A 143802-nucleotide genomic window follows, 5' to 3' on the forward strand; every position below is an offset into this window, starting at 1 on the left:
GGGATTCATCCAGGCGCTGGGTTGGTGGTTATTCTCTTGAAGGACTTACAGGTGACAGAGAGGTAATGTGTAGGGCTAAACTGGACCATGAAAAGGATTTGATTGGTAAGGTGTCCATGACAACTATATTTGGCCAGAAAAAGGTGAAGGTAGATGGATCTGAGGGTAAAATGACTACCATTGCTCCTGTTGATGTGCTGCAGAGAGATGAACGAATACCTTGGATATGTTACTCTGTCTTAGATGCTAGAAGCACTCTAAAGCTTTATGAGAGCCTAAAAAGTCATCTTACAAACATGCCTTGGAATCTTGATGGAGTACCTGTTTTACACAAAAACATGTATGATTTCTACCAGGAATATTTGCAGCCATTTGGTGAGCTTCTAGTCAAAATGGAATCAGAGGGAATGTTAGTTGATCGGTTATATCTTAAAGGCATAGAAGATGTGGCCAAAGTCGAGCAAGAGGCAGCTGTTAATAGATTCCGAAAATGGGCATCGAGATATTGTCCTGATGCCAAGTATATGAATGTTGGAAGTGATGCACAATTACGTGTACTGCTCTTTGGTGGCACCATTAACAGGTGCTCATCATTTAAATCTTGTGTGGAGCATGTTTCTACCTTAACACATTGATAATTTTGAAGTTGAAATTGATACCTCACAATCTTTTCTTTGGTGAATGATATCATGCAATCTGAACTATACTGAAACATGCTTTGTAAAAGTACTAGACATATTCATTATGTTGATATCGTTATAGTTTATCATTTTCTCGTGCTACATTATTCATTACAGAAAAAACCCTGATGAGGCAATTCCAACTGAGCGGATTTTCAAAATTCCCAATGTTGATAAAGTGATTGCAGAAGGCAAGAAAGCTCCCACAAAATTTTGTGATATTAAGTTGAATAGCATTGGATACAACCTGAATGTAGAGATGTACACACCAAGTGGTTGGCCGTCAGTTAGTGGTGATGCTTTAAAAGTCCTGGCTGGCAAAGTTTCTGCTGAATATGACTTCAATGAGGCTTGTGATGTGGATCTTGATGTTGAAGATGGAAATCCTTCTCAAAGTGAAGTTTTACCCAAAGAAATAGACAAATCTGCTTACGGAACAGCTTTTTCCTGTTTTCCTACAGAGGAAGAGGGTAGAGAGGCTTGCCATGCCATTGCTGCTTTATGTGAAGTCTGTTCAATCGATTCTTTGATCTCTAACTTCATCCTTCCCCTGCAGGTAATATTCCTTTTTAAATTTTTTATTTTGAATATCCCTTGTCTGGTGTGGTTATTGATTTTGATGTTACCCTATAAACTTTGCTTACCCAGGCATCAATGTATTGATACTGCAATATAAATAGTGCGCTAGTTTTTGTTTATGTATGCTAGAGCAAGAGAGAGGATGAGATTTGCGATTACTTGATTAATCCAATGCTTGCATTAACTTAAAGGGGGTTGTTGGTATATTATAGATTGTGTATGTATTCAAGTTTGTTGGTTATGTATGTATACTCTATGTTATATTAATCTGTTCTCAATGGCAGGGGCACAACATATCAGGAAAGGATGATCGAATTCATTGTTCCATAAATATCAACACGGAGACTGGACGCCTGTCAGCAAGAAGGCCAAATCTGCAGGTTCTGATAACTTTTGAGACTTAGCTGTTTGTTTACTTGAAATTTTTAAATGCCATTTTTTTTCAATACTTCATCTATGTATTTATTTATTTATTGATGATGGTAGTTCTATCTTTTTATGTTTATAAGTTATGAAGTCATTTATGTGGCTTCACTTAATAATACGTGCATTTAGGAGAAATGGTCCTTGATATGATATAAAAGCCTCTATGACGAAGTAGTTAGGAGGAGTTTGATTAATTCTTCAAACAATGTTATTTTTAAGCAAGGTACATGGTTGACCTCTGCATTGTCCATGCTTCAGGCTCAATGGACGTAGTATGACAAGCCAAGTTCAATATATATCCTCACCTAATAGTTTAAGCTTTTAGAACAGTTGGTTCTTGACAATGCTAAATTCTTAGTGTAGCAATAGAACAGCTCATTATTGGCAAAAGACTAAACAGCTATCTATCACGATTGATATGAAATAAATGTTAATCTAAGCCTATTATTTTAGATAAAAATATGTGCCAAAGTTTTCCTGTTTGCTGTAAGTTTAGTTCATGAACTCTCTCATTTTAGTAAAAGTTCTTTTATCCTTCCTACGGACTGTATATTATCTTGTTTTTTCTGTATTTTGTTATGAATAAATTATTCCAAAGCTTAACCTATTTGGTGAAAATACATAAATGTTCTTATTATACATGTGCTCTCTCGGACAAGTCCCATTTGGGCTTGAAGTATGAAAAATGCACAAGCCTACCTGTGCTGAAATTCAACATTTTTGTTAGAAGAATGGGAGTGCCAGGGATCCAACTCTAGACCACTTGGTCATTGAGGCCCTAATACCATGTCATGATTCATCTCAAAAGTTTAAACTGTCAGGTTAAGATATGAGTTGTTTTATACACTAACAATATTTTTGAAAAAGAAAAGGCAACTAAGTAAACTCATTTTTCATGTACATTAACCACTTACAATGAATTATGAATCTAATTGATTTTTAATTTGAACTTTGAAATTATAGTATGGGTATTGCATACTGTAGATAAATCTTTGGATTTTAAATTTTTTTTATTTAATCTAACATATATAATTCATAAACTAGAACCAACCTGCTTTGGAAAAGGACCGTTACAAAATCCGTCAAGCATTCATAGCCGCTCCAGGGAATTCTCTTATAGTTGCTGATTATGGACAGGTTAGGTATTTACTTATCTAATTGAACTAGTTACAAGAAATTTCCTTCTGTTGACGGAGTTGCATATGGTTGCAGTTGGAGCTTAGGATTCTTGCACATCTTGCTAACTGTAAGAGCATGTTGGAAGCCTTTGAAGCTGGTGGAGATTTTCATTCGAGAACTGCAATGAATATGTACCCATATATTCGTGAAGCAGTTGAGAGAAAGGAAGTGCTTCTTGAGTGGCATCCTCAGCCTGGTGAAGACAAACCCCCAGTTCCTCTCCTGAAGGTAAATTGTCTTTGGATCTATTTAAAGTGGACCATAAGCACTAATAGCCTTGCTGTTAGATACCCAAAAATATTTTGTTAGTTTGGTATATCTCATTATGTTGTAGCTCATTGTATGTCAGTAATGAACACATGATACAATTAAGACATGTTAAATTTAAAGGCTATTTTCTTTCTTCATTTATGATAGGACTCCTAGACATCAACAAGATGTTTATGGGCCTAATATATGGCAAGTCTTCACTAGGAGAAAGGGAGTGCAGTCCAGTAGTGAAGAGAATGAGAAAGAGAGTGGGGCCCAGTAGTGGGGGGAATGAGAAAGAGAATGGGGCCCAGTAGTGGAAGGAATTACAAAACCAGTTTGTACAGTACGGACTGTCCAAGCCTTTTAAATGCTCTACTTAAGCCACATCTCTTGTAGATGTAGGGCTAAATCACCACCTGTGAGGCTGAATTAAGGTAGCCCCTGAAGAGGCCCATCAAAGGCACCCCTAAATCAATTTAAAAATAATTGCATGGTGTTTCATTAAGCATGGTTAAATATCGTAATGGATGGATCAGGTACAAAAGTGAATCCCTCCCTCCCAAAAGGGAAAGAAAACAGTTTCCATGTATTGGCTGCCACCTTGTGTAGCAGTTATCAAGAAAATTTATGGATGAGATTAGGGAAATAAATTCTCTCATATCACAATATTATTAATAATGTTTTGCTTTATGTTAACCCAAGTAGACAAATTATTGGAGATCTACATGGACTAAAAATATGACTAAATTATAGTATATAAGCAGATGCAAAATTCATCTTATAAGTTGATTTTGTGGGGTTGAGTTAAGTTTAAAGTCCACTTTCTAAGAGGGACATTTTAAATATTAGAGCAAAACCCAGAATTCAGGAATTTATGCAAAGAGAGAGCAGCTACTGCTTGTACTGTTGTGAGGGAAATCATCCGACATTGGGCACATGTGTTTGTGGTCTATATATTGTGGGGTTCCAAACAGTTACACCGAAAAATTCATCAGAGTTTGGGGATGTCTGAGATGTATTTAATAATTAAGATTTGAGGTTTAGTTAAGCTTCTTGTAGCCAGCTCCAGTTCTATAAACTTATAGAACACAGGCATGATACATAGTAAATTTGGAATCAAGATTTAAACAAAAATATAATCATCTTCTCATTGGTTGATCTTAAAATAGCGTACCATTTATCTATTTTTGACATTTCTTTTTCATTTCAGGATGCCTTTGCTTCTGAAAGAAGAAAAGCCAAAATGCTTAACTTCTCAATTGCGTATGGAAAGACTCCAGTTGGGCTATCAAAGGATTGGAAGGTACCTTGAATTTTGTAGCTTATTATGAAGGGCTTAAATAGTTTACAAGTCCTCTTCATTATTGATTTAGTTGTCCGAAGAAGGTTACATATATTTTTTTCTCAGGTTTCTGTGAAAGAGGCTAGGAGAACAGTTGACCTTTGGTACAATGACAGAAAAGAAGTGCTGAAATGGCAAGAAGAACGTAAAAAAGAAGCTTGTGAATTCCAACGGGTTCACACATTGTTAGGGCGAGCCCGGAGGTTTCCGAAGATAGACCCAGATCACAGCTACCATAAAGGTCATATTGAGCGAGCTGCTATTAATACACCAGTCCAGGTCCTTGATCTTTCAAATACTTTTATACAATAGCCTGCCATACTCCCTTTCTGTCTCAATTTTGATGGTTACTTATAGTAGATGTATAATGTACCAATTCGCTTATAGCAGTTCTACCATCTAAAAAAGGTGACTTGTTCTTGCTATAGTGGGTTCACCATATAATCGGTTACATTCAGATCTCTTGGAAACTTTTTCCCTCTAAGAACAACAGTGAGCGGTGAGAAAATGGGTCACATTAGGCTTGTGAAAACATCACAAATCAAAGTTTATATTAAAATGATAATTCATATAAAGCTGTGAATAAAATTATATTGGAGGCTAATTGCATTGTTCTTAATTTCCTATCGATTTAGAGAAGTACACAGATTGCATTAGTCTTGTCAGCTGTTACTCTAGTATATTAAAGCAAAAATTTCCATGTATAAAATAAAATAATAAACAATATTCTCACCAGACATGCCATTGGTGTGAGTGTGTGTGTGGAGTTCCACAGAGTGGCTTCTCCTCTAAATGTAAGCCTCCATGTTAATAAACAGTTTCGGAGAGTAATTGATGGTGTTTTTCTATTGGCAACAGATTTATATTATTCTTCCTTCAATCCATAAAGTTTTTTATCCATATCCACCTTCATGCCTTTTTTTCTGGCTCTTCTGATTTGTCAAATATTACAGGGTAGTGCAGCAGATGTTGCTATGTGTGCCATGTTACAAATATCCAAAAATAAGAAGTTGAAGGAGCTTGGATGGAAGTTACTTCTACAGGTTAATATTTATGTCTAGAATTTTCTGCTTTTTTTTGTGTTCACTTTTTGTCAAGTTTCATTCAAGTATATTCACACAGGTTTGATTTCAATAATATATTTATTCACTTTTTGAGAGAATAGGGCATGGACAAGTATCAGAGAAATTAAAGAATCATTAACTGTGGAATATAATTTCTATTGATCCGTGAAAAAAGTGATTGTTTGTGTTACTGTTGGATGAGGAAACTGATATATTTATTGAAAGATAACTACGGCTTTTATAAAGCCTTTACAAAACAGAAATCACAAAATTAACTCCTACAAAACAGCCACTTTAAACAAACAGAAAACTATTGTCTATTAACTAGCCACAACGTTACAGACCAAGTCATACTGCCTATTAATCAGCTATAACGTTACAAACCAAGTCAGAAACTCCAACAAATTCCTCCCCGTAAACTGAAGTATGCTGAAACAACATCAGTTTACTCAAGTCGTCGAACTCCAAGCATGCTTCTGAATTTCACAAATTGATCTAGCTTAATTTGTTTAGTCATTATGTCTGCTACTTGATCTTCAGTTCCACAAAACACTAACCTCATAGTCCCATTAGTTGACAAATTACGCAAGTAATGGTACCTGACATCAATATGTTTTGTCCTTCGATGCATAACTGGATTCTTGGACAATTTTATTGCTGAACTATTGTCACACATGATATCGATACACTTGCTGCTTAGAACACCCAACTCCTTCAGAATTCCTGTAAGCCAAACTCCATGACATGCACTTGCAGTGGCAGCCACATTTTCAGCTTCTGTAGATGATAGTGTTACAATTCCCTGCTTCCTTGAACTCCAACATATTGCTGCTCCATTTAAAAAGAAAACATAGCCTGAAGTGCTCTTCCTGTCGTCGCGCATAATCACTGTTTGTGTATCCCAACAGATTTACATCCTTACTCCATTTGTAATAAACTCCAACATCTAATGTACCTTTTAAATATCTCAGTACCCTTTTAGCAATCAGCATATGTTCTTCTTTGGGATCAACCATATAACGAGAAATCAAACAAACCACAAACATTCAATCGGAACGAGTTACCGTGAGGTACATTAAGCATCCTACTAGTTGTTTGTACAATGTTGCATCGACACTTTTATCGCCTGACTTTGACAAGAAGGTGCCAGGGACTATCAAATTCTTTACTGCATTACAATTCGACATATTGAACCTTTAGCATACTTCTTTTGGCACAAATGAATTCCTCCTTCGTTTTGATAAACCTCAATATGTCGAATTGTAATGCAGTAAAGAATCTGATAGTCCCTAACACCTTCTTGTCAAAGTCAGGCGGTAAAAGTGTCGATGCAACATTGTACAAACAACTAGTAGGATGCTTAATGTACCTCACGGTAACTCGTCTCGATTTAATGTTTGTGGTTTGTTTGATTTCTCATTATATGGCTGATCCCAAAGAAGAACATATGCTGATTGCTAAAAGGGTACTGAGATATTTAAAAGGTACATTAGATGTTGGAGTTTATTACAAACGGAGTAAGGATGTAAATCTGTTGGGATACACGGACAATGATTATGCGCGAGATATTGATGACAGGAAGAGCACTTCAAGCTATGTTTTCTTTTTAAATGGAGCAGCAATATGTTGGAGTTCAAGGAAGCAGGGAATTGTAACACTATCATCTACAAAAGCTGAAAATGTGGCTGCCAGTGCATGTCATGGAGTTTGGCTTACGGGAATTCCGAAGGAGCTGGGTGTTCTAAGCAAGCGAGTGTGAAAGTAGTTCAACAATAAAATTGTCCAAGAATCCAGTTATGCATCGAAGGACAAAACATATTGATGTCAGGTATCATTACTTGCGTAATTTGTCAACTAATGGGATTGTGAGGTTAGTGTTTTGTGGAACTGAAGATCAAGTAGCAGACATAATGACTAAACCAATTAAGCTAGATCAATTAGTGAAATTCAGAAGCATGCTTGGAGTTCGACGACTTGAGTAAACAGATGCTTGGTCTGTAACGTTATAGCTGATTAATAGGCAGTATGACTTGGTCTGTAACGTTGTGGCTAGTTAATAGGCAGTAGTTTTCTGTTTGTTTAAAGTGGCTGTTTTGTAGGAGTTAATTTTGTGATTTCTGTTTTGTAAAGGCTTTATAAAAGCTGTATTACCAAAGCAAGCTCTTTGATACTTAACTACTCAATTGCATTAAAATTCATTATTCCAATCTTTGAATGGTGAAGCAAAATGCTCCAAGTAGTCTGCTTAAGCAACCGGCTGTTGAATGAAAAGCTATACAAATTATTCTTTTGAAATAAAGATAATTCGTGGCATCTTGATTGATGTATTTTCCGTTTAGCCTAATATTCCAGTTTATACATTGGTTGCTTTGACATTTTTCCATTTTAACACGCTCTTCAATTCCTCATTTTCTGATCTTTAATATGTGAATGTCATGAGCATTGAGCTTCCTAACCATGGATGGTGTAGATTGCTTAAATAATACATCTCTTAATCCTCCCTTTTTTTCATTAACTTCTCATGATGTCATCTTCTTTGTTTGTATTACTTTCATATCTCTATTACCCTTTGTCAATCCATTCCAGTGTGATGTTTCACTTCTCAATGTTAACTAAGATTTTTGGCTATGGCAAATCAGGTTCATGATGAGGTCATATTGGAAGGACCAACAGAGTCAGCTGAGGTTGCAAAGGCCATAGTTGTTGAGTGCATGGAAAAACCCTTCAACGGTGAGAACTTTCTCAAGGTCGGCCTCTCTGTCGATGCCAAGTGTGCTAAAAACTGGTATGCTGCAAAATAGATGGCTAGTCATACAATATTAAAGGTGATGAATTGGTGTGGTGGGGTAATTTTGCACCCTTGATTTCATACAAAGGCCATCCATGATTGGATTGAGGTGTTTTCTTGGCAGCATGATTCCTTTGGTAACTGTAAAACAGAAGAGGCTGCTACTTCTGTGCTTCTTTTTCCATGGCAAAGGAATTGCCCTTGAGGTTATCTTCCTTCATTTCTATAGAGGCCCTTGATGTTCTGGGAAGAGTAATTCCATACTGATGTTTTGTTGTGCATAGCATGTGTCTTTGAAGGAAGAAACTAAGGGGCAAAGCCCTGGTGTTAGCCATTTGACTGCTTCTGTTATCTGTTTATTATGATTCTTGGTGTATCATTTGTATGCATCATGTAACATTATGGCATCATGGCTTTGTGTGCAACTGTATCATGTGTATATTGTATATAAAATACAAAATTTCTATTTCATTTACATCATGCAGCAACAAGTGTTTAGGTAAAAAAATTGATGTAGGATTTTTAGTGTGGCTTTTTTTTGGTCCCTAAATCCTTAATTTAACTTTTAACTTGTTTTTTTTTTGTATAGGAAAATCTTTTTTAATAAGAAAATTGATAGAATTTGTTCATAACTTTTCTGTCACTAGAAGGCTTTTATGCTTTGTTTGGATTGGGGATTTGTTTGGATCAAAGAGTGGAAAGTTGAGGGTGTTTAGATTAGGATATAATAAATAAAGTGAATGTGTGAGGAAAGTTTATTGAAGTATGTGAGTGATGTGATGGTTGTAAGAATATTTTGAATTATTTATAATTGTGTAAAATATAAGATTACAATTTTATCCTTGTATATAAAAAAAGATAAAATAAGTAACAATTAATTTTGTGCACATTATAGTTAATTAAAATAATGTAAAATTTCCATTATAAATATTAAAGGGAAAGAAATAATAGGGTAAATCTCTTGTGTATATTGAACACACAAGGTTAAGTTTATATAGAAAAAGAAACATATGGGCTAAGCCTATTACATAAATAGAATTATCTAACAATATCTATAATATCTCATAATATCTAACACTCCCCCTCAAGTTGGTGCACATAGATCATATGTACCCAATTTGTTACAAATGTAATCAATTTTAGGCTCTCGTAAGAGTTTAGTAAAAATATCTGCTAATTGATTATTTGAATTAACAAACTTGGTCTTGATGTCTCTCAATATAATCTTTTTTCGAATAAAATGACAATCAATCTTAATATGTTTGGTTCTTTCATGAAAAACAAGATTTGAGCTAATATGAAGAACGAATTGATTATCACATATAAGTGTCACTTGAGTGACCTCATGAAATTGCAATTCTTTTAAGTAACTATTTAAGCCAAATAAGCTCATAAGGAAGAAGCCATAGCCATAGCTCTATATTTTGCTTTTGCACTAGATCAAACACAACACTTTTTTCTTGCTCTTCTAAGAGATCAAGTTATCTCCAATGGAGACACAATAACCGGTAGTTGATCTTTTATCAGATGGAGATCTTTCCCAATTAGTATCTGAATAACAAACAATTTTAGTATGATTATTATGATCATATAACAAACCTTTTCCAGGAGAGTCTTTAATGTACTTCAGTATACGAATGACTGTATTCCAATAATCTTCACATGGAGAATTAAGAAATTGACTCACCATACTGATTGCAAAGGAAATATTAGGACGAGTAACAGTGAGATAGTTCAATTTTTCAACTAATCTTTTGTATTTCTCAAGATCTGAAAGAGGCTCCCCCTGATTGGGTACAAGTTTGACATTGGGATCCGTGGAAGTATCAACAAATTTTGAATTCATCAACCCAATTTCCTCCAAAATATCTAATGCATATTTTCTTTGATAGGTAACAATATCAGTATTGGATTGTGCTACCTCAATCCCCAAGAAATATATGAGTTTGTCAAGATCTTTGGTCTGAAAGTGTTGATAAAGGTGTTGTTTTACTTGTGAGATGTCATAGTGATCACTGCCTGTTAGAACAATGTTATCAACATATACTACAAGATAGATACACCCAACACTCGAATGACGATAAAAAACAGAATGATCTGCTTCACTACGAGTCATACCAACCTGTCTAAATTTTCCAAACAAAGCCCTTGGAGACTGGTTAAGGCCATATAAGGATTTGAGAAGACGACGTACCAATCTAGAAGACTTCCTTTGAGCAACAAAATCAAAAGGTTGCTCCATATAAGTTTTTTCCTGCAAATCCACATTAAGAAAGACATTTTTGACATCTAGTTGATAAAGAGACCATTGTTGAAGAGCAGTCATGGCTATGAATAAGCAAACAAAAGCCATCTTTGCCATTGGAGAAAAAATATCACGATAGTCTAAACCAAAATTTTGGGTATAATCCTTAGCCACAAGACGAGCTTTAAGACGATTAATAGTACCATCAAGACCAACTTTGATAGCAAAAATCCACCTGCAACCAACAACAAATTTCCTAGATTGTAAAGGAACAAGTTTCCAATTTCCATTATTTTAAGGCGCATTCATTTCATCAAGCATGACCTAACACCAAATAGAATGAGCTAAGGCATCACCTACATATTTTGGAATGGATACAGAAGAAATAGAAAAGACAACTATAAAATGGTTGAGATAGTCTATAGTAACTCAAAGCAGTATAATGTGGAGAGGGATTACGGGTAGAACGTATACCTTTATGGATAACAATAGGAAGATCATGTTCAACTGTCGAAGGTTAAATTATCAGATCCGGAGGGGGATGAGGTGTTGTCACTAGAAGAGAGTCATCTGATGGACGATGAGACGTTTGACGACGACTATACCCTGAAGAGTTGGTGGCGGTGGTGAATCTTTAGGTGCACTAGGCACAACAAGAGGAATATTAACTTGATTAGTTGAAGACATAGAAGGAGAAGGATAAGACTTAAAGTAAAAAGAAGATTCACTGAAGATGTTGAAATAAAATAACGATTTAGAAAAGGTGAAAAACATTTATATCCTTTTTATGATCTAGTGAACCCTAAAAAGACACATTTGTGTGACTTAGGAGATAATTTATCAAGACTAGGACTAAAATTATGAACAAAGCATTTGGACCCAAAAACTTTGGGAGGTAAAGACTGAAGAGGGTCATGTGGAAATAAAATAGAATGAGGAATTTTGTCATCTAAAACTAAAGATGACATGTGATTAATGAGATAACATGTACTAAGAACAACATCATCGAGGATTAAAATAGTACGAGTTGTTTCAACAAAATGTCTATTCTTGCGCTCAACTACCCCATTTTGTTGAAGTGTATAAGCACATGAAGTTTGATGGAGAATACCATGAGAAGCCATAAAATTTTTAAAAGAATGAGAAAGATACTCACGTCCATTTTAAGAAGTGGACTTTAAGCCTAACTCAACCTCATAAAACCGGCTTGTGAGGGCGAGTGCGATCATTATGATGAGAGACTAAAGTACAAAAGTCATCAACATGAGACGTATCTGTGGTGTGTTTACCTGGAATTTGATAAAGGGTAGAACAAGTGGAAGTCAATTTGGGCATGATAGGAGATCCTAAAATTTGATCACGGACATGAGAATAATCATCAGGAAGACCATATAAATCGAATAACATGAAGAACTTGGATCTATGTTCTAGTTCTTGAGAAGGAGTGGGGGCAGGAGGTAATAACTCATTAAAATCGTGAAGAAGAACATCAGTTTACCCAGATATTCCGCCATTGTACCATCAAGATGTTTGGGAGCAACAATTGTGAGGAGATTTTGACACACACCATAAAGACGTTAAGTATCATTGGTGTATAATAATTTTGCTTCTTCCCAAACTTTTGAATGCCTCACAAGTACGAAAAAATTGTTTTAAAGATGAGTGAACGATAGATTTGATAACAATGCATAATTGAGCATCAATTTTAAACCAACAGGAAACCTCATTTTCAACAACATTGGGACGGGTAAGATGATCAACATAACCTTGATTTAATATCTGAGGCCCAAGTGTCATAATTGGTTCCATCCAATTTGTCAATGGAGAAATGAACATTGACATAATTAGTATAAATAGATAGATTCGGCATAATGACAATGGAAGAAGCCATAGTGGCAGTAAAAGCGGAAGAGGGAATGAAGGAGCCATAGATGATAAGGACTAATCCAGTCACTGGTCAATTGGCGGCAACAACAATGATGAAGGCTCTGGCAGCGTCTCCGACGACAATTACGAGAACGATTTCGGTGGCGGCTTTGACGAGTTTCCAGCGGCGGCTCTGGTGAGGTGGTGATAGTGGTGGATCTAGCGAGGCGATGGGACGATGGCTGGAAAATTCTAATGAAGAGTGAGTTCACCAATAAAAATTGAACCCTAACCATATGCTCTAGATACCATATTAAAGAAAAAAAAATAATAGGATAAATTTCTTCTGTATATTGAACACATAAGGTTATGTTTATATAGAAAAAAAAACATATGGACTAAGTCTATTACATAAATTGAAATATCTAACAATATCTATAATATCTCATAATATTTAACAATAAATAAAATAATAAAATAATATAAAATTTAAAAAATAAATAAAATTAAAATTTTAAATATAATTATATTATTTTTTATTTTATTAATTTAAATTAATTTGGTTAGGTAAATTAATGTATTTAGATCATTTTAATATTATTTATGATTCTTTAATTTATATTATATTATATGTACATATATTATATATATACATATATTATATATATACATATATTATATATATACATATATTTCATATATATATATATATATATTATATACATAGGATGAACATTAAGTAGTCATTCATTGAAAGTAAAAATATATAAAGTTATTACATTTAATCTAGAGAGGTATAAATACATGTTAATTTCTTTGTGATTTTGAAATTATGACAAAATTATAAACATAATAATGTTAATTAGAAAAAAAAAATACATCCTCACTAATAACATTTGAATCCTTCTTGTGAAGACCTTCAAAAAAAATTCTAGAAGACATATCTTATTGCTTTGTCTAACGATAATTGCATGTCTTTCATCGTCAACGTCTTCAATGTACCATTTGAAAAAAATTATAGCCTAAAACCATGTTACTCTTAATATATTTTGAAGAAAATAATAAAATTGAACAATGAATAACTTTAAAATAGCATTTTTAAGTTTACATCAAACCTAGTTAAATAAATTATACCTAGTACTTAGGACAATCCCAAAATTGTTTTCCGAAATTTTTTTCAGTTGTTCTCAAAACATCAAAATCTACACAATCACAAATAGGTGCAACGAAGTCACTTGCTCTCCCACCAGCATGGTTAAGAGTACAATGTTTTTGCACACCACAACCGGTACAACTAGACAATGATGATGTGTGATACGCAGAAATTGAAGGTAATGGAGCCTAAATTTGATTTATGCATAATATAAATAAAATATTATAAAATTTGCATTCAAAGCAATAACATTCTCTTCTAACATTATTGTTGCATCGTTAGACAAGTCCAAGCCATACACCTGCATGATCTGTGTTATCAAAATGTCATATGACAAAGGCATGTTGTTATCCCAACATTTCATCATGTATTGCATGATGTAATGTGGTCAGTTAATCAATATATTATTTTTTATGCACCACAACATGAAAATATCTTCATTCAATAATGGTGCAAAGTTGTTGTCACGATGGCACAACATGTGCACTCATGTGTAATGTAATAGTTTATCATTCATATTCAGACTACCTACATTTTTTACATTTTAAACTTGTATATCTTCATGAATCATGGATAATAATGTCAGTGCTTGATCAAAATTTACTTCCATAGGGCTCGTTCCAAGAGTTAACTTAACGCCATCATCCAATCCATTTGTTAACTTAACTTAACGCAATATTCATCCAATCCATTTGTCTTATTTCAATTCGGTTTCAACAAATCTCAATAGAAAGGTCACCAATAGGAGTGAACTTTATATTTGTATAAAATACTTTCGATAAGTCCTCATAATAAGGAAGTTTCATTCCAAGAAAATGTTGTAATCCTTGGAAATTTATATGGTTCTGGTATTCAAACCCCGGTGCCATGAAAAATGGAAAATGTATAGCTTTTGGTGATAAGAGTGGTCTTTTGTGAAACATTTTTTCATAGACCACTGTCTAAAGTTTTGTACTAAAGTGTCTTGAATAATCAAGAACGTCTTGAATCCTCGTTCTTTGGGTAGGAGGAACTGCATCATGTTGTGTTGGTGGGTTCTTTGACGTTTCATGGATGATGATGTCATGGATAATACAATTATAACCTTGTATAAAAAGAATGAAATGTTCATGACATCAAATATGAAACACATATTTAAGTAAACGAAAGTCATGAAAATATCTTAAACAAAATAATAGAAGTTATCAAATACAATACTAGAACTTCATAAACAAAATATTACATTACCAATGAAAATACAATACCATAAGTCCTCAAATAGAATAGTAGAAGTTTTAATAATAATTGTCCAATAACACATACACAGACAAATTAGACAACAACTGAAAGAAAATAGAAGCACAACATATAAGTGAAAGACATGAAATTAACGCGAAGTCAGAGACATCAAATCAATGCCTAGTCATAAATGCAAACAACTTTGTCATGGGACACTTTGGCATCTCAAATAGTTGCTTAACTCTGACAGGATTTCACATAAAAAGTCGTAGCATTGATCCATGACCTGTTCATCCTAGATGTTAAGCTCGACCAGCATAACCCAAATATCAGACTTAGAGAATTGGTACAATGTATGGCGACGATGATGGTGCATATAAGTCGTTTCTTTGTTTAATTTTCGCAGCTACATCTTGTGTTGAGGTTGCTTGTGCACAAGCAATGTCAACCAACTCCGAGGTCGTCTGATTTCCATGCTTAACGGACGAAACACATTGTTGAATATTTGTATTCAACAAAGCAAAATGTTCATCAATTTCGTCCATGGTGGGCCCTTTTCCCTTTCCTTTTTGATCCTCGAGACGAGGATGTGCTAGCAAAGCCCGCAAAAGGCATAAAATGATTGTTTGAGGGAGTGTCAGAAGGAGTGTCACTTGATTGAATATGAGGGGTATGTAATTGTGGGACGTAGTCATCTGCATCTTCAAAGTTCTATTACTCGGGGATATAATCCATATTATTGTCGTCTAGGTTCATACTGAAATTACTCATGTGTAGAGGTGAATTGATGTCGCGGGCTGTCCTCAACCCGAATTTCGGTGTCTCTATCATTAGACCACAAGTCCTCTATTAGGTATAATGACGAATGGTTTAGGGTTTACGGTTTAGGGGGATTGACACGCCATTTCGCGGCAGATGGCTTCGCCTATATAGATGTCACATATTAGTTCAATACAAGGTCCATTCAAATGTATTTATTATAAAAAATACTTATGGCGGTACCTTTATCAAGTCATTCCAAACTTCGTCCTCCACTTCAAAATGTTTGGTGGTATGGTTCCATGTGAAACCACTCAATCCACCAAACAAATCATGTACTTCCCTCTGCCTGTCCTTAAAGATTTTTTGGCGGTTTTTAACATGATTTTTCTTAATAGTCGATAATCCAGCCTTGTGTGTGTAGAGTCATAACAACGTTAGTATATCCCTGAGTGGTCCAGCTATCGTCAATTCTAGAACCTCGACGTGCCTCTTCAACCATTGCATTTAGAATAATTAAGTCCATCTCTGTTGTCCACTTAGTGAACTCTCGATAACCACCTGATGAATTTGGCCATCTAAATAAGTTAAATAAAGTAAGGGAACCAAACATCACAACAAAAGAGAAAACATATTATATTTTATCAAATTAATTGTCTGCATAATCTAGCCACATTTTGTTTGTTATAGTGTCCCTAATATGTGAACCTAGCCTATAATCACCCTCACGAGCGTGAGAAGGGGTTGGTCGTACATCTTCTTGTAGCGATTCATGATCTACTTCTTCAATCAAAGACTCATAATTATCGATCCCAAGAAGAAAGTTATGTAAAATACAACAAGTTAAAACAATTTTTGTCATAGTATCGACATTGTAATGTGGCTCTTTCCCACTGGCTATAATTGGAAAACATTTTTTCATTACCCTAAAAGTCTTGTCAATTACATTTCTAAGTGATGAATGTCGATGATTAATGATAGCTGTCGTTTTGCTGTCAAATTAATATGATTCTAGCGTAGACTTGTCTAACACTAGAGAGATGATAGTATAATTGCGGACAAATGTCCCCAAGTCGTCTCCCAACGAATCCAATAGTAAAATCAATTGACCAGGGTTCAAAATCTATCTGCAAGCAATAAAAGTTAGCAATAACAATAAAGAGAAAAAGGGGGTTTGAGATAGTTGTGCATAAAATATAAAAGAAATTAAAATAGCAAATAAAAAGCGGTTGATCCCAAGTTCTTCCACCACTGAATTCTTCACAGGTTCTCTAAAGATTAATCTTTTCTCAATCCTCCAACAGAGCTAAACCAGATTGAACATGTGCCGATCTGATTCAACTGAAACTCACTAGTAAAGCATGCGTCTACTAGTTTAATCAATACCCACTTTGTTCCATGCGTATACTCCATGGGAATGCTTACCTCCTCTCCCTTGAATCATGCGCCCAAGAAATTAATTAGAAAAATGCGAACTAACTAAGAAACCAATGTTTAAGATAAGGAAGACTCTCAATCATGCGTTCAAGTACAACCTCTCACAAAAACCAGTTTTCCAGGAGATTAGACAATAAAAACAACTGCTATAGAGAATTAAAAATCGAAACTTTTATTGAACAAAACCTCAGAACTCAATGGGGAATTACAAAAGAATCAACCAAAAAGGTTTAGCCTTCCATGCGGAGGCAAAACAAAAGAATTACTAAGAAGAAAATAAACTAAGAAAATCCTATGAAGCTCTCCCTTTTTCTCCTTGATGCTTGTGTCCTTTTATAGGCTTTTCTGCTCCAAGGATCTTGAGAGAATATTGTAGTTTATATTTTGTTAACCGTTTCCAAGTTTCTATCTTTCCATAATTCTTTTTATTTTGCAAAAGATTTGCTTCCAATTCTGTTTCTAGAATCGTGTAGCTTTTATTTTCTCTTTCTTCTCCTCATAATATTTTTTCTGTTTTGGTTCAAGAAGCAACTTGGACTTTTGCATATTTGGCCCATTCACAAAGGTAGATGCTTCCTCCGGATAATTTACTCTAAAAACACAAAATTAACAATAATAATAGTTAAGGCCCAAATAAACCCAATTATAAGAATATTAATTAAAACAATGGATTTATTTATTATTATAGTCCAATAATCTATGATTAAGGCTATTGTGTGTGAATAAATATATGCTCATCAATTAAACAACTCTTTAGCATTTTATAACCCTTTTCGTGAATATTCTTTCAAATGGTATCTAACCCCACGATAAGGTGTTATTATTTTTTATTTTAATATAAAATCTGAATCACTAAGATAGTATTTTCCTACAAACATTGTGGAAACCTGCGTTAGTATAGACTATTATAACCTATTTATTGTTCTGCACATTCAAACACTAAAACTAACCTTTTGGAATAACCAAAGGATTGTCTCGTATCAAAGCATCTTTCAATATCCTTGAATTGGAGGCACTTCCTTCCCAACTTGCCAGGATGTATGTGAACTTTATGTCAAAGTCACAACCTGCAAATATATTTTGGATTGGTCAATCTTTTCTCCCTTGAAAACGAGGTGCATCAGCACGTGAGACCTTAACACGTACATGAGTTCTATCTATGGCCTTTAAACAATCCTAATGTAAATCAAATTTTATAATTTTAATTAAACACAAAATAAATAAATTGTATATAATTTAAAATAATTTTGTTATAAACAAATCTTAATATAAGGGTAAAATCAGATCTTGTTAAGGATGTGCGGTTCTACAGCAGTTCCATTTGGTTGAATTAAAAATTCTCCCTCCAACCTTAAAATTACACTCAAAACATTATGAAAGTGAGGGAAAATTGTTTCTCCAGACTGATGGAAGAAGAATGAACACTTTGATTCTTCACATTATGCCCAAAATGTGGAAAAATTTGGCAACTTGTTCTTCCACAGTTGGTCGATATGCATCTTTAACCAGTCCAGTTTCCCGTATTCGTTGACATAATTCAAAGAAGGTTTATGATCCCATGCGAATAATATCACGACATCGTTCGATGTGAACCAATTACTCCATCAATTCTTGTCTGTGACGCTCTTTTCGTGGTTGGAACCCGCTCATAGAGTTGGTTGTATTACACATTGCACATAACAAATTCAATCCAAAACCAATCATATAAAGGATCATCACTATGCACCTTGAATATATTTTTTTTTAATTTGTTGTTGTGTTTGTGAAATTAATTTCATGTCCGCCGCACCAAAATCGTTATAAATTACAATTGTTTCCTCAAAATCTACCATCTCTACCTTTTCAAAATGCCCCACTAAATTCATAATGTTGTAATATTTAACTTTTCATCCAGAACCATGATTACGGGTAAGTGTCAATACAACATTACGAATATGGTTATTATTTCGCTCTAAAACTACACAAATATGGTTATCCTAAAAACTAATTATAATAACTCATACAAATTTAAACAAATATTTTATTATAAATGACTATATGATTTCAATCATGTAATATAAAAGATAATATATATATATATATATTAAAATTTCTAATGTAATAGTGTAATATAACAAAAATTCATAAAAATATATGCAGAAATTCGAACTTTCAATATTTATCTAATTAGATGACATCATTAAAAAGGTATTAAAACTACTAAAGAATAGCATAGAATAGAATCATACAAGCATAAGGAACATGCCGTTTATATTTCCATTGTATACAAAAAAAATTAATTTTAAATAAATTAATATATTTTTCATAAACAATTAAATGTAACAAAAATTACTTATGTAACAAAAAACTTTAAAAAGTAAAGAATCATTTAAAAACAAAAGTTAAATAGAAAACAAAATCGAATGTGTTCTTACTAATATTAAAATAAATTCTTACTAATCAATAAAATACAATAATTACATTAATTTTATTGTATATTCAAAATAGATTCTGAATAATAATATATTTAATTTATGAATTCAATTATAAATAACATAAATTCCATTTATAATTTTAAATAATATATAATGAATTTTGATTAATAAAACAAAATTAATTTATATTAATAATAATAATCCAAACGTTAGGATTCAATTTTAACTTTTAATTAGTATATTAAAAACTGTATACATATATAAATTAATATCTTAAACTCTATATAATATTCTAAATTAATAAAACATATCTAAATTAATATATATAATAATTATTTTAATACACATAAGTATCAATTTATCTTTAAAAAACAAAAAAAAAAGCCGTTTATATTTTCATTCTATACAAAATATTAATTTTAAATAAAATAAATCTTTTTTTCATAAAAAAAATAAATATTAAAAACAATACCTATGTAAATAAAAGAATCTAAAAAGTAAAGGAATAAACTAAAAATAAAAGTTAAACAGAAAACAAAATTGAAGTTCTGACTAATATTAAAATGAATTCTTACTAATCAATAAAACACAATATTTACATTAATTTTATTGTATATTTAAAATGGATTTTAATTAACACTCTCAAAACTCATTCAAATGGATTCTTAATAATAAATACATTTAATTTATAAATTCAATTATAAATAATATAACATAAATTCTATTATTATATTAATATTTCTAAATTTAAATAATATATTTAATTAATTTTGATAATTAAAGAAAAATTAATCTATATTAATAATAATATTTTCAAAAAATATATTCAGATCTGTAATTTAAATTAATGTCAAAGAAAATAAAAAACTTATATTTCATCATTTTTTTTCTTCAAAAATACAATAATAAATTAAATAAACAACTTAACAGAACATGGAATAATTAATTTACTAATATAATTATTGAATTTCAAATAAAATATTCACATCTAAAATTGAAATACATATGAACTAATAATTTTAAAAATATGTCAATTAAAAATACATTTAACTTAAACTACAAATATATATTTAAGTCAATTATAAACTTATTCACATAAATTAAATTTATAATACAAATATTCAAACAAAATATAAATTTAAATCAAAAATTTAAAATAGAAATAAAATATACATTAAATAAAACATATACTAAACAAGAGCATAACAACACAACTAGTTGGGAGAAGAAGTTGTGCCGAAAACAATACAGATTTTATTAAAAAAAGAAAGTTGAAAAAAAACAAAAGAAACATATTGCTCTTTCCAGGAGATCGGAAAAGAAAGAAATAGTGAACATAATTGACTACCCTTTACCTTAAAAACACAACCTATCGATTATTCAAAAGGTTTCAAAAGCATAAAAACAATCATAATTGATTATGCTAGAGCATAATCGATTATACTCATATTTACACACCTTAGATAATCGATTATGCTTCCAAAAAATAACACATAATATATAATCGATTATCAACTATTTTGAATAACATAATCGATTAAGTTTTGTGTTCTTTTTCGGTGGTAATCAATTAGGTGTTAAAAAACAGAAAAGACTTTTTTTAAGAGTGGATATAATGTGAGAAAGTGTTCACTTTTATTGAATAATAGATGGCTATTATATAACCTTTACAGAATAACCTACACAATATCATAACTACCCACTAGTAACAGTAACAAAACTGTCAATGACTAATCAAATCCTAAAACTGAATTAAATATCACAATAATAGGTATTTATTGTTGACTGAATGGTAAAAACTTAATGTATATAATCTTAACAATTCCTCCCTTAAAATGAATGCTAGTATTCAATTTATATCTTTCTCATAACAAACTCCTAATAATCCTCTTAGCTTCAAGAAAACATCCAACTTCAACTGTTCCTTTGTGCCACAATGTACCAATTCCACAAAACCTACCTTTGTGAACTCTTGAAGGAAATGAAACTGCACATCTATGTGCTTACTGCGACCATGCATAACTGGGTTCTTTGAGAGTTTGATTGCATAACTGTTATCACAGTAAATAATAGTTGGATTGGCTTGATTCTGACCCGGCTTTTCCAACACTCCCTTTAACCATAGTGCCTAACATGCACATGAAGCTGCAACAATAAATTCTGCCTCGGTGAAAGATAAACTTACTATTGGTTGTTTTTTTTTTTATGACCATGAAATTGCTCCTAAACTCAATAAGAACACATAACCTGGAGTATTTTTCCTCTCATCTAAATCTCCAGCATAATCATTGTCAATGTAAGCAACAAATTTATCATTTCCTCCCTTCCTATAAAAAATACCCAACCTAGTTGTTCCCTTCAAATATCTCAGGACCCTTTTTGCTACTTGTAAATGAAGTTCAGTAGGATTCTCCATGTACCTACTAATAAGACTTACCAAAAACGTCATGTCTGGTCGCGTTGTTGTGAGGTACATGAGACTACCCACAACCTGTTTATAGTAAGTCTCGTATGCTCATAGTCACACTTCTCAAAACCTTCCTTCATGAAATAGGCTTTTATACGACTATACCAAGCACATGGGGCTTGCTTAAGTCCGTAGAGTGCCTTTTTTAATTTGTAAACCTTATCTTCATGTCCCTTTTTCACATAACCGCAGGGTTGCTCCACAAAGACCTCTTCATTTAATTCTCCATGTAAAAACGCAGATTTTACGTCTAGCTGGTAGATGGACCGTCCTCTTTGAGCTGCAAGTACTACTACGAATTGTCTCCATACGCGCCACAAGTGCAAATAGTTCAGTATAGTCTACCTCATGTTGTTGAGTATACCCTTTTGCTACAAGCCTAGCCTTGTATTTGTCGACATCTCCATTTTCATTGAATTTAGTCCTATAGATCCATTTTACTCCAACCTTTTTTCCTCCCTCGGGTAATTCCGTCAATTCCCATGTGCCATTTTTGTTTATTGCTTCTATTCCATATCCATGGCGTGCCTCCATTTCTCACTTTTCAAGGCATCTTCATAGTGAATAGGATCAGTAGTTGCATGTACAGCTAAATGAGCTTCATTATCTTCTTCTTCCCCTGTTGTGTAGTCTCTCATCTAGACCGATGGTCTTCTATTCCTTTCTTCAGTTGAGCTAGGAGAGTTCATGTCTGCCAAAGATTCAGAGGAAAAATTCTCCCCTTCTATATCAGCTTTGAGATCATATTCATCAGATTCATTCCCCTCTTCATTTTCGTCAAATGCAACTATATCCTTCTCATTATCACTCCATTCCAATTCGCACATAATGGATCCTTCATAGATCTTATCCCAATCCCAATTCATTTCTTCTTCGAATACAACATCCTGACTTATTATGATCCTTTGAGAAGTTGGATCATAAAGTCGATAAGCCTTTGATTCTTCACTAACTCCCAATAAAACACAACTTAAACTCTAATCATCCAGCTTGGTTCTATTGTTGTCAGGCACATAAACATGAGCAATACAACCAAAAACTCTAAAATGTTCAACTGAAGGCTTGACTCCACTCCAAGCTTGTGACAATGATAGCACTCTATTGTGGCCTTGTCAAAGATTTGTTTACCTCGTCCTCGTCCTCTTCCTTTGCCATGACCTAGACCCCTTCCTCCAGATTGTGTTGCATAAGTAATCTTTAAAGCGTGTTTTTCTTCTATATGATAACTCATGTATTGTTCATGCACGAGCAGGCTGCTTTGCAACTCATAAATGGTCAAGGTCTTAGTATCCTTAAACTCCAAGATAAAACGATCTAATGCTTGAAATAGATAGTTCTTTGCTTTCAAATCTTTCAACTTCTGATCGTCAATGTGTTTTCTCTGGACATCTGTGAGGCCAACACCTTTTGTTGCTGCAGGAACCTCATTTTCAACCATGCCCCAGTACTCTTTAGAGAGTAGAAAATTTTCCATGAGCATTGTCCAATAATCATAGTGGATCAAATTTCGAAACTGTTGGCTGCACAAATGAACTTTCTGACATGATTTTCTCTCGTAGAAGACTGTTGCTTCTAGGTTTAATCAGGTCCCGTAATGGAGCTTTGATACCAAATGTTAAAAAAACAGAGAAGCCCTTTTTAAATAGTGGATATAATGAGAGAAAGTGCTCACTTTTATTGAATAATAGATGGCTATTATATAGCCTTTACAAAATAACCTAAACAATATCATAATTACCCACTAGTAATAGTAACAAAACTGCCCACGACTAATCAAATCCTAAAACTGAATTAAATCTCATAATAATAGGTATTTATTGTTAATTGAATGGGAAAAACCTAACGTCTGTAATTTTAACATTAGGCACCCTACAAAACTCACACAATGGCTAACCTGAGATCAAATATGCAATAACAACTCACTCCCGTAGCACTCTGCTAACTCACAAAGCTCTCCAAGCCCACTCAAGCAATGCACAAGTCTGTTTGAATGAAGAGTTTGTTTCAATGCAATGTGTGTTTCCTATAACCATGCTTTTATATAGGTCGTGAATGAACAACATTATTTATGACTTATCTGTTGAAGATGGATGAAGCCTCTTCTCTACCTTGTGTTGTGTGTGTTTGATGTAGAAAATAGCTAGTTTGCCTTGATGTTTGTAATAGGTTTAGATGATCTTGTTTGTAGGCTTGTAATTGTGTAAGGTTGCCTTTTTTTGTATGACCCATCCTAGATGCCTAACCAAGTCTAGATCAAGCACATGATGTGGTTAAAGGGTTTTTTGAAAAGCTTTTAAAAAATGCTCTTAAAAGTTTTAAATCAGTACAAAAATAAATTTGTTTTATGGAGAAAGAATCGGTTTATTTCTTCTCTGTTAAAAGGCTTTTCTAAAATTCTGTTTGGGCACCACAGGTAAAGCTTAGTTAGTTATTTCAGTTAAAGCTGATCTGGCCTGTTTGCTATATCTTAATCTGTTTCACTGTGAAAGAATCGGTTTGCTCTTTGGTCAGTTGAAAGGTTTTTCACAAGTTTGTTAGGGCACCAAAGGTACAACTCAGACAGTTATTTCAGTTAGCTGAGTTGGCGGTTTTCACAAAATAAACATGTTAAGTTCAAAAATGAATCTGTTGTTTTCATAACTGCTTTTCAACTGTTTTTTTGAAAAGAAGTTAGAAACTGTTTTCTATATAAAGAAAAGTCTCTCTCACATGAAAAAGTGCTGAGCAATTACGTTTTTGACAGAGATCAAACATTTTCCATGTGAGAAGAAGGATCAAAAGATTTTTGAAAGGTTTTCCAAAGAGATTTTCAAGTGTGCTTGTTCTAGAAAACCTTTGATCTTGGTGAAGGTGCTGGTGCAGTTCTGCAGCAAATTGAACTACTGGTTTTGAGTTCTTGCATCTTCTTTTCAGGTGTAATCTTTCATTTATTCTGGTTTGTAAAGGTGTAAGTGTTAGTCACTCCTTGATAGGGTTTCTTGGAGTGCAAGGTGTGCTGAAATAGGGTTTTCAGCATTGATCGTGTTGTTCTTGTAGTGTTCAAGAACTGCTGTGTTTGTAAGTAATTGGTACTGTTTTTAGTGGATTCCACCTTGGGGTAAGGTGAGACTGGACGTAGCTCTGTATGAGTGAACCAGTATAAAAACTTGTGTGCCTTTTCTTCTCATCCCTGCACTCATTTCTGGTTTTTCTTAATTCTGTCAAGAACTAAATCTGTTCTTTTGAAATTGAATCTGTTAATTCTGGGTTTAAGTAAGAACTGTTCTTCCTTATTTGTTAAAGCTTTCTAATCATAAACAAGGCAGTTGTATATGATGGTTTAAGTGATCTGTGAACAAACAGTCTATTCATTAAAATCTGAGAAAGAATCATTCTCCTTAGAACCTTGTGTTGAGTAAATTTGGTTGATCTCTAAGCATAGTTGTATCCTTCATCCTCATAATATTCAGCTGATCTGACTCTGTTATAATCCTCTGTTGATCACAATTTTATATTGAACAAATTCAAATTGTGCTAGACTGCTCTGAAGAATCAATCTGTTTCATGTAAAAACAATCTGTTCTTTTTGCCTCTGGTATACTGAAAATTGTGTGTTCTTGCGAAAATTTTATAAGCTCAATTCACCCCTCCCCTTTTGAACTTAGACACTAATAGACCCAACATTATCTACTCTAAGGCATTGCATTCATGGCATTCATCACGCTCATGGCGGTCAAATAGATTCCATGTGCCAAAGTCAAGAATCTCTGAAATGGAATGTCTTGTCGTGCACGGCAGTATACAGTGATGGTGGTGTTGTTGTGCATGACACTGGATGGAAGTGGTGTAGTGTAACATAAATTCACTTTCAAAAAGGTGAGCAAAAGCAAGGGTAGCATGATATTTATTCCTCGACGTGGGTTTTTCCTTACAAATCTCTTTTTTCTCTTCAAGTTTCACAGGACCAACGAGTCACTCAACTTTCTCTCCCCCCACTCCATCACCCTCAAATCTGTCTTGAACCAAACGGAAGTGACACCCTCTCATGCGTCTTCAACTACAATGCCACCTCCAAATCCAAACACAATCTAAAGAAATTTAGTTCCTTTTACAAAAAAAATATGAAATAAGTTGAAAAAACTCGCATAAATTTTGTTTCTTGCATCCTCATTACCACATGCAATCCCCTTTTTTTCCAAAATGTTAATTTTGTTCTTTCTCTTTTATAACCCATTAAACCTTTTAAAAACATCATTGGTGCCTATATTTGTGAGCTCTTGGTTTGGATTGTCGCATGAATTGGGTAAAATTATTTCGTAACGCCACATTGTCACATGAAAATATTTAACGATGGTCACGTACGTCATTTATAACAAAAGAATAAAACAATAGATTTGAACATTCCATAGGACGTAAACAAGGGCTCTGCGTTTTGCACAATGGACGCATAAATTTAAACTGCATCCCATCAGTATATGTGAAAGCACCAAAATACCTCCCTAAAATCTCCTTTTTCTTCTCCCTCATCTCTTCTTTTTGGATCTCCACTGCACCCCTTTGAATTTTTCTTCTTCCATTTGTGAGTGGGAAAGCCATGCCCAAATTGCATTGGTCACCACCATCGAAGATAATGTTGCACATAAAATATACTAATAATATGAACAATTTAGATTATTTTTAATTAAATATTATAAATAATATTCATTTTATAATAAGTCATGTAGATATCAATCTCATATGTCAAAAGTTATGTCATCTGACATCATATATGTACAATTAGTGTTGTGAGTGTCTAGATCAATGGTCTTTTCGATATTTGGGTGCTCTAGAGTCTTTATGATGATCATTCTAGTCAGTCTTTTGAGTCAATAGTCATGTTCTCGAGATATATTCAGTTCGGGACGTGCTCATAGTGCAATTTTGCAAAATGTGTTATGCACCATTTTGAATACGAGTAGACGATTCATCGACCTTCCCCACCTTTCCAAATGATGGGAAAAATGCACGCGAAAGCAACACACATAATCACGAATCAACTGTAGAAAATAAGCAACACAGGATTTAACGTGGTTCGATCGCCAACTGCAACCTACATCCACAAGGGCAACTATTAGGTTTTCATTATGTCCTGTTGCACACCAATTACAAGTACAATGATCTCATTAAATAGATTATAAAAGGGACACAATGATTAATCCCACTCACTAAACATGGTGTCTAGTCAGCCCAACCCAATTGGTCCTGGCTTCATACCTAACAATCTCCCACTTGAAGCCATGGAACAATGTTCACCTACGTACAATAATTAAGCTCACTCACTAATCATGGTGTTTAGTCAGCCCAATCCAATTGGTCTTTACTTCATACCCAACATCTCCCACTTGAAGTCACGGAACAATGTTCACTTGCACTTCAACTGTGTACATGTACTTCTGTAATATGTCGACGGAACTCAATGTTCCAACTCTAGTTACCACCATCCTTCTTAATCATTTTGAAGACTTCGTTAAAACTCCCTTGAGTTTCAACACGTCAGTCAGTGACCCGTTCTTTGTTCCTACCGGCTCCCACTTACAGGAACTGTCGGATCCTGGAATAGCCTGAGAACAAACATACTCCATACTCAACAAGAAATTTTCTGGAGATGTTTCAACAACTGGAATACTGGTTCTCCTAACCCACTGTTGTTTAGGAACCTCAACTGAAGCACGACCCGTGCTCCCACTGCCATAAGTACCTCTGACTGGTCTACCTGAACCTTTCCATACTCATTCATCCTGAATCTAACATGTGGCTCTGGGTTTCTCTCTTGTAAAGACACCCTCTTCTGCCCACAAGATTCTGTGAACCGGACTTTTTTTGTCTTCTGAACTGGGATGGTCACTCCCTCATACGGTAATCCGACCATATACAGTGAACCTCTCTTTCTTCCGCGGGCCATGACAAGATTTTTCTTCACGACCTTTCATTGTTGACTTTCGAACTTCACTTCATGTCCATGTTCGTCAAACTAGAAATCAAACTTTTCGTCAAGCTTGGAACAACTCTGACGTGCTTCAAAGTTCAGAAACCAACTAGTGTCTTCAACACTATGTCACTCATGCATGTAACATCAAGAGTTTTGTTGTTCGCTAGTCTTACCTTTCCAAAGTCTCCAATAACTAAATTCTACAATGCTTCATAATCCTTGACCCAGAAATCCACACTGATATTCGCGCAACAGACTAAAAGGTCCTCGTCCGCGAAGTCTTCTGCAATGTTAACTTATTTACCATTTGGGCATTAATTCCTGAAAGGTCTCACCTCCTTGCAGTTTCAACATGTTACACTTGAGCAATCCCGAGTCTTTGACTGACTCTTTCTTTTGTTCTTGCTCCCATTATCTCGGATATTTTTCTAACCTCTAATGACATATAGCGATTTACTAGATAATTCTCCAAAACTCCTTCTTCGAACATCCTCGCCAAGAATGAGATCACGAATCTTCTCAAATGTGAATCCATCGGATCCTGTTGAACTGGTAATTGTTGTAACCGTTCCGGACCAACTATCAGACAAAGACAATAGCAGTAGTAAAGTTTGAACTTCATCATCGAACTTAATGTCCACTGACATAAGTCTGGTTAAGATCAAATTCATTTTATTAATTTGCTCAATAATTGAATTGTCTTAACTTCGTGATGCAGCGAAAAGTAGCTACATCCCGCGCCTAGCACCGCATCGTCACTGTTGCACCGTAGAAAAATGCACGTGTCACTCTGCGTCTTCCGTCACTTCCATCGCACTGCACCTTCGTTCTATCTCGCTCACTGTAAGCACTTGCACCTGTTCGTCGTGAAACACGATTCGCCGCACTGCCTGGACACAGACCTACTCCGAGCAAGCCACCTGCACAACGTTGCGAGCCGCCACCACTTCTGTCGCGACCCACCCCACTGCAGGTTGAACCACCTACTGCGCGTGCCTATCGCGAGTCGTAGGTCTAGACTGTCGCGAATCCTGAGTCGCCGTGAAACCCTAACTTTGGGACGTCACTGCAACCCCTACGAAACCCTAGCTTTGAGACGTTGTTGTCACTCTGTGAAACCCTAACTTTGGGATGCCAATGCAACCCCTGCGAAACCCTAACTTTGGGACGTTGTTGCTGCCTCTGCGAAACCCTAACTTTGGGACGTTGTTGTTGCCTCTGCGAAACCCTAGCTTTGGGACACTACTGCAGCCTCTGCGAAACCCTAACTTTGGGACGCTACTGCAACCCCAGCGAAACTCTAGCTTTGAGACGTTGTTACCGCCTCTGCGAAACCCTAGCTTTGGGATGCTACTGCAGCCCCTGCGAAACCCTAACTTTGGGACGTTGTTGATGTTTCTACGAAACCCTAGCTTTGGGATGATGATGTCGCCTCTGCGAAACCCTAGCTTTGGGATGCTGATGCCGCCTTTGCGAAACCCTAGATTTGGGACGCTACTACAGCAACAATTTTTACGTCTCGTCGATTAATTTCTGCTGATCGAATCTCTAATATGTAAATGAACCAAGCTTTGATACCACTTGATGGGAAAAATGCACACGGAAGCAACACACATAATCACGAATCAACTGTCGAAAATAAACAACACAGGATTTAACGTGGTTCGGTCGCCAACTGCAACCTACATCCATACGGACAACTATTAGGTTTTCATTATGTTTTGTTGCACACCAATGATAAGTACAATGATCTCTTTAAATAGAGATTATAAAAGGGACATAATGATTAAGCCCATTCACTAAACATGGTGTCTAGTCAGCCTAACCCAATTGGTTTTGGCTTCATACCCAACACCAAAGACGTATAGTTACAGTCGTTTATGACCGATAGTTGCACTTTGTCAATCATCTTGTTACCAATGTGACACTGACTTCACATTTCTCAACATGCACTGATTCAAATTAGTGTCACACTCCTACATACTTTCTTGAGTGGACGAAGATCAAGTATATGTATTGTCATATTGTCGTCCACATAGTTCACATGATGGTCAGACCTCGTCACATTAGGAGTATTTTTTCCATCATTATTTTATCATGATTTTTTATTTTAATTTTTTAAGTGTCTAATATAATTTCAATTAATACAAGGTATATTCATAAGGATCGTCGATATTCTACAGCGTATGATCGACTGTAGACATGTGGTAAAAGGTATCCAACATCGGACGAAACTCATAATGCATTGTAGTTAATTTGTGGCATCACAAATGAGGAGGTCGTTTATACCAGTCCAGGGAACAGGATATAGTTTTAATTTTTAGACAATTTTTCAATGTTCTAAGATTTTGTATTTTTAAATTTAATAAAGATATTGTAAAAAAAATTAATCATTAATATATCAAATATTATATCATTTATTGTATTTACTTTACCTTAATATTATTACTATTAAAAAAATCTTTGTATTAAATAAATTATTTGTGTTTTAAAAATAAAAATAACTTTTTAAAATAAATTAATTGTGTTTAAAATTAATTCAAATAAAATATTAAAATATCTAACAAATCCAAAAATGATGTATTCTGAGTTACATCTTGTATATTTAGGATTGTGTATTTTGAATTTATCTTTTTGTATTTAGATTATATTTCCTAGGATAAATTTTATAAAGGTAGAAATATATTTTTAAATTATATGACAATGACGTTTTAGATCATCGGGTAACGTAACTCCCCTATAAACAACATATAAAAGGTCAGGATATTTATAAGGACAGATATTAACATAAGTGTCTAATCGTGTTGATATAAAAGTACTTGCAACCCAGCACTTAATTTTATATTTTGGTTGGAAAAGAACAAACGCAAGAATTTAAATAAAAAACTTTTTATTTTAAAATTTAAAGACATTTTATACAAATTCAAGTTAAATATATTTAGATTTTGTAAATACAGAAATGTTGACTTTTAGTTTCTAAGAAAATCATGTTATTTTTATATTCATGAAATTGTATACATTTCTATAAAAGGGAAAAAAAACACAATTTTCTTGGTGACCAGCAAATATTACTCGATTTCAGAAACTAAATATATTTAATCTAAATTTCTTATTTAATTGTGAATTGTAGGAAAGAAAAGGCAAATAAAATATCAATCTTTTTTATCTTCAATATTATGGAGATTTTAATTTTCCCTTAACTTCCAAAATCCCTATCCTTGTCATTCGTGAATTTTTTAATGTTTTTCTAGGTTTGTATATGTTCTCCAAATAGAAAGAAAAAAATATCAGTAGTGGTGCCTCTGATTATATTTTATAAGCAGAAGGCAAGAAAATGGTGCAAATGAAATAAGCAAATGAAGAAAGATTACATATAATAATTACATGGAAGATTTGTCCATTCGTCTCAATTTACACGTCTTTAAGCAGGACAATTTCTGCAACCAGACACTGCCACTTAGTAATGACCATATCTGTTGATACAAAAAAAATAATGGTGATATTCAACGGTCAAACGTTGCTCTGACCAGTAATAGGATCAGCCTTCACCAAGATACAGGAGAAAAGGGAACATAAATCTGTTGCAATGTAATTGTTTTGAGGAGGCCAAACACCTGAACAAAATTTCAAATTGCACTCAATACCATTCAATTCAAGTTTCAATCGCAGAAGATGATTTGTTCTCTGTGAGCTATTTGTCATGCTGTTGTAGATCAATTTCCCAGGCTGATGCCAACTGCAATAAAAGCTGATCAGGATGTACCCCTTCCCAAGCCTCAGTTGTATCTGTAGAAGCTTCATGTAAATTCAGTAATAGCTCTTTCTTCATTTCCATGGGGATGCCAAAGGTATCGGCTCCATTTTCCAATACTATCTCCAGCAACTGGACATTATGGTCATGAATTCAATAGTTTATGTATCAGAAGAGGAGCTATGTGTAAATTGGAGTAAGCATCAATGGCTAAACAAGCTATTTGTTGCAATTTGGTGTAGAATTATCATTCCAAGGAATGAATGTGCATAAAACCCATAGTTTTTAAAATCAGAATGAATGATCGGGGTCATATACATCTTGAAGATAAAAGGTTATATTTTTTAATCACAAAAGATGTGATTCCATGTAACAGGGAATTATACAAACCATGTTATGGAAATGAAAATTCAAACAGAAGAAAAAGTCGTACCTGTTGGATCCAAGACAAGCAGATGTCATACATGTTCTGGTCCAGTAAGAATTGTCCAATGGCATTCACAATTTCACATGCAACTTCACTTGAAAGTTGGTCAATTACAGGACCTGTTCTATCCATTAGCTTTACAAGCAAAATATCATCACCAGTGGATAATACTTCTGCAAAGGCTGAATCTGTGTCACCTACTTGAAGGGCATCCATTGCATTGGTCCAAGAAGTCCAGATGGCATCCCTCTCTTGCCCAACATTGTCATCAGCAAGAGCTTCTGCAGTCATTTCAGGGATTGCTACCCTTGTTGCTCGAGATGCTCCATTGTCCTCACCAGCAACCCGAATTGCTTCCAAGGTAGCTTCGTCCTTAGAAGCTTGCCAGACACTTCTAGCAGAGGGTCCCTCACCAAGCCGGATGGGCATTGCTGCTTTATCCCAAGCTCTCCTATTTCCTGATTGATCACTCTCATGCACAGATTTTGGTGATCTTCCATCAGCAGAACTACCACCAAAAGCCCTCCTTGAAGGAACCTGGCTATTATTTCTAGAAGAACCATACCCAGGAAGATCCCACCCTTCAGACATGTCAGATCTCCAAGATGGCCCTCTTCCCCTCATTCCCAAAGCATTTCCATCAGATTGGGAAAATCTTTCACCAAATTGGATGCGTCCATCACCGCCTCTTCCATATTTGGAACTGGAGTAGTCATTGAAACCATTATACTTGCTAGATGGCCTGCTAGATGATCCTTCAAACCCTGTAAAGTTTCTACGACTTGATGATATGGATAAATCTCGAGACATGTCTTCAACAATTCTCTCTAGACCTCGCACTCTATTCTCTAGAGTCACCATACTATCATGTGATCCACCCATGAAATCCTGCAAAATTGTTTAAACATCTATCACTTGTGAATGACATTATACCAGAACTAATTTTTTGTGCCATACTGACCATACCTGAAGCATATTCATTAGATGAACTTGTTGCCTTTCCAGTTGCAGCAACTGCCTCTGGATGGCCAACCAATTTCCTCTGTTATTGGAGAAGGGTACTTCAGATTGACCATCAGTTTTAGAAAAACCTGAAAGATTGGCAGAACCCTCCCTCTGATCATTTTCAGCCCTATCATCAGTATCATATGCCTTAGTCCTAGGTTCTTTTGAGTTCACCCTTCTTTCAGGGTATCTGTCATGGCCAAAATCATCATAATTCCTTTGTTTAGAATTTCCATCATTGCCTCTCTCAAAGATACGATATTTATTACTTAAGGATCCATGAAAATCATCATTAGGGATGTTTCCAACAGAACTTGTTCTTTCTTTTGAATCTTTAACATTTGCCTCTGACTCTTCCTCGTTGTTGGAGTTAGAAGAATTAAGGCCTCTCCGAGGAACAACTACTTCCACTGGTAAATCATCCGAACCCCTTCTTTCAAGTTTTTGGAAAAATTCTGGATTTAGTTCTTTATCAGATAAGGCGGGTGCTTTCTTTTTCAGTATTACAACTGCCTTCTCAGAGATGCCAGCTGCTTTGGCCTTAGAATTTGAATCCAAGTTTGAAGAACTAGTTGATGAATTAGTCTTCCTCTCATCAAGACTTACTTTTTTCGGGTCACTTGTATCTGACGAAATAGCTGATTCATTCCCACCATCTAAAGCATAAAAAAAACAGTCATCACCAACATAAACTAGGATAAAAAACAGATTATGACAGACAAATCAAACATCCTACCAGACGAGGGCTTTGAATCATCAAGGGACCCATCTCCTTTTCCTGCGATCTTTTTCCACAATTGCAATGCCTCATTGATGCTATCTCTTACAGGTTTTATCTGAGAACAACAATACATTAATGTAGAAAAAAGTAGATAATAAAGCAAAGGATTAGTTCTCCGGTAACGGAGTTTCAACAAATTAAAATCTGCCATACTAGGACCAATGATCCTTGGCCCAGACTATAAAGAGAACGGCATAATTGGTACTATTGACAGACACCTGATAAACCAGTCACTCTTTGAATGAGATACACTAGAATGCAAGAAAAAAGTCAAAAGGAAAAAGCTAATGTTATGTGGCTACCTTCATTAATGTTTTACAATTAACATCCTTACTCCTTGGTTTTGTTTGGTAAAACTAGATTATAAACTAGCTAGTACCTAATAAGCTAGCTTCTAACTAATAAACTAGTAGCTAGCTGATAAGATCTAAACTGATAAGTTCCAAGTTGATAAGCTAGTCTATTGGATTAGAAATGTCTGGTAGAACTAAATGATGAGCTAATAGGTAAATATAAAAGGAATAAGTACATAAACCCTAAACTTTAAACCTTAAACACTAAATTTTATTATATAAATAAAATTTGTGTTTGCTAGAAAAAAAATTATTACATTATAATAATTTTAGATTCTTTTTTAAGATAATTAAATTCTTATTAAACTTTTCAGTCTTTCTATTTATTTTTTCAAAGTTATATATGTTATTTTTATTTGGACAAGTCATTTTATTAAAACTATTTAACGTGATGAATATTAATCAAATTTAATTTTTATTTATTTCAAAAAGTTTAATTTTTTCAATTTCTCAATTGAAATTACTATTCTTTCTTTTTTACAAGTTTATTGTGTGTAATTTTCACATAATATCATATAATGTTTTTCTCTTTGTAAAATTGTAAAAATGAAGGGAGAAGAAATGTTTTTGTCATTGTAAAATTGAAAATAGGTAAAAATAATAAGAATGATAAGGAAATGTATTCAAACATAAGGGATACTTATGGAACAAAATTAAATAAGCAAGAAGCTAGTTGAAGTAGCTAGTAGCTCATAAGCTATAATCTCCTAAAATAAGTCATTTTGAATTACCTTACTAAACACTTTTACAGAGATCAAACTAGCTTATACAGTAACTAAGTTAATAGACTAACCAAACATACTCCTTATTGAACTAATTTCTTCTTAGAAACCTAACATTTAAATAAAATAAGAATTGCAAGAAGTGACAGCACCGAGGAATCAAAAAATAAAAATAGCATGGGATGCCAACAAGTTATGATTAGGAAATCTCAGTGTAAATGCTACCTTGTCAAATCGGCAAGCCTCGAGTACTTCCAGTGTGGGTGCTGCTTTATCAATAACCAAACTGCTTGAATGCAATGCCAAAGAACTTAATGCCTCAGCTGCTGCTTTACGTGTTGCCCAATCCGTACTTGAAAGACATTCATGGATGCTGGGCAGCAAATGTTCCAAACTTTGTGGTGCAATTGCTCCAACCTGCAATCAATACCCAATTACCTCTGAGGAATTTTCATACCAGTTCTAAACATCATAAAATGGTAAGTCGGCGATTAATGGCCCCAAGTTTGACAAAAACAAACAAACCAACAGAATCAAAATTAAAGACATCTTTGCAGCCTCTACCATCCAAATCTGATAGACCTATGCCAAATATTGAACTGCAACTTCCAACTTCATTGGGATTAGCCTCTGCAGTTGCCAAAGCCACTTTCCAACATCATTATCACCACATATGACCATGTTAAATTGAACTCTACAGATGAATTTTTGCCAATATAATCAGGTCTAACTAAATCTCAGTTTTTGTATAACCCTAATGAATCTACTACAATAAACAAACAGCAATTGTTTAGCATGTTAAGAGTTAACATAGAACCGAACAGAGCCAGACATACAGATAAAAAAAAAAGTGATACGTTTTGGATCCAGCAAGAGAACTAAAACCAACACAAATGCTCCTCTTGGCAGGGCACTCCCTGAATATATGTAAATCACTCCACCATAGTCTCTTAATAACAAAACGACAAAATTTAAACATAATTTCATAAGTACTTTTAGCATTGTTTTCTAATCAGAATTAGAGTTTCATATCTAAGTAAGCCTGTGTTTGGAGTAGCGTTTCAAGCCCCAGATCAACATTTCAGATGTGAAAAATAAAAGCTACTCTAAGTAACTTTAACTTGGATGTGGATCACAGATCTAGTTTGATCCGATGTCGAACCAAACATGCACAAAACTATCCTGTCCTGACCTACACAAATCATTACTGTGAAATTCCAATTCCAAATTGAATACAGAAACAAAAGGCGCCAAAGGATACTTCTAAGTCTAAACCTAAAGAAAATTCTATCACAAAATAACTAAAGCATCTAAATGTTTTACACTAAAGCTCCATTCATACCCAAATAAAGAAAGGACAAAACCACTGTGCCACCTCATGACCAAAACAACCACTCAAGTTCAAACTGAAATCAACACCAATGCTCCTCTAGACAAGGTACTCCATAGATATAACTCAAGCACTCCACCATATCTGAATAATCTGTGTGAACATTTAATGCAAACCTTTATTGTGTATATCATGAAGGTAACACTCCAATTCTGGTTTGAGAACAAAACCAAAACAAAACATGTATCTGCATCTAAGTTTTGTCATAAGGGAAACTCTATATCTGAAAATAACTAAAGCGTCTCAAATGTTTTACCCTAATGCTCCGTTCACACCCTAGATAAAGCAAGCACAATACCTAATGACCAAAATAACCCTTCAAGTTCGAACTGAAAGCAACACTAGCGCTGCTCTTGGCAGGGTACTCCCTAGATAAAACTAAAGCACTCCTCCTCACCTGAATCATCTATGTGAACCTTTAATGCAAAATGAAAACTTTTGTTATGAGAATCATGTAGCAGAAACTCCAATTTTTTTAGAACAGAATAAAAGAAACACCTATGGATCTACATCTAAGCTTTTGATCTAAAGAAAACTCTAGACAGCATAATAATCAAGACCCTCAAATGCTGCATACTAAACCTCCATTCATACTGAAATAAAGTGCAAAACCATTGCATCACCTAATGACGAAAATAACCCTTCAAGTTCAAACTCCACAAAAACTTAGATGCAATGAAGTGATATTGCTGGGGTTCTCCAATCGGAATTAGAATTTCACCTCAATAATCTATATAATAAAAGATTCCATTGATTATCATCCTGTATTATTCAAATCTGATTTGAGTTGAGAACAACACTAATAGCATCTGCATATATGGTACTACTAGTACTACATCTAGTATTTCCATTGGCGGGGTACTCAAATAACTCAAGCACTCGTCCATACCTGAATAATCTAAGCGAAATTTTAATGCAAATCTTTACTACAAAAATCATGGAGATGAAATTCGAATTCAGATTTGAGAACTGAACTAAAGAAACACCAATGGATCTGAATCTAATTTTTGAACTAAAGAGAACTCTACATCCAAAATAACCAGAGCACCTACAATGCTTTACACTAAAGCTCCATTCATACCCCAAATAAAGCAAGCACAAAACCACTGTACCACATAATGACCAAAATAAGCCTCCAAGTTCAAGCTCTACAAACGTGTTGTTCCCAATCAGAAATAGAGTTTACCTAAACAGTCTCAATAATAACAGATTCCATTAATTATCATCCTGAATTACTGAAGTGAAACTCCAAATCTCATTCCAGAACAAAACCAATAGAACCAATGGTACTACATTTAAGTTTTCTTCAAAATAATTCACATCAATCCACCAACCCTTGATCCCACTCCACCCAACCCACAAAAATGCTGTCCTCTCACCTGTGACAAGCTGGCAACCACCGGCAAAATCGCCGCCTTGGCCATGAAATTGGGACTGCTGAGCAGCTTGCAGATCCTCGGACAAAGTTTCTGGAACGCCGGCACCGGCGCCTCCCCTCCGCCGCCAGCACACTCCACCATCTTCGCCATGCACACCGCCGCGCCCGCCTGCACCCCCTTGTTCTGCTCCCCCATGGCCTCGAACAGCGGCTTCACGAACAGCCCCACCACCGTCCCGACCCCCCCTCCCCCGCCGTCGCCCTTCAGATACTGCGCCGCAAGCGCGCCGACGGTGTCGCGGCAGGCGTCTCGCACGGCGGAGTCGGCGTCCTTGAGGCGGCGCACGACATGGGCGATGATCTTGGTGAGGTGCGCGGCCGCGGCATCGGCGTGGGCGGCGCAGACGGCGGCGAGGAGGCGCAGGGCGTCTCGCTTGACGGCGGGCTTTGGGTCGGTGGCGGCGTCGTAGAGGCAGTTGAGAATCATGGGAATGGCGTCCGGCGAGAGCGCAGCAATGGTCTTCTCGAGGTCCTCGACCGCGATCTGGTGCGTGTCGCGGTCGGAGAGCTTGGATAAGGAGGTGAGGATCCTCTGCTTGAGCTCCACCATAGCAAGGTGGGATGAGAGTGAAGAAGATGAGGATGAAGATCTTGATGAGGGTGATGGTGTTGGGTTTGTTTGGTTTTGGGGTTTTGGGTGCTTCATTGCTGTGAAAGTGAACAAAATGTTGTGTCTGAGTTAATGTTAAAAGGGGTTTTCTTTGGACTCAATGCAATGGAAAAAGAAGATATGAGAGAAAGCAAAAGCAATGTGTGAAAGGAAAATGTGAACTGATTTGAAGTGGATCTGTGAGGGAAAAAGGGTGCAAAACAAGTTTTCAAATATCAGAAGAACTCAAAATCATGGACCCTTTCTTTTTGGAAGTTAAGGATTTGGAAAATGGTGATGCCCCATATATAAATTTATTATTTTTATTATATAAAAACAAATAAAATTGTTGGAATATGGAAATAGGGTTTTTGGGTACCACCACAATGCCTGGATCTTGCTTGGGTAGTGAGATGCACTACAACTGTACCTCTAGGGCAAGGGAAGGGACCCTATGGCTGTAGAATATAGGGTAGGTGTTACTGCCTTACTGGGATAGGGTTATACCCCAAAGGTATAAAGAAAAATTCATGAGTTAGTGTTTTTTCATGTTTAGCTTGATGAAGGAGTGAAAGATTTGGAGAAGAAAATTTAAGAGTGATTTTGAATATTTCCTTATGTTTATTTAAAAGCAAAAAATGTAGAAGGAACAATTTAAAAATAAAATTTATGTGGCTTTCATAGTATTCTAATTCCTTTCATTTTATTTATTTATGATTTGAGATAAAGTGTTGTTTAAAAATTAAATATTTTAATATAAAATCAATAATAATAATATATACTCTTTTTTTTAATAACAATGGTAAAGTAAATAATTAGTTGATCTAACAAAATCAAATAACCTTTCTTTTGTTTTCAATTATCTAAACAAGTAGAGATTTTTTTTTAATCGTTTCCTTCTTATTTCTATTGTATAAAACATTTTTTCATTATAGTTATTTATTTTTGTTTAATTCTTAATTCTTAATTCTTAATTATAAAACATTTTCATTTTATAAGATGATTTCCAAAAAAATAAGAATAGATACCACTCAAAAAAGAAATCCATGTCCCTTATTTATGGTATATCCACCAATAATTATGCAATAAAAAAACTTTTATAACAATTTTCACAATTGAGATATACATGCTTAAAATATTATGAAAAAAATTGAATTTAAAGGAATTAAACTGGTAGTAGAATAACTCCAAAAGATAGAATCATTAAATATATATAAAAATGTTAATTTTAAAAAATAAACTCAAGACATGGTGTAAAATATAAATTGCTTGTCACTTATTATAAAAGTAATAATGTGATCTATAATATCATGAAAAAATAAATTTTAAAAATATATATAAAGTAGGTGAACTAACGCCTTCTTCCTCAATTCTCACTTGGACAACATTGAATGTTCTTATTTGGTTGGGTTTGACTTTGGTAAGTTTATTCGTCGTCTATATCGCTTTTTCATCTATGTAATTTAGGGTTTTGTTTTGGTTAGGTTAATTTGTTTGAATTTCGTTTTATTGTTTGGTTTCATTGCTTTCATTTCATCTTTCTTCTTTGTGTATACTCAAGTTTAAATAAGGATAAAATATATTTTTGGTTATCTCAATACATTTACATCAATGTATATATTTTATTCACACTTAATAACTTTAATCATAAATTATTTGATGTAATAATAAATAAATTCATTATTTTAATTAAGATTTATATAATTGGGTTTATTTAAGTCTTAACTATTCTTTTTGTTAATTTTGTGTTTTTAGAGTAAATAGTCTGAAGGAAGTGTCTACCTTTACGAATTGTGCAAATATGCAAAAGTTCACTTCTTTGAATCAAAATATAAGCAAATATTCGATAGGATTTTATGCAAAGTATGAGAAATTTTATCCACCTAAGTAGGAGTTGGATCTTCTCCACCAAAAGTGGTGCCTCCAACATGGAATGTGTATCAATATCTCTAAGTGCAAAGTTGCTTCCTTAGTTTATTTTTCTGCATTTTTTATCTTTGACTCATTGAAGGCTAAACCTTTTTTTTTGTTGATTCCTTTGTAATTTTCGATTGAGTTATGAGGTTTTGATCAATAAAAGTTTCATTTTTTTAATTCTATATAGTAGTTGTGTTTAATATCTTAATCTCTTGGAAAGTTGGTTTTTGTGAGAGGTTATACTTAAACACTCATGATTGAGGGTGTGTTTGGATTAGAGGGTGTGAGGGAGTGGAAAGTTGAGGGTGAGTGGGAGTGGAAGTGTGAAGAAAGTTGAGGTTGTTTAGATTGGGGTATGTTAGAGTGGATATGTGAAGAAAGTTTATTGAAATTTGTGAGTGATGGGATAGTTGTAAGAATATTATAAATTATTTTGAATAGTAAAGTTTGTAAGATTACAATTTTACCCTTGTATATAAATAAAATAAAATAATGATTAATCCTATTTCATATTTTAGTTAATTATAATTTAAAATTAAAGTATAATTTTATTATTTAACATTTTATTAATTAAAATTTATTTTTTATTTAAGTTAATTTATTTACATAATTTTAATATTATATGTGAATTTTTAAATTATGTTATGTTATATATAGAAATATATAAAAAAATTAATTAAGTATTTTAGATGATTAATATTATTTATTATTATATAAATTTATTTTTTATAAATAATTATATATATTTTTTATTATTAATAAAATTATTAATATTTAATATAAATAAAATAAAATAATAATAATAATAATTATTATTATTATATTCTTTATTAAAATTATTTGATTTGCATTTATTATTATTATTTTATAAATTAATTTTAAATCTTATTATTATTTTAATATTTATATTATTAGTATTAATAATACTTTACATTATTATTATTATTATTATTATTATTATTTATTTGGGTATACACAGTTTATTTAAAAAAATTAAATGATTTTAATTAGCTTTTGTGGATAAAAATGTAATTTAGAGATGTCTAGCTGGCTTTCTCTTCTCCCCTTCAGCTTTCTCTTCATCAATGAGAAGCTCAAAAATTCATCCAACTTCCCTTTCCACTTCCCTTCTCCCTCCTCCATCAGTGGAAGCAAACGTGAAGCACCTCCTCATTTCCGTCGTCGTGCACAGTACTCATGTGGATCCAAACGAAGCCTGGGAGTTTTCCTTATCTTAAAATTTGGTTTCTTAGTTAGTTCACATTGTTTTAATTAATTTCTTAGACCCATGATTCAAGATAGAACAGATAAGCATTTCCGTGGAGTTTACGCATGGAACAAAGTCGGTACTGATTAAACTAGTATACGCATGTTTTACGGGTGAACTTAAGTTGAATCAGATTGACGCATGTTTAATATGGTTTAACTCTGTTTGAGGATTGAGAAATAACTAACTTTACAGAACCTATGAAGAATTCAATGGTGGAAGAACTTGGGGATCAACCGCTTTTTATTTGTTGTTTTAATATCTTTTATATTTTATGTTAAACAATCTCAACCCCTCTTATCTTTATTGTTATCGCTAACTTTTCTTCTTTGCAAATGGACTCTAAACATTGATTTGTTGATTTTCTTTTTGGATTCGTTGGGAGACGACTTGGATCATCTGACCACAAATATTCTCTCCCCAGGGCCGATGTTTATTTATTTATGTCCACTAACAATCTCACTAAAATCTTTCTTCCTAAATTCTACTATGATCAAACTCCTTATATACAAGGGTCCCGATTTTTGGACAACTCTAAATGAGTTGCTCCACCATACAACTGCCAACATGGCACAAAAAATATTATTTTATTTTGGTTGTGGGACCCAGGAAAAATCTGAACATTTAGTGTTTAGGTGCTTTAGAATGTGAAATTAGGTTTTAAGAAAGGGGTTGAATTTAGGTTTCTTCTTCTCCTCCACATCATCTTCCAGTTCTCTGCAAGCTCTTTGTTCCAAGTTCTTCGCAACCTTTATGTGCAGCGGTGTTTGTCGTCATCCTAGGTGCATCTTTTTTCATGGTGGTTTGGTGGCGGTGTCATCTTTGACATCCTCCTTTCACGGTGGTTGGGTAGCGGTGTCGTTTTCGACATCCTATTTTCACGGTGGTTGGGTGGCGTTCTCCTCTTGGACATCCTATTTTCAAAGGTAATACATTTATATTTTCCATTTGTTTATTAAGTGAAACATTGATGTTGTGTGATTTTTGTTGTTGGGTCATTCCTGTTATTTGTCCTGTGTGACCCTTGTATGAGCCAAAGCTATTTTTTTGCACAGACTGTTAAGATAAATGTATATTCGTATTTCATGTTGGGTGTATTTCACTATTATTGTAGTATTTTATTTCATAATAGCATGTTCAAATACACAAAGAAAAATGATTGGTCGACCAACTCATTTAGAGTTGTCCAAAAATCGGGACCCATTTTTCTGGAGTATGACTTGATTTTTTGTGAAAAATATTGTTGGAAATATGTGTTTTAGTGTATAAATAATGCAGAGTATTTGTTTGGAATGTTAGGTTGATGAGGTACCAAAATTTTTAAGGAAATTTTGTAATGTTGACATGGATAAGAAAGGTAAAAAAAGAGTGTTAGTGTTAGTGTTGATGTTGGTTGGGGAGGGGCACAAGGTGGGGAGAAAGTGGGTTAAATCAGTTTTTTATAGGCCATCAAAGTAGGATAGTGTGAAGTAACCACAATGTTCACTGAATTTAGAGGGTTGCAGTATGTGGTGACCCTAGTAGGATTATGTGGTGACCCACATTATACTGCACAAACACAACGAAACTTTTTAAGGAAATATGAAGTGAGTGTTCATGTTTGTTAGTATGTGCATGATGTGTGGAGAAATTGTGTTAGATCATATATTTAGAAAGCATGAGTGTAAAGCAGTGTGAAGTGAGCAAAAATTCAATCAACTTAGAGGGTTGCAGTATGTGGTGACCCTAGTAGGAGTATGTGGCGACCCACATTACAGTTCGTGCACAGGCCTAACATGGGAACTTTTTTTTGAAATGTCAATTGTGTTCGTGTTGGTTAAGGAGGGACACGAGGTGGGGAGAAAATGGGTTAAATGAGTTATTTAGAGGCTGTGAGAGTAGGACTGTGTGAATTAACCACAAAATTCACTCAAGTTAGAGAGTGATAGTATGTGGTGACCCACTTTACACTTCCTTCACAAACCAGTGAAAATTGTTATGGAAATATGAAGTGAGTGTTCATGTTTGTTGGGATTGGTATGATGAGGGGAGAAAGTGTGTTAGATTAGGTCTTTAGAGGGCATGAGTGTAAGGCAGTGTCAAGTGAGCAGAAATTCAGTAAACTTAGAGAATAGCATCAAATGGAGACCCTATAGGGAATATGTGGTGACCCATATTACACTTCCTGCACATACCCATGGAAACTTTTTCTGAAAATGGGAAGTGAGTGTTCATGTTGGTTGTAGTGGGGCATGAGTTGGGGACAAAGTAGTTTAATTGAGGTGTTTAGAGCCCATGAGTGTAGAGCAGTGTGAAGTGGGCACAAAATTCACTCAACTAAGAGAATATAATCAAATGGTGACCCTATAGGGAATATGTGGTGACCCACACTTCACTTCCTACACATACCCAAGGAAACTTTTTCTGGAAATGGGAAGTGAGTGTTCGTCTTGGTTGTAGTGGGGCATGAGTTGGGGACAAAGTCGTTTAGTTGAGGTCTTTAGAGGCCATGAGTTTAGAGCAGTGTGAAGTGGGCACAAGAATTTTTAAGTGCACTTGCAAAATCTTGCGTGATAGTCTTTCAGTAGATGATGACAAACATCTGCAGACGTCTTACGTTGATGATAAAGACGAACCCTATGAGCAAGGCATACCTGAAGAGCAAGACGTACTCGAACAACAAGACATACCCGAAGAGCAAGACATACCCGAAGACCAAGATGGAGGAGAAGAAAAAAGTAACATATTAACCCGAGTGAAGCATAGAGCAAGGAAACGTGTGAAGTCGGCTGTGATGAAATCACCATAGACTAGGTATGGAAAGGGAAAAAACGATTTTGTTAGTCATAATTGAAAGGGACTAGATAGTAATTTGAATATTTGACACCACTGAAGTGCATATCAGGTCATTTGGTTATCTGTACTATAACTTATTCCAATGTGTTATTCAGTAAACTTGTTATACATGAAGATGTTTTGAAGTCATGTTTGTTATTCCGTTGCAGGTAAAAAACAATGCACTCAGTAAATTTTGACGGATGTGACAATGTATTAAGGATGGAGTTTATGAATGACACATGTACATTTTTGTTATGTAATCTTGAACAATTGTGGTAGATGTTCAGCCACCCACATGTAATGACTGGTTGTATATGTTTGTATGAAATTTTGTTTATCGTATTCAAATTTGTAAGATTACAGTGTACATGGTTATCCCCAAAATGCGGTAAATTTATTCTAAATCGATGTATTAAGTATGTAGTCTTAATGATGCATTTTCCCTTGAGACACCTAATTTGAGTTTATCCAAAGGCAAACATTACTTGTATTTAAGCACTAATGCTTTTTGGCATGCACTATAAGCGAAAACGGTCCACTGCCGAAGGGGTTGAATTTAGCTTGCACGAAATAATTTGGATTAAGCGAAAATGGTCCAGTGCTGAAGAGGTCCAATTTAGCTTGCTCGAAATAATTTGGATTAAGCGAAAATGGTCTAGTGTTGAAGAGGTCCAATTTAGCTTGCACAAAATAATTTAGATTAAGTGAAAACAGTCTAGTGCTGAAGGGGTCCAATTTAGCTTAGACGAAATAATTTTGTATTAAGCGAAAATGATCCAGTGCTGAAGAGGTCCAATTTAGCTTGCACGAAATAATTTGGATTAAGTGAAAATGGTCCAGTGCTGAAGAGGTTCAATTTAGCTTGCACGAAATAATTTAGATTAAGCGAAAACATTCTAGTGTTGAAAGGGTTCAATTTAGCTTGCACGAAATAATTTTGATTACTTCACACCCACATCATGCTCATGCATCGCCCTTCTCAAGCACTGCACTTTTCACAGTACGTCAAAATACGAAAATGTAGTGTGTGTGCAGAAACCTTGTCACAGGTTAACACATTTTCCTTCAAAGGTCACCACTTATTTCCTTCTAGGTCACCACCAAGTCTGACATGAGCCAAGTCCATCTGGGATTGTACTTCTTCACATCCATATAGGTGGCCCCATCCTCCCTCATTTCACACCCACATCATGCTCATGCATCGCCCTTCTAAAGCACTCCACTTTTCACAATGGATTAAAATACGAAAATGTAGTGTGTGCAGAAACTTTGTCAAAGGTCACCACATTTGCCTTCAGAGGTCACTACTTATTTCCTACCAGGTCACCACCATGTCTGACATGAGCCAAGTCCATTTGTGATTGCACTTCTTCACATCCATATAGGTGGGTCCATCCTCCCTCACTTCACACCTAGTGTTTCACGAGCGTACGAAATACATACAAATAGATTGTCACATTGTTAGAAAAAATTGAAGAAGGGTCTCATACATTTTCTTTTCATTTCTACCACGTAGCAACTAGTTGATATTTATACCAAAGCCTTAAGTCATCAATCTTTCAAAAGTATTTATTCCAAGCTGGGTCTCATCAATATTTGCTCTCCAACTTGTGAGGGGCTAACAAAAGATATGGATACAAGGCTTTTAGAAGGAAACTAATATTAATTTTTTCTTTTCTAATTCTTAATTTTTTCTCTTTGTACATATGTCTAGCTAAGGGTGCGCAAAAAATCTGGTTAGCCTAATCTGATCCAATTTTTTAACTGCTATAATCCATTATAAATTTGTTTATTTAAATCTGGATTTTATTTTGATCCATATTTTATAATTTTTTCAAATTAGATATCCATTTTATTTATACAAATTTTAAAAATTAGCAAATCCAAATTTTCAATCCAAATCATATATTCCACTTTGCTCTGCATTTAAAAATTGCGAACCACTATTTCTATCTACCTCTGACTCTCTCTCCACCGCCTCCGACTCCCTCTCCACCGTCTTGGCAAATCGATTTCATTGCATCGAAGCACTATGTCTTTGCAACAAAAGCAACTTACGGGTAGGTTTCGTTTTCATCCATAAGCACTTCTATTTGGATGGTTGTTCTTGATGCATGTTAATATTTTTTCAACTCACCATTACTTCTACGTTTTCCATGAGTCATCTCATCAATTCCAAATATGTTTGCCATAGTTTATCCAAATCAATTTTTTGGTATGATTAACTCCCAATTTTTGGGGTTCCTACATTGCAAATAATAGTGCACCTTTATATTTAAATAACTATAAATTATCTCAATCAACACTAAGCAATGATAATTAAGAATCTCTTACACTTTTCTTGAAAAAATCCGCTTCTGAGGTCTAATCACTTTGGCACTACTTCATGAGATTTTGATTCATTTTACCATATTTAGGGATGGTGCATGGACCTAGTCTTCACTTAGCTTTTATTTTGTTTAAACAAATGCCATAATGCATATATGATTCCATTAATATATAGTATATTCCTGCACATACTACAAAATACTTGAAATTAATTTTCTCAGAATTTCAACATTTCTCAAACATATAAAATATAGACAACACAGAGAAACAAAAAATAGGGTTGTAAGCAGTTTGCAATTCTGTTTGAGCTGAGATACCCCATGCAAAGGAAATCAACCATAACAAATCAAAATAAACTTGTGTGCGAAGACTAAGAACAAGCCTTAATGTTCACTTTTTGCGTTTTAAGACTCAAATAATGACATCAATAACTGTTGTTTTGAGTAAAATAATTTTACCGTAATGAGCTAGTCAACTCATTACTGAACTCGTGAGATTGACTGAGTTCAAACGAGTTTGTGTAAGTTAACTCAAGCTTGTTCAAATAGGATTCTACAACTGAGTTAAACAATTGTGTCATCATGGGCATGTAAACTCATCCAAGTCTGAGTTAGCATTCTAGCTTGATTATCATATTCATATTAAATGTCCTAAATGTTAGAATATATGGCCTTAAACGAGAGGGGAGTGAATTGTTTAAAGAGGGTTTTCGAAAAAATTTTAAGCTAGAACAAAATCCTTTGAATGAAACTCAATCAGAAATTCGGTTAGCCAATAAATAAAGCACAAAACAGCAAAGCACTAGAAAAATAATCGGTTGTTTCTTCGAAACAATCGGTTGTTTATACCAGCAGAGCAATAACAACTGAATTTAAATGAGTTTATGGGAAGAAAGAGATACACAAACAGTTTATACCGGTTCACTCTTAAACCAAGAGCTACATCCAGTCCCCAGAATCCACTGGGCAATCCACTAAGCAATCAAATACATATTACACACAAAACCACCAAAGAAGTGACCTTGAACCCTTCAAGAAACACACGTCCTTTGGCACAACACACACCAAGAATGTTGATCTTGACAACCTCAAGAGCACACAACACTCCTTGGCTTACAACACCAAAAAATACAAAGTATTCAAAATGAATTACACTTGTTTTTAGAATGCACTGAAATCAATACAGATGTAATCCTATTCCACTCTCTATTGAGAAAACCAAAGCTGAATAGTGAATGTTCAAATCTTGAAAGCAAACTCTCACAATTGAAAAACTCAAATATGTTTTTCTTTTCTTGTTTGTTATAAAACATAAACAAACTATTTATAGCTTTCAAAGATTGGTCAAAGCATTTAAAACATGAGCGTATTCAGTTTGAAAATCATTTAAAGCACACTCAACTAACAAAACATATTTTGTTAGGATTTTCAAACAAACAATCGATTGAAAGCACGAAACAATCGATTGTTTTGGTTTGACAACGAGTCAACCAACTAAAACAGTTTTCAACCTTTTTAAAAACACCTAAGAGTAAAATAATCGGTTGTTTCGACAAAACAACAGGTTGTTTTTCACTTAGTTTGAAAAACACTTTAATCTTAAAAGATTTGAAAACACTTTAGCTTTAGATTCAACAAAGAGTGGATTACACAGATAAACTACCCAGATCCTATCCTAAACACAGCAGCAACATCAGCCTTGCATCAAACACTCGGATTTGGATTCTTCAAAGCCTTTGATCACACTTGATTCAACACTAATTTTAGTTTTTTTGTGATGTTTTTGAGATTTGGCAAGCAAATGCTATACCAATAATTGCTAAACTTGAAGGTGTAGAAAATATGCTTCTTGTGATGTTTATGCCATCCATATAAATAAGGTTGATTCATTGATAGGGGGTTGATTTAGAAAACCAAATTAACAACATTAACATGAGTCATGCCAAATTTTTTAATAACGTTTTAAAGCAAACTAACCAAACTCAAGGGAACTACTTTTGGGTTTGTACAAGGATTTATGAGCCAATTCAAATCTTCCCCAAACAACTAAACTAGGAGGTTTCTCCAATGTAAACTTCCTCTTATAAATTACATGGAAGAAATTCTTTTTGTCAAGGTAATAAATAGGTCAATGTTGGATCAAATTAAAAGCCATGATGAGGAAGAATCAAACAAAGACTTTCTTTAAAACTAGAGAAAAAAGTTTTTTTGTAGCCATTACCATAGATTTGTGTACTGTACTTGGATGTTATGTGAGACTTCAAATGGTCAGCCTATGGAGACCAGCATATCTACGTCAATTATAAACAACCATTGAGAATTAGCTGTTATTGGTTACTTTAGATACTAGTTCCAATGTGCTTTAGAATGTAGGGTAAACATTTAATCTGCAATTGCTTGGAGCCAACTATGATGATATAAGGCTTCACTTGAGGATTTAGGAATACAAAGGACAAGCTTGAAATAGAAGTGTAGTATTGTGCAAAACGTGTTTCTACTTGGTGTTTCGCATGCTTCTTGTGCATATGTTTTTAGTTGATAAGACTAGACAAGGGGTACACTTTAAATTTGAGTGGTGGAGTAAAGCCTAGCAATGAAGGTTTTAATTTAAAGCATAAGTAATTATTTCGAACAACAGTCACATACACAACAGAAGACGAATGTAAACTCTAAACTTTGAAAATTTTCAACTTAATTTAACAAGAAATTTTGAAGATATAGATGAAGCACTCAAAAGTTATTTGGACCTCCTAAAAACTAGCAATGTGACTGCTAAGAATCCACAACTTGAGCTATTATGACCCTAACATTCACATCACACGCATACATGCCTTCATAAATTGAGAATTCCTGCTTTCTAAAGGTATTATAGAGAATAGGACAACTTTAAAGAAAATCATACCTAGGGACCTTGTGAAGTTGTTGTTATTGCACTTCACTTAACAACTATTAAGACATGGGGTCTGTCAATTCCATATTTTGAGACTAAAAGGTAAATCCAAGAGTTGTAAATGAATTGGACTATCACACTGTATTTTATTGATAAAATGTGAATGTGTTCCTTTTGTTGTTGTCGAATCACTGTACTAACAAAAAAATTTTACCCTCCACTTCCTTTCTTCCCGTTTCTTATTTTATATACTTGTATGTATATGTATAAATGACTTTGTAGTTTTTACATCATATATTCTTTTTTTATTATTGTAGAGGACACCCCTCTAGCCATATTGCAAAGGATACAATAATAGGTTGTATCTCTTACTTTTATTCAATGTCATCAATGCACGAAGAAAAAGATTATTCAGTCTTAAAACTAATTAAGCATGTGGTTTCTACTCCACCAACTGTCTCTGACTCTACAAATGCAAGACCTCTTTGCCATGAGGGAAGAAAAAATAGCTCAGAAGCTTGGAATCATTTTATTCAACTAAAACCTAAGTTGGATAAGAGAGCTTAGTGCAAGTATTGTGATATTCTTATTTGATATGAGAAAGGAACAAGTGCAATGCGAAATCATGTGTTGAGATGTCCAAATAACCCTTATAAAGAAGAAAACAAGAGGCAAAAAGTACGTGCATCTTCAATAGTTTATGGAAATATGAACTCTCCTTCCTATGGTAGATTTAACCAAGAAGTTTGTCAAGAAGAACTGGTAAAAATGTTTGTGGAAGCTGAATTTCCCTTTCTATTTGTTGAGCATGTTGCTTTTAGGAAGTATTCAAATGCATTGCAACCAAGATTTAAGATCTCATTACGTTATACCTTATCACAAAATATTATATCATTATGGAATGCAAAAAATGTATATTTGAATAAGTTTCTTTCTCAACATTGTCAAAGAGTTTGTCTAACTACTGATACACGGACTTCACCTCAAATATAAAATTTATGTGTTTGACAACCCACTTCATTGATAATGATTGTATCTTACATAAAAAGATTTTGAATTTTCGTCAATTAATAAGTCATACAGGAGAGGAGAGGTCATGGCTAAATTTGTTGAGTCATGCTTGCATGAATGGGGTTTGAATTGTGTTTTAACCTTGATAGAAGATAATGCTACATCAAATGACATGTGAGTTCAACACTTGAAGAAAATACTATTATCTTGGAATAACTTGGTTTTGAAAGGTGACTATGTTGTGCACATATTTTGAACTTAATTGTGAGTAGTGGACTAAAAGAGATTGACTACTCTGTTTTAATAATTCGCCCTGCATTGAAATATATTAGATCATCTCCTTCTAGATTTATGAAATTCAAAGAGTGTGTTGAGAAACAAAACATTGAATATAAGGGTCACATCTGTTTGGATGTTGAAAATAGGTAGAATTCAACTTATTTGATGTTAAATGTTGTTTTGAAACATAAAAAGGAATTTGATGAGCTTGAGTTTCATGATACAAAATAAGCTAATGAGTTAGGAAAGGGATTTGGTTTGCCTTCTTAAGAAGATTGGCAGTATGATGAGTCTATTCTACCATTTCTGAGTATTTTTTACGAAGCTACTATGCGCATCTCTGGTGCCTCCTATGTTACTAGTAATATGTACATGTTAGAGGTGGTAGGAATTTGGAATGGGATCAATCATTTTCTTAAGAACAACACTCAAGAAATATGAGAAATATTGGGGTGAACCTAACTAGTTGAATATGTTGTTGCTAATTGTCGTTGTCTTAGATCCTAGATATAAAATAAGATATATGAATTGGGAAATTCATCAACTTTTTGATTTAGAAAAGACCACTAACAGATGTGTCTTAAAGTCAAGATTAGATATTTCTTTGAAGTTGTTGTTTGATGAATATAAAAGTCAAAATGGGGGAGCTGAAAATGACACACAACATATACATGTAGAGATACAAAGTTATAAGAATGATCCATATGGTTGGAATAAATTTTTGCAAACAATAGGGTTAACCTCTTTAAACAAATCTGAGCTTCAAAATATTTAGAGGAGGAACTTGATACAAGTACAAATCTGAATATTCTAGATTGGTGGAAAATTAATTCATGTAAATTTCCAATCCTTTCAAATATAGCAGGAGAATTATTAGTTATGCATGTTTCTACAGTAACATCTAAGTCCACATTTAGCACAAGAGGAAGAGTGTTTGATCCATATCGTAGTTCTTTATCACATAAAAAGATGGAGGCATTTATTTGTACACAAGATTGGCTAAAAGTTACACCTTTACCATCATTGTTAGACTATGATTTTGAAGAGCTTCAATGTGTTGACCAAGCTATGTTGATGTTCCAAATACGTATTAATATTACAATTAAATATGTATTAAGTAACGATAAGTTTTTTTTTTTATTTCTTATAGAGTTGGTTTCTCAACAAGATGTTGGCGAATCAACCATAATTTCTCTTACATAGTATGTTTGCTTCATGGCCACAACTTGATTTCTTTGAGGTTGAGATGTTATGATTCACCAATGATTTTGAATCACAAGAAGTAAATAAGTTAACTTTTCTTTGATTGTTTTTTATTTTTGGTGTTGCATACAGGTTGCAAAAATGGACTTCTTAGTCCTTATAAGCATGAAGTCTTGTGAAGAATATGGAAATATCCAAGTCATGTAAATTTATTTTCTTAGTTGATTTGTTTTTAGCAGTCATGTTGTTTTTGCTTATCTTTTTTCTTAGTTTATTTGTTTTTTCTCATTTTGTTGTTTTTGCTTATAATTTCTCAGATTATGATACATGGAATATTTCAAGGTTGGAGAGGAGACAAGACAATGCACAAAGATAGCAAGTATGTATTGAAATTGTTTGTTGTTGTTCTTTTCTAAGGGATTAATTATAATTATTATGGTTTCAGTTCTGAAGTTATGGTTCCTGATTTGGATTTGACCTTGCCAATGAATGGAGGCAGTGGATCAACCATTCCAAGCACCATCATTGATGAATCTGCCTCAACAAGAACTAACTTCTCCTTCACTCCCTCTTCAACCAAACCAACTCCCCTGCCTTTTCCCAACCATTGTCCTGTTCAGAATCTCCAAGCCTTTGGTGTTCTAACGGGTATGCTTTACTCTTCCATGTAAAGATCACAAACCATTGAAGATTTTAACTTTTAAATTACAACAATTTATTTGTATCACAAAATGTTTGATCTATGAGATGATCTAAATTATATGACTCTAGTTGAAGGGTCATTCACATGAATTATTAAATATTGGAACCATGGTTGTCAAACTCGCGAGTCAACTTGTTGACTTGTCCGAGTTCACGTTCCCACTTTGCCTTACCGAGTTAACTCGTCAGTAGACTCGGTTTTGAGGTAAACTCGGTGGACTCGGTGTGGAATCGGTAGACTCGGTGTGGACTCGCGACTCTGGTCCGAGTTGGCGAGTCCAGCTGGGTTTTTTTTTTTTTAAAAACAAAACTGTGTCGTTTTGAATGGGGGCCTGAATGAAATAAAAAAACTTAGGTTTTTGCGTTTCGTTTTGTGTTTCCGTTTTGTTCTGTGGAGTGTAGCAACGATAGATTGAGTTGTGAGTTGCAGTAGTGGTGGTCGCGTCGCAAGTTGCAGTGGTGGTGGTCGCGTCGCAAGTTGCTGCAGGTGGTGGCGTCGCGTTGCTACAGGTGGGGCGTCGCGGTGGTGCGTTGCGGTGGTCGCGTCGGAGTGTTCGTCGGACTTGTGGGTTGTTGTTGCTCATCATATAAGGTTAGAGTTGGGTGGTGTGAAATTAGGGTAGGAAAGGGAAGGGATTATTAGGGTTTTTTTTTTTTTAATTGGCTGCAGAATGGACTGTTTTTTAATTGAGAATAGTTGTTGGTTGCCCTGCACTTTTGTTTTTTTGACAGAAATTGAATTTGGAGGAGCAATATTTTTGTTAAGAAATGTCTGGGAGTGGATCAAATTCAAGTGAGCTCAATAGAACTGCATCTGCATCTTCTAATAGAAGTAAAAATGCTTCAGGAAATATAACTGATGTTGGATGGAAGCATGGGATAGATATTAATGGCAGTGGTAAAAAAAGTGAAGTGTAGTTATTGTTCAAAGACTGTGAGTGGAGGAATATTTATGTTCAAGCATCATCTTGCTGGAACTAGGGAGGACTCTGAACCTTGTTGTTCTGTTCCAGAAGAAATAAGAGATTTGATGATAAAAATTGTTGCAGAAGCTAAGCAAGCCTCTTTGAAAAAAAGAAAGTTAAATATAATTGATGAAGACCAAGGATGTGAGGGGCTTGAAGAAAGACAACATATATTTGGTTCTAAAGGAAAAGAAAAAGTTGGTAGTAGGGGGGCAGTTCAAGCTACCATAAATCAAATGATGAAGAAAGGTTATAAAGAAGAAGTGGATGCTCAAGTTGCTGAATTTTTTTACACAAGTGCCATTCCGTTTAATGTAATTAAAAATCCAGCTTTTACAAAGATGTGTGAAATGATTGGAAAATATGGAGTTGGCTATAAACCTCCATCTTATCATATGATATTAGAGAAAAACTATTGAAGCAAGCAATTGACAAAACTGATTTAGTGCTTCAAGAATACAAGGAAGAGTGGAAGAAAACAGGTTGCACAATCATGTCTGGTGGGTGGACAGATAAAAAGAGGCGTTCTATTTGCAACTTCTTGGTAAATAGTCCTAAAGGGACTATTTTTATGTATTCATTGGACACCTCGGACATATCAAAAACTGCAGATAAAGTTTTTAAGATGCTGGATGATGTTGTTGAATTAGTTGGAGAAGAAAATGTGGTGCAAGTGGTGACTGATAATGCTGCAAATTTCAAGGCAGCTGGAGAGTTGTTGATGCAAAAAAGGGAGCATTTGTATTGGACCCCATGTGTTGCCCACTGCATTGATTTGATTTTTGAAGATTTTGAAAAGAAGTTGAAGGTCCATGAGCTTACTATCAAGAAAGGAAGAAAGATCACCACTTATATTTATGGCAGATTAATGCTAATTAGCATGTTCAAGAAGTTCACAAAAGAAAGAGACTTGATAAGACCGGGTGTAACTAGATTTGCCACCGCTTATTTAACTCTAGGTTGTCTTCATGAACTGAAAGCCTCATTATTGACCATGTTCAGTTCTGAAGAATGGAAAACAAGTAAATTTGGAACTTCACAAGAGGGGAAAAAGGTTGAAAATATGATATTAGACAACCGATTTTGGAAGAATATCTCCACGTGCCTCAAAGTTGCTGCCCCTCTTATGGTGGTCCTAAGATTGGTGGATTCAGATGCAAAACCTGCAATGGGTTTCATATATGAAGAGATGGATCGTGCAAAGGAGAAGATTAAGAACAATTTTAATCATATTAAGAAAAGGTAAAAATTTTATAGCTTTTCTCTTTAAAAATTTAATTACTCCTTCTTCTTCTATTACTTATATGATAGTTGGTTGGTTGGTATTGATTACTATTGAATGAATGTATGTAGCTATGAAGAGGTTTGGAAAATAATTGATGCAAGATGGGATAATCAACTTCATAGGCCTCTGCATGCAGCTGCATACTATCTCAATCCACAATTCCATTATGAACCTGAGTTTAGATCTGATGATCCTGAGGTGAAAGAAGGCTTGTATACATCCATGAGAAGATTGGTTAAGGATGCTGCTGAAAGAAGGATAATTAATGTGCAACTTGTTGAGTATCATTTTGGTAGAGGAGCCTTTGCAATGGATGACACAAAGGAAAGTAGAAAAACAATACTTCCTGGAGAATGGTGGGAGATGTTTGGGTATAGAACTCCTGAGTTGAAGAGGTTTGCTATCCGAATTCTAAGCTTGACTTGTAGCTCTTCTGGATGTGAGCGAAATTGGAGCTCATTTGAAATGGTAATTGAAGTTATCTATAATTTCTTTATTTAGTTTTATATGGTTAGTTACTAAATTTCCTATTTAATATAGGTTCATACAAAGAGAAGAAACCGTTTGCATCAGAAAAAGATGAATGATTTGGTGTATGTCATGTACAACTTGAAGTTGAGTAATAAGCAAATTAGAAAAACAGTTGCTCTTCCCTTTGATGATATTCAATCAGATGATGAATGGATAACTGAAGAGGGAGATAATATTGATGAGATTGATCAAGTTCAAGATGCAAATGTTCACTTAAATTCGGCAATAACAGTTCCAACTCTAGATGCATTTGATCTTGAAAATTTGACTTTTGATGTCAATGTGGATGAAGATGAAGATGAAGATGGAGATGATGATGAAGATGATGATGGAGATGATGATGGAGATGATGGAGGAGAGGATATCATTAGAGGATTGGACATGGAAATTTGAATTTCTAATTATTTAATTTCTATGACTTGAATTGAACAATTTAACTTTTGTAGCATTTGTATGACCTTCTTTATTTGAGACTTTGAAGTTAGATGATTTGGTATATTATTAATTCTCATTCAGGACTAAATGTAGTTATTTACACTATTTTTTTTTAATATGAAAGTAGACTCTTACGAGTCTACGAGTCGAGTCTACGGAGCTCCCACGAGTCTACGTAGACTCGCGAGTTTGACAACCATGATTGGAACCCTACATAACTCTCCATATGAATTTAAGTTTGTGTCATTTTCTTCCTTTTCTTCACTATTACCAAGGAGATGGGTTTTGACATGTATTTTGGTGCTTGGAAGGGTTCATTTGAGGCTGGACACATGAGAAGGCTAATTGGTGTGGATCAGTGCTATTATTCAGAGTCAAACTCATCAAAAGTTTCACTATATGAGCCAGTTGACACCAACAATACCAATCTCTCAATTTCTAGGGAAAATGAAAACATGGGTCATGACAAGGCCATCATGATATTCATTGACTTTCTTGTAGTAAGAGTTGCATAAAGAAAATATTATGATAGATTGAACTAATATCCTGTGATTATGCTATCTTTGTATTGTACTTGAGCAAAATTAACTAGTTTCAAACTTCTCATGAATAGTAGTTATAATTTTTTGTATTATTAAATTTTTGGTATTATTAAATTGTAATTTTATTATATTTTCTTGATATTTATGTAATATTAAACTTTTTGTTACATATTGTTATATTAATATTATGTTAGTTTTTTTTAGAAAATATAGATTTAGATTTAAAATCTAATTAATTTATTTTATAAAAATATGAATTTGGATCCGATTTGAATTTATAAAATTCTAAATTGGTTTTATAAAAAATGTGGATTTGAATTTAAAATCCAATCCAAATATTTGATTTTGAATTTTGTAAAAATCCAATTTAGTTTTATAAAAAAAATATGGATTTGGATTTAAAATCTAATTCAAAAATTTGGATTTGGATTCCATGACCACCATTACATCTAACATTTATTTTGTCTTTTTTATTTTAATCTTTCCCGTTCTTTATTTTACATTATCTTGTTTATTATGAGTGTACGGGTCGTGTATATATATATATATATATTATATACTCTTTGTTTTGATTGAATAAGAAAAAAAAATAAAAGAAATATTTTTTCTTATATCTTTACCTTTCTTTTTTTCTTCTATGTTTTATTTCAGTTTTTTTTTATCAGTAAAGAATAAATAAAATTAAAATGGGACACTTCAGGGGTGTCCCAACCCGTATACAAAAGTCAATAATTCCATACAACAGAAACTTTTGATTCTTGATCACCATAGAGCACCTATTAGACTCACACAACCATTGATGCAGTAAAACAACTTGCAGGCTACTAGAAACTAGCACATGCCTTAGGTCAATCGGAACCACTAGCAATCAGAAAAGCCCAAAAACAGTGGCTTCAAAACTGAATGAAGTGAAATAAGCACATCCCCATATCCAATTCCAGCATACTAAACAGCAGAGTGTTGCACATGACAGCATATGCACACCGAACTCCTCAGCATCCAACCACCATGCTCAATACAAAGGTTTGACACTCGTTCCTTGCTAGATGCCTTGTTCCGTGCTCCATCGTCCCCTATAACACTTCTTTTATTGCCACAGTACAACACCTTGTAGGTGTTGCTCCTTATTGCATGACCTCTGTTGCAATCCCATAATACCATGCCTAAGTCTACTAGAGACTCCCTTATTGTTACGAGACTGGCTCGTACTTCCCACCAGAGAGGGTCACACAACTTTGGGTTAAAGTTGCAGATCATAATTCAGCACAGATTCATCACCTTGCACCATACAGAACCTGTCCAAAGGCCCACTCCTTTTATAGACCACCTCACCCGATTTCGAGCTGCTGCGGTGACAGAAATCTTGACTGGTTCTCACAAACTGGGTCAAAGTTGGCCAGAATCCAAGCCATCTTTGTTTTACTAACCTTGGTATCAAGAGCTTCTATGCACCGTGCAACAACATCTATTAGATGTATAAACTACAACGTATTCAACTTCTGCTTCATCTACACAAACCATCTTCTTTGTTCTTCATCCACCCTACTCCCTCGGGCTCACCAAAGATATTGCACCATTCTGTGAGTTTCCTACATGAAATTGGGAGTACTACATCTTCTAACTCGGTGGAGCGAAACTTCTACTGCATCACCTCACACCGACTTCTTTCCTTCACCCTCCACAACATTAGATCACTCCACGCCCACCTGCAGCACCTCCCACCTTCCTCGCCATGGCAAAACGCCTTCCTAACCCACTCACTTGAAGCTTTTAATGCAGATCATTGGATTCAGAATCCAATCCACAAGGGAGTAATTAAAAGAGATTGATTTGTGCTTCATCTATAGCCAAGATTTAATTTGAGCCTTTTGAAACATCTCTTCCGCATCTACTATCACCTTGCTTAAACACCACCGCATTCCTTTGATCCCAGATAACATCTCAGTTTTTTTATTTATAATACAGAATTTATGAAATATATTTTTAAAAAATATATTTTGAAATAGAATTTTCAGAATAAACTTTTTCCAGATTATGTTTCACAAAACGAATTTTATAGAATTAGGGCGAAACAAATAAAATATTTTGATTATTTCACCTAAATGTAAGGAGAAATTTGACGAGTGCAGAAAAAAAAAACCCTAATCCAATTGTCTTATACTATTTTAAATAAAAGGGAAAACAATATATCTAAAGACAAATTTATTAACAACATGAGTAATGAAATACAAAAAGTACTTACTAAATTTTAAAACATGTTTTAGATTGCAATTAAATTAATTATATGAAATTATCAATAATAAATTGAAAACTAAATTACAAAATTCATAAAATATTTTGTATAAATATACTAATTTCAAAATTTGTTAGAAAAAATTTGTTACCATTACAAAATAAGATTTCTCAAATAATTTAAAATATTTTGAAAATTTTATTTATTATAATGAATTTAAGTATAGAATATATTTTAAAATAGTTAAATATTAATTATAGACTGTGAATTGAAAATTTTTAAATAGGTCCTGAAAGTATTTTCTGGAAATTTGTAACGATTTTAAAAGGTAGTTAGGTGATTTCACTTCGCTGGAATGGAATGAAAAATGTTGTTGGTTTTTTTCTTCCCCATCTCATAACCTCCTCTAATTGCACACTCATAACTTTTAAAAAATCATTTTACTCTCTTTCCAAAAATTATTTTTAAATTGAAAATCTTCTAATGCAAACTTCCCATAAAATATATGATAATTTTCAGAACGAGTTTTTTTGGAAAAAGCTTATTTTGAAAATAACTCTCTCTCTTCTTCTTCCTCTAAAAATGCACATTAGAATGGAAGTGCAGCTGGAACTAAAAGTATATGAGATTATCTATTGAGTTGAGTTGGTTCGTGTCACTTAGTAATATAGGTTGTATCTATTGATTTTTTTTTATATAAGGGATAACTTGTGAATTGGTAAAAAAATTAAACCAACTTCACAAAAGAAAATTAAAATTTTATTAAAAATAAAAAATATTAAAGTACTTATAATATATAAAGAAAACATTTTTTATCTTGTTTGTTTGCAAACTACATGATATGACAATATTTAATTTGCATATTTAATTTTCAAATTTATTTTTCATAATATAAAAGTTAATTTCGAGTCCATGAGGAGGGTATTTTTGTCTTTTTTCCTATTTTTATGGGAGTGCATGAAGAAAAAGCCGAAATGTTTGATATGACCCGGCCCATTATCGCTCCTTTGCATGGTTTAAATTACAAGAAGTACACAAAGCAGAACCCTTCTAAAACCTGCGGCAAAAACAACCAAACAACCAGCCATGTCGCCCAGCTTCGTCTTCGATCCTCCCAGCGACGAAGAAATTGAACACTCCGAACGAGAAGAGGAAGAAGAAGACCAAGAAGAACCAGAAGAAGCGGAGTCAGGATCAGATTCTGACGAAGAAGAAGAAGAAGGGCGGCACAAAGAACCGCGGGTTTCGAAAAAGAAAACGCAGTCTCCATGGGACTTCGCTAAATACACTGAATCAGTGGCCGAGGAGCACGCTCGCAGGAGCACAACCTCGGTGGACGAGAAAATCTCCAAGGCTCTCCGACAACGTTCCACGCCGCTCGTTGCTGAGCTTGACCACAGCTCCGAGTCCGAACTTGATGAACAAGTAATTATTGGGTTTTCGTTTTTGTGTGCGTGTGTGTGCATTCGTATACCCTTCTCGATTTTTACTATTATACGATAGGAAAAAATTATCTTCTTTTGTTGGGGAGGATTGTGCAGAAGTGCTTCACTGTTTCAGAAGTTGGTTTGACTTAGGATTGGAAATTAATCATTGGGTTTTCGTTTTTTTAGTAGTGTACCCTTCTGCATATACCATTGGAATTTTTTGTTGTTCAGGAGGATTGTAGAAGTGTTTCTCTGTTTCAGAAGATGGTTTTATTTAGGATTTGAAAGTTTTTTGTATGCTTTAAATGCTGTTTTTGTTGGGTTTTTTCTGGGAAAATTGAAGAAGGGTTCTGTGGGGTTTGTTCAAGTCGCAGGGGTTGAAATATAGTGCTTGTTTAAACTTGCTTATTTGTTTATTGAGTTTGTTTAGGAAGATTGTAGAAACGGTGCTTATTTGTTTCAAGTATAGTGATAGCAAGATGCATTGCAACACACTCCTTCGGACATGGTTTGTTATTGGTTAAAATTTATTGGAAGCTATAAGATATTGAGCGGAGGCTTATTGAAGGAGTGTGAGACTTGTGGAATTTTGTGTTTTCCATATATTTTAGCTAATAATAATACTGTTTTTTAAAACGGGTATTGGAGAGAGTGTTGCTAGCATTTCTCTTGTTTCAGAATTTGCTTTCTTACTAATGATAGGAAATAGTGCTTATTTGTTTCAAATGCTTCTGTTTAGGAAGACTATAGACCGGATGAAGAAGACGAAGAAGAGGGTTATGGTGGTGATAGCAAGTCCTTTTTTGCTCCTTCTGATGGAACCTCTTTCCACGCTGATTCTTTCCTGCAGCTTAATTTGTCTCGTCCTTTGCTACGGGCTTGTGAGGCCCTGGGGTATGCTAAACCAACGCCAATTCAGGTTTTTCTTTTTGACTATGTTGATTTTTATTTTAATTCTCAGCATTAATGGTGGCTTAATTAAATGCTATTTAGGATAGATTACCTTCAATATTTTGCTTAGCTTTATTTTTTGAGTCTTGGTACTACTGGAATTAGTTATGTATGTGACTTCATGCTATTTATGACACTTCGTGCAGACAATTTTACTTTGTTTTTGGGCGTTTTGAATTTTGATGACAGGCAGCATGTATTCCATTGGCATTATCTGGTCGTGATATATGTGGTAGTGCCATTACTGGGTCAGGGAAGGTATTTCTGTTGCTTTTCTTTGGGTGTTTGTAAATTTGTGATACCTTGCTTCAGTTGTTTTGTTGCCTGCGTTTTTGTACAATGGTGTTGCTTATAATGCCCTGTGTTCATATCATGCTTTTGTGTTTCCATGCAGACAGCTGCATTTGCACTGCCTACGCTAGAGAGGTTGTTGTTCCGTCCAAAACGCATGCGTGCAATAAGGGTCCTCATTCTTACTCCAACCAGAGAATTGGCAGTCCAGTAAGTCTTATAACTGTTCTGATTTTTACTTCAGGATTATATTTATTTTGTAAATTATTCTAAATATATCATTCTAGGAGAGGAATGGCCTATAGATACTAAAATGTACTATGAATGTTCTTTTCTTTTCTTTGACCGAGTATGATGTGGGCCTACTAGTATATCTGATCTGGCTTTGCATGCACGTTCTTCATTATCACTTGTGCTAAAGCTTGAACTGATGTGATCCATTGAGTATATAGATGGTTCAGTTAATGGTTCCATTGGATGGATCTAGTTTTTTGAAATATTTATTGCTTTTTTAATACATTTAAATTAATGCATCAAATTCAGATTAGGCTCCATTTAAATCAATGATTTGTCTTGTCTATGAATATTATTGTATTCATATATTTAATTCTGAAAATTAAGCACATCCAGTGGAAGGCTGTAGTGGTTCATGTTAATTGCTTTCCAAATATACTTATTTATAATTTTTCTTTGACAGAGTTCACAGCATGATAGAGAAGCTTGCTCAGTTTACTGATATAAGGTGTTGCCTGGTTGTTGGGGGTCTCTCAACAAAGGTTTGATCACTATTTCAACTTCCTGACAGCTTAATGTACAAGATTTGCTGGTGGTTCAGAATATAACTATGTGCCTTTTGTGATGCTTTCTGTATACAGTCAGCTGTTTTGGTTTTGTCCTGGAGAATTATTTTCTTTTGCTTTCTGTCTTTTATACAACCTTGTAAATATTGGGTTCTAGAACAGTACATTTTTTGTCTGTTTGACAGTTCATACATAGTAAACAATTCTTGAGTTCCAAGACATGATTTTTCTTTCGTACTAGTAGTAAATTTAAATTTCACATTTTTTAACACTGTATGATATGATATCTATTTGTTGACTGACAATATGAATTGCTTTAAGACAGAATTTTTGTAAAAATGACCTTTTCTCATGACTAATTAGATTAACGAGCCCTTTGTAGAAATATTTCTAACTAATAAACTAGGACAATATGAAGGATTGTATTTGATAAACAAAAAAAACCATTGATTTCTTCATAATCAGTGGTTTGTCTCATTTTTCTACCATATGTTAAATAATGTCACCTAGTTTGATGTTTTTTTTTTAATTAGTGGATGCAATGTGGCTTTTATTGCTATAAAAATTTTCTACGTTTGTCTAGTTGATTGGGGACAAAGATTGTCTCGTTTGCTATTTATGTTTTAAAAGTGGTATTTTCCCATCCTAGGTGCAAGAGGTTGCTTTGAGAACAATGCCAGACATTGTTGTGGCTACTCCTGGACGCATGATTGACCATTTACGCAATGCTATGTCTGTTGATTTGGATGATCTTGCTGTTCTAATCCTTGATGAGGCAGATCGTCTTTTGGAGCTTGGATTTAGTGCTGAAATTCAAGAACTTGTAAGTTTTAGTGTCCATTTAATGCAAGAGTCATTACAGTTAAATATGCTGTTTTATAATTTATCCTGATTTCAGTTTTTCAAATAAAGTATTAAAAAAGTCTGTTTAATGTTAAACAGGTTCGCGTGTGTCCCAAAAAAAGGCAGACTATGCTGTTTTCAGCAACAATGACTGAGGAGGTTGATGAACTTATTAAACTTTCCCTGTCAAAGCCCTTGCGTCTTTCTGCTGATCCATCTACAAAACGGCCAACAACCTTGACTGAGGAGTAATTTCTTTATATCTCATTATATTTTCTAATCTCACACCATCACTTACCATATACATCTGTTCTGTATGCTTTGATAGTCAGCTGTATGTCATATTATAGTGATAAATAAGAAGTTATTGTTGAAGAAAAATCAATAAGTAATACTTCTTGAATATTCTTTTGTTGTAAGCAAATCTTTTAATGGAATGGACATTGAGTGTTTTTTTTTAATTTTAAAAGCAAATGAAGAAGAGCAAATTTCATGCTTGTTTATAGTAATTTTATCCATTGAAGTTACTTGTACGAAACTATTATGTTAACTTATGGGGTTTGCAAGGTTTTGGCATTAATTAAAATCTTGAGCTTTGTTTATTTTATTTTTCCTTTTCCAGAGTTGTTAGATTACGAAGAATGCGTGAAGTAAACCAGGAAGCTGTTCTTCTTGCAATGTGCTCAAAAACTTTTACCTCCAAAGTCATCATCTTCAGGTTTCATTTATCATTTCCTTATGCTTATGCACGTAGGCTGTGATTCTATATCATGAACTGTTTATGAATTCTCTTATATGGCTATTCAATGAAACTGATTGGCAACAAGTAGGAGGTTGATTTAACTGCGACTCCTGTGGTTATTTTATTATGCCTCTATTCTAGCAGTTGGCCTTCATTTGTACTGCTTTATGAGTATTATTTCCTTTCTGCAGTGGAACAAAGCAAGCAGCACATAGATTAAAGATTATATTTGGATTAGCTGGCTTAAAAGCTGCCGAGCTTCATGGAAATCTTACTCAAGCCCAGCGTCTGGAAGTATGTTGTAAATAATTGATGTGTATTTTTTTGTACTTTTGCTCTTTATTTGGTTTTGTAGTTATCTTGCTATCACATTTTTGGGATACTAAACTTGATGATGTTCATTTGGACTTCATTTGTTTTTGTTCCTGTTGGAACGAGTTGTGGTTGTGACAAGATTTACTCACTTCTGATTATCTATTTAGGCTTTGGAACAGTTTAGGAAGCAGCAAGTGGAATTTCTGGTTGCAACTGATGTGGCTGCCCGTGTACGAGTCTATTCTCTATGTTTTTTTTTCTTCTTTACTCACTTTGAATATTGTATTATTAATTGTATTCTTATATCAAACACCCCCTTTTTATCTCTTATCCTGAAAGACAGGATAGGGATAGTAAAACTGTAGCTTATTAGCATTTTCTTTTTGCATTTTTTGAATTTGGATGTAGATCTGACACTGTTGCCTATGCTTTTATTTCCAGGGCCTTGACATTATTGGTGTTCAAACAGTTATCAACTTTTCATGTCCACGTGATCTTACTAGGTATAATCTATGATCCATATTTTTGTTAACTGGTAACTTTGATTGACATGTTGCTGCTTTGCTGTATATATATGAACTTTTTTTGTTGATCTCACCTTGAACATTATCTCATTCTCTCTTTGGTTATCCTGATAACTTCAATAATTCTTTTCTCCCCAAAGCTATGTTCATCGAGTGGGTCGTACTGCAAGAGCCGGAAGAGAAGGATATGCTGTCACTTTTGTGTCTGACAATGATCGATCACTTTTAAAAGCCATTGTGAGTATTGTTTGAAGAATTGCTCCATTTTATTCATATTTCTTTGCACAGTTTCCCTTATTTTTAAAATGAAAAATGTTGCCTGAGCTGATCTGGATTTTGGGTCCCGTCCCCTTTAGTCATTTACGTATATTCTGCCAATGTATGTTAATTATTTTTCCCAATTATTCAAGTTTGACATTTCATCAGAAAGTTTCTACATCAAACATTTTAATTACATCCTCTACAGAGAAGTATGCCATTCATTATGTGTATACTGATTTTAGTTTTTATTTGGTCTGGATTATACATATCTTTACTATTAATCACTTCAGTAAAATTTGCCTGAAGAAAACCCAGATACTTTTATTGTTTTTCTGTCAAGATGGAAAAGGAAAAAAATCTTGTCATGCTTTAAATGAGCCATTTATAATCATTCCTGTACCTGTTGATTTTCATTTAATTAGGCCAAGAGGGCGGGTTCAAAGTTGAAAAGCCGCACTGTTGCTGAGCAGTCTATACTTAAGTGGTCTCATATTATTGACCAAATGGAGGATCAAATTTATGAAGTACTTCAAGAAGAGAGGTTTTGATTGTACTATTTAATCGTTAAAGCTTCATTCTTTATCTTTCACTTCCATTTTACTAGCATTTTACTCTATTTATATTTATATTTATATTTCTATTTCTTTTTATTCAGTGAAGAAAGAGTCCTAAGGAAAGCTGAAATGGAGGCCACAAAGGTATTGATCAGTTATCTTGCTTTACTTGCCATCAATATTGACAAGCCTTATAACTAAAAAAGTAATCATGTCCAGTTTTTGTGTCTCATCAACTTGTAATATATTGTTTCGAGAGTATCATCACTTAATTTTCTTAATGTGGTTATATTATATTCCCTGTCTTGGGAACAATTGTCTTCGTTTTCTCATTATTAGCATTTCCCCTTTACTAAAAGTATGCACTTATATGACACTGGTAGGCCGAAAACATGATTGAACATAAGGAAGAGATCTTTTCCCGTCCCAAAAGAACATGGTTTGTCACAGAGAAGGAGAAAAAGCTTGCTGCAAAAGCAGCTAAGGTAGAATATCTTCTATCTTTCTGAAATAGTCTCTCAAGTTACTGGCATTATTTCCTATTTGACAGTGGACTGAGTGAGCGTTATACTTCAGAATAATAAAAGCAATCTTGCTAGGAATAGATTGTCTTTTGATTATAGCTTATTTTGAGGAAGTAATCTCACTCTGTCATTTTCAGCTTCTTAAGGAAAGCTTTTGGAAAATGGTTGTTATTTCTTCTTATAATAGCTAAATTAAAAATGCAATTAGTCTCGGTATTAAGTAATAATTACAATGATTCAATCCTAATTACACAAATATACAAATCTTGATTAGTTCCTAAAGATTGCTCCGAATTGATTCTACCATATACACCTATGTTTCAGTGAATATCCAACAAGATATTCTAATGATTATTCTTGAGAAGAAAGAAACCAGAAAGAGACATAATGAGTTCCGGGTGTAGTGTACACACATGAAACAATAATAAGGAATAAAATCAATAGTTAATAATGAGAAACATTTACCAAGATATTTTCCTGTTTGATAGTCAAATCATATCATATTTTCCTATTTAATGTAATCAAGTCATACCTTAACAATTATAATGCACGCGAATAATGGTGACTATTTCATTTAGCTGTGAAGGTTTAGATGCCAGTCAAACTAAAGATTGAATGACAAGTTTTTCTTTATTTAAATTTCTCTTTCTTGGGTGAAATATTACCAATTGTTGATAAGAAATATATTGATTATGATCAGGCGTCCTCCCTAGAAAAGAACAAGAGTTCTGGGAAAGAGGTAATTAGTGCCGAACAAGCTGAAGACCTCAGAATGAAGGAAAAGAGGAAACGAGAGCGAGAGGTAACAGAGTTCTCTAATTTCCCATGCATGCAATTTTGTTTGTTTATATAATATAAAATGTAAGTAGGCTTGCATGTATATGCAATGCTATGTATTTACTTGATGAATATGTCTTGGTGTAGAAACATTTGCCTAGAAAGAAGCGCAGAAAGTTGGAAGCAGCTAGAGAGATGTTGGAGGATGAGGAGCAGGATGGTAACCAAGTAGAGGTATGTAATCCTTCTCCTCCCTAGTAAGGTTCTTCATGCAGTGAAGGCTGAAATATACTCTTTGTTGTTCATCTTGTTGCACTTTAAATAAATCCATATATGATTGCAGGCCAAGGGGACAAATAAAAAAGAAAAGGGTGGAATGTCACTTGTTGATCTTGCTTACCGACGGGCAAAAGCAGTGAAGGCTGTCAAGAAGGCAGCAGATTCTGGCAAGATTATGAAGAAGAGTCAAAAGAAATCTAGTAATGTTCCGAGAAAAACTCCTTCAAGGACAGAAGAGATGAGGGATCTATTCCAGACTGAAATGAAGGATAAAAAGCCAAAAAGAAAAGGTGTTGGAGGAGGAAAGAAGTCCAAGAGTTCATTCAAAAGCAAGTCAAGGTATTAATTATAAATAGTCTCATTTCTGAAACCAGAAACTCTGCTTTTAAGCATCCATCAAATCATTGATCTCATCTCATCTTGATTCGTCTAGAATTTCTTTTGCTTCTAAAGTGGGATTGTGATTGACCCGAAGTGTGAAAATAATGACATAGGCAATCAAATTTTTTCTCATTTTCATTTTGTTTGGTCCATTGCTTTTGCAGTGATTAGATATTTGTTTGCCCCTCTTATTAGCTTCATGCATGTAAATTTATCTTACACTAGTTTTTTCAGTGCCAATAAATGAGCTCTCAATTCAAATTCCATTTTCAGGTACAAGCGCAAGTAGTATGTGAAGCTAATAACCCTTGTCATAAACTTGTGCATGGAAGGACCATAGAAATCTGCAATGTGTCCTTATTACTGACCAGACATATATTGAAATGCTTATACCATATCTACTCCCATCACTGGAGGTGTGAATTTCAACTGATGCATTTGGGTGGCCATGGTGAGTGGTGACTGGTGTGTAACCAATGTTGTGGAGTTATGGTAGCTGTAACCACTACTACCAATACTGCTTTTTGTTAATGTATCTCTAGCTTTTTGTTCTCACCCCAAATGGACAGCATATTTTTGTGAGATTTTATTTTATTTTTTCATGTTTATTTGTTCTTTTTATAAAATTTATGTTAAATATCATTATGAATTTTGACATCTCAATATTTATTAATTATCTATCACATGAGCATATTAAATTTTTTAAAGAAAAGAATACTAAATATGGAGGACTTCAACAAAATCCATGTAAGGAGAACCAACCTCTCCCACATAAAATCTAAACAAAAAAAAAAGAAAAGAATGCAAAACATGAAGAATTACACCAAAACTCATTTAATAAGAACCAACCTCTCCTAAAATTTGAATATAGAGCTATGTAGCACTGACACAGATATGACACAGATATGGAGACGAAGATATGTATAATCTCTAAAATGTAGAATACGGAGACACGAATCTATATATTATATAATTTTGAATTATATAAATTGAAAATAAATATTTATGTGCAAAAGTATGTTTCAGATTTTTTTGGGATCAAGAAGATATTTTTCATGACTGGTTCAAAAGAATTTGTTCTTATTTTTATAATTGTAATAAAAATATATACAATAAATTTGAGTTTTTAGAAAGTTATTGTATTTATATTTTTTAAAATTGTGTTAGAACTGTGTAGAATTTTCAAAAATCCAACAAATAATTTTTTTAATTGAACACTTCACTAATAAGTATCTTACCTACTCTATTTAAGAAGAAGTGTTCGAGCTTCATAGATATAGAGAGATTATACCTATTTTGGAAAAGCATCCAAATTAATAGGAGCAAAATATGATACCAAACAAAATTTAACTTACTACACTCCCAGATTAACAACTTGTATGTATAATGATTTCTTTTTTAAAAATATGGGTGATCTTGAATTTCATTTACTCAGAAGTCTTCAAACATTTTCACCATTTTTTTCTTAATAGACCAAGGGACCAAAGCAGCTTGACAAAAAGCAAAGAAGAGTCAATCTTTAATCAAAGTCTCTCAAAACCAGCATTCTTAACATTCTCAATAGTAAGTATAACTCTCACAACTTCAACATATAGAGTTATGAATCTCCAAATAAGAAGGAAAAATCTCAAGATACTCCTCTTTACTACGATCCCTAAACAAACAACAAAATTAGGAGAGCCTTTGTCGCTCCATCAGTATTAACCTTGATCCAATAAATACTACGAAATTTCCAAACCACTTGTATTGGAATATAGATCACAAAAGATCTAGTGTTGATTCCAAAAAATATCAAAACAGAATAATAAAAATATCATTGTGCATCTTTTTATTAAAAATATTATCTGACATTCTGATACATTCTTCTATAGAATTTATGGTAAAGTCAATGCTAATATGCTATTGGAAAAAAGTACACATGGTAAAAGTAAAATATCATCCATAAGGTAAAAGTAATAATGACAAGCCTAATGTGCTTAACCCGAGGGCTCCTACAATTTAAGAAAAGAAATAATGCCTAAGAAGGATTACTGAAATCAGGAAAAACATTTTGAATTCAAGACAGAAAAAGATAGAAGGACGTCCAAAAGACAAATTCCAAATATCTTCCTCATGATTCTCATACAAAAGTACGCATAGAACATATCATAACCCTTCTCTTTTGAATGTCCTTATCTATAGAAAGTTTGTTGTGCAAAATTTTCCAAAGCACTAAAGATTTCATTGGAGGTATAGAACTAGGCCACACCAACTTCCCCATTCATAAGAAGGAGAAGAAGAGGAGAAGAAATCTCTAGACATTTTGAGTGAGGATCACTATCATCCAACATCCAAAAAATATATTAAATTGGAAAGAGTTTTTTTTGTTATCCCTGTAAAGGACAAATACATCATCGACATACAAAACATGAGAAGGGAACACCAGCCCTTTAGGGACAACCGTGGGGAAGAATATGCTTATTAAGAACCATGAGAGAAAAATGCCTAATAAGAACTTCCTCAACTAAGTAGAAGAGAAGAGGATCTCCTTGTGTATTACCCCTATCGCAAGAAAAATAACATAGCTAGGCACAATTAAATTTAGAATATGTATATAAAATTCTGTAAATAGCACTAGGACATAGACACATGCTTTCACTTTCTTCACTCAAAAGGCTATCTATTCAAACTCATGATAATTTAGAACATATTTTATTTTCTGCAATACATAGCAGGTAACAGATCCAGCAAATTTGTTGGTTCAATTAATATTCAAATGTTTTAAGTACTTGACACGGATGATCTGCAATGAGCAAGACACATGAGCATATCCTTGAAGATCCATACTTTGGAGTTTTCCTCCTGTAATATATAGCTCACACAAACTGGTGACTATCTTGTCAGGTTTCAACCATTCTGACAAATCTTGTCCTGGAAAGCCTTCAAGATGCAATTTTTTCAACTTTGGAGGCAAACTAACCTGCCTCTCACAGTACCTTGGGTCAAACACACCCCATGATATTTTTAGCTTCTCAAGCTCTGAGAACTCTCTCAATCTTTCAAACTCTATATCTTGGATCATAGCCCCACTTCCTATGTGTATGCTGAGTTGCATTAGTTTTGACAAATGTGCAAGATCTGATATTTTGCAAGGAGTCTTGTCAGGACTACCAATCACAAATCCCTTCAGTACTTCAAGCTTAGACAGCTTCTCAATCCCCTTTGGCATTCTTTCCAACAAGTAACATTGTGACAGATTCAAATGTTTGAGGTTTCTCATCGATGCAATATCGTCTGGTAATGTTTCTAGATTGTGACAGGCCTTGAGATCGAGAGTCTCTAGTCTCTGAAGTTGAAAAATGGAATCTGGCAATGCAGATATTCTAGATATTCCACGAAGGCTAAGATATGCCAAATCCTTTTGATCCCTTAACTCCTTCAAGAATTCTTCGTTGTTCACTTCAATATGATGTTTTGGTGAAGCGTGCAGCCAACGACCAAGTTGAAGCACCTTCAAATGCTTCATTTTGGCCATTGATTGGGGTCCAAAGTTAAGATAACTTGCACCAACATTAAAAATACCTGTCAAATGGTTCCATTTAAAACCAAACTCATCACTTAGTTCAACTCTTTGTTTGTCAAGTGCTAAACATCCAGGTAGAGTATCACTGTAATGAGATGAGGTTACTATTTGTGAGTACATTCCAAAAGACTTCTCTTCATCATTTCCTAATAATGACCCACTTGACTTATGATAATGGACCAGAGGATTAATTTTAAATTTATTCACAAAGCCATACTTATGTGGTACAATTAGTTTAAGATCCGTAAGCTTTTCAAACACAAACTCACCAATTTCCTTTGCTGTTTTCATTACTTCAACCCACCAAAGAATTATATTCCTTTTCTTCATAACGGAATTCTCTGGGAAATGTAGGAGAGACAGCAAACATTTCTTTTCTAGAGGATTTAAGCTTTTATAATTTTTCTCAATCACTCCCAACTCCTCAGGTTGTGGGGTCAAAGGGAGTGATGTGCTCACTTCTTCTTTTTCACCAAGCTTCAATTCTTGAACTGTTATTCCTCGTGATTCAGGAGCATTATTTGCCCTTTGGATTTGATCAAGTGGCAGCAACTTTTTAGTTGATTCCCTTATTTTTTTACAAATGTTATCCTCCTCTTTCACCAACTTAGGTATGTTGTTGCGAAGATAGCCATCCACCATGGTTAAAGTGTCAAGTAGTTCTTGTTCATTTTTCTTCACCATGGAAAACAAATTCTTTATCTGGATCAACTCATTTTTCAAAACCTTCAAATTTGCTTCTTTGTCTGTAGTCACCAAACGTTTCAACAATGTAGGCACTGCTTTCATGGGATTTGTTCGAATAGACATTTTTTTTCTGCAATAAGTTTGAGGGACAGAGTTGTGGGAGATTGTGACTTTATACAAAAGAAAACAATGAAAGAAACAATATATTTTTGCTACAAGATTGAGGAACAGGATGGTGTGAGGGTTCGATACTTTGAATAGATTAAAGAAACAATATAGTTTTGCAACAAGATTGAGGTATCAAGTCTGACTTCTTGAAAAACTGATGAAAGAAACAAAATACTTTTAAAATACAGAGATTTTGAGACAGGGTGGAATGAGGTTTGAGACTTGGATGTAAATATTTTTTCCAAGTCATTCCTTTTAGTTACCTTTGCCATAAAAGCTATATCAATAGACAATAAGAAGCAAATCCCCAAACATGATTGACCTCATTTCTTTTCCTCCGACTACAGTCGTCTTTCCTTTCTTTCAAGCAAGGAACTAGTCTTGCAGACTATAAGAAGAGAATCCATTGACAAGTTTGAAAGGTTTATCCTTGCCTTCAAGCAAAGAACTATTCTTGCAGACCGATGAGAGAACTCATCAGTTTGACATCACTACCTTTTCCCAATGAAAATTAATTACCTTACCTATTTCTTGGTGATGAAGAAAAGGAACATTGACCTTTGTTCCAACAGTATCAAGTTTCTGTCATAAATGAAAAGCCCCAAACCTTAAATTCAGGGCATATTAGTCTAAATCTCCAATCTACACACAATAAACCAGAATTAAAGTTTGAAATAGTCAATGCCAGACTTTAGAGAAGTGCAATGAAAGACACTTCCTTAGGCCATAGACCTTCTGGATCAACCAGATAAGTATGTTGTACAGGGTGACACATATCATATTCGTCAGATACGTGGTAAGATAGGTCACAGTGCTCTCCACTGCTGGCATAGATATGAACCGAATAATTGCAACATTGTCTCTGCAAATCAGTCTCAGTATCTGTTGGAAATCCCACATCGACTAGAGATTAGGACATTTCATTGTATATAAGTGGATGCAAACCTTAACACATGAGCTGTTTTTATGAGGTTGAGTTAGACTTAAAGTCCACTTCTTAAGACCATATAAAGTCTTTTTTAGTTTACAAACTTTTCCTGATGGAATAGAAGTCAATCTAGGAGGAACAACTATGATACATCTTCTTTCAAATCTCCATGTAAAAAGGCATTGTTTATGTCTAATTGTTTGTGTATATCCCTTTGCCACTAACCTTGTTTTATACCTTTCAATTGTCCCATCAGCCTTATATTTTATTTTGAATACTCATTTGCAACCTATGACAGCTTTGTTCTTAGGCAAAAGAGCAGTCTCCCAAGTTTGATTTGACTTTAAAGCAGATATCTCACATTGTATAGCTTTGCTCAACATGTGAAGAAAGAGACATAACAAAAGATTTGTAAGAAGGTGATAAATTGCTATAAGACAAAACATAATTCAAAGGATATTTAACTCTTGAAGATGTACTGGAAACGTTAAGATTACAATGATAATCCTTTAAATACTCGGGTGATCTTTTTATTCTTGTGCTCATTCGGACAGATGGATCTGATTCAAAACTTTGTTTTATATCATGATTTTCATTGAGGTTTTGGTCTATATGGGAACAATCTACGTCTGAAACCTTAATTTGTGACTCACAATTATTATCACTGCAATTTTCAACATTATCACAAGGTGTATTTTCACAAGGTGCAAGAATGACTTGTGATGGCTGACTTAAGACAAATTGATCTTCAGCAAACAAAATTTGATCATCAATATCAGGACTGTTAGTTTCATTACTAGTATCTTGAACCCTCTGGTATGAAAGAACATGTTCATAAAAGACAACATCCCTAGACACAAAAATTTCTCTTGATTGAATATTCAACAAAATATATCCTTTTGTCTACCTTGGACAACCAATAAAAACACATTTTGATGCTCTTGGATAAAATTTTCTTCTATTTGTTGACAAAGTGCTAGCATAACATAAAAAACCAAACACCTTTAATCCATTAAAATTTGCATCAGTTTTGAAAAGCATTTCATGAGGGGAAGAATAGTTTAAAACAGGTGTGGGAAGCATGTTTATAATACGCACAACATGTATCACAGAATATGACCAATAAATAAATTTTGGGTAAATGAGATTGTATCATAAGAGCTCTGATTAGAGCTCTGATACCATGTTAAGAAGTGGGTTTTAAGCCTAACTCAACCCCATAAAACCGGCTCTATGAGGTGAGGTTTGCACCCACTTATATACTATGAAAGGCTCATCCTTTAATAGTTTTTGTGTTTATGTTGCTTGCAATTTGGTTTCTTGAGGATCTCATAAACAGTGTCTCGTTTTGCACCGCAGCATTGAAGATAAATATCAGAGTGTAGTAGCTGTTCTTGCTCAAATTACATGAATTTCATCTCTTCTTGAGGAACTTCACATTGCCTCGAACATAATAACAATATATTATGATAACTTGGGTGCAGTTCTTTATTTTATTAGAGATCAAGTGCAACAATGTTTTACTTGTCTTGTTCATATACTTGCCATTTCTAAACACATTTAACTATATTAGAGATGACCATAGCTCAATACTTATTTTTAATTTAATTGATTTAGTTTTGTATCAATTCAATGTAAAATTGTTGGAACCCTTCCACTCGACACCATCGGATCACTAAGGCCGACTTTCGTTTCTGCTCGACGAGTGGGTCTTGCAGTCAAGCTCCCTTCTCCCTTTGCACTCGAGGGCCAATCTCTGTCTGGTCTGAGGAAACCTTTGCACGCCTCCGTTACCTTTGGGGAGGCCTACGCCCCATAGAAACTAGAAATAAAAATATTTCATTGGGTGCAAACTTTATTTTCTAAGTTTATTTTACGAATTTAAGTTAGATTTAAAGTTCATTTCTTAATACAAATTTTGTATAATAATAAAATTTAAAGTAATCAAATAGAAATAAGTTAAAACTATAATATATAAATAACGTGTGATTTTTATTTTATATATTGTTTTTGTAAAATTAAGTTAGGTATAAATTTACTTATTAATTTATACTCTTTTTTTTGCAAAAAAAAATACTATTTATTAACGTATTGTCTTATATCTCCATTTGATACTAAGGACTTAAGCTCCTTTTTATTTTAATGTTAAAAGTTACTATTGATTTTAGTTTATGTACACAATCATATTATAACTAATAGAGCATTTTACTTTCTATTAGCTATTAGCAGTCTAAAATATTCTCACATCGCAATTTTTATTTCTTTAACTTAATTATAAAATTAATTTCCAATCATATAAGGGTTGTGACTATAAAAGAAATAGAGCGGGTTCGAGTTTAACCAGTGACTCCATTTTTTAAGTAAAAGTTTATATCTATATTTATTTAGGTATGAAATTTACATGTTTCTTTACGTGACAAATATACTCATACTCATACACTAATGAAAACATCATATTGTCAAGAGGTCATATATTTTCTTTTTCCAATTGTCAATTTCAAGGAAAAAATTGTAATTACATAAATATTAAAATATGATATGAAGAACACTTAAAATTAATAGTAAGAAATTTTCATGTGATGAAAATAAAAACAAATAAACACTACAAGAAAATCATGAAATAGAAACCAATTTTAGAGACTAAAAATATTAGTTGCTATAGTGACTAAATTACAAACTATTTTAGAGACTAAAAAAATTTTAATTTCTAAATTAGTTTCTATTATTGTTAAATAGTTTATAAATTGGTATCTAATTAGTTATCAAGGTTTTAACTACCAATTATTTAGATTCTAAATTTGGTAGCAAAAACCTTAGTAGCTAATTACAAAATTGAGCAACACATTAAAAAAAATATTCATAAGAATTTTGTTTTTGTTTATTTTTTATTGATAAAAAAATAAGTATTTTTTTTTAAAGAAGTGTTATTGTTAATATAAGATACGGATAATCTATGAGAATAAATTACGTAAATCTCATGAAAAAATAATCATTTCATTAGGTTTTTCAAGATGTTATTTTTTGAAGTTAATACGTAGTCTTTCTTATCTAAGTGAATTTTCACTACAAGAAAATCATTAATATTATTGAATAGAAACCAATTTTAGAAACTAAAAACAAAAATAATTAGTCGTTTAGTGATTAAATTTGAGACTAGAGACTAAAATAATTTTTTTGTTTTTAAATTAGTTTCTATTATGGTTAAATAGTTTCTAAATTGGTATCTAGTTAATTATCAAGGTTTTAACTACCAAGTATTTAGATTCTAAATTTGGTAGAAAAATCTCTATAGTTAATTAGATACCAATTTAAAAACTAATTAATAATAATATAAACTTATTTAGAAACCAGCATTTTTTTGTCTCTAAAATGATTTCTAATTTAGTGACTATAACAATTAATTATTTTTTGTCTCTAATTTGTTTCTATTCAATAAATTTTTCTAGTGTTCTCTTTATTTGCGTTGAGAAATTCTTTCCAATATTTGCTAGAAAGGATGAAGATTTGCTTAAAAAACACTTTAAAAATGATGTTCAAAGAAATGGTGTAATTAATAAAAATATTATAATCTTTTAATATGTCTTTATCATAGTGGATCCAAATTAAGTAAGTAACTGTTTTGTTGTCTGATTAGTATGATATGAACTAACAATATTAGCAGACCAAGAGGTTCATATCTGTAATGCCAAAATGATATCTGAACAAAAATGATATCACAATAGTTAGAATATCAACATTTGGATTCAAAAATAACACCGCGGCGCCTACACTGATTATTGTCAAACCAACAACAGTGGATCCGACAAACTCCAATGCAGAGAGACAAAAAAGTTTGTCTTAAAGTTGGATTTAGATATGATTTTGTCTCTTTCTTTGTTTTCTCTTGGGTAAATAAATAACCATTTTGGCTGTAAGCCATTTTGTCCTAATTTTCCCTATAAACCGAAGTTTCATTTTCTCAGATTCTAATCTCCAAAAAGATTAGCTTTTACTTTTCCCCTTCCTTTTTATGTGAGAAAATCTTAGCTGGGTCAGTTTCAAAATTTCAAATTTGAAGCTTGAGGAGTCGTGTTCCTGACTGCATTGTAATGCTTCTGAGCTTTTGAGTAAGGTAGATAACCTTGTTTCCACTCCTATGTGACTTGCATCTATAATGTATGGTTAGGAATGCTCAAACTAACAATTTGATTAAATTTGAGTAATGCTTGGTTTTTAGTTTGTTACATTTTTTAATAATATTGAGCCTTTAGTATTTTCTTCGTGTATACTCTTTAACATTGTCGAATTTAATGGCTTGTTTGTGTTTTTGGAAGTCTTTTGGTGAAGTTGCTACCCTTCTCTGGATTCTGCTTATGTAGCCCATAAGGGTTTGGTGGTTTTTAGCAGATTTGATTCTGCATCATCTTAGCTATTCTTGGTTGGTGGTCCTCTTAGGTTTGTTTCTTTACCTTTTCATCCTTTTTTTATTCATTATTTTTGTTTCCTTTATCCCATGAAGCTTGTTTAGATTAATTTCTCAGTGAACATTTCTGGAAAAGTGAAATGAGTTTCTCTATAAATTAAAATTAACCTTATCCATAAGTTAATTTATAATAGCTCTTTCATATTAGCTTCTCCAAAATCAGAGTTTTAACTTATGCATAAGATAGTATAAACTTATGCAGAAACTTATCTCTTTTTGTTCTTTTTATTTTCCTCTCCTTTAAGTGCTTATAGAGATCTTACTTAAACAGGCCCATAGTCATAAATGCATGAAGAGCAGTGTAGCTGGCATTCTCAAGCTGATATTATAAATTTATAATGTGTGGTTGGTGTCTTGCGGTTGAGAGAGGCCACATGATGTATCATGACAACATGCATTCAAATTTGTGTTTTTTTCTCCCAATAAAGCATTCTTTATTTGCTTGCCCTGCTCAGTTCTGCTGTTTATGGAAAATGGATTTTCGTGTTTTGTGATTTGCATCTCAAGCAAACATGCAGCTGTTGATGTGATGAGGATGATGCTTTGTTAGTGTGAACTTAGTTACACGTTATACCCTTTCCAACCCTTCTTGCTTGCTGTAAGATATGATGTATATCTGTACTCATCATTCCATTACTTTCAATTGTGAATTGCTAAACGGTAATCTAGAGGTACATACTTGCTAATTATGATTTTCATGTGCTATTTGCATGTATTGTTGATTCTGATGGAAATATTCATCTTTCAATTGTAAACTGGTAAATGAAAGACTAGGAGTTGTTGATCTGAATGCACCATTACATGTATAACAGATTATCTGGCTATATCCATCAGAGCTTTGAAAATTTGGGTGTTTGATTGGAGCTAAACGAAGCATGGAAGGTACTAAGGGCGATGAAGGATCCATTACAGTAGGAACCACTGGACCAATCAGCTTATTGATGACAAAGGAATTGGATCAGATGTCATGTATTCCACACCAGGATCTATCTTCAACAAGTAAACCTCGAATTTCAGTTTCGAGTTGTAGTACTACACCGAAACGACCACAACCGAGAAAATCATTTGACAGTAGTAGCAGTAGTAGTAGTAATGTTACAAACCATATAAGCTCTGGGATTGGCCCCAAAACAAAACATAATGGCAAACATACCAATCAAATACCCATGCTTGGTTCCCACACCCTTCCATTGGACGCAAGTCCAGTTATGAAGAAAAAGGAAAAGAAGAAAAAATCTAAAATTGTGGAAGTTGTGGACATCAAGTGTGGTTATGTACCTATCACAAATTCTCTTAAGAAGTTGGGTTTCTCAAAGCTCTCTGAGAGCATTACCTAAAGCTGGAATTGTATGTCAGACTTCAGGTTCTTGTAGCTGAAAGCAGAGGTTACATTTGGCTTACTGTTGTCTATTACATTCACCATAGAACACATGCTTGGCAAGAGCTTGCTACTTCCTCGCTTTTTCTTTCTAGTTTCTACTCTGGACACAGTTGAGTGTCTGGAATCAGTGCTAACTGAGGAACCCATGTTGATGGTTTTAGATTTGTTCTTCTGTGACCAGCCTTGGGAGTTTAGTTCAAGCTGGCTAAAGTACTCAATTTCTTGCATTAGAAGGGACCCAACTGTGCCTCTGGTGCCTATTTCTACAGGTGGAAATTCAGCCATTTGTTGTGTTGCTTGTGGCAAGGGTGGGCGTATGTATGCTTTGTTTTGTTGGTGTCAAGGAGAAAGCAAAATTGGGATTGAAGAGGAGCGGTTTGTTGTATGTTTGAAGAACTTTTCCACAAGCTGCGGCATTTTCTTTAGTTTCACAAAAGCTCTCCACACCATGTACTATTTATATGAAGTGCGTGGCATCTATTATGTTTATGGTTGTAGAGTTAGTTGGTGACATGACATTGTCATTCGATTCATGTGCATGCAGTAAAACACTCGAGCTTCTAACTACTGCATTATCCTTGTAACTTTATGTTTAATCATGTCTAGCTACATGCCAATAACAAGTTCATTATTTTGAGACCATGGTCAATGAAACTTGGAACAGATGAATTCATGTGAATGAAGAAACTGGGCTATCACTTTCTTTTGACTTTTGAGCAAGCCATCTTTACATTATGGTGTCTTTAAATGGCACAGGAAAATATAAGTCTGGATGGTTTTGTAAATATCTTTCCATTTGAGTGCTTTTCAGGAAGTGATTTAAGTGTGGATGATTTTGTTTTGGTTGATTGTATCCATCATATAATCTGGTTTTCGTTTGGGATGTAAAGGGCAGTGGGAGGGATATTTAACATTGTAGACTCAAAAAGACAATGCTTTAGTTATTCTCAGACTAGGATTTACAGTTTCTGATTTCACTGTTTATAATTAAAATATTTGGTAAAATGGAGAGAAGGTAGAAGATTTGTCAGTTCTTAACACTAAAATTTACTCATATTGCAACTTGCAACTGTATTATATCATTGCGCTTCACAAATCTGGTCTTGATACATTTTAGTTCTCTACATTGTGAAACCTGTGTTTTTGGTTCTTTTTTATTTTCTATATGATTTTATTGTCATCCCCCACTTTACACTACCCAAAAAAAGACTCTGCAGGTTTGAGGAACTAATGCAATCTGTCACTTTTTGTGGACCCTCTGTGCTGCATTTGTTTGTAGTGGAGTCACTCACGGGTGCTCCATTAATTGGTGTTGGACTTCTTGGACATGTATTCCTTTCACAAGATAGAAAACAAAGGTTCTTATCAAAGCTATGTAACACTTTCATTCACTAAAGGACCAATTTCTTACCATTTATACTGTGCATTTTAAGAGGACCACTGCTCATAAACTTCTACTTCGAAGGAGAAATTATGTCACTGTCATGCAAAGGAATAGATAGATCAACTTGGAACAAGTTAATGATCCTAGTTGCCTCAATTACTTAAGAGATAACCAACTTTTTGAGTGATTGGGATTAGTTTTTAACCATGGTAAGATAATATAAAGTAGCTATAAGGACAATTCCACTGTTATTTTCAATCATTTGTCACTGTTTTCTTAAAGTGTGATAAACTTTTCTGTTTCTGTTTTGCATGTGAGTGTGACAGATACTTTCATTGGTAAAAGACACTTCACATGTGATTACGTTTTTATGGCATTAGCATCATTTAAAACCCACTGTTCAATGTCCACTTCACATTGCTATCTCTTTAACTCCACTTCAAGATTTCTTTTGATAAGACTTACTTCCAAATAGTTAAGGCCAAGTGATCTTCCGCAAGTTTTTTTAGCTCATGGTAGTTTATTATTAAATTTAATTTATTATACATAACAATCTTAATTTTCTAAAATTGAAGGGTGAATAATTGAATGAACATTTATCATTTTATTTTAAAAGTTAAAACAGATTCATCTTAGAATTTTTCATATTTCAAAACATGGTACTGTTTTTTTTTATCTTAGCTTTTGTTAAGTGGGTTTTTTCTACTTTAGTGGAAAACTTTGACATAAAGAAATATGTTTGTGGTAGAGATTTGCACACTTTGGAAGTAGAGTGGATAGAGTAATCTTAAAGAAATAAGCTTTTATAACAAGAGACAGTAATCTATAGACAACTTGAACTGGGGTAAGTGGCTGATGATATTTTGAAAAATTTAAGAAACATTCTTTCAAAAATGATTTTTTAATATTACCAACTTAGTGAGTGAATAGATCCAAATAGAGATATTCATTAACATAAATGTTAGGGGCAACGGGAGTTGGATTGATTAAGCATTGTACAACTAGCCATTTTGATATCTGTGATCAATTAATGTGTTAGATTGTTTTATAACATTTAGTTAGATGTCAATGTATGAACCACAGATAACTTTACCTGTTTCTTTTCCTTTTCATCAACACACGGGGAATAAAGGAAGTTCTCTGAAAATTACCAACAGCATAGTTAAGTTCTTTTCCTTTAAATTTATTCATAACAAAACAAATTAAGAACAATACTTCAACTCAGAATTACAGAACAGAAGGAATTACAATATAAAGTAAATTTTTTCATAACAGAATAAATTAAGAACATTATAGGTTTTGAGATTTTTTAATTTTTTTTTTCTGTTGTCTAGGAAGAAGTATGCATAAGTAATTGTTCTCCATGGAGTTAATGCAGACAGTGTAGTTTTAAAAGACAGATGTTATACAAACTTTAACATAAACACAATGATATCTCATTATATGGCTAATAGAAATCCCATTTGGAAGATATATACAGATGACAATGAAATACAAAAGTCAAACAACAATTGACTAAAATGTAAGGGGCCGCGCGAACGCAGGCCCCCACTACCACAAATTATGACGTAGGCTCCATCACTTGGACAGACCTTAGAGTAGCACCCCTTCTGAGTGCAATGAAGGTCACTTCCCTAGGCCATGGACCTTATAGATCATCCATTGACCCCGTCCAGGTAAGTATGGAACTCAGGGTGACAAATCTTATATTTGTAGTCTATTTTCCATGACTCTATAAGAAATATTTTCAATGTGGGATTTAGTTTTTGAAGGCTAACATACAATGGTTTCAAAGCCGTTGAGTGCTTGGTTTAAATTAAAGAAAAAGGATTCGGTAAAACTATACTCAAAGTAAAAAGAATTTGCCTTCAAGAATCAGCGTTTCATTAATACACTAGTTATTGAATTGAATGTCAAAAAAAACATGACCATCCCATACTAGTTGAGTTCACATGTCCATAACAAGACCTTGAACTAAACCTGCTGCATTCTGCGAATTAGTGGCTGCAAACTGCCATCACAATATTCTAAGATCATTATTCTCTTATTACCTCTTCGTCCTATTTTGCATCAATTTCATTGTATCTATAAAAGACTTTTTATTTTATCACTACACTAGTTTCACTCTTCAACTATCCTCCCAATATGCATTAATTAAAGTACTGTAGCATTACTTGGTTGGGAAATGTCAGATGGGGCTTTGTAATTTTAGGTACATTGCAGTATTAGTTCACTACAATTGAAGGACAAGTAGTTATATTTCATCTTAGAAGAATATTTTTCTTATTTCCAAACACAAATTTTTTTATCTGAGGTTTTGTTATACAGGTCTTTTCTATTGGCTACTTGTGTTCCATGTAATTTAGAAGGAAATCTTCACCTAATGAATCCCTGGACTGATAAGGTGAAGCTAAATGCGGAAGAAGTATGCTTAAGTGATTGCATGCATTGGACTTGCAGTGGAGAGTGGAGAAGCTACTATAATAGCACACAGCACGTTCAGTGTATGATGATATATTGCCTTTTTGGGAAGTTTCCTGTAGATTTGGTTAAAATGAATCAAATCATATACCACCTAAGACTCAATAGACGTGATTAGGCCCAAATATAAGTACATGCTCTATTAAGCAGAGTTATAGAGAAAATTCGATTAAGCAGAGCAGCATAGGTGTTGATGAAAGTTTTTGTAAAACAGTGGTGCACATGTATCAGTTATCAGCTTATCACAACTCTACTTAATATTAATTAAATAAGTTGAGGATATGTGAGGTAGGTAAATATATACACCAAATGTAGGTATATATATTGTCATCTAAGGCATATTTCTTTTTCTTTTATTTTTTCAGCTTGTCTTCATTCTTACCTGAAATGAAAAACATAGCTGGGCACAATTAAATTTAGACATGTATATAAAATTCTGTAAATAGTAGTATGACATAGACACATGCTTTCACCTTTCTTCACTCAATATGCTATCTAATCAAACTCATGATAATCTAGAACATATTCTATTTTCTGAAATACACAGCAGATAACAGATCCAGCAAATTTGTTGGTTCAATTAATATTCAAATGTTCTAAGTACTTGAGACGGATGATCTGCAATGAGCAAGACACATGAGCATATCCTTGAATATCCATACTTTGGAGTTTTCCTCCTGTAATATATAGCTCACGCAAACTTGTGATTATCTTGTCAGGTTTCAACCATTCTGGCATATCTTGTCCTGGAAAGCCTTCAAGATGCAATCTTTTCAACTTTGGAGGCAAACTAACCTCCATCTTACAGAACCTTGTGCCAAACACACCCCATGATATTTTTAGTTTCTCAAGCTCTGAGAACTCTCTCAATTTTTCAAACTCTATATCTTGGATCATGGCCCCACTTCCTATGCGGATGCTGAGTTGCTTTAGTTTTGACAAATGTACAAGATCTGATATTTTGCAAGGAGTCTTGTCAGGACTACCAATCACAAATCCCTTCAGTACTTCAAGCTTAGACAGCTTCTCGATCCCATTTGGCATTCTGTCCAACAAGTAGCATTGAGACAGATTCAAATGTTTGAGGTTTCTCATTGATGCAATATCGACAGGTAATGTTTCTAGATTGTGACAGGCCTTGAGATCGAGAGTCTCTAATATCTGAAGTTGAAAAATGCAATCTGGCAGCTCAGATATTCTAGATATTCCACGAAGGCTGAGATATGCCAAATCCTTTTGATCTCTTAACTCCTTCAAGAATTCTTCGCTGTTCACTTCAATATGATGTTTTGGTGAAGCGTGCAGCCAACGACCAAGTTGAAGCACCTTCAAATTCTTCATTTTGGCCATTGATTGGGGTCCAAAGTTAAGATAACTTGAACCAAAATTAAAAATACCTGTCAAAAGGTTCCATTTAAAACCAAACTCGTCACTTAGTTCAACTTTTTGTTTGTCAAGTGCTAAACATCCACGTGGAGAATGAGATGAGGTTACTCTTTGTGAGTACATTTCGAAAGGCTTTTCTTCATCATTTCCTAATAATGACCCACTTGACTTATGAATATGATGGACCAGAGGATTAATTTTAAATTTATTCACAAAGTCATACTTATGTGGTACAATTAGTTTAAGATCCATAAGCTTCCCAAACACAAACTCACCTTTTTCTGTTTTCATTACTTCAACCCACCAAAGAATTATATTCCTTTTCCTCATAACAGAATTCTCTGGGAAATGTAGGAGAGACAGCAAACATTTCTTTTCAGGATCATCTAGGCTTTGACAATTTTCCTCAATCACTCCCAACTCCTCAGGTTGTGGGGTCAAAGGGAGTGATATGTTCACTTCTTCTCTTTCACCAAGCTTCAATTCTTGAACTGTTATTCCTCGTGATTCAGGAGCATTATTTGCCCTTAGGATTTGATCAAGTGGCAGCAACTTTTTAGTTGATTCCCTTATTTTTTCACAAATATCTTCCTCTTCTTCTATCAACTTAGGTATGTTGTTGCGAAGATAGCCATCCACCATGGTTAAAGTGTCAAGTAGTTCTTGTTCATTTTTCTTCACCATGGAAAACAAATTCTTTATCTTGATCAACTCATTTTTCAAAACCTTCAAATTTGCTTCTTTGTCTGTAGTCACCAAACGTTTCAACAATGTAGGCACTGCTTTCATGGGATTTGTTCGAATAGACATTTTTTTTCTGCAATAAGTTTGAGGGACGGAGTTGTGGGAGATTGTGACTTTATACAAAAGAAAACAATGAAAGAAACAATATATATAACAATATATTTTTGCTACAAGATTGAGGAACAGGATGGTGTGAGGGTTCGATACTTTGAATAGATTAAAGAAACAATATAGTTTTGCAACAAGATTGAGGTATCAAGTTTGACTTCTTGAAAAACTGATGAAAGAAACAAAATACTTTTAAATACAGAGATTTTGAGACAGGGTGGAATGAGGTTTGAGACTTGGATGTAAATATTTTTTCCAAGTCATTCCTTTTGGTTACCTTTGCCATAAAGCTATATCAATAGACAATAAGAAGCAAAGAATCCCCAAAAATGATTGACCTCATTTCTGTTCCTCCTATCCTTTCTTTCAAGCAAGGAACTTGCAGAATAATAAGAAGAGAACCCATTGACAAGTTTGATATCATTATTTTTTCCCATGAAAGGTCTATCCTTTCCTTCAAGCAAGGAAGGAACTATTCTTGCAGGTCTATCCTTTCCTTCAAGTCCCATAAAGGTCTATCCTTTTCTTCAAGCAAGGAACTATTCTTGCAGACTGATTAGAAGAGAGCTCACCAAGTTTGACATCACTAATTTTTCCACCAATAAAAATTAGTTAAACAACTTTGACCGTATTGTGATAACTAATATCAAGTAGAGGACAACTTTGATCGTATTAGTGGAGGAATATCAAGTACAAGAATGATACATGACAAACCCAAGTAACGAATATCAACTTCCTGATAAGAATGAATAACCCCAAACAATTAATTCGGTGCATATTAGGCTAAATGATAAATCTATTAGTGCTTGAAACTGTATAAGAAGGGACCGCGCGAACGCAGGTCCCACTGCAACAAATTATGACGTAAGCTCTGTCACTTGGACAGACTTTAGAGAAACACCCTTTCTATGTGCAATGAAAGTCACTTCCCTAGGCCATAGACCTCCTTGATCATCCATAGACCCCGTCCAGGTAAGTATGTTGTAAAGGGTGACACATATCATATTTGTAGTGTATTCTTCCCATTACTATATCTAGCATTGTCGATGTGGGCTTTAGATAGACTCTCAATGTTCCCATGAATGTCACATGTCTCTCTTCTTGGATGTATATCTACCTTTAATATCACTCCAACTAAGGAACTGAGTGTACAAACTTTAAATGAAAAAGAAAAAACTCACAATGAAAAGTAAATCACTTTTGGCCAAAATTATGTTACCTTTAACACTGATGCTGCTCCATTCTGCAAAAAAATTTAGTTGCAAAATACTATCACAAAAATGTATTAAAATCATTATCTCAATTTCATTATATCTTTTCAAAATATCTTTTGTTTGATTATTACAGTAACTTCACTTCCTATACTTATATAACATTATTGACTCAAAAAGCCTTTAAGATCTTCTAGAATTCAGGACTGAGAATCCTCAATAAAGAAGTGGTACACAAACTGGTAGTAGAGATAGGTAGCTAATCAAGAAATTAAAACTGAAAACAAGAAGTAAAACCTAAGCACAATTCTCTAATCATATAAAATTTAGAAAGAAAATTATTGTCACAGATGAAAAATATAACATATTTTAGCAAACCAAACACTTCCTTGAAGCAGAAGAAATTGCATGGGCTGCAACTCTCAAACCTAAATGCTAACATTAGATTAAAGGTTAGTGTATACTACTAATGACAGACCTATGTAACTATTTCAATACACTGTTACTATTAAGTAAATATTAGCCTCTAATCTCCCCGATACTTTAGACAAAAGTTTAAAAATTTCCCCATTTTGCATTAACTTGATAGAAATGCTAAAGGGTAGAGATTGATGAAGTTTCAATGAGAAGTGAGAAGATTTTTCAGTCTCTCAAAGTAGTTATAAAGCAGTATTTTCAACATCACTTGGCAGGGTTTGGACTGTAAAACATCCTGGAATTGATAGAAAGCATTGTCATTCTGGTTAAGAAGATTCGTAACTTGACCAGATCAGCAAGTACATGCCAAGTATCCATATAGACTCAATACAGGAGAAAATGCAATACACAAATATAATTGCTTTCTGCATGTAGTATAAATGATGTTTAGTTTGACATTCAGAGTTTTAATATGAAAAATGGAACAGCATGTGATTTTTTAGTGGCTGTTTTTCATAAGTGTTCTGTAATTTTGTCATTATCAGCAAGACTGATACTACTTTTTCATTCTTCTGGAGTTAGAGGGTGAATTTAGCCCATAGTTTGCAACTTCTATACATTACTCTAATTCTACACCTTAATTGTCATTAAAGAATTACTAATTTGTTTTATAGTATAATTAAATATTTCAAAACCACATGTCTCGAAACAAGGCTCTGATAAATAAAAAAGTGATTTTACTAATTTGTTTTTGTTCCTTTTCCTATTCACAATTTTTTATTTTGTTAAAATATAAGAAGACTCTTTTTCTTAAAATTAATAAAATCAATTTATTTAAGATAAATATAATTTCATATCACACCATCTAAAATATATTATTTTTCAAAATATCGTACCTAGAATTATGTACATAGTTACTAATAAAATAAATATAGTTGTAGAGTGAAGATAGAAAAAAGTGGGAGTATAAGAAGAAAATCTGCATAGAGTTGGTGGATAGCATCTAAGAGACACGTGTGTGGATAGCAACACACAACACAAAAGAAGCGAAAGTTTCACAACGCAAGCTTGCTGTTTCAAAACTCAACAACAATGGCTTCTATCCCATGCATCACCCACCCCCCCATCACTTCCAAGCTCAACAATTTCCTCCCTTCACCTCACGTTTCTGCCTCACGGTTTCTGGGCACACAAAAAAGTGTTGGGTGGCTCAGCCTCACCTCCAGAATTGGCCCCTCCAACGGCTCCAAAGCCACGTGCTGGTTCAGGTTCGGCAAGAACGGTGTTGACGCCCAAGGTGCTGGCATTTATGGCAGCCAGGCCCGTGATGACTTTGACAGAGATGATGTGGAACAGGTTGGTGATTGAAGCTGTTAGAGAGTTGTTAGTTATTACAAATGTGTCATGCTTGTGCATGTGGTGATGCTGTAGAATTTCATTGTTGTTTGTGTTAGGAAATTACATTAAGGGAGGGATAAGATGATATGTGCATGTTAGTTGTATGGGAAATTTGAGCTTGTGGAGATTTGATATGAGGGACTGTGCTTATGCATTGCTGGTATGTTTTGTTGGGATGGCTTTAAGAAGAGGGAATATTTTTTATTTACATTAGGATTCTCCAATCTCATATAGGTGAAGAGAATAGTGAGTGTATGTTCTTAATGGGGTTAGGGAGTTATAGATTGAGGGGATCAATTTGATAAATAGGACATTCAGAGAACTAGAAAGTTTGTAAGGAAAGGGAAACTCTTTTTGGGGAGGAGAAACCCTTCGAGGAGAGTTCTTACTCTCATCCTTAGTAGTTAAATAAGATTATTCATTCCTATTATTGCATGCATGCTTCAATTTTTAGGATAAGATTGGAACTTTTTAACAGTTTTTTTCTAAGTAAAAAGAAATCTTGGAAAACGAAAGGGGAAAGTATGCAGGAACATAATTGAATAAAAGAGGCAGTAATGAAGATAGATCGGCAATTTTTTATATGTTATGTAGAGATGGACAAATGATTTTGATTGGATTTGCAATGATTTTAATGTGACCAAATTTGTCTGCTCTTTGCGCTATTTAAGTTACTATTGAGTCATTTTTATCTTGTTAAAAATATGCCCTTATTATTTTTCTCTACTAGGAGTTTACAGCTACTAAAGAATGTGAATGATGTTTGCTGATTCGAAATTTTAAACTTTTGCCACTGTTAACTATTATGCTTGTGCACCACTAGAATGTTTCTTGGAGTCACTCTAGATTTATTGAGAACAATTTTCATCACAATTTTCTTCTATAAGACTGGGTTGCGTTGGTACTGCTATGATGAATAAATGTTTAATTCTGCTTGATCTTTACCCAATTTTAAGCTGTAATTGACTCATCCTCCATTTTGTTATTAAAATACATTACAAACAAATCTCACTGAGAGACATGATTGTCATAGAATACTAAGACACTTGTTAACTTGTCTTGCCGCATCTGCTGGAACAATTAACATAGTAGAACAATCTCTTACAATGTCATCAAATTTAAAAATCATAAACATAAATAATATATCAGTACCACCTGCCAGACCTTAGGCCAACATCCCTTCTAAGTACTATACAGGTCACCCTTATTATCTACTGAACCCATCCTGTCTTTGTCAAGTTTAACATTCAGACATACTTTGTGCGGTTAAAAATTTAAAGACCTTATAAAGGTGTCTCATTAAAGGCACTGTCACAGCCAAATAGTGTATTTTATCTGCAGCAGGTTGTGTATATATATACATACATTCATATAGGGTAACAATAATTATTCATAAAAGAGAAATAATTTTGTAGCCTTTGTGACCATTGTTTGGTTAGGTGAAGATTTTCTGATACTAGCAAAAGAATTTTAATTTCTTCTCAACTCTTGGAGTCAGTTTAAGCCTGACTTAAACCTACAAAACCATCAAAACACTGAATACTCTGGAAACATTATGATACTGATGAGGATATTCCATACCAGTTTATTTTGAGACACATATTCAGGAAACAGGAAATGCCTTGGTTAACTATGTTAGATGAAACTTTATGAAGTTTGAAAGTCACTCTAAAGGAAGGAATGGTACTGCAATTTAGTAAAAAAAAAATTAATAACTAGAGCATTAACTACAGAATTTCGATCTTCTCATCCTCTTATACAATAGGATGAATTCATCGTAATCTTGAAAATTCAAAATATAAGTCACAAATAAGTCAAGCAAACACATTGTCCGAAATTTCTCTCTAAATTTATCTGTAACAGATTCAAGTGTTTCTCTGAATTATTTGTGTATTATTCTGTGCAACTTTATTGAGTATCTATTTTGTTCAAATTTTCATCCCCTTCTCCAGTTCTTCTATTGACTTTTCCTGTGTATAGTAATTTAGAAATTCAGTTTTGGAAGAGAAAATGCTCTTATTTCTAAAAGCATCAATGAACTTTACAATGACATGTAACATTTTCCTGCACATCATAATTCACATCTCATAAAATAATTTTGCAGTACTTCAACTACATGGGGATGCTGGCTGTAGATGGTACCTATGATAGAATGGAAGCTCTTCTAAGCCTAAAGATCCACCCTGTGGACATCCTTCTCCTATTAGCTGCATCAGAAGGTGACAAGCCAAAAATTGAAGAACTCTTGAAAGCTGGAGCAAAATATGACGTAAAAGATGGAGAGGGTAGGACGGCACTGGACAGGGCCAACGAAGAAATTAAAGATTTCATTCTTAATTTTTCAGTGCAAAGGGCATGATTTGTTTGATCACTATAAGCCAATTCAGCTACATAGTTGTTAACATTTTGATAACTTCTGAACTGTTAGTTCATATGCTTTGGATGGATTATGAGAATGAGTTTGTTTACCCATAAAACCAAAAATTCTTCTTGTTCATGAGAATAGATAATTTTAAAATTATGTTTGAACAGATTATATTATTATGTCAAACATAATCTTAAGGCAGTTACAAGTAAAAAATACAAATATGCTTAACAATCAAAAGCATGTTTTTATACTAATATTCTATACTTTGATCTAATGGAATTATGTTATGATGAGTAAAGATAAACTGAAATATCTTTTATAGTTGGCATGTCAGATAAATTGAACATAAATATTGCTAAAGGACAGACATGGTTAGCAAGAGTATTTACATTAAGTGAATATTGTCTAGTTATCCTATATATAATTTTCAAAAATAACTATTACAAAAACTAATATCTACATTATAAATACCACTTTTCTAATTAATAAATTCAATTATTAGTACTAAAGAATTTAATTTACAAGTTTTGACCTCTTGGAAGAAGGTGTCACTAGCCAATAACAAAGAACAATAGAATTAATTAGTAAACAATCTTTCAAACCAAACTCCACAGCAAATTCATGGGTTCCATAGATCAGATAAGAACAATAGTTAGACTGAAAACCTGCACTGTTAAATTTACTTGAGTCATTGAAATGAACAATATGGACCTTATATTAGGAATGAAGAAGAAAAACATGAATCTTATACTGAGTCAGAAGGGGCCGCGCGAACGCTGGCCCCACTACCACAAATTATAACGGAGGCTCCATCAATTAGATAGACCTTAGGTTAGCATTCCTTCAATGTGCAAGGAAGGTCACTTCCCTAGGATATAAACCTTATTGATCGTTCATTAACCCCGTTCAGGTAAGTAAGTTTAATAGTGAGGTACATATAGTATTTGTAGTGTATATTTTTTGTTAAAATAACTTCTATTTTCGATGTGGGACTACAGGTTGCATATGTTCAGTGGTCCATTACAACTAAATCCCACCAAAAGGACAAATATTTATTTTTAAATAAATCTAATTAGCTGAAATACTTAAAACAGTACGCATAAATTAAAGAAACAGAAAATATAATTACATATATGCACACGTATTTTTTTTGTCCATGCAGACCTTGCATAACTAAAAATTATTTCTAAACTTTTTATCTATCCTTTCAGCTTGATTGTACATATGGCTAACCAACATAAATAATGATAGATTCAAATTATTACAAAACTAAGTTGGTTTTCTTCAAGCATAGTGAGAATAATCTATATAATATAATTCTTATTCTTTTCTTATATGATACATTTGAAAAAAGAAACAATAATGCATCATTTAAATTTATGTTTGAACACATTATATTATTATTATTATTTCAAACATAATCGTAAACAATTATTCATATCTTTGGTTTTTTTTCTCTCTTTATAATAATTCTTATATTTATCCTCTTTCTTGTCAGGTTGTTTTTCCATTTTTCTTTTACTTTATTGGTTGGAGATTCATATCGATTAAAAATAAAAACACTATATAATATATTATATAAATAGAAGCAAAGTTTATTTTATCAGTTAGTTTTATAAAACTGGATTAAATTTAAAATTCACTTTCTTACTAATAAAAAAAAACTTAAAATTCATTTTTTAATATCTTACCATAATCATTTAGAACTTATAACGACCTTATTAAATTACTCGCTATTAGACTCCATTGAATTACATTGACTCATGCAAAAGATAAAAAGTTTAGATTTTTCTAGGAGTTGTATGAAAATATTTTTGAAATAGATACTCTTATTTATACAAACTCAATAATATATTTACATTGATTATTTTTTTTCATTTTCTTACGCATCTGAGCAAGATGAAAGATGTTTGTGGGGGAAAAGTTCAAGAAGCAAAAAATAATGTTTTTGTATCAGGGTCTGAAGCAAAAGGTAAAAATTTAGGATAGTAACCTCAATAATATATTTAAATGGTTGTTCTTTCATTTTCTGGCACTTTTGAACTAGATAAAGGTGGTTTATGGGAAGAAGTTGAACAAGTTGGAGATAAAGTTTATGGGTTAGAAGGATCTGGAGAAGAATATAAGAGTTTACGGCTTTTTGGCCTTTCATGAAGAGTTGTAGAAAAAAATTTAATGTGTTTAATATGATTTAAATTCAATAATATATTTGTATATATTGTTGCTTTTGCACTTTTGAATTGGATGAAATTGGTTTGTGGGAAGAAGTTGAACAAGTGGGAATGCTTTATGAGTTAGATATGAAGGACAAAGATAAGGGTTATGGTTTTAAGTAATTATATTAATTATTATTTTTTTATCTTAAAATAAGAATTAGTAAATGTTCTAATCCATGTTACTATATTCTCATAAGTATATATATATATATATATATATATATATGTGTGTGTGTGTGTGTGTGTATGGGGTGGGAGAGAAAGGGGAAAGAGAGAAGAAAGAAAGAAAAATTGAATTTGGGGTGAAGGAAATTTGAAATTTCTTATTGTAGTAGATCTCCAAAGGTAAGGAGAATAATAAAATGAGACGTGTGTTTTATTAATTATTTATTTATTTTTAATTATATATTATTTTTATTTTTTATATTTATTATTTATGTTATTATACAATCTAATTATTTATTTTAATTATAGTTACTTTTATTTATTTATATTTTTGTCATTTAATTTATTTCTATTACGTTATTTATTTATATATTATTTAATTTATCTATACTTGCGTATTATTTTTCTTTATTATTTATTTATATTATGTGATTTTATTTATTAGGTTATATTTATTTTTCTGTAATATACGGATTCATAATTATGTAAAGTTTTTACTTTTAATTTCTTATTTTATTAAAAAAGCGTTTTGTTTACAAACCAAAATAAAAAAGCGTTTGGTTTACAGTCAAATAATAACTAATATTTTAGACATTAAAACATCACATAACTATAGAGTAAAACTTTCTTCTAAAACTACTTTTAAAAAGATGCAAAGGAAGTTCTAGAGTAGCTGAAACAAGATCACATCAAATTTAAAAAGGTGCAACTCCATCTTCACCATGAGCACGGCACTGAAGCTTCTCAACAACATGCACCAACTTTTCAGGAGGACACTCACCAACCAGTGTAGCTATAATACTTGATAGAGATGTAAAGATGTTATTTGGACCACAGTGTTGTTTTCCAGAGAAACTACAAAATGTAGAAGGATATGTTCTTGTTAGTGACAGAGGTCTTGAGAAAACCATAGAATCAAGTTAATAAAATGTCATCATCCATTTTTAATATTCTAAATTCATTAACCATAATCTACTTAATTTGAACATGCCCTTGATATAATGGAAATTCCAGACATCAATTTTACTGTATTATGTTCCATTTCATAGGCATGACATAAGTAAATACAAATTGCTATACTTACACAGCAGAAAGTTGTTTTCATGCAAATTGTTTCTATTGTATTTTTTTGAATCATAGTAAAAGAAGAGTAAAGTGTTACAAATGCCATCTTCTTGATGCAGAAATAAAACATAGTAGACAGTACACACCTGAAAATCGAGGTTTCGTTATATAAGTTCCTTGTATGTTGCCACAGATCATCAGGTCCATCAAATAGCAAGTAATAATGTATGTCAACATCTGGAGAGGAAAAATGAAAAAGTCAAAAGAAATATTCTGACATTAAGTACCAAATGCAGCCTCTCTAAAATGTTGACATAAACAGTGAACACAGCAAGAACAGTATCTATGCAAAACAACCAAATGAAATTCTAAATTTCTTTATTGTTAATTCAAAAGAATGCTTGGGGAAAAAAGAGCTTGTCATTTCATTTAGACACTTAGCAAGAAGGCCTAAAATGAGCATTACAAACTTTATCTCATATTATCATTAAGCGACCTGTGATAATAAGGCAGCCGCCCTTCAGATTGCATCTAATCCAATGTTTAACTAAACATATTTAGATTGATTGTCACTTTAATCGAGAGAAGTTGTAATCCAAGGAGATTAGTTACATTTATCAATTCCAATGATCAACTTGCAGATATTTTACAACATCATTATGAAGACCTCAAATTTAGTTTATATGTTCCATGCTTGGTGCATAAAATTTATATGCTCCAGCTTGAAGGGGAAGTTAAATAATGATTATCTTCTGTTGTATAGCTTTCATAGAGATGTGTTTGTTATACCTAGTATGTAATAGGCAGTAACCCTTATTTATGAGTTCTCACAGTTGTATTGTCAATTACTCAGATTTATACAGACAAACAAACAAACACCCCAGTGGAGTGTGTGAAAACACAGTTTTTTCAATAAAAAACCTTCAACTTAATGAATCTAGATTTTGTTATTTATGTTTTGATTAAATAACATTAGAAAGCCCATGAATAAAAGGGTCCAGTAGATAACTTTTGGCCCAAAGTAAGACGATGAGACCATAAAAAAGAAGACAATACGTTGTAGTATAACTTTAGAGTTCTGGGATATCTCCCTTCTTGACCCACTAGCAGCAAACACAACTTGAGTAGAACAATCACAAGCCTAACAACACATTAATAGACACAATTATTTCACAAGAATCACAATTCTAACAAAAACATCAGAATTCAAGATCAATTACTTCTTATCTGATGCAGATAAGAGCCCAAGTCCATCAGTTTCATTGGCGGCTTCTGTGCTTTCTTTCTCCACGACCACCTTCATCCTTTGAGTGTTTTCTCTCTCTATCATCATCCTTACTTATGTTCTTTCGTTCTCCATGACTATCCTCAATCCTATTGTGTTTTGCTTCCATATGAACACCACCGTCATCTCTTGAGTGCTTCCTTTCCCTATAATCATCATCATCCCTTCTGAACTTTCTTCCTGCATGATAATCATCATCTCTTCTGAACTTTCTTCTTGCATGATCATCATCATCCCTTCTGAACTTTCTTTTTCCATGTTCATCCTCATCCCTTCTGAACTTTCTTTCTCCATGTTCATCCTCCACCCTTCTGAACTTTCTTTCTCCATGTTCATCCTCCTCCCTTCTGAACTTTCTCTCTCCATGTTCATCCTCATCCCTTCTGAACTTTCTCTCTCCATGTTCATCCTCATCCCTTCTGAACTTTCTCTCTCCATGTTCATCCTCATCCCTTCTGAACTTTCTCTCTCCATGTTCATCCTCATCCCTTCCACGCTTTCTCTCAACAAGGTCAACTACATCGCTCAAGTTCTTCCTCTCTCCATGGTCATCCTCATCCCTTCTGCGGTTCCCTTCTTTAGAATCATCACCATCCCTTGCATGTTTTCTTTCTCCAAGATCATCCTCATCTCTTGAGTGCTTTCTTCCTGTTCGATTAACTCTTCGGCCATCCTCATGCCTTCTGTGCTTCTCTTCTTTGGAAACATCTTCATCCCTGGCATGCTTTCTTTCTCCAACATCCTCATCCCTCGTGTAATTTCTTTCTATGCGATCTTCATCCCTTCCATGCTTTCTTTCCCCACAGTCATCATTATCCCTTCTATGCTCATGCTCTCTATGATTATCATCGTCTCTTCTATGCCTCCTTGCTAAATGATCCTCACCATGGCAAGCAGTCCGACCAACAATCTGTGATTCTACATCCTTCTTATAATAATTTTTGCCTCTCTGCTCAGTGGCATGCTTAACACCGTCTCTATCAGAATTCTCATCATCAGAATTATACCTTCTTGTCCTCTGCTTTCCAACTGTACCATATTTATTTTCCTTACTGTCAACATCAGATTCCACCTCAGAATCATGACGTTTGCTCATTTTTTAATGTTTCATCCCTTCCTTGATCTTATTCTTGCGGATGTCATCATGATCATCAGAATCATCCTTTGAAGTGTGCCTATTATGAGACTCTTGTCTTTTCTTGTAACTTTTTCTTGCAATATTGTTGTCATCAGAGTCATAAGAAGAGTCACTACCCTCCACCCTACCTTTCTTGCGGTGCTTAGGAATCTTCATCTTTTTGGCCTTAACCTTCCTCTTAGAATCACTATCAGAATCAGATTCATCACTGCTGCTTGTATACTTTTTACCACGCTTCTTTGTACCTCTCTTCTCATTTGAAGAGGTGTCTGAATCAGAAGAATCATCCTTGTACTTTTTCTCACGAGTTTCGATCTTCTTGTCGCTCTTCTTAATATTTTCATCCTTTTGACCTTCGACCGTTTGTTTCTTCCTACTGAAATCTCTGTCCAAAAAGGCATGTTCAGGCTTTGAATCATGTTTCCCGTCCATGTTAGAACCATTTTTTACATCATTCACAAGGCCATCAGTCCCATCTGCATTTATTTCATTGACTTCAGATGATACAATGCCAAGAGCAGCTTTTAATGATTCCATCTGTTTTTCCTTCCTAGCAGCAATTTGATGAGTTTGCGTATCTGAAACCCTGAAATACTCCAAATAGTTTTTATTAAATATATATCTAGCCATAACTTTACACACAACATTCAAAAATTGACATATACTTTAATCTGAATCTAACTGCATTTATGCCTTCGAAACATTAATCAACAAGCAACCACTAAAATAATTAAAACAACCTTACACCCCAATAATCTAACATGCAAACAACTTCTCCAGGAGTTAAAATTTATAGGAGTCCAACAAACTAAGTCAAATTGTGATAATAAGGCAGCTCTTCAGATTGCATCTAATCCAATGTTTAACTAAACATATTTAAATTGATTGTCACTTTAAAGATGTAATCCAAGGAGATTAGTTAAATTTATCAACTTGCAGATATTATACCACATTAGTACGAAGTTAATTAATGATTATCTTCTGTTGTATTGCTTTTATAAAATTTGTTATACCTAGTATGTAATAGGCAGTAGCCTTTTATTTATGAGTTCTCACAGTTGTATTGTCCATTACTCAGATTTATACAGACAAACACACACCAATGGAGTGTTGAAAACACATTTTTTTCAATAAAAAACCTTCAACTTAATCTGGATTTTGTTATTTATATTTTGATTAGAAAGCCCATGAATAAAAGGGTCCAATAAATAACTTTTGGCCCAAAGTAAAAAGAGGAGACCGGGTGGTTTTTGTCTTGTAAGTAAAATATAAAAGATCTTAACATAAAAAATAAGACAATACATTGTAGTATAACCTAGTTGTGGGATATCTCCCTTCTAGACCCACTAGCAGCAAACACAACTTGAGTGGAACAGAGAAGTGAGTGTAGATTGCATTGCAGTGATTGCCAGCTCGAGCAGCCATTTTTTTATAATTTGGCTGCAAAAACAGCTGCTCTGGCCAACTTGAACAGGTTCAGAGCAACAACCTTTGGATAAAAGGTGTCATAACCTGCTGTGGAAGAATTGGATGATTGGTGTGAAAGATGTGATTCACAAATGTTGTTAATGATATGTTCTTAGCATCTAAACTTAAGATAGGATGTTACCATTTGAATTTTCTGTTACACTTAAAGTTCTATTTAATTTATAGAGTCCAACCATAAAAGCTGAAGTGATTCTCCGCATAAAGGTTTTTTTTGTTTCACACTAAGCTTTCTGCTCTAAGATGACAGACACAAACAATTCATAAAAATGTAAAAGAGCTTATCAACAAAAAGTTGAAACAATTATTTCACAAGAATCACAGGCCTAAAATTCCATCAAAGTCAATTGCAAAGTCAATTGCTTCTTCTCTGATTCTGATAACTGGAATCACAAATAATAATCACTCGCAACCCTAACACAGATGTTAAAATTAAAAAACAATCACAAGCCTAACAAGAACACATTAATCATTAATAGACAGAATTATTTCTTATCTAAATATCAGAATTCAAGATCAATTACTTCTTATCTAAACATCAGAATTCAAGATCAATTACTTCTTATCTAAACATCAGAATTCAAGATCAAATTACTTCTTATCAGATAAGGGCCCAAGTCCATCCGTTTCATTGGTGCCAGGAGCCTCTTCCAAATTTTGGCGAACTACTTCAAGTTTCTCAGCAATCTCGGCATCAGTGTAGCCCTGATCAATGAGCTTGTCTTCAAGGATGACGAGCTTAAGCTGAATCTGACGCTTACGATCATGTTCAAGGATCTCTTTGTTAGGCTTTCTGCTAAGCCCAGCAGTGCCCTGATCTTCCTCGAACCCTTTCGTGTTGTCTGCAACCTTTGAAATCTTGGGCTTCACAAAGAACTTGTTACTCTGAATGTACCCATTTGTACCTGACCCTCTTGGGGTCTGTAGCCCAATTCCATTGTACATATCAACTCACTGAAAAAATTATTAGAAATCAATTTCAATGGTAATTTAGAGATCTTGTCGAGAAAAGAAGAAACATATATCCAATGCACTTAACAAATTGAATATCCAAGAAAATAGGATTTTTATTAAAAAAAAATAAAAAAATAATGTGCTAAAATCGTTGATGTATCAAGTCAATACGCTATCCAAAAAGAACATAGTAACACACAAGATCATGGTTGTCAAACTCGCGAGTCTGCTCCGAGTTTGCGAGTTCAACATTCGTTTTTACCCAAAACGGTGTCCTTCAGAATGGGGAAAATTAAATGAAATAAACTGACCTTTAGGGTTTCGCGTCTTCTGTGGAGTGCGCGGAGGTGGTGCGTCTTCTCTGAACGAATGCGGCGCTGGTGGCGATCGAGCGGAGCGGTCGCGCGGTGGTGGCGGTTAGGTTGCAGGGTGGTGGCGGTTCGTACGTTCGTGCGGCGATTGCGGTGGCCGGGGGTTGCAGGTCGACGGTGGTGACGAAGGTGCCGTTCATAAAAGGTTAGAGATAGCTGGTGTGGAATCAGGGTTCCATTGTTGCGTGGTGTGATTTAGGGAGCTAGGATTCTAAATTGGATTTTTTTATTTAATTGAGATGCAGATTTTTTTTTATTTATTTTGGAATACCTTTTATTTTTAATTGATAAAATTTGCTGCAAATTTTATTTTAATTTGACAGAAATTGAATTTGAAACAGTTGTGTACTTTTTAAGGAATATCAGGGAGTAGATTAAATTCAACTGGATCTTTCTATTTTTAAAATAGAAGTAAAAATCTTCAGGAAATAGATTGAATATTAGATGAAAGCATAGATATTAATGAAAATAATAAATGTAAGTATTGTTTAGATTCAAGTATTATTTTGTTGAAATTATGAGGATTCTGAACTTTGTGCTAATCAAAATGGAGAGATGGAGAATGAGGATGCAAATTAGGTTTGTAATGAGGATGCTAAATACACAACTATAAATAAATAATACAAAAAAATCAGGCTGTGATAATAATTTTAACCATTTCCATGTTTTACTAAGTCTATCTCTTTATATATATATATATATATGAAAGAGAGGAATTTAATTATATGAGTATAATTTTATGAAAGACTATATCTTTTATACTTTCATGTAAAAATTTATAATTACTATTATCCATGTTATATTTTATTAGAGTTAAATAATAATAATAAAATATCAAATAATTTATAATTTAGTATAAAATATAAGTAGATTTTAATATTTTATTTTTATATCAATATTTAATTTTATTATTACATAAGTGTCATTTCTATTTTTTAAAAACATATTAAAATAATTATCAGAAAAACAGTTTTTTTTAAATTTAATTTTCTAAAATATATCTCTATTTCTATCATTTGCACGAATGGTTGCTGCTTACCAATTTGAATTTTTTAATTTTAACACAATTTTTTCTCTCTTCATTCTTTCTCATTTTAGCTCTCTTGTTTCTCAAATCTATTAAAATCCAATAACATGACTCTAATTCTCTCGGTGTCTCTCATTCTCTATGTGTCTCTCATATGTACGAATCCACATAAATTTATATTTTATTTAAATAAATATAAAGATACATATAACAATAATAAAATTAAAAAATAGGATGTAACAATTTTTTCCTATTTTATCCTTATATTAATATTTTATTTTCATTATTTTGTTATTTTATAATTATTTAAATTAAAAATTTTAAAAAGGTCAATATTAAATTTAAAAAAAAGATATGTAACCACTATTTTATTGTGTACAATTAATTACTGGTTTTATTTTTATTAACATATTAATTTTTTATTTTTTTAAAATATAATAGGATTTAAGTAAAACTTCATAAATATCTCATCAATACAATCTATTTTTTTATAAAATTAATAAATTTAAAATTTGGTTTTATTAATATTAATAATTATTTTTATTTGGTCTTTTTTAAAAAATAATTTAATTTTTTTTCTTTAACATACTTTAGAAAGAGGTTGATAATTTAATATTTGAAAATTATGAATACATATATATTTATATCTTATTTAAATTGAAAATATTTTATTTACACTCTCTTTCACATTACACACTTTTGACAATGCCAACGTGGACACAATGGATGACATGACAAAGGATATTGTTGTAAATGTTATGATAGTGATGTGGTAAGGACAATTTTGTAATGTGATATAACATTTGAAATTTTTTGCAGTGAAAGAATTTCTATGAGGGATATAATTTGGTTTTCAGAGATAGAAAGGGGAAGAAACTTAGGGTTTGAAAACGATGTGAGAAGTTGGACTATTGACTTTCTCAACGTGGAGGGAGAATCGAGCTCTTGTTAGTGGCAGCGGTGTTGGCATGGGGAGGTTGGTGATGGCGGTAATGTTAGAATCAAGTCGAGCAGAGACATGTTCGTGAGAGGGAAAGCGGAGGCATGTTCTTCGAAAGAAAATCATTAATTAATGGGTACCAACCAATAGGAACACATCCACCTTTTCAAGACCAACAAAAGCAATGCTAGTATTCATACTATATTCTAATATGAAACCAGCATTAGTATTTACACCAATGCTTTCACCCCATACATCATTTGACCCCATCCCATTTATGAAACTTTTTAGGGCAATCATGTCATGGACTCAGCATCAGAAAGTTTCCCAGCTACTCCAACAATTTCTTATAGTTTAACTTGGTGGGCAATCTTTGCTACCACAACAAGGGCATCACGCCAGTTAACAACCTTAAATCATCCATCAAGACCATGAATCATTGGGTCATTTAACCTTAGCCTTTTCAAACCATCATAACAAAAGTGAGTTTTGTCTGAAATCCATTCTTCATTTATATCCTGCAATGGGAAAGCAGTTCAAGCCTCAAAATTAGAAAAACTAAGAATGAAAATCAACCTGAAGAGAAGGGTTTTTTGTTAAAGAAACCAATTTGTCACTTTCGGACAAAAAATACAAAACAAGATAATCAAAATCAATTGATTTTGAGAAATAAAAAATAGTTTCTCTAGTAAGAAAATTATCAATTATTCAAATTGAGAATGACAAACAAAATATAAGGAGTTTATAAATGTTAAAAGGAAAGGAGCATGATAATATCAAGGGATATGATAAAAGTGCCAAATGTAAGAAACAAAGATAAAATAGCTAAAATATGACATCAAATGGATATTGAGTTTAAAATAATGCAATTATTGCCAAATAGTTAAAACACAATTGAGTAATGACAGGCAGGATAACAACCTTTGTCATGCCCAATTATTTTTAGTTAGATAGGCAACAATAGAAATTGGAATGAGAATAACCTCTGTTAGAATAAATGGCTTTAAACTAAAGAGGGGTGAATTGTTTAAAGAGGGTTTTTGCAAACTTTTAAGTCAATAATGAAATTATCTCAAGAAACAATTGATAAGGAATCCAATTTGCCAAAACAATAAGCAAAAACAACAGTACCAGAAAAACAATCGGTTGTTTCGCAGAAACAATCGGTTGTTTATACCAGTAAACAAATATCAAAACTGAATTTAAAGAGATTAAGGATAGAGAGAATGCACACAGATGTTTATACTGGTTCACTCTAAACCCAGAGTTACATCCAGTCTTCTCAGAAACTACTGAGAAATTCCACTAAGCAATCAAACCTAGATCACTTACACTACAACCAAGAAAGTGACATTGATCCCCTCAAGACACACACTTCTCTTGGTCAACACACCAACACTAAGAATGTTGATCTTGATCCCCTCAAGAACACACAACACTTCTCAGCAAACACACAGAAGAAACTTGTTCAATAGAATACAAGGATTACACTTGTTACAGAAGTAAATCTGAAATCAATACAAGCAGAAATCTTATCTCACACACTTTGATCAATCTCAATCTCTAAGCAATCTCAATTCTTTCAAAAACTCAAAATCTGCATTCATCTCTTAACTCAAATTTGTTTTTCTGAATATATGAAAGATGTTGTTTGTTATCAAATCTTAACAAACTTGTTCATTGCATTTAAATATTGGTCAAAGCATTAGAAACTGGAGCGTAATCAGTTAAAAACATTTAATGCTCAGTCAAAGCTAAAACAGTTTTTCTGTTATGGTACCAAAACAAACAATCGGTTGTTTCCTCGAATCAATCAGTTGTTTTGGTTTTAACAGCTCAACCATTTGAAAAACAGTTTTCAATCTTTTCTAAAAACATCTAAGTATAAAACAATCAGTTGTTTCGACAAAACAATCGGTTGTTTTTTACTTAGTTTGAAAAACACTTTTCTTTTAAAAAGATTGAGAATGTCTATGCTTTGGATTCAATCAAAGAGTGGATTACATACACAATCTACCCCATATCCTAACTAAGACAGCTCAGCAACAGCAAGCACAGCCAAGCCTTCAACATCCTTCAAAGGGTTTGGATTCTTCAAAGCTTGAACACCACTTGGTTCAACAACCTCTACGTGATCCCAGTATTAATCCATCCAATATAAGTCACAAGTCTAACCTTGGACTGCAACTACAAAATAGCTTTGTCATATGATAAACTACTGTAAATGTCCAAGGCATTTTGATCCTGAATCATACATTAGTCTTGTTGTTTGCTACGCATTTAATACCACCAGAGTGGGAACAAAATGGTGTAACATTGAACTAAGTGAAAAAAAATCAAAAAAACTAGTAATCAATAAGTGTTCACTTTCTTTCACCCAAGTAAAAAACTAATATAGTAATATTACATTAACCATGTGGACAAAAGAAACATATGTAATTCTTCAGTAAGCTTTTAAAGTCGGCTAGATGTTCATTCATAGTTTTAATAGAGTATTGAAATACAAATATTTTACTTGCTTATTGGCAAAACGTCTAATGAGTGAAATACCAAATTTTGTTGAAGCTCACAACACAGCAAGCAAAATGACTAAATATAGAACTAAATTTTGCAAATATAAATTATAAACTAAATTCAGAACATTAAATTCCAAAAGATAAAGCTAGAGCACAACTCAACAATTACCTGTTGAGTGAACAACTCCTTCCCTTTTAGAATTGAATTCATTGTGACCGATTGGTCATCAAATGCACTGTAGAAAGCCTCATAATCCATTCCTAAAATTACAGGGCCAATAAAATGGATATTATCTTTTTGACAATTACAAATCCACGCACACATGCACCACCATTTCTTCTATTTTACCAATCTATAATTTTTTAAAAATTACTGAATTACTCTTTCAATAACTCATATCCTTTCAACCACATCAAAATCAAGATTCTACTAAATATTGCATCACTTGATTTTGTGACTCTATTAAACCCCTTTACGGTGCTACTTCCCGGTGTTGTTGACTCTGTTTTCCAAGCACTAGAGAACGTCCCTTTTTAGATTCTTCTTTAGCACTCTCTACCTCGTCACATTCATTACTTTTTCGTTTGCCCCTCTTCCTCTTCTTCTCGACACCCTCACATTATTCCTTCACTTCATCCTCAACCTTCAGGACATACCTCCAACCTGAAATGCGTGCATTCTTCCTCATCTCACAAAGTTTCTCCAATTGCAGACCCAAAATCGTACAAGCCTCACACCCTAAATGCAAGAGAGATACATATCACTCATAAAACCCAAACACAGGCCACCAAAACCCTAACTCTACCAAAACAAAAACCAGACTTCCAGAAATTTATCACCCAACGTCTCATCGAAGAACCCTTGCAATAATGACTCCAAAGCACACAACCTAGCGCATAGGAAGACATCCACCGAAACCAGAGCAACCGAATGAACGACTACACATCACACGATCCTCGCACCACACATAAAGATGACAAACAACAACAAGAGAAGAGAAACAACACAACAAGAGAAGAAAAACAACACAGCGAGAGAGAAGCGGAACAGAGCACCGATGGAAGATAGAAAACGCATATGAACAGGAATGAGAAATCTTAAATTTCAATTTTTTTGCCACGTTATCCCGTCTAAGCCACGTCATACTACGTAAACCTACCTCAGCCAAGTCACGCCACATTGCAGTTTGTCAACTGTGCATTAGTTGACAGAGAGTGTCAACTTATCGAGACCCTTAGCTGAAATACTTTAAATAGTAATCTCACGCCTAAATTAAAGAAACAAAAAATATAATTATATATATGCACACTTTTTTTTTCATGCATACTTGCATAAGCAAAAATTATTTCTAAACCTCTTTATCCATCCTTTCAGCTTGATTGTACATATAGCTAATCTACATAAATAATGACAAATTAAAATTATTACAAAAACTAAGTTGGTTTTCTTCAACTGAGAATAATCTATACAATACAATTCTTATTCTTATATAATACATTTTAAAAAAACAACAATGCATCATTTTAAATTTATGTTTCAACACATTATTATATTATTATTATTATGTCAAACATAATCATAAACAACTATTCATATCATAAACACATAACATAATAATATATTTCATTCCATGAAGATTTAAAACAGTTGAATAAAAGAAGAACAGTGTTTGAAGATTCACTTGGATAAATTCCTTGTTATCATAACCACTCTTTTCTATTCTATTATTTTTACCATCCTTTTGTTATCTTAAAAGCATAACGCACAAAAGTCCCACAATGCTCACGAATGTGGACAAAACAGTGTGAATTTACTACAATACCCTTACAATTTTTTGGAGTCTCAGAAATATGAGTCAATTGCCCTTAATAGAGTCACATTTTCCTTTGTTTCCGATCCTGCAATAATACAAAAAATATATATTAAATGAAAAAGAAAATTAGATATTTTCTATACACTGTTTTTCCATTGGAATATTCAAGAATGAAAAAATAAATAAAAATCAAGTGTTGACTCATCCACTCCATAGATATAGTTTATAATTCAGCTCAATTTAAATTGAATGAATTATAGAGAAAGCCACTTACCCTTTTTATGCAACTTCAATTTAAAAAAAAAAACATTTTTCATAAATATTTTTAAATTATAAATATATACAAATTGAGGTAAATCAAATTTAATAAGATTGTGATTACTTGATATTAATCAGCATTTTAAATAATTTTTTTGGGCAACTATGTCATTAATACTGATATGTTAATTAATTTAAACTAAGTAAACTTGTGGACATTTTATGTTTTATTTTTTGTAATTCAAGATCTAATCATTATTGGGTGAATAGTAATTAATTGTTGAAGGAATAAACATTATTATTAAACTGTCCAAATTAATCCATAGACCAAACAACTTTCAACTTGAAGTCTTGGGAATATTATAAAAAAAAAAACAGGAGAAGAATTTTATTGTTTATTCTGTCAAACCAAAAAGAGACCAAATAATAATTTAAAACATATTGAATGCACAAGAATTTATGCCTGGGTGATGGGACCAAAGTAAAGGCACACGCAGAAACAATGGAGTTATGAGCATAGAGAAAAGGCAGAAGAAGAAGAAGAAGAAGCAAACACCATTCTTCAATGGCCAAAATCAGTGGCAAGAGCAGAAGAAGAACAACTCAAGCATGCCACAGAATGGCTCATCATGTCAACCTTCACTGCAACCTGTTCCATAGGGTGTCCTTTCTTGGTCGTTTCATCTGGGACAGGATCTTTCTCTGCTCTCTTGGAAGGCCTACACCTGCCCCTTACCTCAGATTGCCCCTCCGTAGCCCCCCTTCCACGGCCACCCTGCACGGTGGCTCCTCCCTGCATGGACACCCCATCACCACCCCATGTGACTCGGACTCTGATTTGGTCAACCTCAAGATCAGTTTGCTTGGTGATTGCCATATTGGAAAAACCAGTTTTGTGGTACTTGTTTTATGGTTTCTTCCTAGCTTTTGTTTCATTTTTCATTCATCTGAAATGGGTATTAGTTGTTTTTCCTTGGTGATTGCCATATTGGAAAAACTAGCTTTAAGTTTTAATTTGAGTTCTTCCTAACTTTTGTTTCATTTTTCATTCATCTAAAATGGGTACTAGTTGTTTATGCTTGGTGATTACCATATTGAAAAAAACTGGTTTTGTGATACTGGTTTTAAGTTTTAATTAGTTTCAAACTAACTTTTGTTTCACTTTTTATTTATCTAAAATGGGTCTTGGTTATTTTTGCTGGGTGATTTGCCTTGTTGGAAAAACCAGTTTTAAGTTTTGATTTAATTTCTTCTTAGCTTTTCTTTCACTTTTCATTTATCTAGTGTTGGTTGTCTTTCTATTTTCCATTAGGAATAAATTTGGTTATTTAGTTTTATGTTTTAAGTACAAGATTTGTTTGTCACTAAAATTTATGTGGCCCCAGAAATCTGGGAGGAAAAGGAATTTTTTTGTCACCAAAATTTGTCATTACTTTATTATTATAATTTTTAGTTCTTCTTTTAATATGTGAGTATGACTACTTTTTCCAGATCAAGTATGTGGGGGATGAACAGGAAAAGAGGAGTTTGCAGATGAAAGGACTTAATTTGATGGACAAAACTTTATCTGTTCAAGGAGCTAGAATTTCTTTTAGTATTTGGGATGTTGCAGGTGTTTAACTTTAAATTTTTCTTTGAATTAGAACTTTCTGTCATGGCTTTTCTAGGCTTTGTAACTGTGAGTGAAGTTTTGATGGTGAATTATTTTGTGCTGGTGTATGTAGGTGACACAGGGTCTCTTCATCAGATTCCAATGGCTTGTAAAGATTCAGTTGCAATTTTGGTTATGTTTGATCTCACAAATCGGTGTACACTGAACAGGTAGCTGTTTCCTTCATAATCTGTGGAAACATTTTGGTAGCAAAAATGCAAAGATATTTACTTTTTGTGCTTACTTTGGGATGTCTTTGCAGTGTTGTGGGGTGGTACAGTAAGGCAAGAAAGTGGAATCAGGTACGCAAATTCAATTCCACATGGTCAATAATTTTGAAATTACATGAATTCATTGTGTGTGGTACAGATAATTAAGACCTTTCACTGGTTAAAGTTGGTTACAAATTCTTTTCACATGGAAAAGCTTTGGAATTGTACAAACAAAAGGACAAAGCACATTCATTATTTTCCTAAAGCTTTAATGACCCTTATGATTTAGGATAAATATGTGGTCTGAACCTCTCATTAAGACCAAACACAGAACAGTATTTATTTATTAAGAAAGATTGTATTAGCCATTGTTTTATGTGTTAAAATGGCAAATCAATGTCATTAATGAACTTACTGGTTTTGATTTTATTAACTTGCAGACTGCAATTCCCATTCTGATAGGAACCAAATTTGATGACTTTGTTAGACTCCCTCCAGATGTGCAATGGACAATTGTAACACAGGTAAAACATTATTGCTAAGTAGAATAAAAAATGTTTGGAAGATATTATTTTATTTTATTTTTATTGACTGATTTGTCTGGTTTGAACATTTTATCCCTTTACCTTGATTGATGTGTGAAATTGAAGAGTGTCTTCTTTTGAATCTTGTCACTTTTATTACCAAATTGTCTATTTCCTTATTAAGGATCAGATCTAGATCAGTGAATGTTGAAGTTTCATTACCAGGTTTTGTTCCAAAATTTAACTTGGTGTTAATGCATAAACACAGGCAAGGGCATATGCAAGGGCCATGAAAGCTACCCTTTTCTTCTCAAGTGCAACCCACAATATAAATGTCAACAAAATCTTCAAGTTTATCATGGCCAAACTCTTTAACTTGCCATGGAAAGTGGAACGAAATCTGACACTAGGAGAGCCCACAATTGACTTCTGAGATGTACTTCACATTTATATGTAAATAGCAGGACAAAGAAAAGAACATTTCAAAGAAGAAGAAAAAACCACTCATGTTGACTAGTTTTGGTTTCTAAAGTTCATCATCACCTAGGAACCTAATTCACTTTTTTTCTTTGGTCCATTTTAACTACAGATTGTAAGGGTGAGAAATGGTGTTACTGAGTTTTTCACTCACTGTTGTGTTTGAGACCAGAAGTAACAAGTCTTAGAGAAAATCTTCAGACATCTATGCTATCAGTTTGTGAGTATAATCTTCTGCAGTATCATGCTAATCTTCTCAATTGTTTAATCAAAACTGTGATATATTATAATAAATGATAAAAGATAAAGGATGTAATAAAAATGGTTCATTAATTATTAGAGTATTAGTAGACTTAAACACATGATAAAATCTGTAATCAATAAAATACTAATTTGATTTAGTTATAATTGACTTATTTATCTACTTATTCAGGTTGAACTTGTAATGTATTTGATCGACCCATGTACCTATCTAATTTAAAAAACAATGTTAACATTTTAATACTTTAATTTATTGTGTATTATCTGAAAGTTTTTTGAAAAAATTGAAATTAATGAACAGTTAAAACTTGAGTTTTTTTTATATTGATAACCATTAATAAAAGGGTTGGTGTAACATTTTTAATTATTAAATTCATTGTTATTATGATGTAAAATATTTGATTATTATCTACAAAGTTATCATTTTCAAGTATTGGATCTTTCTAATTAAAAAGTATATATGTTTTATTTTAAAAATTATTTGATCATAGTTTTTGGGATCTGTGAACTAACTCGATTTTAGAATGATATCTCATCATTAAATAAATAAGATAAAAATAAATATAATATTAATTTATTATGATGTTAAGTGTATATTTTTGTTGTTAGAAGTATTAATATACCACACCCTAATAGATAAGGTATTGCTAAGAAAACTCTTCAATTTATAATACCTTCAACTCTCCTCAATGTAAATTAAATTCTAAACTCTTTTAGATCCATCTTTTAATCAAATATATATTTAAAATAAAATTACAAAACATAGTTTATATATAAATTAATAACAAATATAACTTTATAATTTTTTTTAATTAGATTTAAACTTATTTGATATTATATAATTAAAACAGATATTAAATCACACTTCTCTTTTTAAATATTTATAATGGTTAGAGATCCCACTATAAATTAGAGCCTTTCATATTATATATAAGTTATGACAAATCTTACCTCATTAGCCGGTTTTATGGAGTTGAATTAGGCTTAAAGTCCACTTTATAATAATAATTATTTATTATTTCCTAAAAATATGTTAAATCAGATCTTAAAAAATTAAATAAATAAATTTTATAATATTCTTTTAACTCAATAACATATATTTTCAACTCACTTCAAATCTTATGAGTATGTATTAAGTATATTATAATAAGTATTCATATTATTTTTTATTTTTTTAATAAAGTACTATTATTTGTTAGAAAATTATGTAATATTATATTATCACTCATGTTAAATAGATTTCAGATCTTGTACTTGTTGTATGTGATTTAATAATATGAAATTGTCTATTGATTAATTTAGAAGGCTATAAATATCTTATGGATCCTGATGAAAATTTACTTTGATAGAGATTGGGAAACATTATGAAGAAACTACGGTTTTGGTTTTGTCTGTAAAAAAAAATTATGGTTTTGTTTCTCACTGTTGCCACCAAGATAAAATATGATAAGAACAAAATCGACAATAGATAAATTGAGAAATAAAATTAAAAAAACTGTTCAGATATACTCTAATGAATAAAAAATAAATGCCTATTTATATTATAATTAAATATGTAGAATGTGAGAATTATATATTATAAAATCTTTATAATGTATATTGTTGTTTATGCTTCGATTTTACATTATTATCTTCAATATTTCAAATTAACTAAATCTAATTTTTCATCAACATTTAAATCTTAATATAAACCTATTTGTAATTTAAGATTTTCCAACATTTTAAAATATTCCAATGCAATTCTCAGAATAGTTTAATTAAATTTAGAATTCATTTTTTATTATTTAGTTTACATAATCTCCTCCCTTACTTATTCTTTATAAATTTTGTTATTCAAAACTCAACATTGGAATTCACCATATGAAATCTACTTATACAACAAATTTCTAATAACAATTGCAACATAGAAAAAGCTTACAAAACTAACAAAGGAGGAACAAAGTTTTAAATAAATAGTAAAGATAGAATAAATATTTTAAAAATTCTAGAGAAGCCTAATATTGATAAACTCTATATACTTTGATATTCTCTTTGCATTTATTTCTTTTATTTTTTATATTTTAATTAATAAGATTTTTTTATAGGTCCTTGAATATTTCAATTTAAAGATTTAGTTAAATTACAATTACGGGATTTTTTTAGAGTGAAGGAAATGTCTTAAAATACCATAAAAACAAAATAAAGAAATTAAAATTATATTTAACTCTTTAAAATAGACTAATTGATTTGATTGTCTCATCCAATTCCAATTCAAATCCAATTAGGTGTGAGAAACCCTAAAAATAAAATTGGGAATGTGAGAGTGAGAGAAGAGCTTCACTGACACTGCATGTAACACGGTGCCACTACACGCGTCACCGCTGCCGCGCCCCCGCTGCCGCGCCACCGCAACACCCTCCGAAGCGCCACACGAGAAACAGCGCCGCTGTGAGGAACTACGGCTCGAGAACCACCGCGAGAGGCACCGCCACGACAACCGCTGTCGCCGCCAGAAGTATTAGTCCCAACATCGTCAAACTCGTGGTTTTATGAGTTAAAATGTAGAAGTTTGTTTTATTTTATTTTTCTGGTTAACTTGGACATTTGTATCACTAATGCATAATTTTTATTGATTTGTTGAATTAAATTGCAGGGACTCAATGGGTACTGAATTTGAAACAATTGAGGCAAGAATAACATCTATGCTTCCCCAACTCCAATCTGAGCGTGGCATTCTTCAGAGAATGGTGTACAAGAATAAGAACCAGCACCGGCGCTCTTCCTATTTCCAGCATCTTTTGAAGGTTCACTACATGTTATGCTTACAGTTTCTCCACTGTCAATGTGTAATTGCATAATGTTTTACAAATTTCATGGAAGTTTTTTTTCCTTGTAATGTACAATTTTTAAAAGCGATTGCATTTGTGAGGAACATTGTATTTATGTCTTTTGGGGTTTTGTTTGTTCTGTATTGAAATTTGTAGGTGAGGAGGGATTTAAGACTTCTGCAATCAGCAAACTTGGAGGATCTTGTATCAACATGCCTCCTTGTTATCAAAGGAGAAAAACCAAGGCAGAGGGTTATTATTTTAGAGAGGTAGCTCTATATTATTTCTAACTATAGTAGTTAGTATCTTACACTACTTATCACGATTCAACTACCATGTTTCTAACAATTACTTTGCTTGGTGTTTCCCAAATCATGTTCAAATAATTTAGCTATACAATTGTGATAATTGCAAGGAAGTATGATTGGATGTTTAAATATGTTGTATTTATATTGAGCTGATATTTCAGGGAATTCTTCTCTGGTGCTTAGTACTTTGGCATGAGGATTCTTTTTTTCCAATATGTTGAATTTTATTTGCCCTTTCCTTACGTGTGGTGTGTGCAAGGCAAAGAAAAAGGAAATGGAAAACTTTGAAATCCTTATTTTACATGATCTCATAAAAATAGGACATGACTATTTTTAAACCATTATTCAAACCTGCGCACTGTACACATATAGTTAAATGTGTGAATATGATTGCAGCAATATTCTTATGAAAAAGATTATTACTTTGCTGGAGTGGTGTTTCTCTGTCTCTCTCTTACAGAACTGATACAGAACTGAACCTCTACAGTCGTACCTTATTTTTTGATTTTCTTAAATAATTCCATTAAATTTTTTCCCTTCAGCATATGATGATATTATAATTTATAAGTTCTGTATTGTTGATGATGATAGTGTTTCACATATTATTTTTTAACAGCTTAAAAAGGAGAAAGTGTGATGGTGAAAAGCAGCATAATTTTACGGATCGTTTGTTAGGAGCTGCACGCTTATTAGCTGAGGTGAAATTGCAGATCAATACTGTTATTGTTCTAAATTCTAATTGTTTTCTCTACTTAGTACCTTAATATCAAGGTATATATACTGTGGTAGCTCATTAGCTGTCCTCTTTCCTTGTATGCTATGTAGTATAACTATAATGAGGATTTCATACAAATTGTATGATTCTAATTGAAATAATTTTCCCTGTGCATCATAATGGATTGTTTATATTTATGGAACCTGTTCTCTGATTTCAATTTATGTTCTGTTTTCTTATGCAGATGGTTGAACCAATACTGAAGGCTGCTTCGTATCCTTCTACTACTGTTATAGTGTGATTTGTATTTTAATACTTGGCTAATTTATTGTACATGCTCATAATTTAATTAATTGGCTATACTATGATCATGGTATTTTTTTGTATTTCTTACAATGGGTACCAGTTGGTTCTTTGTGTTACCAAATGATGGATATGATTTACATGCTCCATAATAGGATTAGTATTCTTTTTTCATTAGCTTTCTCCCCTTTAACTACAATGCTATTTGTAAAACATACGGAACTTACTTGCATGTACTGATTCTATACACTAACTTAATGGTGGAATTTTTTGTGTTCTATCTTTTTGTTTCTTCGTTTATGCTGATATTTTTCCCTATGCAGGTTTGTTGGTTGATTTACATTTTCATTGAAGGACTTCTTAATTCATACTTGCCAGTGTTGATGTCATCTCCCCTTACCTTCATACAGTCTTGTATTATGTTGATTTTGATGCTTTACATTTCTGATTTTGATTGGTTATGGTTATCTAATGTGGTATTTTGGTCTTTTATTTAATCCATGAATCATCATTTTGCTTTATACTTTGGAGAAGTAGAATACACAAACCCTTGAAAGCTTTTATCACCATTAATGTCAGTAGCCCTAGAGGCCTTTTAGTATTCTTCTTGATTATTTTATAAGAATATGTTAAAATTGTGAAATAGAAGTTCTTTCCTTGACGATTTCATAGTGAGATATCTGTATTGTTTGCTCAATGTTTTTTTATGGGATTTTCTCTGACAATCATGGCTTTGCTTGCACGGCTTCGAGTTTTGGTTCAACAAGTAAGTTTTCCAAGTTTATGTATTTAATCTTGGCTATATCGTTTATTAAGTTGCAATTTATCTAATGTAAGATAATGCAGAGGTACTTTTTAAATTAGCTGGAAAGTAAAAGACATATTAGATTGGCATTTAATACTGTAAAACATAAATTATACTTTGGTGTGATCATGAATTTATCGTATAGCATTATTGACGAATTAATTTGAACCTCTTTTATCCTCCTTGAACAGATATTACTTGATGTTGTTTCATTGTTCAACATGGTTTCTTCTCTCTCTATAACGAAACAGTCAGCAAAAATAGCTCTTGATGGGATTGAGGTTAGTTTGTAGCACTAGGTTCTTTTTATATAAATCTAAAATGATAGGCTAATATATTTTCTTCTCCTTTATTGATATATACTATTGATGCAGGTGTTTAGAGATTTCTTTCCTGTTAGTGATGATTTTGTTACATTAGAGTGTGTTTGGAATTCAGACAAGTTTACATTACACGAGAGGAAGCATAAAAGGAAGAAGAATGAAAGTCAACCTGAGGACCCTAATGAAAATGTCTCTGTCCAAACATCAAATGTTAGTTATAATAGGATCGAGTCTTTTCTCGGGGGTAAGAACCGTGATGTGCTTGTTTCTGCTGTTGCATATTCTCTAGATCTTCTTTATTTTACTATTTAATTGTGTTAGTTCAGTTCATGGCAGTTTAACTGTTTTAAATTGAACGTCTTTCTGGTGTTTGAAACAATTTTGTCCTTTTCATATTACTATATTTCTGAAGTCAAGCATTTTATATAATAAAGCACTGACTTTGATAAGAGCTTGTTGATATGACTTATATTCAGTAGCTTCTCTTGTTCTGTTCAGTATAATTTGGGAGCCAATATTCTGTTCATTTAGTTATTATTGTGAATCGTTGGATCTCAAACATGCGAATGCTATTAAATGACACATAATACTAATTAATTTGATTGAATTGATCTTGTCGCCAAAGAAGAACATTGGCAGAAATTATTATAAGGGATCTCATGACGAATAATATATAACTGAGACTTTAGTTTTTAGCCAAACCCAATGACATTGCGTGGTCAATGTGATCGAAATCACCTACTAGGATAAGACTATTGCTCTTGAATTGATCTTGTCATCTTTGCTTGTTTTGTTATATTTTGCTTTATTAATTTCTTTGATTGGGCTTACAAAGTGGCATTTGTACTTGCTAGTTTCTGCAACTGATTTACATGCATGAAGTTGTACACAAATCACATGCATGAAGTTGTACACAAATCACATAAATAAAAGAATTACTGTTCTCTCCCCTTTGTTTTTGGCATCACCATTGTATATCCGAAACTATTAATGTCGCAAAGAGGCTGTTTATGGAACTATTGTATAATCAAAGTTAAGTTTTGAATTTGTTGGTTGGTGCCATTTTTTTCTAACCAAGGTTTGCTAAATTGTGTTGTGTAGATGATCAGCTTGAGGGAGTAGAAGCTGTTGCTGCCAAAGAAGATCTCTGTCATATAGATAATATGAATACTGAATTGTTGACTGACTCGTCACAATTTGACATTAAGATGACTATGTACAGTAAGGAAGGAGAAAATCAAGACACCACAAAAGCCTCCATCAACGAACCTTCACAGCAAGCTGGTTTGCATGCATCATCAAGCACTTCTACGAATGATAAACTCCATTCTATGCCAAAGAAAGTGGCATTTGTCTCCATCAAGAATCCTACGTTAACACGACACACATCTTAGTGTCTGTTTGGTTGCACGTTACCAACACTTGGACCATGCTTCGGCTGAAGCAACAATTCATAGCTTCTGCATAATATTTGCTGCTTGAGGATGTGAACATTGAGTAATGGGAGTTATCGAATTTAAGATATTCTTCAACTTATTGGGAGATTGAAGTGGCCAAACAATGGATGACATGGGGTGCAGGTTTGAAACACGGAGGTGCAGATTGCAACAAACTCTATTGAGGGGAAATGGTGGTGAGGAAAAAGATAAGAATTTTTTTATTTCTTTACCAGTTGTGAGAACAATCTATTTACATGTAGTTTTATTTATTATTTCAATTTTAAAAATGGTAATTCTTTACTACTTTTAGATAATTTTAATTTTAAAAAACAAAATAAAAAATATTTTAAAGATAAAAATTATAAACATTTTCTTAAATTCGGGCACATCACATATATGCATCTTGTTTGTCATTAATGTCTCAGGTCAACAAACTATGATATGAACTCATAATGAGTGTCGGTGTAGGGTTTTAGGGATGTTAACTTTATCAAGCTTTTAACGAAACATTATTATTTTTTATATTAATTTTACATTCAAATAAATAATTCACACCATACATTTATTTTAGCATTGTGTGTATTAACTTTGTAATAGTCAGTAAAGTTAATTGATTCCACTTATTAAATTAATTATTAATTTCCTTAATTTTAAAAAGTTACTTATTTTAAATTGAGAAAATAAAAAAGTATTTTAAAGTTATTACACTAATTTATTAAATTATAAATATTGGGTGAAATAGTTTTTTAAACAATTTTTAAAACTTAGATTAATGTACTATAGTATTTTTATAGAGAAAAAATATTATAATTTTATTCATAAAAATAAATTGTATATTATTTATATTTTATAATTTTAATTTTATTGATAAATTATTCTCTCTCTCTCTCTCTCTCTCTCTATATATATATATATATCTATCTTTCATATTTAATTATTAGAGTTTTATACTCTGTAAATTGTGCTGTTAATCTTAATCTATATTTTAAACTATTCTTACCCAAATTTAATGTAATAGAAAAATAACATTCTTTTAAGTAGACATATTTTTAATGTGTTAATTGATATAATTTAAATCATAAAAATAACATAAATAGTGCAAGGTTGAAATAAGCATCGTAATAAAAACATTAAAATAAAAGAAGATAAATTTATCATCTAGTAATATCATTTTAAAAATAATAAATAAATAAACACAGTAAATAATGTAATAATTAAAATGAACAAAATAATGTAAAAAATCTAGTTTGTAATAAAATAAAGCAATTTTTTTTATCTATCACCATCAATGTCTTATTTCATAAAATGGTAAAAATTAAGAAATCCCTCTAATATAAAAAGGATAAAAATAATAAACTCTATTTTATAAATGGAAGAAGAGAGAAATATAATAAAATATTATCTCGTGTTAAAAATACAAATAATAAACTTAATAAATATTTTCGTAATAAGGAAGAACAAATATAAAAAGTTAAAAATAGTCTTAAAAAAACACTTCAAGTTACAATAAAGTTTGTTTATTTTTTAGTAATGCAACTAATTTCTTTAATCATGCCTATGTTATTATGTCTTCTCAGTTAACCCCACAAATAAATACTACTGATATCATCAAATAAATTTTTAGTTAGGAAAACTAAAAACCAATTAAAGTGATACAAAAATATGACTTCTTTGAATAAAAAGTGGAAGTGTTTTTAAGAGAATTATCTACTAAAAATATAATTTTTCCCTGTAAAATAACTCTAACTTTTACCTTATGTAATTAAGTTATAATAATAATACTGGTTAATACAATGTAACGATCAATGTTTTTTTTACTAATTAGTCTACAAAATCTATTGTACTATCTTAATAAATCATGATTTTTTTATAATGATTAATTTTAATAAAAAATTATTGCCGAAATAATTTTTTCTAACATAAATAACTGCTACAATTTGTATAAAACTTAATTTCATTATTTTCCTACAAACAGTGAAACATACACCTGAAAATCGTGTCGACCAATTCTGTCTTCCACCTACTTTACCTGTCCAACCATTTTTCCAAAATTGAAAGCAAAGTATTTCAAATAAAAGAAAAAAATGGATGCAAAGCAAAAAATCTATGGACCAATATTGATTATGCGTCAAATGATAACAAAAAAACATCAATACTTTGTTAGAGGGCAATAAATCGATAATAATCAGCATTAACAACAGGTTGGTGACTCTGGTGTTGTGCAAGACAATAACCTTCAAACAAATTCCGCGAAACGCCCAACGCACCTTTCATTCAGACCAAGTTTCAGATCCAACGCCTTCAAATTCAGATCTGTTTCGTTCTTTTTCTCTCTGTCGATCATCCCCAGGTTAGTTCCATGCTTCCAGGAAATTAACATTAATTTTTTTAATCAAAGTTTCATGATGGGTATCATCAAAAGCCCGTGTGTATCCCAAAGGTTGCATTTTTATGGACTTTTTCTTGTTTGACTTGTACGAGGTAATGTTAGTTCAAATGGGAATTTATATCTCTCAGCTTGCATCAAAGTAATGATCTTTTTATTCAGCTTTACGCTTGATGACTATGAACTGATTTTGGGCCGGTTTAAAAATGGCACTGCAGAACAAAACAACCTTGAATATGTATTTGCCTATTCTTGTGTTGCAAATGAAAGTCTTCATTGATTACTCTTATTATTTTTAAGTATCAAGCTGTTTTGGGGCGTACCGTGATAATAGGTAGTTGAGGGGTTTGTTGCTTTTTCAATCAATTTCAATATAAATTTTAGCGAGATTTTTTTATTTTCCTCTATGCTTTCTTACCAGTTTGTATTGTAATATGGTTTTGTTTAGATTTAGTTATGACTTATGGTAGATTTAGTCATATGGCATGAAATTCAGACTTCTTGAACTTGTACATGTAAAGATCTAGTCTTTAGTTTAATCTAAGCCACACTATAGAGTGGGTATCTAAGAGCTCTGGAGCTGGTTCTTTTTTTGGACTGAAATAAATTGAGCCTATTTTTATTTACTTAGTATCAGTGGGTCCCCACGTGACGATTTGATCATAGAGGCAGTCCTGTGCCTGAACAGCAGTCCAGCACTAGTTGTGTTATGCACTGAAGTGTGCTTATGTTGTTGGATTTGGTAACAAGTGATGATATTAAACATAAGTTGGATGGAAGAGTACATACATGGATAATAGGAGATGGTACAGAGTGAATTGGATTCAGAGAATGGTGATTTTACAGAGGTTGATGATGTTGTCAGTGAAAGCTTAGGACCGTCCATTCGTAGAGAACTTTCCTTTTCACGCTGGTGTGAAGATGATGATGAAAGAATCCGTTTGGATCAGCAATTAGGTAACGAAGATGTTAGTTTAGAAGAGGACTCTGATTTCGCGTTACCTATTCCTCAAAAGAATGAGCTGCAGAGCAGAGCTTTAGATAGAGAGAGATTCTTTCACCAAAAGTTTCGGCAGAGGAGTATGCAAACTAACGGTATTGATACGATGGATGATGATTTTGTTCACCGGAGAGGTAATGGATCCGAGAAGTATGCATCTTTTGACATTGAGGACAAGTCTGAAAGAGGAACAAGTGATGTTGATTCCTACATTTCTGTGGGTGATGATGAATCATTGGATAAAAGCTCCCAGAATCCTATTCATCTAGCAAATATCTTGAAGACATTGTTTTTGATACTTATGTGGTACACTTTCAGTCTCTTTTTGACCCTGTAAGTTCCTTGTTTACCCTTTTGTCATTGCTGGTGTATTTATCCTGTCTATTGTTTCTGATGCATATCCTTTTTTCCTCCATTTCTTATTCCAAAATATTTTGAACAGGTATAATAAAAGTCTATTGGGAGATCATATGGGAAAGTTCCCAGCTCCTTTTTTAATGAATACTATCCACTTTACAATGCAAGCTGTTCTATCAAAATTTATCACCTGGTTTTGGTCTCATAGGTTTGAGACTAATGTTGTCATTTCTTGGAGGGATTACTTTTTGAGAGGTAAATTTTTGATTCCTGTATCCACCAGTTCTTGTTATAATAGGTTTTAACTCTCTCCACCACTTTATTATATGGAATAGGTATGTAATGTTGTTTCTTCTAAAAACATTTTGGGTAGTGATTTTTCATATCACTTAATGACTGTTATAAATGCGGAATGACTTCAGTTATAGTTGCACTGCTACTTTTGATTTAAAATCATTTGTAGTTTTTTGTGGTGATAACTTTTCTCAAAATAGGAATTAGTTTTCTCATTTTTTTTTCTACTTGAATCTCCAGGTTGTAGTAGTAGTAGTAGTTTGGTCCAAACTAGTAACATTTTTGTAGCTTGGAATAAAGACGGAGTCAAACATACTACACTTTCATGTTTGTAGGTTGAGTGTTTGTTTACATGGTGAGACAAATGAGCTCAACTTATCACCCTTTTCTACTAAAAAATTAAAATATCTGATGCTTAATTTTGTGAAACTACTCCCATACTTCTGTTTATCATTATGGGAGCTTACCTATGTTCCAGCAAATAGCAATTATTGTTATTTACCGATCTGAGTATGCACAAATTTGCTAGCAATATGAAATGATTGAACAACTCCTAGGATGGTTGACTCTGTTACTCTTTCTTCTTTTGTTTCTTTTGCTAACCTTATACCTTGAAGCACACTTTTTCTGCAGATTTCTCATCACTTGTTACATTAACTTTTATATCAACTAATGCCACAGATGGACTTTGCCTTTAACAGTTGTACCAACTGCTTTTGGAACTGCAATGGATGTTAACTTGAGCAATGCATCTCTAGTTTTCATCTCTGTCACGTTTGCTACAATGGTTTGTGACATTTCTCTTTCATGTATAATGAGATAGATATATGTTCATTTATTCTATTTTTCTTTGTGTAGTGTTCATTAGATTAGATTCTACATTTTACCTCGTTTTAATGCAAGTAACTATTCTTCTTATTTACCTTTCCTTTTTCTCTTGCAGTGTAAATCTGCTGCTCCAATTTTTCTCCTTCTGTTTGCTTTTGCTTTCAGGTGTGTTCCCAGTCATTTTGCCTTCATAATCCGATTGTATGATTCTTTGAGTAAATGTTAAACATTCTAAAATTTAAGCAGCTGCATCAATAAGATAGTTTTTAGGCTTTTTTTTATTAATGAAAGCACACTTATCATGAAATTTTGTGTAACCTTGAAGGAATTAGGCATTTGCAGTCATCAATCATTACTTTCAGCAATAGTTATTTATGCTGTGGGAAGGTGTAATTCTTTTAAAATTGACATGCTAACAATTATTTCAATTAATATTTTATTTTCTAATTTCTGTTATACTTTTTCATGCTGCTATTTTTCTCTATCAAATGATTGCATTTTTGGTTATGCATCCTGTAGGTCATATATATTCATTTATGCTTGTTTTCTGACATCTCTTTGTAAATTTTGGTTGGAAGGTTGGAGACACCAAGCCTTAAACTCTCAGGCATCATCTTAGTCATCTCTGTTGGCATATTATTAACAGGTATTATATCCTCCTTCACTTTTGTGGTAGTAATATGGTAAATATTCCCCTATTATTAAATTTTTAAGTGATAAAGGGAAGGCTATTGGGTTAAAGATGATGAGAGAGCTAGAACAGATTGGGAAGGGATGTTAGGTGGGATGGGTGGCTCTAAAGTGATTGCCTGTGCATGTGGTTAACAGGGAGGTGACATTTTGAGTACATTCTGCATGGGAGGATACATAAATGTAATGATGAGAGGATTGAGGGGTTAAGCAATAATCGAGTGGTAAGAATTCGGAGGAAAGAGATATATAGAAGAACCTCTGTTTTTGTTTCCTTTTTACGTTTCTGGTACCTATCATAATATGCTATTTTTATATGCATTTATTTTCACTTAGAGTCTGAAGCACCTGAGCCAGTTTGGCTGCCTACAAGCTCAATGATAAAGTATATATATAGAGCATGTAAACCTTCTGAGAATAAGCAGCATAGCTATAAAGGATTTTTGCATCTTAGCCTGTGTCGTTGAATATACTTTCTGATTTTTTTGGTGTGGAAGACTTTTCTTCAATTCCAAAATGAAATACATCCAGCATTTATTCCTATAATTTAGTTTGAAGCTTAATCAACAAAAATGTTTTCAGAATCTGAAACAGCCAATAAACTCTTCATATTTTTTGTTAGAAATTTTCTACCAATTAAAACTATTGTTTTTTTCTGATAATGTTTGAGAATTAAACCAAAATTCGTCAAATTGCATTTTATAAGGTTTAGGAATTTATATCAAATTGAGAATTCAAACCTTTCATCTTTAATTTATTTTGGTGTGCTGCAGTTTCAAAAGAGACCGAGTTTGACTTCTGGGGGTTTGTACTTGTTATGCTTGCTGCTGTTATGTCTGGGTTTCGTTGGTGTATGACTCAGATCCTTTTGCAGGTATTATATTTGCATTATCATTTCTATGGATATTTGATATCTACATGTCTGTCTACACAAAACAGACCCAGAAACACATTCATGCCCTTATTTTTCCTGTTTTTGTCAACCATACATTCTGATACATTGCTTCATTTTATTGTATTGGAACCTGATTTGCATTCTTGCCATTCGTGTTGAACTGAAAACCAAATTGAAAGAAAGAAGCCTACGGTATGTGCTCTGCATAACTTCATGTCTGAGAATATTAATTTTACTAAATTTATATGATATATTGGATGAATTGTTTCACTTAATTATATAATTGGTTTTTTAAATTTATTTATTTTTTGATGGTTTTGCTCCATCAATTCATTAATTTGACATTCATTTCTGCCAGTTTATTCATTTTTCAGTCACTATGCATTCTTTTGTTCCTTTCTGGACACATTAATTTATGTGACCAAATAGTGTAAATTGCTGGTTCAGAAATGGTGCTTTATGCCTACGTATTTTAGACATCGAAGTTTTGGAAATACCGGTTACCATATATTTTAGTAGCTATTATTTTGTGTGTAAAAAGAAATAAATTTATTGAGATTAAGAGAAAGAATTTTGAAGAGTAAGGAGGACAAGCAATCCTCCTAAGAAAAATAACGAAAAAAAAACATTGAAAAAAAGAAGATTAATGATGCATCTCTAAGAAATTAATTGTACACCTATTGTTGGAGTCTCCTTGCTGAAAAGCTGATGCATCAGTAATGGTTACTTCAACTGTCAGAGGGATGTTGCTTCTTTTGAAAGTTTGTACTGCCCTAACCCTTGGTTTTTCCTTCAGCTCATCAACTAAATACTTCTGTTGCTTCACAGTAGATTTTATAATCCAAAATTAGATTAATAAAGCAGTTGCCTTCTTGCTGAAATTATTGGAGTCCTGTGTTTTCTTTGCATATGTACCTTCCATATATTTTAAAACAACTATCATTGCTTACCTTGTGAAAATTGAAATCTGAATTTAATTGCAATCAATATATTTTAAATCCTGGAATCTTATATTTTAACACAAGGTTATTTATTATTAAGCTCCTGAAGAAATTAATAAATGTGGAGTAGTTAATAAATAGAAAATAGCATATGCAACTGTTAATTTAATTATGTATCAAGAAATTGATTTTTTTTCCTTTTAGTAAAATAACTTAATAGAAGGAGGAAAAAATACTGGAAGAGGATCAGGAATCCTCCTCAAAGCCAAAAAGATAAAGGGAAAGACCAAAATTGGCTCAAGAGATTTAGAGCACTCCAAGCATTGATGTGGACTTTGAAGTTCTAAAATTATAGAGCCTAATTATTTATTTGAAGACTTAGTGAGGCTAACTTTTTATATTGACATGTTCTAGTGTTTTCATCTTTTTAAATTTTCACTTGATCTAGCATTGAGTCATTTTTCTTTGTCCAAGTTTACTTTCGAGTTAAGATTTTGTAACTGCTGTTATATTTTAAGAATTTTTTTTTATGCTTTTTTCAAATGATTTCAGGTCTGAAAAATCCACTTACACTGATGAGCTATGTAACTCCAGTAATGGCTGTGGCAACTGCCCTTCTTTCCCTTGCTTTAGATCCATGGGATGAATTCCAAGAAAACAAGTACTTTGATAATTCAGTGCATATTACTCGAAGTTGCTTGCTGATGCTTCTTGGTGGCACAATTGCTTTTTTTATGGTAAGGCTGTGTATTCCCTTTAAGATACATGTATATTTTTTTATATCTCTTTCCTCCTAAAACTCAAGGAGGAGTCTTAACAATTCTATGCTTGTTAGTTATTGTTTAATTTTGCTTGTTACACTTGTCCTGAACAGGCTTTGGTTTACTGTCATATTACCTAACTTTATTCTTTCTTCACACTGACTTTTGGATCTTGATGTTCTTGCAGGTGCTAACAGAATATGTTCTGGTCTCAGTAACTAGTGCTGTTACAGTGACAATAGCTGGGGTTGTTAAAGAGGCAGTCACCATATTGGTATGGTACCATTATATTTTGGATGATATTACCATTTGTTGATATAGTTATCCAGTGTCTGTCCCTCTTATTATTCAATCAAATATTTCTATCCTACCAAGTTTCACTTCTGTGGTGTAAACGTATCAGAATTACATTTTTGCAGCGTATGCTTTCATGTACCGAATTTATTACAATAGTTGCTAAGCTAAACATTGGCATTCATTTTAATACATAAAGGGGAAAAAATTAGCATTCATGGAACTGTTAGTTATTTGCAAGACAAATTGCACACTTTTTTTTCTCTCTTTCATTGACTCCTGTTAGTCCATATAAGACAGAAATTAGTTAAGGATCATACAGACCTAGAAACCTTAAAACAAAGAAGTTTCATATTTTGGTTTGAATGTGATGTTAGAATCCAGCTGTACTATTTCAAATTATTGATTAGAGCTGTCCTTTTTATTTCTACTTTAGTTAGTTGTTGTATTTAGATTGAATTAGGGTAATTTGTCAATTCCGTATTGCTGTATAGTTTTTTACATGTTTTAACTTGAGCACTAACTGATTCTTGAGTTTCAACATCTGCTCATAATGTATAGATTTGCATTATGCATATAATGCAACAGATATGCATTATTCTACATTTCTACTTATATAATGCTGTGTATTAAATGAATAGATGAGTTGATGTGTTTGTTTACCCCTCACATCTGGGTTTTCTGCTTGTACATCTTACTCTTTTGGTTTTATGTTGTTTTTTTGTGTAGGTTGCAGTATTGTACTTCCATGATCAATTCACTTGGTTGAAAGGATTTGGACTATTAACTATTATGATTGGTGTCAGTTTGTTTAATTGGTACAAGTAAGTCATCATGTAACGTATTCTTCAAGAAACAATATCAGTCAAATGTGCATTCTTTTCTCAAATTTTAATTTATTCTGTGATAACAATAAAATGTGTTATTTTTAAGTTTTCTGCCACATTGAGGGGGATAATTGAATTGAATAATTATTTTAGTCTATATTTCCCACTTCCAAAACTTGAAGGGAAGGTTTAATTACATGATATTTGTAGTTTATTTGCTTGTACTAATAGGTCACAGTTGGAAAGTTCAATGTCAAATCGTATGTATAGTGCTGAATTTGTCATGTATAACCAATTTTATACTCAATTTATTATATGTAAAACAATGGAACTGCAAGTTTTGTTCGATCTAATAATACAACATAATAGCTTCAATGATAACATGTAATTCTTGTACACATACTATCTAGGGTTTAAGGAAGCCATACTCGTGTTTCTCTCAGATGTGATATTTCCTCTCTATTTAATGGCAGCCAGTAAGTGCGTTTGTTCTGTTGTTTTGAAAAATCAGATACCTTAAGCTTCAGAAGGGCCAAGCTAGTGGCAGTGACGTGGCAGAGCCTTCAGGAGATGCTGCAGCCAAATATGTTATTCTTGAGGAGATGGAAGAACAAGAAGATAGCATCTGAAACCATTATCCACCAAAAGTAAGCCTTTTCTCAGATTCCAGTTTAATGACACAAATCATAGCCTAATCTTTTATTTTATTCATTGACAAATGAATATATTGTCTCTTCATACTCTAGTATTCATCCAGAAACATACACGTTGCATGTTATCATAGATGAAAATGGAATCATGCATGTTGAAGTTTAGATCATACGAAAATTCCCATTTGTGCAATTTCTAGGAATTTTTTAGTGCATTTTAACCATGAAGTATAAATTCTATTTTGTTGCTCAAATGTTAATATTTTGAGTATTTTGCAGAAGTTACATTTTTGTCCTTAGTTATTAAATTCTTAGTTAACTATTCACTGAAGCCTGCTTTCATGAATTATATGTGTATCGAAGCAATGTTCTCTAAAGACCAAAGGGCACGTAATAATCTTCCAGCGACATGCCAGTTGTTTTGCCACATTTCATCAAGAGACACAGGTTTATGTTCCCTATTGGAATTGGAATTGTGGTGTCAAAGTTCTTTTGAAGTTTCTTTGAGTGAACAATTTTTTGGGATATAATGCCTTCCTACGATCAACATCACTTATATTCTGTAAAAATATGTACGCAATCAGTCAATTTTGACATTGTTTGATCTTGACAAGATATGTTGCAGAACACAACAGATTGTAATCGATCAAATTTTATCATTTTTGCTTTCTAGTATGAAATTGTATTTTGATCATATTACCAGTATTTTTCTTGTATATATACTAAATACAGTTCTTGTTTCTTACCAACACTCAAATTGGTATTGAATTTGAATTCCATTGTTATGACGGGAAAGTAACTTAACATCAACTAGACCTTTATGTATTTATTGCAGCATCTATATATAGTTTCCTTTCAGGCACCTGTAGGACCTCTAGACATGCTAGTTGGAAGTAAAAGAATGTGCATTAATTAAGCATTCTTGAAATTTGGCGCTTACTTATTCTGGGATCATTGTGTACCACTTTAGTCCAATAATGTTGAAGAAATGAAAAAATCATCAGTCACTACCAATCAATCTTTACATCTCTATTTCAAGAATGCAACTGAATTGAGGCATAGTTTCGATGAAATGAGTCGAGAAAAGTATAATGCCCCAACTCCATGATCCCACTTGGACAAAAGGAAAAAGAAAAAACTCCTTTTTCTGTCGGGTTCTAACAAAATCATTCTTTTATTGAAATCAGTTTTACCTTGAATCAAAAGGAAAATTCTAATTGAGAGAAGATGAGCAATAAACATTTTGGATATTTATTAGTTCGATCGATAATATTACAATGATTTCTTGAAGATAGATACTTCGAACAAAGTCCTTTAAATTCCATTAACAATCAATAATTACTTGGATCATTGTGCAACACACTTTTAAATTTAGACAAATTTCACACACACAAAGTACATAAACAAGCACTTAAGTTAAGCAAAGAAATAAAACAGAGCTAAGTTGCATGTGGAGGAAACTGCAGAGGAAAGAACCACCCTTATGAAGGAACTGAGACACCAAGAGGCTCCGAGAGAGTAAGAGTTCTAGCAGCCATGGGGACCACACCACCAGCTTGCTTCCCTGCTTAGCCACTGACATAAAGAAAAACATGTATTCCTTTAAATATAAAGGGAAAAAGAGGAAGTCCAGTACTTACTATATTATCATACTTTAATTCACAAACAACACTATAATTTACATCTTTGAGTTGATAAAATCATTCACAACTTGGAATTAAATCCAACGAGTTAATCTCATGCTTGATTTATAATGTTTATATTTCCTGAACTATAACTACTAACTGGATAAGAGAACATTTTCCAACAAAACAGAAATCACAGAAACTGACATTCCTTAATTAAATTGGTGAATGCCATTTTAAATCAACACTAGAAAAAAATGTAGCAGAATAGTTAGTGGTGTACCTGTGTGGTGAGGCACATTAAGTGAACCACAAATACTTGGGGCACTCTTCTATGATCAACTGACAATTTTGGGGTTCATACCAAGGGAAAGTCCCAGTAATAGTTGGCAACTTCTTGAGTTTTAGCAAACCAAGATTTGGAAACAATAAATGCTTAGCTTGATTATCATCAACCGCCACCCCTGCACCTTCTTCTTCACTTGTAGCTTTATGTTCAAATTTAACAATCTGTTCTAGTTGAGAGCAAGACTCTACATCTAGTAAAGCCAGTGAAGGACATTCACATGCCACAGAATAAGGGAATATGCACTTCAATTTGTTGCATATTTTGATTCTAATGCTTCGAACTTTTGGCAGACAAACATGTTGGGAGGGAGCAGATATATTTTCAACTTGTTCTTCTTCCTCTGAAACGAAAGAAAATATTTCTTCCAATTCATTGCAATTCTCTATAATCACACTTTCCAACTCTGGCAGGCTACTAACAGTGGTGGAGGAAAAGATTGTTTTCAATTTGTTGCATCTTTCGATTTGGATATTATGTAGTGTGGGGAAATAGATTTGTTTGGAAGAAGTTGACAGGTTTCTAAGTGGTTTTGCTTCTGAATAAATTATATCCTCCAGTTCATTGCAGTCCAGTACATCAAGTTCTTTTAACTTTGGAAATCTTGATAAAGTGATTGTAGAGAAAATGTTTTTCATTTTGCTGCATCTCCTGATCACAATACTTTCAAGTTTGGGGAATCTAACCTGATTTGGACGACCTGATAGGTTTCTAGATTGCGCTGCTTCCATTGAATATGGAGAAATTATCGCCTCCAAATTGTTGCAATTGTCAACAAACAGGTATTCCAAGTTTGGTAGTCTTGATACAATGCTTAAAAACAAGATTGTTTTCAATTTGTTGCATCCCTCAACCCAAATTCTTTTTAGCTTAGGGAAACATTTGTTTTGGCAAGGATTAAGGAAGTTTTTATTCTGTCCTACTTTCCTTGAACCTAAAGAAATGATTTCCTCCCATTCATTGCATCCCACTACATGTAGACGTTGTAACTTGGGTAGACTAGTAACAAGTGTTACACAAAAGAGTGTTTTCACTTTGTTGCATTTTTCAATATAAATTGATTCCAGCTTAGGGAAAAAAGCTTGTTGGGAAGCTGCTGATAGGTTTCCTTATTTACTTGATTCCTCTGAATCTGAAGAAATTATTTCCTCCCATTCATTGCAATAGCTTATACATACATTCACCAACTCTGGAAGGCTAGTGACAATGGGTGCTGAGAAGATTTTTTTCAATTTGTTGCATCTGTTGACCAATACCCTCTGCAGCATAGGGAAATAACTTTGTTGGGAACGATCATATTGCTTTCTAAGTTGGTTTATTTTCACAGAATCTACAGAAACTATTTCCTCCAGTTCATTGCAGTTGTCGATTCTCAGATGCTCCAACCTTGGCAGTCTAGTAACTAAGGTTGTGGAAAAAATTGCTTTCAATTTGTTGCAACATTCTATACCAATCTTCCTCAGTTTGGGGAAACAAACTTGTTGGAAAGGGGCGAGTTGGCTTGTAAATTGTCTTGCTTCCTGTGAATCCAAGGAAATTATATCCTCACATTCACTGCAGTCCTTTACAGATAGTTGCTCCAACATTGGCAGTCTTGTAACAATGGTTGAGGAGAAAATTGCTCTCAATCTATTGCAGCCTTCAATCTCAATCTTTGTCAGTCTAGGAAAACAAATATGATGGGAAGGAGCAGAAATATTTCCATGTTCATTTGCTTTCACTGAATCTAAGGAAATCATTTCCTCCCATTCATTGCAATCCTTTACAACCAATTGTTCCAACATTGGTAGGATATTAACAATAACCATGTAAAACATTCTTTTAAATTTGGAGCATCTTTCAATACTAATACTTCCCAGATTTGGAAAGGAAACTTGTTGGGAAGGAGCACATGAGGTTTTAAGTCCTCCAGCTTCATCTGAATCCAAGGAAATTATTTCCTCAAATTCATTGCAGTCCTTTACAATCAATTGCTCCAACTCCGGTAGGCTTGTGACAATGGTTGTAGAAAAGATTGCTTTCAATTTGTTACATTTCTCGATTACAATCTTCCTCAATTTGGGGAAAGAAACTTCTTGGGAAGAAGCAGAAAGAAATCTATGCTGTCTTTCTTCCTTTGAATGTAAAGAAACTATGCTCTCCCACTCATTGCAGTTCTTTACAACTATTTGTTCTAACTCCGGAAGGCTTGTAACAATGTCTGTAAAGAAAATTGTTTTCAATCTTTTGCAACTTTCAATTTCAATTTTCTGCAGTTTGTTGAAACAAATTTGTTTGGAATGAGCAGATAGATTTCCGGCTTGTTTTGCTTGCATCGAACCTAAGGACATTATTTTCACCCATTCATCACAACCCTTTACAGTCAACTCAAACAACTCAGGAAGGGTTGAAACAATTTCCATGATAAAGATTGTTTTCAATGAGTTGCATCTTTCAATCTGGACGCTTCTAAGTTTGGGGAAACAGTCTTCTTGATTGTAAAGAGGATATTGGTTTCTAGATTGTCCTGCTTGATCAGAATCCAGAGAAATTATTTCTTCCCATGTGTTGCAGTCCTTTACTATTAGTTGTTGCAACCCTGGTAGACTTGTAATGGTGGTAGCAGAGAAGAATGTTTTCAATTTGTTGCAATTCTGAATGCTAATCCTCCATAGTTTAGGGAAGAATTGTGGGAAAGGAGCATTTACATTTCTATGCTTCTGTATTTCCTCGGAATCTGAAGAAATTATTTCCTCTAAGTTGTTGCAGTTGCATATAGACAACTGTGTCAACTCTGATAGGCTTGAAACAATGGTTGCAAAGAAAATTGATTTCAATTTGTTGCATCTTTCAATCTCAATCAGCCCCAATTTGGGGAAAGAAACTTGTTGAGATTGAAAAGATAGGTTTGGCAATTGTCTAGCTTCCTCTGAAGAAACAATTTCTACCAATTCATTGCAATCTTGTACAGACAGCTCTCTCAACTCTGGGAGGCTTGAAACCATGCTTGGGAAGAAGATTTTTCTCAATTTGATGCATCCTTTAATTAAGATTTTCCTTAGTTTGGGGAAAAGTGGCTGGGAAGGGGCATAGAGGTATCTAAGTTGTCCTGCATCCTTTGAATCCAAGCAAATTATTTCCTCCAATTCATTGCATTCATAGGTACTTGCCAAGCCCTCTTGAACATCAATTGATTCAGAAGTTTCTAGTCTAAGTAATGCCAATTCCCAGCTGGTAAAAGTCTTTCCCTTCAAAGTTCTTGCCACTGCAAGAATGGCAACTAGCAGTCCTTTGCATTTGTCAAAGACTCTCCTTGCCACCTCTCTCAATTCATCTGGAGAATCATCATCTATTTGTGCACGTTGCTTGAACAAATTCCAACCTTCATCTTCATTTAATATAGAGAGTTCAATCATTCTTTGGCAGTTCATTGAGGTGCAAACTTCTTGGTTGCGGGTGGTGAGGAGGACGCAACATCTCTTGTCATTCTCATTCAATGGAATCCCAATAGCTTCCAAGTCCAGCTTCTCCCATGCACCATCCAAGATGATGAGAATCTTCTCAGTTTTTAACCTGTGAGATAACCGTAGTGCCCTGCCAAGTTCTGTCTCTTCCATCAATGAAAAGCTCAAGTGATCAGCAATTTGACCTTGAATGTCCCTCAATTTGAGATCTTGAGACACAATTGTCATAACCACCTTGTCAAAAAGCTTTGACTCCTCTATTTGCTTCCCCACCACTCTTGCTAAAGTGCTTTTACCTGATCCTCCCACGCCAACCACTCCAATCACATTGCTCCTCTCATCTTGGATTGCCTGCAGCAGCTCTTCATAAACTGGCATCCTAGAATCCAATGCCACAAAGTCTTTGGGAAAGAAGTAATTCATGCTTGAGAGTTTAATGGGGTGTGAAAATGGCTCAAATTTGTTATTGTTGTTGACCACTTTCATTTGCATCGTCATGCATATCACCTCTTTTGCTAGAGAATACTTAAATGTCATGTTCAAACGGCATTGACTTTCTTCCACCCTTTCTTCCAGCCCCTGCACATCTTCCAAAACCCTTTCCACATCTTTCAGCCACTCTTCAACTGGTTGCACAATCTTCTCTGCATTTGTAGCAGCTTCTTGAGCACGTTCTCTAATGTGCTGCAATGACTTCTCCAACTCTCTCTTTGATTTTCGAAGATCAACAACAGATTTTTTGAAATACAATAAATATCTAGCACGACCTATAATTGCATCCACCACACGCTCTATTAATGTTGACGCCACAGCTGCACCTATTTCAGCCATTTTCCTGCAATCAAAAGGCTTCAACATTTATACTTTTCAGCATTATGTATGATTTCATAGGGGTGCCCTCCATACAAAACGATGTGAAACTATTGGGTGTACCGGAACAATATATTTTTATGATAAAAAGTCCTCAGTAAAATCCTAAGCATCCTCTCTCTTTTATACTATTTTACTATAATAGCAATAATAATGGTATGTTTAAAATGAACTTATTGATAACCCATAAACTATTCAATGTGATTATACCTACTCTGAAACAGCTGTTCTTGACATACTAAAATATGGTCTTTCTATGGTGATAATGACCAAAACAACGACTCCCAGTTAATAGAGGGTCCATCATGATTCACGTAGTAGTATGCACAATAATTATGCACTCTGCAGCTAATTTTTTATTTTCACATTAAACCAACAACTATGACATACTGAAAATTATGCCAGAAAGGGAATATTCTGAGCAATGATCTCAATCAACAGCATCAAACATTAGGAAAGTAGCAACTGCCTGAATGTTCAAGAGGTCACCAAATTATAAATTTCAAGAATAATATTTTTGATCTCATAAATTTCCAATTTCAAAAAAGGAAAAACATTTCAAGAATGAAAGCACCAGAGCCAACAGCCAAATGATTTTGGAAAGATAATTTTCCACTACTAAACACACATTATTTACCAATAAACAAAGTCCAAGAGAGTAAAACAAAATCATTCAAAACATGTGTGCTTCTTTGGTTCCTAAATGCTGTTTTCGGTAGTATCTTTTGACATTAAATCCAAGCATAAAACAGTCAACTACGTATTGCAGATATGAAGCAGTGCAGCATGCAACAAATGAGGATGAACCAAACCTTGGATTAAGAGCTGATGAACCAAAATTCCCTGAACAATTGATGCACGTTTGTACCTTTTTCAGGCTTGGATTGCAGAATGAACAAGAGAGTTGAGAGAGACTACTATTAAGAAAGGTTTAGTCATCCATAGGCAAAAACTTAGTAATAGTTGACCAAGACTTTGAGTCTATGGTAGGGCCACTCATGTGTGATGATGGCCACTAAAGTCAACTTAACTTCTCCAACCAAAATAATTAACAATAAGTATTTTGCTTAGTATAAAAAAGAGTTTAATGAGCATGTTATACTAATGTAAGACAACATTATCATCCAATCATAAGTTACCACTATTATGAGTCAACAAGTTTATCATGCATAATTGTTCAAGATCAACTACATAGTAAAACCCTTTTACATTACTAGTGCATAATTTTTTCTCTCACAAAATGCTTATTTTTTTAATTAATTTGTTTTGTAAGAGAATTTAGGCAAATTCTTCCTCCACCATATCAATGTCATTTTGCACTCAATTTTCCAGTGAAATGACGAAAATACCCCTGCAAATGACAAAATAACCTTAAATAAAATTAAGGTACGGATAAAAAAAATACTTTTGGAACCATTTTTCTAAAATATATTTCCAGATTTGAATTTTCATAACATATTTTTGAATTCTGAAAATTCTTTTCCAGATTGTATTTTCAAATTTTGTATTTTGGATTTTTTTTCCATAATGTATTTATTGCATTCTGGATTTACTTTTCCAAAATTAGATTTTAATTTTAAAATTGTATTTTTTGAATTCAAATAGAGGGAATTTTGAAAATTTTGAAAGGTGATAAAATGCAAGTTCAATGCACAAAGAATTTGTCAAGAATTTAATAAGAAAAAGTAAATAATCTATTTACTTTTACTCAGTAGTAACCTTACCAGTAATAACTTTTGATTGGTTGTAGTAGTTTTTTTACACACTTTACCACATTAAACAGAGAAGACATGAATTATCATTAACATCAAATTCATGAACTTTCAATTAACAAATAATGCACAGAAACAGGAGAAAGAGTAAGTAGAAGTTATATTATCTATCATATTATATTAATTGATTTGTCATAAATAATAATAATAATAATAATAATAATAATAATAATAATAATAATAATAATAATAATAATAATAATCTATTTAAAAGATAATAACCCAATATCCTGAATGCAGGTATGTAGAAGTTCGGAATCCAAATAAAATATGAGTTAAGTAGGTTTTTCAAAAGTTTTGATATTCTTCGTGTTGTATATTTTGACACGATACTCAAGCTCAACAAAACATAGTGCAATGCTAGTTTTGTATTAACTAGATTAAATATTATTTTGAAAGTTAAAAAAATATTGATATAAAATAGTTTATATTATTAATAAAATTTGTAAACTATTTTTTAACTGATATCTAATTAACTATCAAAATTTTAGTTATTAATTTTAGAATTTAAATAATTATTTATGATAAATTATTCTTTATGACATGACCACTTCTAAAGGATTTCCTACCTTTATTAGAGTAGGTTTTGTAGATGCTTCAGCTGGATGGTTTTTAATGCCATATTTGAATAACATATTTTATCTTCTATTTTAATACTCTGTTTGGTTCAAATGTAGTATTTTCCATGAGGCATAGTTCAGCTTCTTTTGTCTTAGATTTCACTCTTTTCAGGATATTCTAACCTCAACTCACTAAATTACTTATATATGATTTGGTTTTCATCTTTCTTTTCTTTCTAATCTATATATCACTACTAGTGTGTCTCATACCATTTGTATTGTTCTTTTATTTTTCACATGATACATAAATTTATATATATATATATATATATATATTTATGTATATTTTCTTCTTCATCATCTCTCTTTTCATCTTTTTACTTTTCTACTATGAAGGTCATTGTGAATTTAATTTTTTTTGGAAATTCTAATGAAATTTGTATGATTTAAAACAATATACCTTTTCAATTTTGTAACATTTAAAATTTTTACCAAACAAGTCAGAAAAAAAATTATTAAATTTTATTACCATTTTATAGAGAGTTTAACGTTAATATACTCAAACTATAAGACAAGTTTACATTATTATCTAATAATAACTTATTATATGATTTTTAAAAATAATTATTATAAAGAATAATAAATTTATTCCAATTTCTAAAAATTTCATCTTGTTTAAAAGTTTTCAATAATAGTTTATAAATAATTTCTTTCTTTTAATCACTTAAATGCTTTTTAAGATCAATTTGTAATAAGCTTTATAGCAAATTTGAGATGAGAAACAACATTAGTCAAGCATAAGGAAGGTGTGATAGATAGCTGGTGTTTTTACAATCAAATTAAAAATATTGTAGCATTAGATTGTTTAACAGAGTGATAGACCATCTAACACTAAAGATGATAGTATAGATAAGGTCAGATGACTCAAGTCATTTCCTAACAAATTCAATAAATAAAATTCAAAACTTATTTGCAAGCAACAAAAATTAGCAAAAATAGTATAGTAAAGAGAGATTTATGATTGTTCAATAAGAGAACATAATAGACATTGGAAGATGAATGAAGAATATGTGACTCCTAAAGTTATTCCACCAATAAATTTTTCACAGGTTATCTAAATATTATCATCATTCAATTCTCATACATATTTAAACTAAATTAAACACGAAAGTATTTAATACTCCACTTGTATTCATGCATCTACTTATAAGATATTTCTCTTTTACCTCTTAAATCACGCACTCAATAGATTAATTAAAACAAAACGAACTAACCAAAAAATTCAAATTAGAGAAAAGAATCGAACCTTCAACATATGTTCGAGAACAACCTTTTACAAAAAAAAAAAAGATTTCAAAAATATCATAAGGTTAAAATAAACTACTACGTAGAATTGAAAAATGAAACTTTTATTAATCAGAACCTCAGAACTCATTGGAGAATTACAGGGGAATTAACCCAAAAGGTTTAGCCTTCCATGAGTATGACAAAACAAAAAGAAATACAAAAAAACTAAAACTAGGTTTAGAGTGTGTTGTGTCACGATCCAACAAACTATCATCATTCTACCTTTGACGTTTCTTTTTATAATCTTATCTTCTTTACACAAAATCGAATTCATAATCAGTCTCAAGATATTTTTTTACAATTATCAAACGTTTCATTTCTCTGTTTCGAATTATGAAGCAATTATTCTCTTTCCCGATTAGTTATAGATCTTGTTCTTGCTTTTAATCCAAATATTTTATTTTCAATTTTCGTTCCAGATTTACTCATCCATTATAATTAAACCCAATATTATTTTGAAAGATATTTGAAGAAGATTTACATGAACAATATCTTCGAAGGAAATTTGCTCAATTTTTTGGTGCGTTTAACATGATATTTATAATTTAAAAATTTGGAGAGAATATATCTGCATAAATTTGCTTCCAACTCTGTTTATGAGATATTGGTGATTTAATTCTTTAACTCAAATTTTGTTTTCCATTTTGATTTAAATAAGCAACTTGAACTTTCGCATGATTCAACCTATTTGCAACGATAAACCCTTCATTCAAATGGTCTAGCATACCGTCTAGTCAGACCATATGTTCTAGAAAATATTAAATCTTGTACTACGACTAAAACACAAGATTAACATAAATAAAAGTTGAGATAAAAATAAACTCAATTAGATGAATCTCAATTAAAATAATAAATTTATTCATGATTATAATTCTAGAATATATGATTAAAACTTTAAACTGTGAAAAAAATTATGTTGATACCTTATTCTAAAGGGAACAAACATTGTTTTTCCTCTTTTGTAAACATGATATTTGGACAAAAATCATGCCCCATATATATATATATATATAATATAATATATATATATATATATAATATATAATATAATATAATATAAGTGGGCAAGATTTGCCATATTTATAAAAAAATAAAATGATTTAAATTGTATATTTTTTTCCTTTAAAGTATAAATTTAAATAAAATTACACGTTGAAATAAATATTATAAAAAAATTATTAAATAAAAGTTAATTTAAAAAAAAATAAAAATTAATTATTATATTGATTAAATTATACTATTTTATAGATTACAAAATTGTTAGTATCTAAAGTAATTAACTATCAAATATATTTTAAAATTTTAAATTAATTTCTACATAAATATTTTTAGAATGACAGTTACTTATAAATTATTGACTTTATAATAATTATTTTAAATTGTATCTGAAATCCTTTTAAACTACTTTATAAAAAGTATTTATTACCATTCCTCTTTATACATAAATTTGAATAATTATCGATTACGAAAATATCTTTTAAGTTATTGTTCTTAAACACAATCATTTTTACGATTTTTTTTTTCTTAATAGTTTATCTTTTTTAATCTATTTTTATTGCAATTTGAATGTTAATATACTTTATAATTATAAATAATTTAAAATAACATTGTATCATAATATCAATTATTGTATATCTAAAACACAATTTTTTATATATAAAACTTTCATGTTAGACATCACTGTCTAACTTGATATCTTGGCTAAGTTGACACTTCAAGTAACAACAATTATCTTTCATTATATGAAAAAAGTATTATTAAAAAAAATACTAAAAAATATGGAGGATCAGACCAAAACTCACATGTTAACAAAAATGATATATATATATATATATATATATATATATATATATATAGGTAGACTATACCTATTCATAAAGAACTCTAAGAATAGACTAGATGGAATCCTATTATACCAATGAAATGAGTATCTATGAATAAATCCTAAGTTAGCCAGATCATTCGCACACACATTCTCTTCACGAAAAATATGAGTAGCTCGAAACCTTATTTTCCCACAGTAATTAAGACAAGTGTTTCACCGATTACGAAACATCCATGAAACCTTACTCCTAACAGTAAATGCAATATTAACCAAGGCAAAATCACATTCAAGTCATAGATTAATAAGACCCATCTTTTGAGCTTCCTTCATGGAATATATAACTCCATAAAATTCAACAACCAAAGCAGTCGCCAATAAACTCCCATATACTACCACGAAAAATACCTCCACAAGTAGTTGCATCATTAGTGTTAATTTTAACCAGGTTGGTGAAGAAAACTCCCATCTATTAGGAAGGGGACGAAAAACTTTACCACTACGAGTATTAATACCAAAAAACTTAATCACGTTATAATCCAACATATCATTTTTCATTGAAGCTTTAGACGAATTTTCCACTAGACACGTGAGATCTTTAATGACCAAAATAGCTCGAGAAACATTAATCTTATCCTGAAATCTAGCATAATTCCTCATCTGCCATATCATTCAAATAGAAAAAGTGATCACAAAAAACTTAATCAATCTAAGAAAGAAGATCATCCTTATTAGAGAAATGAGAATTAATAAAAAATTGTCGAACCCAACTCCAAATATGTAAAGCAGTAGAACATTCGAAAAATAAATGTTGAATAGATTCTTCCTGCTTTCCACAAAGTGAACACATAATACATATATGCAAACCTCTATTCTGAATATGCTGGTCTGTAGAAAGCCGCCCATGAAAACCTTTTCAGAGTACAAGAGTTTTTGAAGGAGGAATATATGAAGACCAAATGATTTTACCCCAACCACAAGGAACTCCCGAATTCAAGAAAAAAGTCCTAACCGATTTAAGAGTGAAACGAACAAACTCATCTACAATCCAATTAGGAATAACCTGTTCCTCCCTAATCATGATATTAGTAAAAAGATGAGGCATCTGCGGTAAAGACAAGGAAATATTCCAACTACAACCAATCCAAAATTGGGAGACTGTAAACCCTAAACCCTAAACCCTAAACCCTAAACCCTAAACCATAAACCCTAAATCCTAAACCATGCAATGTTTGATAAAGAAGTAGTAGAACACCATTTATCATTCCAAAATTTAATAACAGTAACTGTACCTACAATCCAATAAGTATGATCAAGAATGATTTCATGAAACTGCTTAATTCCAGACCAAATAGATGAGAATCTGTAAACTATTCTAAGCTTATATTTTGGTTTAAGAACTTTGGCTTTCAGGAGAAGAGACCAAAGCTTATTACTATAAGCAAAATTCTAAGCAAACTTAAGAAGATGTGCATTATTTTCATGATGGAGATTAATAATCTTCAAACCTCCACTCTTAAAAGGAGAATAAATCTTAGCCCAATTAATTGTAGCTATGCCTTTTTACAGAATATCACCCGTCCAAATAAAATTTCTACACTACTACTAGACTTGCTTAAGAATTGAAACATGCCACTTATACATATTAAAACTATTGGCTAGAAAATCAGTAATGACCATATTAACCAACTGAATTCGACCCATCATGCTAAGAGACTTTTATTTCCAAGATGCTAGCTTCAATCTGACTTTATCAGCCAAAGGTTGCAGAAAACGACACTTTGGAGCACCAACAAAGATTGATATCCCTAAACAGTTAAAAGGTAAACAACCATGACTACAAGAAAAAAAGACATTGAATTTTGGCAACAAACCTTGCATAACTATCCATGGTGAAAAAACTACTCTTAGAATTATCAACATATTGACTCGAAAAATCACCATATGTTTTAAGGAAAATATTCAAATTTCTTAGAGACTTATTATCTATCCTACAAAAAACAAAAATGTCATCAGCATATAGAACATGAGAGGGAGTGATATAACCTGACGAACTAGCCATATGTAGAATTTTCTTATCATTCACAAACTTAGAAATACCTCTACTTAGATCCTCCTCTGCGAGGCAGAAAAGTAAAGGAGATAAGGGATCACCTTGTCTCACACCTCTACTACAAGGAAAAAAAAATCCACCAAACTACCATTTATCCTGATATAAAGCATAACTGAACGAAGAATTGTACTAATCCATCCAACAAATGATGGATGAAAACCAAAGCGTGTCAAAACTAACAATAAAAACTTCCAACTCATAGTGTCAAAAGCTTTATGAATATAAACTTTGTAAGCCACATTACCTCCCCTAACCTTTTTAGAAAGCATGTTAATAGCCGCAGAAGCAACACCAATACAATCCTGAATTTGTCTACCCTGCACAAACCCACACTTATTAGGAAAAATGATTCTAGCAATCACAATTGCAAGCCTATCTACCAGTATTTTGGAAATAATCTTAAATTTGAAATTAGCGACAACAATTGCCCTGTAATCTTTAATGGAATCAGCACCTTGTATCTTAACAATGAGAGAGACTGCATTGTTGTTCATTCCAGGAAGAACCCAATTTTGCTTAAAAAACTGTTGAACAACTTTGCAAACATCCGACCCAATAATGTCCCAACAAGAATGAAAGAAAACATATGGAGGTACTGGTAATCTACCAACGAAGGTTACTGCTGGGACTAATGTTGGGTTACACTTGGGTCCACTTCATTTTGATAAAACAAATGGAGGTGAGGATGATTTTGCAGATATGTCTCCTTTGGAGGATGCATCGGATCATGATAGGTCCTCGCCCAAACAAAACTTTTCTATATGGTTCAGGTTTTAGAACCTGGAATGGTAGTGGATTCACATGTTAGTATGCAAACCAAGGGTTTAGACTCACCACTTGTAGTAGATTCACAAGAAGTTATGGTTGATGGTACTCCTGATACTGTTGTTGTTTCGTCTCCGCCAAGGGAGAGTTCTCCTACGATGGCACATTCACTTGCATTGGCTTTGCAAAATCATTTTTCATCCCTTAAGGGTTTGAAAACTACAAATGAGGTAGGTGGTCCTAATACTGGTAAGCAATTGTTTTGACTATAGTTGTTAACTCTAATAATGAGCATATATCTATTAAAAATCATGTGGTATCTAAATTTTGGGCATAGTGAGATGGAGGAGAATGTCAGTGATACTGGGAAGGATGTTGTTCGCACCACTAGGAAACCAGGAAGACCACCTAAAGGGACTGGTAAATAAAAAAAAACTACTAAGGCAGTTCCATTCAAAAGGTCGCAATTAAGGTTTTTTTTTTTAATGTTTGAGGATTGGCCAACCACAATAATATTTGTATATTATTATTATACAAATACTAATATTTTTAATATTATTATTATTATTATATTATTATTAATATTATTATTATTATTATTATCAATATTAATGATAATAATAATAATAAAATATAAAATTTACACATATATATATATATTATGTAAATATATATATAAATAAAGGAATTTTCCTCTTTAACTGCCATTTTATTTTATTTTATTTCAATTTTATTCTCATATTTATATTTTATTTTATTATTTTAAAAATATATGAGAGGAGATATTTGTCATTTTGTCAACAAGTTTAATTTTATATCTCAAACGGATAACAGAAGAGATAACATTATTTTTAAATTAAAAAATTTTAAAATTCAAAACTAAACATTGCAAAGTGAGGCTTTTTCTTCCATTAATCTTCACCTTTATCCCACCAAACACCTTTTTCATTTTTTATTTTTATATTCAAAATTCAAAATATGAGAAGTCATAGTTTCCTTCTAAAACCACGAAACCAACCAGTAAGTGTTTTTTTTTTCATTTATAAAGTAGAAGACTGAAATACAATGTTTGAATTTACTTTTCTTTTTTATTCATTTATGCATGTCTTTGGCATTGTATGATGACAATATTGTTATTATTGTGCTGACACAAATAACGCCATAAAATACACGAAGACAATAATTTAATCAAACTTATAACAAAACTATTAAAGGAAAAAAAAAAGAATAGTAGGATTTTGTTCATTGAATAAAAAATTGAAAAGGAAAAAAACATACCAGATAAAAGCGAACCGGTGGGAGTAAGAGGGGTTAGTCTATGAGAAAGAGAGGGCTTAGGGAGAAAAGGGAAGGCGCGTTAGTCTATGAGTGAAAGGAGTGAGAAAATGGATCGGTAGAGGGAAGAACAATATTCGCACACTTATATTAACAATATAAATTTATAGTACATTATGAATAAAAAATGTCATTATCATAATCATTATGTAAAATCATTATACCTCAGTGTCAATTGGCTTACCAATGCGAGTGATTGATCATCCTTCTAAGTGTTCCATTCTTTAGAAATTTTGATTCCTACGAAAGAATGTCAATTATGATTAAATTGCAAAATACACACACCCACTCATATATGCAATATACATATATTGATATTTACCTGTTTGTGCAAATAAATGTGTGAATGCTTTGTGTTGATATCTTCATTCAAATGTAAAGGACTCCTTGTATATTATGTTACCTTTAATACATATAACAAATAGTATAATTAGAATATTCACAAATACTTATCTTCATGTGTCACACATAAATAAAACGAACAATACCTGATTTTGCGATAACAAAATATCTTTACAAACAACATTTGTTGTAAAATTTCCATCTTCTCCTTCTAGGTGTCCTTCTTTAATAAGAATTTTTGTTGAAGCTCTATAAACACTTTTTGATAGTGCAACACATAATTGACCATGGCTAAAAACGTGTCGTGTAAGGTAAATTCCAACATTAGGTATAGTTTTCCTCTATGATTTATTTATGTTAATGACAAAACTTAATTTCATAGGAAATTGTTTCCTAATAAGCACAACTGGTAGACCTGCACTTTCTGTTGTTTTATGTTTAATTCTTGCTAAGAAAGATCTTTTTCCACCATGTTGACCTGTCAAGATTTCAACATCCAACATGTTCATGCAGAATCCACGACACAATAATCTTGTCCCATTACATAACCTAGATTTAGGGTCTATATATGTTTCACAACAACATTAATGGTGCACCTTTTTTTAAGTTTTAAAATATGTGGTGGCAAACCACTTGGAGCAATGGAGTGCAAGTACTCTTGTTGGTATAGATTATGTGTGTCTCCTTCAACTTCATCAAATGACAATAAATTATGTTGTTCTACTGGAAAATGATCGATAATCATGTTATTAAGTATTTCCACATCTTTATTTTTTGGAGTCAATATGGCTCTCTGAACCATATAATATGCATCCCGCGTATGAAATTGCAATTGGGAAAATGTTTCTTGTATAAGCTTTTGTATTGAACTCTCTCCTTCCCATGGTATTGCTAGTCCATGGGGTATTTTCACCATATCATCAAGAATTGTAGGTTCAATCCCATCTTCGATGTGCATGAGGTTTTTTGCAAAAATTTGATCTTGCAATGATAACATGTTTTGTTGTAAATGCAATACCTTTGTGTTACTCCACAAAGGATACTTGACAATACATGCATAAATCATCTGTGCCTTTGTACCCTTTTGAACAACTGACAGTACCTCGCGAAAATCTTCTTCTAATATCATCACTTTCCCCCCAAATGGAGCATCTCAATCTAGAATGTCCTTTAATGATCTATCTAATGTCTCTAAAGCATATATGTTAGTCATGGGTGCTTCATGCCAAATAATTGTTGTTGTTTCTCTTAGTATCTTTGCAAGATCAGATTGTTTGCTTATTAAACAAAAGGAACCAACTTCTACATTAATAGGTATCTTAAATTGAGAATGTGCAGTTCAACCACCAGGTAATAATGTTACAACTATAGCAGAGGAGGCTGTCGCTAAAATATTTTTTCCTTAACTTTTATAATATGCAATTAATGTACGATAAAGGAATATTTTACCGGTTCCTCCTGGTCCATCTACAAAAAATACTTGACTTTGCTTACAATGGATTACATCTAAAATGGTATTGAAAGAAGTCAACTGATCAGTATTCAATCTCTGTACATTGTCAACATCTTCATTAGGTATTTGTATTGATAACTCTTTTTGTATAATTCTTGGTACTAAAGTATTTTCAAATGCATCCAATGTTAATGTTGGTAAATCAAAATCATTGATTGTTTTACCATGTTGAATAAGAAGATCATTTAAACCCTTCAATAGCATATTGACGTTGATACCCATAGAAGTGCTTATTGAAGTATAATCTTCTGCCATAAAGATATAAAACTCATTCCATAGACTTTGAACATTAGTTGGTTCTCAAACAATTAATATGGTCACAAACAATCTCCTTAAAGCTTAAGGCATTTGTAAACTTGATGCTTTGACTAAGCATTCATGAATACTATTATCGACTTCAATAAATCCCCATTCTTCAGCTGCTTTTTTAAATGTGGGGCAATATGTTTCATTTGGTGATAATAGGTATTCCCAACTGGTTGGCCCTCTTATATGGGATAACAAAATACGCAAGAAGAATTTTCTTCCTTGACCAATAACTGTAGATTTGACTAATAACTTTCTTCCTTGACCTTCTTGGGTACCATTCCTTTTGTTTGTTATGCCAACAATAATGTTGTGGAATTTCTCTATACAAATAACTTCTAAAATGTGAGTCTCGACAATTTAGTGCAGAAGAATTGTGTGAGCATGGTTTTAGAGGTATTGTCATCACTTAATACACCACTTATGTTTTTATGCTTATAGAAGCGCACCTAATGATGATTTGGTAAATGAATTTGTAGTCTTTCTACGCTTAGATTCATTCGATAATGTGTAAATCTGAAGATTTTCCATAAAGCCTCTGGAGCGCAAATCCATCTAGCATCAATATATTTTTGGACTTCATCTACGATTGATCCTCTACGAACCTCCATTGTTACTCGATCTGGACCTT

The 143802-nt window shown here is 32.9% G+C and overlaps 13 protein-coding genes, 3 non-coding genes and 1 pseudogene across 19 annotated transcripts in view; 8 read left to right on the plus strand and 9 right to left on the minus strand.

The window, feature by feature from the left end:
- The window catches only part of LOC137831183 (DNA polymerase I A, chloroplastic/mitochondrial), a 12248-nt gene extending 3463 nt beyond the window's left edge, over positions 1–8785 (plus strand). The window contains exons 4-12 of the mRNA XM_068638758.1: positions 1–583; positions 798–1236; positions 1544–1639; positions 2730–2822; positions 2898–3092; positions 4327–4419; positions 4525–4737; positions 5412–5501; positions 8162–8785. The exon at positions 1–583 is cut by the window's left edge and continues 97 nt beyond it. Of these exons, the coding sequence (XP_068494859.1) occupies positions 1–583; positions 798–1236; positions 1544–1639; positions 2730–2822; positions 2898–3092; positions 4327–4419; positions 4525–4737; positions 5412–5501; positions 8162–8323 (1964 nt within the window). The 3' untranslated portion in view covers positions 8324–8785. The remainder of the gene's footprint in view (positions 584–797; positions 1237–1543; positions 1640–2729; positions 2823–2897; positions 3093–4326; positions 4420–4524; positions 4738–5411; positions 5502–8161) is intronic.
- Positions 8786–31165: 22380 nt separating this feature from the next.
- On the minus strand, positions 31166–38746 carry LOC137831185 (TORTIFOLIA1-like protein 1). The gene is made up of 6 exons (XM_068638760.1): positions 37625–38746; positions 35081–35272; positions 33736–33835; positions 32961–33655; positions 32001–32882; positions 31166–31699 (listed from the first exon to the last, which is right to left on the minus strand). Exons 1-6 carry the CDS (start codon positions 38327–38329, stop codon positions 31508–31510), a joined length of 2766 nt encoding a protein of 921 aa, XP_068494861.1. The 5' UTR covers positions 38330–38746; the 3' UTR covers positions 31166–31507.
- A 14699-nt stretch (positions 38747–53445) lies between these two features.
- On the plus strand, positions 53446–55965 carry LOC137831186 (uncharacterized). The gene is made up of 3 exons (XM_068638762.1): positions 53446–54892; positions 55004–55403; positions 55476–55965. The coding sequence occupies exons 1-3, from the start codon at positions 54144–54146 to the stop codon at positions 55857–55859; spliced, it is 1533 nt and encodes a 510-aa protein (XP_068494863.1). The 5' UTR covers positions 53446–54143; the 3' UTR covers positions 55860–55965.
- A 3761-nt stretch (positions 55966–59726) lies between these two features.
- LOC137831187 (DEAD-box ATP-dependent RNA helicase 28) lies at positions 59727–68008 on the plus strand. Its single transcript, XM_068638763.1, has 19 exons — positions 59727–60101; positions 60843–61022; positions 61244–61312; positions 61449–61555; positions 62043–62121; positions 62795–62968; positions 63088–63236; positions 63611–63706; positions 63922–64024; positions 64213–64275; positions 64487–64548; positions 64710–64806; positions 65253–65371; positions 65486–65528; positions 65768–65869; positions 66609–66710; positions 66833–66919; positions 67029–67303; positions 67619–68008. The coding sequence occupies exons 1-19, from the start codon at positions 59763–59765 to the stop codon at positions 67632–67634; spliced, it is 2262 nt and encodes a 753-aa protein (XP_068494864.1). The 5' UTR covers positions 59727–59762; the 3' UTR covers positions 67635–68008.
- Positions 68009–70085: 2077 nt separating this feature from the next.
- LOC137833421 (disease resistance RPP13-like protein 4) lies at positions 70086–72662 on the minus strand. The gene is made up of 4 exons (XM_068641773.1): positions 72495–72662; positions 72282–72344; positions 72026–72039; positions 70086–71724 (listed from the first exon to the last, which is right to left on the minus strand). Exons 1-4 carry the CDS (start codon positions 72660–72662, stop codon positions 70086–70088), a joined length of 1884 nt encoding a protein of 627 aa, XP_068497874.1.
- A 3781-nt stretch (positions 72663–76443) lies between these two features.
- LOC137831188 (uncharacterized) lies at positions 76444–79242 on the plus strand. Of its 2 annotated transcripts, XR_011084360.1 has the most exons (4): positions 76444–76801; positions 77004–77124; positions 77424–77823; positions 77965–79242. XR_011084360.1 is itself a non-coding variant. In XM_068638764.1 (3 exons), the coding sequence occupies exon 3, from the start codon at positions 78028–78030 to the stop codon at positions 78487–78489; it is 462 nt and encodes a 153-aa protein (XP_068494865.1). In that variant the 5' UTR covers positions 76618–76801; positions 77004–77124; positions 77965–78027; the 3' UTR covers positions 78490–79242. The 2 variants fall into 2 exon arrangements, 1 of the variants encoding a protein (XP_068494865.1); XM_068638764.1 differs by lacking the exon at positions 77424–77823 and having other exon boundaries at positions 76618–76801.
- Positions 79243–81440: 2198 nt separating this feature from the next.
- On the minus strand, positions 81441–81601 carry LOC137833711 (U1 spliceosomal RNA). Its single transcript, XR_011084780.1, has one exon. It is a non-coding gene; the product is annotated as a U1 spliceosomal RNA (small nuclear RNA).
- Positions 81602–82974: 1373 nt separating this feature from the next.
- LOC137833423 (disease resistance RPP13-like protein 4) lies at positions 82975–84594 on the minus strand. The gene has a single exon (XM_068641774.1). The coding sequence runs from the start codon at positions 84592–84594 to the stop codon at positions 82975–82977; it is 1620 nt and encodes a 539-aa protein (XP_068497875.1).
- An 863-nt stretch (positions 84595–85457) lies between these two features.
- Positions 85458–85616, minus strand: LOC137833721 (U1 spliceosomal RNA). Its single transcript, XR_011084790.1, has one exon. It is a non-coding gene; the product is annotated as a U1 spliceosomal RNA (small nuclear RNA).
- On the plus strand, positions 85488–90146 carry LOC137831189 (protein LHCP TRANSLOCATION DEFECT). The gene is made up of 2 exons (XM_068638765.1): positions 85488–87620; positions 89767–90146. The coding sequence occupies exons 1-2, from the start codon at positions 87357–87359 to the stop codon at positions 90019–90021; spliced, it is 519 nt and encodes a 172-aa protein (XP_068494866.1). The 5' UTR covers positions 85488–87356; the 3' UTR covers positions 90022–90146.
- Positions 90147–90788: 642 nt separating this feature from the next.
- On the minus strand, positions 90789–90948 carry LOC137833731 (U1 spliceosomal RNA). Its single transcript, XR_011084799.1, has one exon. It is a non-coding gene; the product is annotated as a U1 spliceosomal RNA (small nuclear RNA).
- Positions 90949–94404: 3456 nt separating this feature from the next.
- Positions 94405–98914, minus strand: LOC137831190 (uncharacterized; annotated as a pseudogene).
- Positions 98915–105690: 6776 nt separating this feature from the next.
- On the plus strand, positions 105691–108358 carry LOC137831193 (septum-promoting GTP-binding protein 1-like). Its single transcript, XM_068638768.1, has 6 exons — positions 105691–106162; positions 106756–106876; positions 106989–107085; positions 107178–107217; positions 107568–107651; positions 107920–108358. Exons 1-6 carry the CDS (start codon positions 105830–105832, stop codon positions 108082–108084), a joined length of 840 nt encoding a protein of 279 aa, XP_068494869.1. The 5' UTR covers positions 105691–105829; the 3' UTR covers positions 108085–108358.
- A 2259-nt stretch (positions 108359–110617) lies between these two features.
- On the plus strand, positions 110618–115392 carry LOC137831191 (uncharacterized). Of its 2 annotated transcripts, none has more exons than XM_068638766.1 (9): positions 110618–110929; positions 111022–111172; positions 111353–111465; positions 112121–112202; positions 112464–112492; positions 113195–113288; positions 113519–113608; positions 113702–113894; positions 114752–115392. In XM_068638766.1, coding segments are annotated over exons 1-9 (1047 nt in total). In that variant the 5' UTR covers positions 110618–110927; the 3' UTR covers positions 115045–115392. The 2 variants fall into 2 exon arrangements, with proteins under 2 accessions (XP_068494867.1, XP_068494868.1); XM_068638767.1 differs by having other exon boundaries at positions 110618–110883.
- A 1795-nt stretch (positions 115393–117187) lies between these two features.
- LOC137831199 (probable sugar phosphate/phosphate translocator At1g06470) lies at positions 117188–125757 on the plus strand. Of its 2 annotated transcripts, none has more exons than XM_068638775.1 (13): positions 117188–117439; positions 118107–118808; positions 118918–119087; positions 119828–119913; positions 120070–120119; positions 120533–120600; positions 121418–121518; positions 121719–121731; positions 123033–123217; positions 123429–123515; positions 124265–124359; positions 124874–125009; positions 125376–125757. In XM_068638775.1, exons 2-12 carry the CDS (start codon positions 118279–118281, stop codon positions 124989–124991), a joined length of 1503 nt encoding a protein of 500 aa, XP_068494876.1. In that variant the 5' UTR covers positions 117188–117439; positions 118107–118278; the 3' UTR covers positions 124992–125009; positions 125376–125757. The 2 variants fall into 2 exon arrangements, with proteins under 2 accessions (XP_068494876.1, XP_068494877.1); XM_068638776.1 differs by having other exon boundaries at positions 117290–117439; positions 118113–118808.
- A 485-nt stretch (positions 125758–126242) lies between these two features.
- LOC137831198 (probable disease resistance protein At4g14610) lies at positions 126243–132209 on the minus strand. Its single transcript, XM_068638774.1, has 3 exons — positions 132109–132209; positions 126921–131261; positions 126243–126587 (listed from the first exon to the last, which is right to left on the minus strand). The coding sequence occupies exon 2, from the start codon at positions 131255–131257 to the stop codon at positions 128093–128095; it is 3165 nt and encodes a 1054-aa protein (XP_068494875.1). The 5' UTR covers positions 131258–131261; positions 132109–132209; the 3' UTR covers positions 126243–126587; positions 126921–128092.
- LOC137833424 (disease resistance protein RPS2-like) lies at positions 126938–127714 on the minus strand. Its single transcript, XM_068641775.1, has one exon. It carries the CDS (start codon positions 127712–127714, stop codon positions 126938–126940), a length of 777 nt encoding a protein of 258 aa, XP_068497876.1.
- Positions 132210–143802: the final 11593 nt, after the last annotated feature.

This window comes from Phaseolus vulgaris, chromosome 6 (genome assembly GCF_000499845.2).
Source record: "Phaseolus vulgaris cultivar G19833 chromosome 6, P. vulgaris v2.0, whole genome shotgun sequence".
In the NCBI taxonomy this organism is placed as follows: Eukaryota; Viridiplantae; Streptophyta; class Magnoliopsida; order Fabales; family Fabaceae; genus Phaseolus; species Phaseolus vulgaris.

What these genes read in the sequence shown, in the direction of transcription:
- LOC137833424 (XM_068641775.1), bottom strand. Translation starts at nt 127,714, where the DNA reads ATGGAAGCAGCGCAATCTAGAAACCTATCAGGTCGTCCAAATCAGGTT.
- LOC137833421 (XM_068641773.1), bottom strand. Translation starts at nt 72,662, where the DNA reads ATGTGGGATTTCCAACAGATACTGAGACTGATTTGCAGAGACAATGTT. An exon ending in TTATCTGGTTGATCCAGAAG is followed by an intron (nt 72,345 to 72,494) that starts GTCTATGGCCTA and finishes CATTTATGACAG; the next exon opens with AAACTTGATACTGTTGGAAC.
- LOC137831191 (XM_068638766.1), top strand. An exon ending in AGGGTTATTATTTTAGAGAG is followed by an intron (nt 111,466 to 112,120) that starts GTAGCTCTATAT and finishes ATTTTTTAACAG; the next exon opens with CTTAAAAAGGAGAAAGTGTG. An exon ending in TAGCTCTTGATGGGATTGAG is followed by an intron (nt 113,609 to 113,701) that starts GTTAGTTTGTAG and finishes CTATTGATGCAG; the next exon opens with GTGTTTAGAGATTTCTTTCC.
- LOC137831199 (XM_068638775.1), top strand. Translation starts at nt 118,279, where the DNA reads ATGGTACAGAGTGAATTGGATTCAGAGAATGGTGATTTTACAGAGGTT. An exon ending in TTCAGTCTCTTTTTGACCCT is followed by an intron (nt 118,809 to 118,917) that starts GTAAGTTCCTTG and finishes TATTTTGAACAG; the next exon opens with GTATAATAAAAGTCTATTGG. An exon ending in AAGAGGCAGTCACCATATTG is followed by an intron (nt 123,516 to 124,264) that starts GTATGGTACCAT and finishes TTTTTTGTGTAG; the next exon opens with GTTGCAGTATTGTACTTCCA.
- LOC137831198 (XM_068638774.1), bottom strand. Translation starts at nt 131,257, where the DNA reads ATGGCTGAAATAGGTGCAGCTGTGGCGTCAACATTAATAGAGCGTGTG.
- LOC137831185 (XM_068638760.1), bottom strand. Translation starts at nt 38,329, where the DNA reads ATGAAGCACCCAAAACCCCAAAACCAAACAAACCCAACACCATCACCC. An exon ending in TGGTTGCCAGCTTGTCACAG is followed by an intron (nt 35,273 to 37,624) that starts GTGAGAGGACAG and finishes TATTGATTGCAG; the next exon opens with GTTGGAGCAATTGCACCACA. An exon ending in ATCTAATGAATATGCTTCAG is followed by an intron (nt 32,883 to 32,960) that starts GTATGGTCAGTA and finishes ACAATTTTGCAG; the next exon opens with GATTTCATGGGTGGATCACA.
- LOC137831187 (XM_068638763.1), top strand. Translation starts at nt 59,763, where the DNA reads ATGTCGCCCAGCTTCGTCTTCGATCCTCCCAGCGACGAAGAAATTGAA. An exon ending in CAACTGATGTGGCTGCCCGT is followed by an intron (nt 64,276 to 64,486) that starts GTACGAGTCTAT and finishes TTTTATTTCCAG; the next exon opens with GGCCTTGACATTATTGGTGT. An exon ending in TGTCCACGTGATCTTACTAG is followed by an intron (nt 64,549 to 64,709) that starts GTATAATCTATG and finishes TTCTCCCCAAAG; the next exon opens with CTATGTTCATCGAGTGGGTC.
- LOC137833423 (XM_068641774.1), bottom strand. Translation starts at nt 84,594, where the DNA reads ATGTCTATTCGAACAAATCCCATGAAAGCAGTGCCTACATTGTTGAAA.
- LOC137831189 (XM_068638765.1), top strand. Translation starts at nt 87,357, where the DNA reads ATGGCTTCTATCCCATGCATCACCCACCCCCCCATCACTTCCAAGCTC. An exon ending in ACAGAGATGATGTGGAACAG is followed by an intron (nt 87,621 to 89,766) that starts GTTGGTGATTGA and finishes ATAATTTTGCAG; the next exon opens with TACTTCAACTACATGGGGAT.
- LOC137831188 (XM_068638764.1), top strand. Translation starts at nt 78,028, where the DNA reads ATGGAAGGTACTAAGGGCGATGAAGGATCCATTACAGTAGGAACCACT.
- LOC137831186 (XM_068638762.1), top strand. Translation starts at nt 54,144, where the DNA reads ATGTCTGGTGGGTGGACAGATAAAAAGAGGCGTTCTATTTGCAACTTC. An exon ending in TTTAATCATATTAAGAAAAG is followed by an intron (nt 54,893 to 55,003) that starts GTAAAAATTTTA and finishes GAATGTATGTAG; the next exon opens with CTATGAAGAGGTTTGGAAAA. An exon ending in ATTGGAGCTCATTTGAAATG is followed by an intron (nt 55,404 to 55,475) that starts GTAATTGAAGTT and finishes TATTTAATATAG; the next exon opens with GTTCATACAAAGAGAAGAAA.
- LOC137831193 (XM_068638768.1), top strand. Translation starts at nt 105,830, where the DNA reads ATGGCCAAAATCAGTGGCAAGAGCAGAAGAAGAACAACTCAAGCATGC. An exon ending in AATCGGTGTACACTGAACAG is followed by an intron (nt 107,086 to 107,177) that starts GTAGCTGTTTCC and finishes ATGTCTTTGCAG; the next exon opens with TGTTGTGGGGTGGTACAGTA. An exon ending in AATGGACAATTGTAACACAG is followed by an intron (nt 107,652 to 107,919) that starts GTAAAACATTAT and finishes GCATAAACACAG; the next exon opens with GCAAGGGCATATGCAAGGGC.